General features: G+C 48.4%; 1 protein-coding gene and 1 long non-coding RNA gene across 2 annotated transcripts; both read left to right on the top strand.

Annotated features, from left to right (window-relative positions):
* Positions 1-36,692: 36,692 nt before the first annotated feature.
* Positions 36,693-85,159, top strand: LOC116951157 (protein-arginine deiminase type-2-like). The gene is made up of 17 exons (XM_076073626.1): positions 36,693-36,784; positions 51,564-51,735; positions 52,866-52,938; positions 55,143-55,204; positions 58,572-58,731; positions 60,389-60,772; positions 61,988-62,169; positions 62,618-62,775; positions 63,285-63,387; positions 63,858-63,962; positions 65,652-65,806; positions 67,594-67,741; positions 70,239-70,344; positions 71,217-71,299; positions 76,317-76,442; positions 82,713-82,946; positions 85,103-85,159. The coding sequence occupies exons 1-17, from the start codon at positions 36,693-36,695 to the stop codon at positions 85,157-85,159; spliced, it is 2,400 nt and encodes a 799-aa protein (XP_075929741.1).
* Positions 85,160-90,997: 5,838 nt separating this feature from the next.
* Positions 90,998-97,360, top strand: LOC142930586 (uncharacterized). Its single transcript, XR_012946542.1, has 3 exons — positions 90,998-91,517; positions 94,367-94,825; positions 97,189-97,360. It is a non-coding gene; the product is annotated as an uncharacterized LOC142930586 (long non-coding RNA).
* Positions 97,361-144,179: the final 46,819 nt, after the last annotated feature.

The following is a 144,179-nucleotide window of genomic DNA, read 5'->3' as shown; positions in this document are numbered from 1 at the left end:
AACCCCAGGCCCGTCAACTCCCGAGTCCAGCCGCGCGAACGTCCGTGGGACGTATCGACGCGCCGCGAGGACCAGACGGCAGTGACGACAAACCGTGAGTAAGAGAGAGAGAGAGGGAGTTGGGACTTAGCTTAAGAGCAAAACCGGAGAGGGTAAAGGGGAGAAGGACAGGTAGAGTGTAGTGCCGACTATCGAGAGATAGATTGGTCCTGCCCCGCTGATCCCGACTGACTCGGTTAAATAAGGGCTCGCCGACGCGGTGGAATAAATCGTCGGCGGTTAGATAACGGACTGGTGTGGTTTTTGCGGAAGCGTGGGTGCGCTTGCTGTCGTGGTGGTCGTTACATAACAGACTGGTGTGGTGGTTTTTGCGAGGGTGTGGAAAGAAAGTGGAAGCGTGGGTGCGCTTGCTGTTCTCGGTGGTCGCCGCGTGTGTGGAGCGGCGCCGCGTGGAGTGTGTGCGCTACAAACCGTCGGCTGCGGACTCCCGCGTTGCGAGCGGATACCCGTCTCGCATGCATGCCCATCGCATAGCCCTTTAAACCCGTTTAATCCAATCCCCCCAATCGTCGGAGTGAGCACGAACGACGTCGCTTACCCTCCGACCTTTAACCCCCCGGTTACCCGCGTGTGATTGGGGCGTGGGACTGCGCGGGCGGGGAGCGTCGCGTTTGGGTGCCGGCGAAGCGCTAGCGGGCCCCAGGGCGGTCGAGTGTGATGCCTCACCGGTCGGAAACCCGGACTCGGGGGGGAACAGCACACGGGGGGGAACAGGAGCGCGACGACCTTTCCCCGCCCGGGGAGGAGTGCGGCGGCGGCAGCTCCCACACTAGTGGAGAGTCTGGGAGCGTCGGGACTTCGCGGACAGGGTCGCAGGCAGGGGAGATCCCGGGGGCCGGCGACCCTAACACATTCAATGTAATATTGACTTTTAAGAAACATAAGTGTGCTCTGGCAGCAGGACGCATCATCATTGGCATGGACGATGACCGGCAGTCGAGACGAAAGGAGGAGCGGTTGCCAAAAAGGGAAACGCGGCCAGGAGAGGACATCCACCACGGAGACGGAGCAATGGATTCAGTTTGTGTGCTGGAGCTTGGGGACTTGTTGCATCGTAGGACCTTGAGGGGTGAAAACGGCATGGAGAGATCTTAATACAGCAATGGTTAGATCATGGTCGATGATGATGAGGTGTCAGTCTCTCACCTTGCAAGGCGATGAGGTAATTGATAGCAGTACAGTCTAACAAATTACTACTGCAAATAACGTGTGCTATGTGACTAAATATTGCGTGTGAGTGTATATCATATGCACGTGTATTTATCTCTGTTTGATACTTTTAAGGGTTGTGCATGTGTACAAGTGTTGCTGTGTTTACATGCGTAGTGAGTTCAACTGAGTCGCAGACGTACTCCTTGGAGGCAACACATTAATACCAAAACAAAGGGGTAACTGCCCCTTCACCAGATAACAACCTCCGGTGGTGGACCACCAGGCTAACTACACTAACTACACCGTAACTAGATACATGACCACCAGAATAACTACACTAACTACACCGTAACTAGCTACATGACCACGAGGCTAACTACACTAATTACGATGTAACTAGCTACGTGACCACCAGGCTAACTACACTAATTACACCGTAACTAGCTACATGACCACCATGCTAACTACACTAATTACACCATAACTAGCTACATGACCACCAGGCTACTACACTAATAACACCCTAACTAGCTATGTGACCACGAGGCTAACTACACTAATTACACTGTAACTAGCTACATGACCACCATGCTAACTACACTTATTACACTGGGAGTAGCTACAGTGGACACGACCCCAGCTCGGGTCCAGGTCCATGTGTTGGTGACTTTTCTCAGACGTCGAACGTAGATCTTCAGGATAACAACAGCAACGCCGAATCCCGGTCCCTCTGGGGACCCGGCTTATATCTTCACTGGTCGTGGCTGGTTCTGCCCTTGGCCACGACCACCTTCTCGAATCCTCTCGACACGTGACCACCCCTAGCCCCCACCTGGGCGCCCTGTGTAGTCTTTACCGGCCACGTGTCCTTCGGGGTCAACCAGAGTGCCATGGCCCTTTATAACCCCATTCCCATGACCGGCACTCTCACACCCTACCCTGTAGGGGTCGGCACTGTACGCAGAGCGTGGTGCCATCCAGCACTGCCAGTCAGTGCTCACCGAGCCCCTCTAGGGCCGGTACTGCACCCACATAAACGTGGTGCCCACGATGTCAATACATCGCACGCCGTGCCTCACTAGAGCCGGCATCACACAGTGAAATCCGTGATGTCACTATACATGTACAACCCCGTGACCGACAAGGCATGGAAAGTTTTTTTACAAAAACCCATTGAGAGGAGTCTGCTCTTAGTCAAGAGAGCTTCGTGTGGAGTAGATAGGGAGGTGATCTCTATTTGCAGGTTCATGTCATTTTAATTTCTGTATCGTAAATTTTGTTAAGGTGAAATTAAATTATGATGCGTGGAGTGTATTTTTTCACAGCTTTCCTCATCAAGCTGCGAAAGATACTGCCAGAATAACCACGCGAGGATGCCTTCAACCAGCGGTGGATTAACACAGGGTTGCGAATTATTCTTACCGAATGTATGATGCTAATTTCTTTGCCTGAACGATGTTAATAAATACTTAGTATTATGACGTTTGTAAAATGTGTGGTTTGTGTGTGACGCTCTGAGCTGATTCAGCATTGCCCAAGTATTTTGAGCTTGCAGCACATAGACCTCCATTCAGTCGCACGCACTCATAGGCCTACACTTGGTAGGCAAGGGTTGGTGGGACCTGCAGTTTTAGTTGTTGTTGCAAATCCTAAACTCACTTGCACTTTGTGGTGATCAGGAGATAGTGCGGCAATTGGGATTGTGAACCCATTTGTGTCTCAAACTTTAAGTCTTAACCTTTAAGTTTTAACCTCTCATAGCATGGGTTTTCTCCGAATACACCGATTATTTCCTACATCTCTAAACAAGAAACAGACGTCCAGGCGGGGCGGGTCAGAACGGTGCAACAAACAATACAAACAAATCACCGAAGAAAACAATTATTTTCTATCTTACCAGGTAAAGCCCACTGAGCAATTCGCCTATTTTTCAGAAGCGACCTGGCTACAGATGATCGCTCTACAAAGTGGCTTATCACGTGGATAATTTATCAAAGCAAAATGGTCTTAAATGAATGATCGAAACTAAAAACGAAGGACTTTGGACCAAACGTCATAATTCTGCGAGGGTTTTTGGAGAGCAAGGGGGGGAAGCCTCCCAGCCGAGGCACCACCGAGTCGGGGACCCCGGTAAGAACTTCTCCACAGTCTCAAAAGCTGAGGAGGTTGGGAGGGAAAATGGACAGGCCTGCGAGAAACTAAGGTGTGTGGTGAGGGCGGGGGGCACGAATGACTTCAGTGATTTGCTGAGGCAGGACGGTGGACTGTGCTGTGTGTTCGTTTCGAAACAACAGTTTATTTACCGGGACGAATCGTGTGCACCCCGGTGGTGAGATGTTAACTACCTCGCCTGGTATACAGGAGATCGTGGGTTCGACCCCGACCTTGACGCCTGCTGTGTATTTGAAGTTTGTGGTGTTTCTCTCCCCGTGATTGTGTGGATTTTCCTCCTGATCCTCCGCTCCCCCTCCCCACATTTAGAATCAACGTGCGTTTCGAGTATTTGACTGCTATAAATGTTTACGTGATAAGCCACTTCGTTGAGCTATGATTTGTGATAGCCAGGTCGCTTCTGAAAAAGAGCTACATAGCTCAGTGGGCTTTACCGGGTAAAATAAAATAGTAAAATAGCCATACTCTGGTTCTTTCGGTAAAGTCACGTAGGTAAAGAAAATAAAATAAAAGATAAAAATAAATTTTAGCTGTGATTTTCACACCTGATGATGATGATTGCTTGTGTTGCAATAGTAACGTCGTGATTTAATTTAATTGATTTATTTATATCTTTTATGTTATTTTCTTTACCTACGTGACGTTACCGAAAGATCCAGAGCATGGATCCTTGCAGTCACGAAAACTTCAAATCTAGAATGAGTAAAATAGCCTTCAATAATAGAGTTGTTTTGGGCTTAGATCGCGTAAATATATAAATGTGTCGTTAAACCCCGCCACCAGCCGACACAGCCAACTCTAGTTAGGGTTGTCATGTAATCAAAACGTGCCAATTCGTCACTATTACAGCACACCGGTGTTTTGGAGAGCCAAGCCAAAACATTTACAATCTGAGTACGACGTTTCATCACTAATTACAACTAGCTTAAGTCTAACTTTGTCGTTCCTTACATAGAGGTGTAGATGTGGTAACCACACAACTGTGCTCTTGCGCAAAGTGGGGTGGGGGGGATTACTGAGGCAACATATATTATGCGGGCCCTTTATTTGATCATGTCCTTCTTGTATATTGTGTATTAAAATAGCCGTACCAACTTTCAATAGGGTAATTACCCCCCCTCCGCCCCCCCCCCCACCCCCCCTCCCCCCCCCACTTTACGCAAGAGCGCAGAAGTGCAGTTACCACATCCACGCCTCTATATATTCGTCGCGAAAGCCTACGTGTTAAACTAAAATAGCCTTGTTGGCTGATGGCCCTCATTCTATACACAACTCGGGATAATCCACTCACCGGTAATTTTCTCATCATTAGGTTTCTGGCTTGCGCGTGTCGCTGTGGATGTTGAATTGGACGTTCGAAAATGTGTTGTTTTTGCTATCTTTGCATCTTTTTTACCAATTGAGAGTTTTGGTCGCCACTGTTAACATTCGGCCAAAATAATTGGCAAAGCTCGCGCTCAAAAAATTACCTCCTTCAAAGTCAAGACCATACCTGTTAACTCCATATCAGTGTCCTACCTTATTACAGACCAATTCAGACCTTATTGGTCATCTCCGTGCCCTAGGCGCTCTGCTCCTCCCACCCAGCTTAAAAGACACTGCCAAGCTGGGCAGTGTTCACTGAAGCGCTGTCTTCCCTACAGTTCTGTTTCTTCACCTGAGGAAGGCTACTTGTGTTGTGGCAGAAACGTCTTGAGAATTTCATGTTATTATGTTTTATTTTTATTATTTTATTTCCATTGTACATGACTTTACCGAAAGAAGCAAGAAGATGAATCCCTGCAGTCACGAAAGCTTTAAATCAAAACATTGCCACACCGCTCCGCACACAGCTGACGTGGCATCCTTCAGAGAGGACGCTTTAAAAATCTGCTCCATGTTACATGCTGTCTCGCGTGAATTTGAAGCGTCATTAAAATCGAAGGAAATGTTTCTACATTCGCGTAAAGTGACTTGCGTAATTGTGACTTCAAGAGCATCATCATAGCATTTGACGCCACACTTTGGAACAAATTCCGTGCGCGTTAAGTGCAGCAACCTTACAACATGAACTGGTCCTGGGCATCCCACTCCCTTCGCCAACGCCCGCACTGACCAGCACCATGTATGGTTTACCACCCCCCCTCCGCCACGACTGACATGGTGAGAGAGAGGGGGCCCTCGTTGCAATGTGCTGTGCATTGTGGCAGCTGGCCGTAAACGCAACGGAGGTGGGCGCACATGTCAGCAAGGTTTATAATAAACGGTTGTGCTTATGTAGTGGAGTAGGAAGGTGCGTAGCACAAACAGCGTGATTACCTGATCACACAGACAGTACGGGTTATCTTGGGTCAGCCTGTAGTGAAGGCGAATACAGTGCAGGTTATATTAGGGCAATTAAGCTGGTGTAGCCGTGGACGGCTGTGATTGGTTGGTGCTGTTGCTGGGGCTGGAGAGGCGTCTGGAAGTCTGGCGAGAACCAGGTGCGACGGTCACGCGGAGCGCCGTTGGGATGCGGGTTAATTAATTGGGGGTGTAATGAGAGCGGGTATAAGAGCGGGAGTCGGAGTCAACAGAGGGGAGTTGAGTTGAAGGGAGTTGAGCTTGGAGATGGGTTGAAGTTAGAGAGATTGGGAGAGTTGGAGTGAAGAGTTGAAGGGTGGAGTTGCTTAGTGCAAAGTCGCTGTGTGCGAAGTCGCTGTGTGATAAGACGCTGTGTGTGAAGTCGCTGTGTGTGAAGACGCTGTGTGTGAAGTCGCTGTGTGCGAAGACGCTGTGTCCGAAATCGCTGTGTGCAAAGTCGCTGTGTGCGGAGTCGCTGTGTGCTAAGACGCTGTGCGAAGTCGCTGTGTGCGAAGTCGCTGTGTGCGGAGTTGCTGAGACGGAGTTAGAGACGAAGCAGTTAGCAGTGGAGTGAGCATAGTGACGGTGATAGCGGTGAACAGAGACGAAGCAGTTAGCAGTGGAGAGAGCATAGCGAGGGTGATAGCGGAGAGCGGAGACAAGAAGTTAATAAGGAGAAAGCAAAGTAATCGTGGGGAGTGGAGAGACAAAGGTGGCGAGCGAGTCGAGTGAAGCACGGCGAGCGAGCCGTGGTGACCAGGATACTGTGGAATGTGGAGGACATGCTGAGAGTTGTAAATAAAGCAGTGTTCGAAGAAAGACAGAAGTTGTCTGAGTGAAATCGAACACTACACTTATACCGGGAGTAAATAAGGTGGAGGTTCAATCAGAAATTGTTCTGTCACTGCTAGGGCCTTCAACTGTGACAGAAGTGGACTAAAATTTAAAAGACCATGCTATAGCCAGGTCAAAAATATTTCCCTCTAGTACCTGATTAGTGCGGCTAAGATGCTTACAGTGACAGATATTGCTTGTGGGCCATGTCGAAGTGATGGGTCTCACGTGGTCGCGAGCCGTATCAAGTTGAAACCTAATTTTTTCGATGGAAATGTTAATTTATTAAAGATTGATATCTATTTTCTTTAGAACTGATCTTTCTGCATTTAGTTTCTGGTCCTTTCCCCCACACCTCCGTTTTGCGCGGTTGGCGACGTACAGCGCAAAAGAAGTTCAACATACACACGTACACACACAGAGCCCCATACTCTTCTGCGCTACATTTGCATCGGCCACAACGTGTGCCACTTCCTTTGGCAGACGGATGGCTGCGCAGCGCCAATGCGGGCGCGCTCAGGACCACCTGCTCCACGTGTGCACGTGTACTTGTGCAGCATCACGCAGGCCGTGGATGTGGCGACCACCGTTCGGTCGGAGCAGCTGCCGGTGAGCGTCGAGCTCATGCTGGAGGTGTCCCACCGAAGCTGGGTCATCATTCCCGCGCTGCACAGAGATGGCAGTCCCTACATGAGACCCACGCGGGTCGGCGAGCGGGACAAGGGGGACGGAGGTGAGTGTGGTGTGGCGAGGCCTCAACACCGCCCAGCCCACAGTAGCTGGGTCTGTTCCACAAACTGTGACTGAGCCGTTACCACACTGCTCATGACACCCGGGCTTTGCTAATGACCTCCTCAGCCAGCTTTCACCATGCTACCCACGGAAACTGTCATCCCATGGCTTGTCGGTGAACCTTCACACCACCCACAGTAGCTGGCTCCTTGTCATGATCTGTTACTATGCCTTCACCACACTGCTAACGGTGTGGAGAGATGATGACCAATCGTCTGGATTTAAGAAGAGGAATTGCGAGTGGCTGTGTCCACGTTGGTGGGATGCGAGGGCGTGTGTTGTGCCCAGGAGGTCACGAGGATTTTGGGCGACAGTAACCCTTCTCCCCTCCCCTCCCACGTATTTTTTAAACAGGGTTTGAGAAGCCATCGCTGCAGAAACCCGCGGCCATTCGTCTTTCGGCCAATCTCGGAGCAATATGGGCACACAGGTGGGGGGGGGGGGGAGTCCGTGTACTGTGGTGGCTTTGCACAGCGCTTGTTGGCTCGGAGGTGTTTTCACTGGTGGGTGGTGGACGCCGCCGTGCCGCTTTGGGCAGTGTGTATAAAGGGTAGGCGATCACGTCTGGTGCAGAGGCTTACGTGAGTTGGCATCGGCAAACTTCATTGCACATGAGTTCTTAGCCATTTTAACCATCCCGAGGCGGTCTGCAAGTTGCTGGGTGCGGTATCCCGTTCGCCGCCGAATGTCAGAACGTGCAAGCGGATCGGCGTTACTTTTCAGAGAGGCGTAGCGCCGTTGTTTTTAAAGATTTTGCACTCACCGCAGAGAACCACAGCGACACGACCTAACTTTACGATAGCTCGCGCCAAACTGTGCTACACGCCCTCCCACTTGACCTTGTGGGAGCCTCGGGGACGTCTTCCGGCCTGAAGACATACCTGATAAAATTATTTTCTTTTGATTTTTTCTCCTGATTTCGTTCCGATGACGTACACATACGTCACCGGAATGGGAGAGAGTTAACAGTCAACATAATATTGACTTTTAAGAAATGTAAGTGTGCTCTGGCAGCAGGACGCATCATCATTGGCGTGGACGATGACCGGCAGTCGAGACTAAAGGAGGAGCGGTTGCCAAAAAGGGAAACGCGGCCAGGAGAGGACATCCACCACGGAGACGGAGCAATGGAATCAGTTTGTGTGCTGGAGCTTGGGGAGTTGTTGCATCGTAGGACCTTGAGGGGTGAAAACGGCATGGAGAGATCTTAATACAGCAATGGTTAGATCATGGTCGATGATGATGAGGTGTCAGTCTCCCACCTTGCAAGGCGATGAGGTAATCGATAGCAGTACAGTCTAACGAATTACTACTGCAAATAACGTGTGCTATGTGACTAAATATTGCGTGTGAGTGTATATCATATGCACGTGTATTTATCTCTGTTTGATACTTTTAAGGGTTGTGCATGTGTACAAGTATTGCTGTGTTTACATGCGTAGTGAGTTCAACTGAGTCGCAGACGTACTCTTTGGAGGCAACACATTAATACCAAAACAAAGGAGTAACTGCCCCTTCACCAGATAACAACCTCCGGTGGTGGACCACCAGGCTAACTACACTAACTATACCGTAACTAGATACATGACCACCAGAATAACTACACTAACTACACCGTAACTAGCTACATGACCACCAGGCTAACTACACTAATTACACCATAACTAGCTACATGACCACCAGGCTAGGACACTTATAACACCCTAACTAGCTACGTGACCACCAGGCTAACTACACTAATGACAATGTAACTAGCTACGTGACCATCAGGCTAACTACACTAATTACACCGTAACTCGCTACATGATCACTATGCTAACTACACATTACACTGGGAGTAGCTACAGTGGACACGACCCCAGCTCGGGTCCAGGTCCATGTGTTGGTGACTTTTCTCAGACGTCGAACGTAGATCTTCAGGATAACAACAGCAACGCCGAATCCCGGTCCCTCTGGGGACCCGGATCATATCTTCACTGGTCGTGGCTGGCTCCGCCCTTGGCCACGACCACCTTCTCGAATCCTCTCAACACGTGACCACCCGTAGCACCCACCTGGGCGCCCTGTGTAGACTTTACCGGCCACGTGTCATTCGGGGTCAACCAGAGTGCCATGGCCCTTTATAACCCCATTCCCATGGCCGGCACTCTCACGCCCTACCCTGTAGGGGTCGGCACTGTACGCAGAGCGTGGTGCCATCCAGCACTGCCAGTCAGCGCTCACCGAGCCCCTCTAGGGCCGGTACTGCACCCACATAATCGTGGTGCCCACGATGTCAATACATCGCACGCTGTGCCTCACTAGAGCCGGCATCACACAGTGAAATCCGTGATGTCACTATCCATGTACAACCCCATGACCGACAAGGCATGGAAAGTTTTTTTACAAAAACCCATTGAGAGGAGTCTGATCTTAGTCAAGAGAGCTTCGTGTGGAGTAGATAGGGTGGTGATCTCTATTTGCAGGTTCATGTCATTTTAATTTCTGTATCGTATATTTTGTTAAGGTGAAATTAAATTATAATGCGTGGATTGTATTTTTTCACAGCTATCCTCATCAAGCTGCGAAAGATACTGCCAGAATAACCACGCGAGGATGCCTTCAACCAGCGATGGATTAATACAGGGTTGCGAATTATTCTTACCGAATGTATGATGCTAATTTATTTGCCTGAACGATGTTAATAAATATTTTGTATTATGACGTTTGTAAAATGTGTGGTTTGTGTGTGACGCTCTGAGCTGATTCAGCATTACCCAAGTATTTTGAGCTTGCAACACATAGACCTCCATTCAGTCGCACACACTCATAGGCATACACTTGGGAGGCAAGGGTTGGTGGGGCCTGCAGTTTTAGTTGTTGTTGCAAATCCTAAACTCACTTGCACTTTGTGGTGGTCAGGAAATCACTGAAGAAATTTTTTTTTGTATCTTACCAGGTAAAGCCCACTGAACAATTCGCCTATTTTTCAGAAGCGACCTGGCTACAAATAATCGCTCAATAAAGTGGCTTATCACGTGGATAATTTATCAACGCAAAATGGTCTTAAATGAATGATCGAAACTGAAAACGAAGGACTTTGGACCAAACGTCATAATTCTGCGAGGGTTTTTGGAGAGCAAGGGGGGGAAGCCTCCCAGCCGAGGCACCACCGAGTCGGGGACCCCGGTAAGAACTTCTCGTCAGTCTCAAAAGCTGAGGAGGTTGGGAGGGAAAATGCACAGGCCTGCGAGAAACTAAGGTGTGTGGTGAGGGCGGGGGCACGAATGACTTCAGTGAATTGCTGAGGCAGGACGGTCGACTGTGCTGTGTGTGCGTTTCGGAACAACAGTTTATTTACCTGGACGACTCGTGTGCACCCGGTGGTGAGATGTTAACTACCTCGCCTGGTATACAGGAGATTGTGGGTTCGACCCCGACCTTGACGCCTGCTGTGTATTTGAAGTTTGTGGTGTTTCTCTCCCTGTGATTGTGTGGATTTTCCTCCTGATCCTCCGCTCCCGCTCCCCACATTTAGAATCAACGTTCGTTTCGAGTATTTGGCTGCTATAAATATTTACGTGATAAGCCACTTCGTTGAGCTATGATTTGTGATAGCCAGGTCGCTTGTGAAAAAGAGCTACATAGCTCAGTGGGCTTTACCGGTTAAAATAAAATAGTAAAATAGCCATACTCTGGTTCTTTCGGTAAAGTCACGTAGGTAAAGAAAATAAAATAAAAGATAAAAATAAATTTTAGCTGTGATTTTCACACCTGATGATGATGATTGCTTGTATTGCAATAGTAATGTCGTGATTTAATTTAATTGATTTATTTTTATCTTTTATATTATTTTCTTTACCTACGTGACTTTACCGAAAGATCCAGAGCATGGATCCTTGCAGTCACGAAAACTTCAAATCTAGAATGAGTAAAACAGCCTTCAATAATAGAGTTGTTTTGGGCTTAGATCGCGTAAATATATAAATGTGTCGTTAAACCCCGCCACCAGCCGACACAGCCAACTCTAGTAAGGGTTGTCACGTAATCAAAACGTGCCAATTCGTCACTATTACAGCACACCGGTGTGTTGGAGAGCCAAGCCAAAACATTTACAATCTGAGTACGACGTTTCACCACTAATTAAACTAGCTTAAGTCTAACTTTGTCGTTCCTTACATAGAGGCGTAGATGTGGTAACCACACGTCTGTGCTCTTGCGCAAAGTGGGGTGGGGTGGGATTACTGAGGCAACGTATATTATGCGAGCCCTTTATTTGATCATGTCCTTCCTGTATATTGTGTATTAAAATAGCCGTACCAACTTTCAATAGGGTAATTACCCCACCTCCGCCCCCCCCCCCCCCACTTTGCGCAAGAGCGCAGAAGTGCGTTTACCACATCTACGCCTCTATATATTCGTCGCGAAAGCCTACGTGTTAAATTAAAATAGCCTTGTTGGCTGTTGGCCCTCATTCTATACACAACTCGGGATAATCCACTCAGCGGAATCTGGACTGCGCGTGTCGCTGTGGATGTTGAATTGGACGTTCGTAAATGTGTTATTTTTGCTATCTTTGCATCGTTTTACCAATTGTGAGGTAGGGTCGCCACCGTTAACATTCGACCAAAGTAATTGGCAAAGGTCGCGCTAAAAAAATTACCTTCTTCAAAGTCAAGACCATACCTGTCCACTCCGAATCAGTGTCCTACGTTATTACAGACCAATTCAGTCCTTATTGGTCATCTCCGTGCCCTAGGCGCTCTGCTCCTCCCACCCAGCTTAAAAGACACTGCCAAGCTTGGCAGTATTCACTGAAGCACTGTCTTACTGATAGTTCTGTTTCTTCACCTGAGGAAGGCTACTTGTGTTGTGGCAGAAACGTCTTGAGAATTTCATGTTATTATGTTTTATTTTTATTATTTTATTTCCATTGTACGTGACTTTACCGAAAGAACCAAGAAGATGAATCCCTGCAGTCACGAAAGCTTTAAATTGAAACATTACCACACCGCTCCGCACACAGCTGACGTGGCAATCTTCAGAGAGGACACTTAAAAAATCTGCTCCTTGTTACATGCTGTCTCGCGTGAATTTGAAGCGTCATTAAAATCGAAGGAAATGTTTCTACATTCGCGTAAAGTGACTTGCGTAATTGTGACGTTAAGGAGCATCATCATAGCATTTGACGCCACACTTTGGAACAAATTCCGTGCCCGTTAAATGCAGCTACCTTACAACATGAACTGGTCCTGGGCATCCCACTCCCTTCGCCAACGCCCGCACTGACCAGCACCATGTATGGTTTAACACAACCCCTCCCCCACGACTGAAATGGTGAGAGAGGGGGGGCCCTTGTTACAATGCGCTGTGCACTGTGGCAGCTGGCCGTAAACGCAATGGAGGTGGGCGCACATGTCAACAAGGCTTATAATTAACAGTTGTGCTTATGTAGTGGAGTAGGAAGGTACGTAGCACAAACAGCGTGATTACCTGATCACACAAACAGTACGGGTTATCTTGGGTCAGCCTGTAGTGAAGGCGAATACAGTGCAGGTTATATTAGGGCAATTAAGCCAGGGTAGCCGTGGACGGCTGTGATTGGTTGGTGCTGTTGCTGGGGCTGGAGAGGCGTCTGGAAGTCTGGCGAGAAACAGGTGCGACGGTCACGCGGAGCGCCGTTGGGACGCGGGTTAATTAATTGGGGGTGTAATGAGAGCGGGTATAAGAGCGGGAGTCGGAGTCAACATAGGGGAGTTGAGTTGAAGGGAGTTGAGCTTGGAGATGGGTTGAAGTTAGAGAGCTTGGGAGAGTTGGAGTGAAGAGTTGAAGGGTGGAGTTGCTGAGTGCAAAGTCGCTGTGTGCGAAGTCGCTGTGTGCGAAGTCGCTGTGTGCGAAGACGCTGTGTGCGAAGACGCTGTGTGCAAAGTCGTTGTGTGCGAAGACGCTGTGTGCGAAGTTGCTGTGTGCGAAGACGCTGTGAGCGAAGTCGCTGTGTGCGAAGTCGCTGTGTGCGGAGTTGCTGAGACGGATTGAGAGACGAAGCAGTTAGCAGTGGAGTGAGCATAGCGAGGGTGATAACGGTGAACAGAGACGAAGCAGTTAGCAGTGGAAAGAGCATAGCGAGGGTGATAGCAGAGAGCAAAGACAAGAAGTTAATAAGGAATAAGCGAAGTAATCATGGGGAGTGGAGAGACAAAGGTGGCGAGCGAGTCGAGTGAAGCACGGCGAGCGAGCCGTGGCGACTACGATACTGTGGAATGTGGAGGACATGCTGAGAGTTGTAAATAAAGCAGTGTTCGAAGAAAGACAGAAGTTGTCTGAGTGAAATCGAACACTACACTTATACCGGGAGTAAATTAGGTGGAGTTTCAAATCAGAAATTGTTCTGTCACTGCTAGGGCCTTCAGCTGTGACAGAAGCGGACTAAAATTAGAAATACCATGCTATAGCCAGGTCAATAATATTTCCCTCTAGTACCTGATTAGTGCGGCTAAGATGCTCACAGTGACATATATTGCTTGTGGGCCATGTCGAAGTGATGGGTCTCACGTGGTCGCGAGCCGTATCAAGTTGAAACCTCATTTCTTAGGTTGAAATGTTAATTTATTAAAGATTGAAATAAATTTTCTTTAGAACTGATCTTTGTGCATTTAGTTTCTGGTTCTTTCCCCCGCACCTCCGATTTGCGCGGTTGGCGACATACGGCGCAAAAGAAGTTCAACATACACACGTACACACACAGAGCCCCATACTCTTCTGCGCTACATTTGCATCGGCCACAACGCGCGCCACTTCAGTGGCAGACGGGTGGCTGCGCAGCACCGATGCGGGCGCGCTCAGGACCACCTGCCCCACGTGTGCACGTGCGATTGTGCAGCATCACGCAGGCCGTGGATGTGGCGGCCACCGTTCGGTCAGAGCAGCTGCCGTTGAGCGTCGAGCTCGTGCTGGAGGTGTCCCACCGAAGCTGGGTCATCATTCCCGCGCTGCACAGAGACGGCAGTCCCTACATAAGACCCACGCGGGTCGGCGACCCGGACTAGGGGATGGAGGTGAGTGTGGTGCGGCGAGGCCTCAACACCGCCCAGCCCACAGTAGCTGGGTTTGTGCCACGACCTGTGACTGAGCCGTTACCACACTGCTCATGGCACCCGGGCTTTGCAAATGACCTCCTCAGCTAGCTTTCACCACACTACCCTCGGAAACTGTCATCCCATGGCTTGTCGGTGAACCTTCACAGCACCCATAGTAGCTGGCTCCGTGTCATGATCTCTTATTATGCCTTCACCACACTGCTCACGGTGTGGAGAGATGATGACCAATCGTCTGGATTTAAGAAGAGGAATTGAGAGTGGCTGTGTGCACGTTGGTGGGATGCGAGGGCATGTGTTGTGCCCAGGAGGTCGCGAGAATTTTGGGCGACAGTAACCCTTCTCCCCTCCCCTCCCACGTATTCTTTAAACAGGGATTGAGAAGCCATCGTTGCAGAACCCGCGGCCATTCGTCTGTCGTCCAAACTCGGAGCAATATGGGCACACAGGTGGGGGTGGGGGGGTCCGTGTACTGTGGTGGCTTTGCGCAGCACTTGTTGGCTCGGAGGTGTTTTCACTGGTGGGTGGTGGACGCCGCCGTGCCGCTTTGGGCAGTGTGTATAAAGGGTAGGCGATCACGTCTGGTGCGGAGGCTTACGTGAGTTGGCATCGGCAAACTTCATTGCACATGAGTTCTTAACCATTTTACCCATCCCGAGGCGGTCTGGAAGTTGCTGGGTGCGGTATCCCGTTCGCCGCCGAATGTCAGAACGTGCAAGCGGATCGGCGTTAGTTTTCAGAGAGGCGTAGCGCCGTTGTTTTTAAAGACTTTGCACTCACCGCAGAGAACCACAGCGACACGACCTAACTCTACGATAGCTGGCGCGAAAATGTGCCACAGGCCCTCCCATTTGACCTTGTGGGAGCCTCGGGTACGTCTTCCGACCTGAAGACATACCTAATAAAATTATTTTCTTTTGATTTTTTCTTCTGATTTCGTTCCGATGACGTACACATACGTCACCGGAATGGGAGAGGGTTAACAGTCAACATAATATTGACTTTTAAGAAATGTAAGTGTGCTCTGGCAGCAGGACGCATCATCATTGGCATGGACGATGACCGGCAGTCGAGACTAAAGGAGGAGCGGTTGCCAAAAAGGGAAACGCGGCCAGGAGAGGACATCCACCACGGAGACGGAGCAATGGAATCAGTTTGTGTGCTGGAGCTTGGGGAGTTGTTGCATCGTAGGACCTTGAGGGGTGAAAACGGCATGGAGAGATCTTAATACAGCAATGGTTAGATCATGGTCGATGATGATTAGGTGTCAGTCTCCCACCTTGCAAGGTGATGAGGTAATCGATAGCAGTACAGTCTAACGAATTACTACTGCAAATAACGTGTACTATGTGACTAAATATTGCGTGTGAGTGTATATCATATGCACGTGTATTTATCTCTGTTTGATACTTTTAAGGGTTGTGCATGTGTACAAGTATTGCTGTGTTTACATGCGTAGTGAGTTCAACTGAGTCGCAGACATACTCCTTGGAGGCAACACATTAATACCAAAACAAAGGAGTAACTGCCCCTTCACCAGATAACAACCTCCGGTGGTGGACCACCAGGCTAACTACACTAACTACACCGTAACTAGATATATGACCACCAGAATAACTACACTAATTACACCATAACTAGCTACATGACCACCAGGCTACTACACTAATAACACCCTAACTAGCTACGTGACCACAAGGCTAATTACACTAATGACAATGTAACTAGCTACGTGACCACCAGGCTAACTACACTAATTACACCGTAACTAGCTACATGACCACCATGCTAACTACACTTATTACACTGCGAGTAGCTACAGTGGACACGACCCCAGCTCGGGTCCAGGTCCATGTGTTGGTGACTTTTCTCAGACGTCGAACGTAGATCTTCAGGATAACAACAGCAACGCCGAATCCCGGTCCCTCTGGGGACCCGGCTTATATCTTCACTGGTCGTGGCTGGTTCCGCCCTTGGCCACGACCACCTTCTCGAATCCTCTCGACACGTGACCACCCCTAGCCCCCACTTGGGCGCCCTGTGTAGACTTTACCGGCCACGTGTCCTTCGGGGTCAACCAGAGTGCCATGGCCCTTTATAACCCCATTCCAATGGCCGGCACTCTCACACCCTACCCTGTAGGGGTCAGCACTGCACGCAGAGCGTGGTGCCATCCAGCACTGCCAGTCAGCGCTCACCGAGCACCTCTAGGGCCGGTACTGCACCCACATAATCGTGGTGCCCACGATGTCAATACATCGCACGCCGTGCCTCACTAGAGCCGGCATCACACAGTGAAATCCGTGATGTCACTATACATGTACAACCCCATGACCGACAAGGCATGAAAAGTTTTTTTACAAAAACCCATTGAGAGGAGTCTGCTCTTAGTCAAGAGAGCTTCGTGTGGAGTAGATAGGGTGGTGATCTATATTTGCAGGTTCACGTCATTTTTATTTCTGTATCGTATATTTTGTTAAGGTGACATTAAATTATAATGCGTGGATTGTATTTTTTCACAGCTTTCCTCATCAAGCTGCGAAAGATACTGCCAGAATAACCACGCGAGGATGCCTTCAACCAGCGGTGGATTAACGCAGGGTTGCGAATTATTCTTACCGAATGTATGATGCTAATTCCTTTGCCTGAACGATGTTAATACATATTTTGTATTATGACGTTTGTAAAATGTGTGGTTTGTGTGTGACGCTCTGAGCTGATTCAGCATTACCCAAGTATTTTGAGCTTGCAACACATAGACCTCCATTCAGTCGCACACACTCATAGGCCTACACTTGGGAGGCAAGTGTTGGTGGGGCCTGCAGATTTAGTTGTTGTTGCAAATCCTAAACTCACTTGCACTTTGTGGTGGTCAGGAGATAGTGCGGCAATTGGGATTGTGAACCCATTTGTGTCTCAAACTTTAAGTCTTAACCTTTAAGTTTTAACGTCTCATAGCATGGGTTTTCTCCGAATACACCGATTCTTTCCTACATCTCTAAACAAGAAACAGACGTCCAGAAGGGGCGGGTCAGAACGGTGTAACAAACAATACAAAAAAATCACTGAAGAAATGTTTTTGTATCTTACCAGGTAAAGCCCACTGAACAATTCGCCTATTTTTCTGAAGCGACCTGGCTACAAATAATCGCTCAATAAAGTGCCTTATCACGTGGATAATTTATCAACGCAAAATGGTCTTAAATTAATGATCGAAACTGAAAACGAAGGACTTTGGACCAAACGTCATAATTCTGCGAGGGTTTTTGGAGAGCAAGGGGGGGAAGCCTCCCAGCCGAGGCACCACCGAGTCGGGGACCCCGGTAAGAACTTCTCGTCAGTCTCAAAAGCTGAGGAGGTTGGGAGGGAAAATGCACAGGCCTGCGAGAAACTAAGGTGTGTGGTGAGGGCGGGGGCACGAATGACTTCAGTGAATTGCTGAGGCAGGACGGTGGACTGTGCTGTGTGTGCGTTTCGGAACAACAGTTTATTTACCTGGACGACTCGTGTGCACCCGGGTGGTGAGATGTTAACTCCCTCGCTTGGTATACAGGAGATTGTGGGTTCGACCCCGACCTTGACGCCTGCTGTGTATTTGAAGTTTGTGGTGTTTCTCTCCCTGTGATTGTGTGGATTTTCCTCCTGATCCTCCGCCCCCCCCTCCCCACATTTAGAATCAACGTGCGTTTCGAGTATTTGGCTGCTATAAATATTTACGTGATAAGCCACTTCGTTGAGCTATGATTTGTGATAGCCAGGTCGCTTGTGAAAAAGAGCTACATAGCTCAGTGGGCTTTACCGGTTAAAATAAAATAGTAAAATAGCCATGCTCTGGTTCTTTCGGTAAAGTCACGTAGGTAAAGAAAATAAAATAAAAGATAAAAATAAATTTTAGCTGTGCTTTTCACACCTGATGATGATGATGATTGCTTGTATTGCAATAGTAATGTCATGATTTAATTTAATTGATTTATTTTTATCTTTTATATAATTTTCTTTACCTACGTGACTTTACCGAAAGATCCAGAGCATGGATCCTTGCAGTCACGAAAACTTCAAATCTAGAATGAGTAAAATAGCCTTCAATAATAGAGTTGTTTTGGGCTTAGATTGCGTAAATATATAAATGTGTCGTTAAACCCCGCCACCAGCCGACACAGCCAACTCTAGTAAGGGTTGTCACGTAATCAAAACGTGCCAATTCGTCACTATTACAGCACACCGGTGTGTTGGAGAGCCAAGCCAAAACATTTACAATCTGAGTACGACGTTTCACCACTAATTAAACTAGCTTAAGTCTAACTTTGTCGTTCCTTACATAGAGGCGTAGATGTGGTAACCACACGTCTGTGCTCTGGCGCAAAGTGGGGTGGGGGGGGGATTACTGAGGCAACGTATATTATGCGAGCCCTTTATTTGATCATGTCCTTCCTGTAAATTGTGTATTACAATAGCCGTACCAACTTTCAATAGGGTAATTACCCCCCCTGCGCCCCCCCCCCCCCACTTTGCGCAAGAGCGCAGAAGTGTGGTTACCACATCTACGCCTCTATATATTCGTCGCGAAAGCCTACGTGTTAAATTAAAATAGCCTTGTTGGCTGTTGGCCCTCATTCTATACACAACTCGGGATAATCCACTCACCGGTTTCTGGACTGCGCGTGCCGCTGTGGATGTTGAATTCGACGTTCGTAAATGTGTTGTTTTTGCTATCTTTGCATCGTTTTACCAATTGTGAGTTAGGGTCGCCACCGTTAACATTCGGCCAAAGTAATTGGCAAAGGTCGCGCTAAAAAAATTACCTTCTTCAAAGTCAAGACCATACCTGTCCACTCCGAATCAGTGTCCTACCTTATTACAGACCAATTCAGTCATTATTGGTCATCTCCATGCCCTAGGCGCTCTGCTCCTTCCACCCAGCTTAAAAGACGCTGCCAAGCTTCGCAGTGTTCACTGAAGCGCTGTCTTACTGATAGTTCTGTTTCTTCACCTGAGGAAGGCTACTTGTGTTGTGGCAGAAACGTCTTGAGAATTTCATGTTATTATGTTTTATTTTTATTATTTTATTTCCATTGTACGTGACTTTACCGAAAGAACCAAGAAGATGAATCCCTGCAGTCACGAAAGCTTTAAATTGAAACATTGCCACACCGCTCCGCACACAGCTGACGTGGCATTCTTCAGAGAGGACACTTAAAAAATCTGCTCCTTGTTACATGCTGTCTCGAGTGAATTTGAAGCGTCATTAAAATCGAAGGAAATGTTTCTACATTCGCGTAAAGTGACTTGCGTAATTGTGACGTCAAGGAGCATCATCATAGCATTTGACGCCACACTTTGGAACAAATTCCGTGCCCGTTAAATGCAGCTACCTTACAACATGAACTGGTCCTGGGCATCCCACTCCCTTCGCCAACGCCCGCACTGACCAGCACCATGTATGGTTTAACACACCCCCTCCCCCACGACTGACATGGTGAGAGAGGGGGGGCCCTCGTTACAATGCGCTGTGCACTGTGGCAGCTGGCCGTAAACGCAATGGAGGTGGGCGCACATGTCAGCAAGGTTTATAATAAACGGTTGTGCTTATGTAGTGGAGTAGGAAGGTACGTAGCACAAACAGCGTGATTACCTGATCACACAAACAGTACGGGTTATCTTGGGTCAGCCTGTAGTGAAGGCGAATACAGTGCAGGTTATATTAGGGCAATTAAGAAAGGGTAGCCGTGGACGGCTGTGATTGGTTGGTGCTGTTGCTGGGGCTGGAGCGGCGTCTGGAAGTCTGGCGAGAAACAGGTGCGACGGTCACGCGGAGCGCCGTTGGGACGCGGGTTAATTAATTGGGGGTGTAATGAGAGCGGGTATAAGAGCGGGAGTCGGAGTCAACAGAGGGGAGTTGAGTTGAAGGGAGTTGAGCTTGGAGATGGGTTGAAGTTAGAGAGCTTGGGAGAGTTGGAGTGAAGAGTTGATGGGTGGAGTTGCTGAGTGCAAAGTCGCTGTGTCCGAAGTCGCTGTGTGCGAAGACGCTGTGTGCGAAGACGCTGTGTTCGAAATTGCTGTGTATGAAGACGCTGTGTGCGAAGACGCTGTGTGCGAAGGCACTGTGTGCGAAGTCGCTGTGTGCGAAGACGCTGTGTTCGAAATTGCTGTGTGCGAAGTCGCTGTGTATGAAGACGCTGTGTGCGAAGGCACTGTGTGCGAAGTCGCTGTGTGCGAAGACGCTGTGTTCGAAATTGCTGTGTGTGAAGTCGCTGTGTATGAAGACGCTGTGTGCGAAGGCACTGTGTGCGAAGTCGCTGTGTGCGAAGTCGCTGTGTGCGAAGACGCTGTGTGCGAAGACGCTGTGTGCGGAGTTGCTGAGACGGAGTGAGAGACGAAGCAGTTAGCAGTGGAGTGAGCATAGTGATGGTGATAACGGTGAACAGAGACGAAGCAGTTAGCAGTGGAGAGAGCATAGCGAGGGTGATAGCGGAGAGCAAAGACAAGAAGTTAATAAGGAATAAGCGAAGTAATCATGGGGAGTGGAGAGACAAAGGTGGCGAGCGAGTCGAGTGAAGCACGGCGAGCGAGCCGTGGCGACCAGGATACTGTGGAATGTGGAGGACATGCTGAGAGTTGTAAATAAAGCAGTGTTCGAAGAAAGACAGAAGTTGTCTGAGTGAAATCGAACACTACACTTATACCGGGAGTAAATTAGGTGGAGTTTCAAATCAGAAATTGTTCTGTCACTGCTAGGGCCTTCAGCTGTGACAGAAGCGGACTAAAATTAGAAAGACCATGCTATAGCCAGGTCAAAAATATTTCCCTCTAGTACCTGATTAGTGCGGCTAAGATGCTCACAGTGATAGATATTGCTTGTGGGCCATGTCGAAGTGATGGGTCTCACGTGGTCGCGAGCCGTATCAAGTTGAAACCTAATTTCTTCGATTGAAATGTTAATTTATTAAAGATTGAAATCTATTTTCTTTAGAACTGATCTTTCTGCATTTAGTTTCTGGCCCTTTCCACCGCACCTCCGATTTGCGCGGTTGGCGACGTACAGCGCAAAAGAAGTTCAACATACACACGTACACACACAGAGCTCCATACTCTTCTGCGCTACATTTGCATCGGCCACAACGTGCGCCACTTTCTTTGTCAGACGGGTGGCTGCGCGGCGCCAATGCGGGTGCGCTCAGGACCACCTGCCCCACGTGTGCACGTGCGCTTGTGCAGCATCACGCAGGCCATGGATGTGGCGGCCACCGTTCGGTCGGAGCAGCTGCCGGTGAGCGTCAAGCTCGTGCTGGAGGTGTCCCACCGAAGCTGGGTCATCAATTCCCGCGCTGCACAGAGACGGCAGCCCCTACATGAGACCCATGCAGGTCAGCGAGCCGGACGAGGGGATGGAGGTGAGTGTGGTGCAGCGAGGCCTCAACACCGCCCAGCCCACAGTAGCTGGGTTTGTGCCACGAGCTGTGACTGAGCCGTTACCACACTGCTCCTGGCACCCGGGCTTTGCTAATGACCTCCTCAGCCAGCTTTCACCATGCTACCCACGGAAACTGTCATCCCATGGCTTGTCGGTGAACCTTCACACCACTCACAGTAGCTGGCTCCGTGTCACGATCTGTTACTATGCCTTCACCACACTGCTAACGGTGTGGAGAGATGATGACCAATAGTCTGGATTTAAGAAGAGGAATTGAGAGTGGCTGCGTCCACGTTGGTGGGATGCGAGGGCGTGTGTTGTGCCCAGGAGGTCGCGAGGATTTTGGGCGACTGTAACCCTTCTCCCCTTCCCTCCCAAGTATTTTTTAAACAGGGTTTGAGAAGTCATCGCTGCAGAACCCCCGGCCATTCGTCTGTCGGCCAAACTCGGAGCAGTATCAGCGCACAAGTGGGGGGTGGGGGGGGGGGGTGCGTGTACTGTGGTGGCGTTGAGCGGCGCTTGTTGGCTCGGCGATGTTTTCGCGGGTGGGTGGTGGACGCCGCCGTGCCGCTGTGGGCGGTGTGTATAAAGGGTGGACGATCATGTCTGGTGCGGAGGCTCACGTGAGTTGGCATCGGTAAACTTCATTGCACGTGAGTTCTTAACCATTTTACCCATCCCGAGGCAGTCTGCAAGTTGCTGGGTGCGGTGTCCCGTTCGCCGCCGAATGTCAGAGCATGCAAGCGGTTCGCCGTTAGTTTCATTTAGAGAGGCGTAGCGCCGTTGTTTTTAAAGACATTGCACTCACCGCAGAGAACCGTAGCGACACGACCTAACTCTACGATAGCTGGTACCAAACTGCGCCACACGCCCTTCCACATGATCTTGTGGGAGCCTCGGGTACGTCTTCCGACCTGAAGACGTATCTAATAAACTTATTTTCTTTTGATCTTTTCTTCTGATTTCGTTCCGATGACGTACACATACATCACCGGAATGGGAGAGGGTTAACAGTCAACATAATATTGACTTTTAAGAAACGTAAGTGTGCTCGGGCAGCAGGACGCATCATCATTGGCGTGGACGATGACCGGCGGTCGAGACGAAAGGAGGAGTGGTTGTCAAAAAAAGGGAAACACGGCCAGGAGAGGACATCCACCACGGAAACGGAGCAAAGGAATCAGTTTGTGTGCTGGAGCTTGGGGAGTTATTGCATCGTAGGACCTTGAGGGGTGAAAACGGCATGGAGAGATCTTAATACAGCAATGGTTACATCATGGTCGATGATAATGAGGTGTCAGAATGTTGTATATGGCCCTTTTTCCAAAATTGATATTAATAATATTTGAGGATTTTTTTAAAAATAACGGATAAATAAATAAGTTAACAACCTCAACGATAAGAACCGACACCCAGAATAAGCAGCTGGAGGTCGTAAAAAGCCATTAAATAATAAACGGGGGGATACAGACTCCCCCTCCCCTCACACACCACAGACTCCCCCTCCCCTCACACACCACAGGCCGCCAGGAGATAAACCATAAACTGTAATAAACAAAGAGGGAAAGGGGGAATTACTAATGAAGCCCGAGGGGAAGCTCCAGGCTTCAAAGACTCCATCTTGGAACCCCCAGACAATGAGACGCCACGCACACGCGAGGTTTAAAACTATTTTACCCTTCGTTGCTCTTAATACAACGGTTAAATTTCAGAACTTAGCAACAAATGAGTCGACATCATAACGAATCCACACACTTTACAAAATAAACAACACCAGACTATAATCTCCCTAGTGGGTTATTACTTCACATACATAATATTAACACTAACGTTATTCACCTTAAATTAAATTACATCTTGCCGTTACACGACCTTGCAAAAACCAAGGGATATGAATTCCAACAATCAAGAAACTGACCTCTTAAACTCAGGACATCAAAAATAAAATAAAATAAGTAATAACTCAAGCATAACAGGACGGATCCCTGGATTCAGATGGGGATGAAAATTAATGAAACCTAGGAAGTGCGTCGTGATGACGGTGTTATTTCACAAATCTTGGGAAACGTGAGCCAAGATGATCATTGTGCAGTATTAAACCGAGGGTTATCGAGAAGGGATGAGGCGAAATGGGTCGGGCTTACACAACTAAGATAGACTGTGTCCCATAGGGAAGGAGTCTCCCAACCGTCTTTGTCTTCCCGCAGCACGGATGGCAAGGAATGTAACACCTTGGGGAGGGCGACGGTGATCACAGGAAGGGACACAGATGGCTTGGGAGAACACACACACCGACACGTGCGGCACACCCCCCCCCCACAACGCAGAGCGAGATCAAAGAAAATCCGGTCCGTTGTAAGAAGGCGGAACCAGGGAGGAAAGGGGGGGGGGGAATTTCTCAGGGCCTCGCAGCTTCCAGGGAGCGAAACCGGGCAGACAATCCACATAGTGGGTAACACAATATTAATGCTAACGTTGTTCACCTTAAATTGTATTACATCTTGCCGATACATGACCTTCCAAAAACCAAGGAATACGAATTCCAACTGTCAAGATGCTTACCTCTCAAACTCAAGACATCAACAAAATTAAAGTAAAGAATAATTCAAGCACAAGAGCACGGATCCCTGGATACAGACGGGGGAACGGAAATTTATAAAAACGGGGAAGTGCGTCGTGGTGACGGTGTTAAATCACAAATCTTGGGAAACATAAAACCAAATAACATTTGTGCAGTGTTAAACCAAGTGCCAGCCAGAGAGAAAGAGAAACTCCCGGCCGCCTTTGTCTTCCAGCAGCACGTGATAAGAATTTTCATATGCTCGAGAGAGCATCTCCTCTTGGAAATAAAAATCAAACACCACGATGGAAAACTACTACAACATACCTTGAGTCACATACAGAATCATAACTGCAAGTGGTACGGAACCAAACTATGATAAAATAAATGTTAACTTCAAAAGCCTTAACACACCCTTTGTGCGGCGGAAAATGTCACACCGGGAGGGAAGAGCAGGACAGGAGGCTCGCCCCCTCCTCTCAGATTAATTAATGCAGAGAGTGAGATGGAGGGATGCACTTGGGGCAATCTGAAACATCTGTTTCCTTTTGATGTCTTTTATGGCTTGAGGAAGGCGAGGGGACCATGCCTTGATGAGACTAATATTACCTCAATAAATGACACACACACACGGACACACGACAATCCATACCCCACCACAAAGAGCGAAATCAAAGAGAGATCCGGTCCTTTGTGAAAAGGCAGAACCAGAGAGAGAAATTTTGGCATAAAAAGAGAGACCCGCGAGCATTGAATCAGATCAGCAACCAGCAGCAGAAGCCGGCGACCAACCTGAAGATACCAGCCAACCACCGATGCAGAAGAAGACTCATCAACTCACCCAGAATGGCGAGGCTCGCTGTTTAGCGACATGCTACGTCGTGCGAGTTCAGCACCATCAGAAGAAGTGCCGCAACGAACGAAGCATCGTTCATCGCCAGAGAGCGCGCCACCAAGCGACACCAAGCAAGAGTGTCAACTGCCAGCAGACGAGGCTGTTGTGCCAACTCGGCTCATCCAGCAGGGGAAAGAGCCTGCCCAGCTGCCCGTGAGCAAGGGTGTCAACTGCCATCGGACAAGCTGCGGCCGCCATCTGCCGACGGATCATCGCGCCGACGGCGAGCACCGTGTCAACTCGTCAACCTGCTGTGGGCCGAATTCCGGCCGACCGCGTGAAAGAAGGAAACCCCGCTATTCGTATGATACGGACTCTGCCCCACACTACAACGCATCACATGGCGTCTGCTTGACGCAAATAATTGATCACTTGCCCACTCAACCCAATTCATACCACTCAAAACATACACGAATCACTAATAAGAAGCCTAATTATCAAGTACATGAACCATCAGCTGGCCGTGAAGGCATCGAGTGATGAGAATATGTCGTTTATAAGTACATTAATTGTTTTGTGATTTTTACTTCCAACCGCATAATTACCAATAGATTCATCGATACAAATTAAACCTTTGAAACTTTCGCCACGAAGCTATACGCTCACAGGGAGAATATTGCGTTAAGGCGGTTTCTTTATCATACAATCTTGTCCACGAATTAATGAAAAGCTTAGCCACAGATAAGGATCTCCCATGGGAGAGCACGTACTGCCGCACACCTTATTCCAAGACATCTCGTTAATTATATAATCTTGCCGATGAATCTATTGACGTATATTTGTGCCTTTGGGGTATAATAATTGCTTTGATCGCCTTTCGCATGAATATCGTTGGATGACTTTCTAAGGACTTTTTATTCCTATGTGCCGTGAATGCTCGTGTTACTCTGAAGTAATCAATTGATCTGTTACCCAATTAACAACGTGATTATTGAGGGTTGAATGTATGTTCAATGAGGAGAACATCGCCTGGAGTACTGTGTTGACCATTTCAAGCATAACAATTTCGCATATTAAAATGTCTTTAGGTTTTGTTGGAATATTGTGCATGTCTGTTTTAAAGACTCTCCGTATCACCAACTGAGCTCGCGTTACGCGGTGAATTAATCATAGGTGCTGTTGCCAAAGTGAAACAACGCAATCATTGATGGTTGAATGTCCTACTACCTGAGGGAAAATTCCCCGATGGTACTGTGTTGATAAATCCAAGCATGAGAATTCGCATAGTATAGTGTTAAGGTTTCGTTTAGAATAAAATTGCCTAACACAGAAGTAATTGAGTGTTTCTTTCATGAGTTCATGCAAAATAATCTTAGTTATAAGAACTGTATCCTACGTTGAGATTTGAATTTGGAGACCTGACATAAACACTAATATCTAATCAGTAACTGTTAAAACAAGAATAATTGTATTATACCGATCAATAGTATGAACCTAGACAACGAAGCCGAGTTTAATCTGGCAGACTTACATCAAACCTGCATAACCTCATACGATCAATTGCATTATCCCGATTGATAATACTAACCTCGTCGGCGAGGCGGGGCCTAATTATCATAACGGCTCGTATTAGCATAATCGCACACTCGCATAAATGTATACGATTATCTCTCTAATTAGCGTAATTTATGCGCATAATTACATCAATTAACATAATTTCGGATAATTACGGATACTTCCAAATTTCATTTAACTTTTTATTATTTTCATTCAAATTTTCATACCCGTGATATACAACAAGACTCACACCTTGCAAGGTGATGAGGTAATCGATAGCAGTACAGTCTAGCGAATTACTACAGCAAATAACGTGTGCTATGTGACTATATATTGCGTGTGAGTGTATATCATATGGACATGTATTTATCTCTGATACTTTTAATGGTTGTGAATGTGTAGTATTGCTGTGTTTACATGCGTAGTGAGGTCAACTGAGTCGCAGACGTACTCCTTGGAGGCAACACATTAATACCAAAACAAAGAGGTAACTGCCCCTTCACCAGATAACAACCTCCGGTGGTGGACCACCAGGCAAACTACACTAATTACACCGTAACTAGCTACATGACCACCAGGCTAACCACACTAATTACACCGTTCTAACCTAAATGACCACCAGGCTAACCACACTAACTGCACCGTAACTAGCTACATGATCACCAGGCTGAATACACTAATTACACCGTAACTAGCTACATGACCACCAGGCTAACTACACTAACTACACCGTAACTAGCTACATGACCACCAGGCTAACTACACTAACTACACCGTAGCTAGCTATGTAATCACCAGGCTATCTACACTAAGTACACTGTACCTAGCTACATGACCACCAGGCTAACTACACTAACTACACCATAACTAGCTACGTAACCACCAGGCTAACTACACTAATTACACCGTAACTAGCTACGTGACCACCAGGCTAACTACACCGTAACCAGCTACATGACCACCAGGCTAACTACACTAAATGCACCGTAACTAGCTATGTAACCACCAGGCTAACTACACTAACTACACCATAACCAGCTACATGACCACCAGACTAACTACACCGTAACTTGCTACATGACCACCAGGCTAACCACACTAATTACACCGTACTAAGCTAAATGACCACCAGGCTAACTACACTAACTACACCGTAACTAGCTACATGACCACCAGGCTAAATACACTAATTACACCGTAACTAGCTACGTGACCACCAGGCTAACTACACTAACTACACCGTAACCAGCTACATGACCACCAGGCTAACTACACTAACTACACCATAACTAGCTATGTCACCACCAGGCTAACTACACTAATTACACCGTAACTAGCTACAGGACCATCAGGCTAACCACACTAATTACACCATAACTAGCTCAATGACCACCAGGCTAACGGCACTAACTACACCGTAACTAGCTACATGACCACCAGGCTAACTGCACTAACTACACCGTAACTAGCTACGTAACCACCAGGCTAACTACACTAATTACACTATAACTAGTCGCCCTCGGCTCGGGGAGTCGGGCCGACTCGCCAGGCCAGGTCCTGGTTGTCCTCGGGGCGACCAGGGTCCTCAGCCCAGAGTGCAAACACCGAGTCGTTAGAGTGGCGCGCGTGCAAGGGGTGTATGGTGGCTACCGTGGTGCGTCGTCGTTGCATTTCCGGGGTACTGTGTATGTTAAATACCTGCACAAACAGTCGGCCCCAATCTGCATTGACCAGCGTGGCTGATCCCACAACCCTGTACCGCGTCGCCAACTCCGGGTGAGGAGTTAGCATTACCTCGCCCGATGGTCGGTGTGTGTGGGTCGGTGGAGGGTGTTGCCACTGGCACCAGCATCTCGGCGAGCGGCCCGATGGTGACGGCCGACACCAGGGTAGCGGCCACGGGTGCAAAGCGGGGGCGATTCGGCTCAGGTCCCAGGAAAGGAATCCGCTCCCCGCTGCCTTCCACGGTGGCGCATCGCTGGCGGGGCTGCACGTTGAGCCCCAGCTTTTCCAGGAGGTCTGTACCTGTGATACACTCGTGGCATAACATGCTCGAGACATAGAACTCTTGGTCACACACCTGGCGTCCGAGACGGACTTCCAGGGTGACCCTCCCCAGAAGTCCCATCCCGGCTCCACTCGCCGTGTGCACCGCGCGATCCGGGGCCTGCAGGCGGCCCACGTCAATCCCGAGCACGCTGCATTGTGTGGCGCTCACGAGTGAGGCCACCGCCCCCGTGTCCAGCAAAATCCGGGTGCACCGCCCATTTACCTGCCCTTCTACCAGCGGCGTGGCCCCCGTGATTCCCGCAACCAGTTCCCGCAGCCAGTCGCCCGTCCTCACCGCGTCCTTGGGTGTTGTTGTCGGAATCTGGGTGGAGGTCACTCGCTCACCATTATTATTATCGTCATTTTGTGTTGGGACCGCGTCGATTGTACCCCTAGTTGGTCCACTCTCTAGGGGGCGTTGGCATTTAGCCCTGGTGCGTTTCTAGCGCGGGCGATCTGAGGACAGTCTCTCATGAGATGCCCTCGCCGGTCGCACAGATCACATGCCCGGGGGGCGGCCCCATAGGAGGCCCCTTGCCCGTCCTTTCTCTCCCCGATACGTGTCTGCCCAAGCTCTGCCCCCAATCGGGACACTCGTCCAGTTAGCCTGCCTACTGTGAAGTGCAGCTCTCCCATTTCGGACTGAATGGTCTCAACTGTAGACTGTAGTTTGGTCATGTTCTGGTTCGTTTCCTCGCATACGTGGGCCAGCTGGCCGGCTATATCTCCCATGCGGGTCTGTAGCCCTGCTACCCATCCCGGGGTTGTCTCGCGGGATCCCGGAGGCTCCCTTGCCCGGCCCCTTACCGTACTGGTGAGCCCCTCCTCCTCTTCCTCCTTTGGGAGCAGGCTCGCGATGGCGCATTCTCGTCCCAGCCCCCGGAGCTGCGCGCGTTCACTGGCAAGCTCCTCGCACTCAAGCGCGCGCTTGACAAGGGTATCAAAGGGAAGGCTTGCACTACCCACTTTGGGCTGCCACCACGTGGTGCAGGCTAAATACCCGAGGGTTTTGTCGTCAGCCAGCTCGTCAATTACCTCTGTCGCGAACTCTGGATGGGCGATCCGTGTCAGCGATCGCACGTCTTCGGCATAGTCGCGAAAGTCCTCGCCGGGTTGGCGTCGGCGCGCCTCTAAGGCCGTCTTTGCCTGTCTCACATTACACATGCCGAAGCATAGGTCGAGTTGGCGCATCAACTCTTCTAACTGGTTTGGGCGCTTGCGGGTAGAGCCTCCACAAAGTCAGCTGCCCGCCCATCTAGATTAATAGTAAGTTGCCATAACGACTGCGCGTCCGTCCAGCCATTAAGCTCTTTAGCCCCTATGATGTTGTGGGCAAACGCTTTCCATGAAGGGGTCCCCATGCCGGTAAACCCATACCTTATTTTTACGTGGAGTAACGCGCCTCTCTCCTGTGGGGATATGGGTGTTCGTACCGCTTCTGACGCCATGTTGTCGGGGAGGCTGACCTCCGACTCCTCGCTCCCTGGAGAGCCATTGCTCTCCTCTCGCGTGCTCGGGGGAGGGTTACTGCCCTCCAACCCCCCTCCCCCCCCTCATCACAGTCCTTCTTGGCATAATCCGCTGCTGGGGCATAGCCACCTGGGATCAATTCGCACACACTCCCACTCGCATGATCCTCTAAACGTTATGCACGCCGTACGCAGTCGCGCATACTCATGCACCCGCAGCCACCAAAATTCGATGCGGCTACCTGCCTGGCGCCGTGCACCAATCGCACGCGCGGGACCCGGGGTCAGGGATCAGAGGGCAGGGGCGTCACTCGTACGTGCGCAGCTGATTGGAGGAGGTGCCCCGGAGCTGGTTTAAAGGGCTGTATGAACAACCTCGCGGGTACGCCGCCCGTGCACCTCTCGCACACGCTAACCACGAGCTACACAGCTAATCTCGCATGCACGCCACCCGTCTACCTCACGCACACTTTAAGCAGAGGCGGCACAGGTGATCTCGCGTGCACGATGCCCGTCTACCTCGCGTACATGTTAACTATGAGCTACACGCAGCGGCGAGCGCACACACGGGGGTAAAATACACGCTCGTGCGCAAACACAGGATACCACAACGAGAAGGCTCACAGCACCATGCACTCCTCTCCGCATTCGCAGGGACGACACGACAAGGTTGATTGACTACTGGCGATTTATTCTCCGCGAACAACGAAGCGAAACTACCCGTGTCAGTGTGGGCTAGCAGGGCAGGTCTAACCTATCTCCCAGTGGTCTAGGACTCAATCTGTCCCGTCTCTCCCTAATCACTCTCCCTAAGGATATTCCCCTTAACCTCACCTCTCTCCTGCGTACTCACGGTTCGACTCCGAGGTGTAGGAAGCCGTGGAAAGGCGAGGCTGCACGTAGTCCTCGCTGGGAACGGGGCCTGGCTGCGCTGCGACTCGTCTCACGGACGATCCAGTGGCAGGCACGATGACTCCTCCGATCCTTGACCCCAGAAGAACACGACTGACTGCCCCTACCTTCCCTGCCCTTTTTATTGTCGTTACATCAACGATAACTTGCCGCTAATCCGCTGGCCTTTCGTCCAATCAGAAGCCTCGAATTTCCCGCTGCTCTCTAATCGGATCAGTTCTCTCTCCGACGTCCGCTTTTAACTCTTTATGCAAGCGCATTCGTCCCGCCGTTCGTTACTCCGCCCCACCCCCTACCTGCCTGCTGACCCGTGTCGAGTGTGCCCCTCTATCCGCGGCGGCTGAGCAGCCCCGTTGTGACCATGCAACTACCATCCAGGTCACGGCGCCGCGGTGCGAGCTAGCCTCGGGGGAGGTCGCCCAATTCCCTGGTCGCAGGAAACTGTGAAGATTGGAGGGCTTCCGGGTGAAAGCCTGTCGGACAGGTGACCTCCCCTCGGGGCTCTATGTGTGTGTGTGTGTTCATGTCGGGGGGTGGTGGGGGAAGCGCCGCGACGGAAGCCGGGCGGCTTTGTTGCTGCAGCACCCCCGCCGCAGGCACGGCTCCGACGGAGCGGCTTCGCTGTTGCAGTACCACTGCCGTAGGCACGGCTCCGACGGAGCGGCTTCGTTGCTCTGGCACCTACAAAGTTGCCCAAGACAGATAACGGAACTTTGTGTGCGGAACGCGAGGCGGACTGCTGCATCGCAAAACCGTGAGAGGTTGCAACAGCTTGGGCAGGCCTTGATGCAGCAGTGGATAGATCGTGGCTGATTATGATGTTTTTTGATGTGTGCATGAGTGTGGTTGTGTGTGTGTGTGTGCCGGCAAAACAACCCCCTACCTCCTCGCGGTGCCGGACGGGCAACTCTGTCGTGGACAGTGCTGTGGGGGGAGTTCCAATTTTGATTGGCTCCTCCCCTCATGGCATATGTGTCCACCACAGGGGCTAAACGGGGGCTCTGGACGGGTGCGAGGGGCTGGTAACCCCTCCACCTTCAATTAATTACCACAAAACCACGAATTAAAGTGAAATATGTAACAACTAAGCTTGTGCCGGAGGCCCCGGGGGGCCAGGCGTCTATGACGTCTCCTGGCCAAACCCCAATTGGCGGAGCCAGGAGATTGAATACCTACCCTCGGGGCTACTCCAGAGGAGTAGCCTTCGCTCGGAGGTTCGGAGAGCCGTGAGGCGCTGCAAGGATGGGTGGTGGTCGCGGGTTGCTGAGGAGATGGAGTCTGCCTCAGTGGCCCGTGATCACAAATCGCTATTTAACTCCATCAAAAAAGTAACCTGCAGCGCCACACCTATTACCATCATTAGGGGAAAAAACGGTGATCCAATTTCCGACCCCCAGGAACAGGTTCGCAGATTTGCTGAGCATTTCTGTGAGGTCCTGGGGGAGGGAAAATCCCACAGCCAGGAAAACATCGTGGCACAAAGTGAGGATGACCCTGCTGAGGCTGCGGTGCCCCAAATATTGGATGAAGTCACCCCCTGTGAGTGGCTGGCTGAGGTGCCATCTGCTGAGGAAGTATTGAAGGCGATACGGAGTCTGAGACCAGGAAAGGCAGCGGGCAGAGATGATCTCCCAAGCGAAATGCTGAGGGAGGGTGGCGTTTGTGCACAGACTGCCCTATATGACATCATAACAACAGTCTGGACCACTGGACGGGTTCCGCAGGATTGGAAGGATGCCCTGGTGGTCCCCCTTTTTAAGAAGGGGGACCGCACAGACTGTAACAACTACAGGGGCATCTCACTCCTCAGTGTGCCGGGAAAGGTCCTGGCAAGGATTATTCAGCATCGCCTTGCCAGGCACGCTGAGGAGAGGCTTGCGGAGCCCCAATGCGGTTTCAGGAAAGGGCGGTCCTGCACGGATGCCATATTTTCTGTCCGTCTGCTACAGCAGAGGTGTAGGGAATTCCAACAAGACCTACATCTCTGCTTTATTGACCTGGTCAAGGCCTATGATACCATCAGTAGGCCTGGGCTCTGGGTCGTTCTTCGTGCTTTTGGAGTACCTGACCCTCTGCTCACGATCATTAAGGACCTTCATGATGGTGAGCGGGCCCGGGTAAAACTACGTGGCCGGGAGTCAGAGCCATTCCCTGTACACCTTGGGGTGCGACAGGGATGTCCTCTGGCTCCCACATTATTTAACATCTATTTTGACCACGTAGTTCGTGAAGCCTTCAATAGCTGTACCGGGGGAATCTCCATATGGTACAGATATAATGGGAGGCTAATCGATGCCCGGGTGCGGTCAAGGGATGGCTCCCTATTGCTCAACCACGTTATGTATGCTGATGACTTGGTAATAGCTGCTCAGTCAGAGGAGGAGTTGGAGACGCTGCTGCTGAGACTGGAGCGTGCCACTAAGAGGTGGGGCCTTACCATCAGCCCCACCAAAACTAAGCACCTGCCTGGGTATTTTGTACCATCGGACACTCCACCCCCACAACTCCCAATCGGTGATGGGGCAGTTGTGGAGAGAGTGGAGAGTTTCCCATACCTGGGCAGTGTGCTTATGACTGGCTCCAGTTTAACAGCAGAGGTCTCACTCCGAATCAGTCGAGCGGCAATATCTTTTCATCGGTTGCGTAACGCTGTGTGGAAGGTACCTGGTCTGTCGCTCCGCACTAAGCTTCAGGTCTTCTCGGCCACGGTCATTCCCTCCCTTCTCTACGCTTGCGAAACGTGGACCCCCCTAATGGAACATCTTCGCCGGTTAGAAACATTTAGGCTGACCTGCCTACGATCCATCCTGGGTTTAACCAGACTGGATTGTGTGAGGAGCTCACAAATCCTTGAAAGATCTGGGCAGGGTCCCATCGGTGAGCTCCTCCGGCAGGCAAGGCTGCGATGGCTGGGTCATGTAGCCCGCATGCCCAGCCACCGCATGCCGAAACAGCTTTTGTTTGGCCGGATTGAGGGGGCTAAGCGGGCGCGGCACGGGCTAGAGAAGAGATGGAGTGATGTGGTACAGGAGGACGTGGAGCTGAGTGGACTTGCCGATGACTGGTACCAGCGGTGTCAAGATCGGCCTCTGTGGAGGAGGCTCGTGAAGGATGCTACTGGGCAGTTGGAGGCAGTCGCCCTCCAACAACAACGGAGGGCGGAGGAGCGACGCTCACAACAGCGAGCGGAGCGCCGGGTGGCTAAAGCACAGCAGGTTGGCACAGTAGGGGGCACAGGTGGTGCATCAGCCAGTCATCTCAGTCAGTCGACCCGTGGCACCTGGGTCTGCCCCGTGACCTCCTGCCAGCGGGCGTTCGACACTTCACGTGGCCTCAGGGTGCACATAGCCTGGCACAAGCGTCGTGGTGACGTCACCGCCACTTAGTGGCGAATGGCGGTTGTTGTTGTTGTTGTCGGGGAGCGGTAGTGTAGCCGTTAGTGCGCTACGCTTCGAACCTGGCGACCGGAGTTCGATTCCCGCTCATGGCCAACATCGGTGACGATTATCTGAACCGATCTTGGGCCTCCCCTAGGTCGACTCAGCCTCAAATGAGTACCTGGTGCGGTGTGTAATAAACATCGCCACTGGGGAGACAAAGGCGGCCGTGGGTGGTTCTGGCCACCCACCCCCTCGTGTGCCGTTCTGGCCTTCATAGGTGCTTGCTAACAGCACTTGCTCCAATAGTCTGTTAAGGCTAGACGGGGGATCTTTGTCCTTGTCTTTTTGTGTGTCGGGGAGCGGTAGTGCAGCGGTTAGCACGCTGCGCTACAAACCCGGCGACGCGAGTTCGATTCCCGTTCACGGCCACAGTGACGATTATCTGAACGGGTCCTGGACCTCCCCTAGGTCGACTCAGCCTCAAATTAGCACCCGGTGCCGGGTGTAAAACATCACCACTAGGGAGACAAAGGCGACCGGGTGTGGTGTTGGCCACCCACCCACTCGTGTACCGTACCGGTCTTCAGAGGTGTTCGCTAACAGCACTTGCCCCAACAGTGTTACAGGCTATACGGGGGATATTTGCCTTTGTGTAGGGAGTACCTTTGTGTGGTCGTTTAAGGCTGTGTTTTGTGTATGGTGGCACTTCTGTTGGCTCTGTGGTTACAAGCGGAATGATGGACAAACATCATTCAATGGTCTGGATCGCGCAAAACACAAACTACTCATTAGCACCGTTGTGGAGAATATAAGAGATCAGCAGACAATGTCTCCTCCAGATGTCTGTCTCTCGACATAAAACATATAAAAATATATTTTAAAAAAACAAATGCAACGACCTCACGGTCTTCTGGGGTTGCATAACTTCAGCATCGGCAGTGTCAGACTTGCTAGAATCAATGCTGCTCAATTGCTAGCCAGATCTCTTTTGGATAGTCCACAGGCTGATGGTTACAAAATATTTGTGAAGATTATGCAAACTGATTCACATCAATGCACAAGAGAAGTTTGGTGAATAATAAAATGTATATTTTAATTCAATCACCTTCAGTAGGTGTCTCTGACGAGCAATGATAACAAAAATACATATGTATGTTGAATTTCTATCCCACCGTACGTTGCCAAACGTGCGAATCGGAGGTGCATATACATACATACAGGACATACAAAAACAATGACCCCATGAAACGTTTTTAGAACTGCTCTTCAGATCACGTCATCTAAAAGAAAAAAAACAGTGTTGTGGAAAGCGTGTGTTTTTATACTTTTGGTTTGCTCCTTTGACTATTGGTTCTGGAGATTTAGGCTACAAAGTAACACGCACGGCATCAGTGGCATTAACAGTGCGGTGTGTGTGGCGATAACATTAGGGCTCGGTGTGTTAAGAAAGGCATGAGATCAGTGCCTTGCACTGACGTTTTGGAAAGGCAAATGTTTTTCCATCCAAACAGGTGCAGGGCAGTGGTTTTGCTTAGTCCCCGGGTTCGTTTGGGGTGCCACGGTGGTGAGATGTTATCTCCCTCGCCTGGTATGCAGCAAGTCGTGGGTTCGATCTCGATCCTGACACCTGCTGCTGTATATTTGGAGTGTGCGTGTCTCTCTCTCTCTCTCTGGTCGCGTGGATTTTTCTCCGGGTCCTTCGGGTTTTCCCTCCCCACCATCCCTACCGCCTCCCCTCCATCCTTGCCCCCTCCCCTCCCTACCTACCCCCTCCCCTCCATCTCTAACCCCTCCCATCCATCCCTACCCCCTCCCCTCCATCCCTGCCCATTCCCCTCCATCCCTGCCCCCTCCCCCACTTTCCGCCCACCACTCCTCCCACCCCTCCCAGGTACAATTACATCACCATGAACCAATAAGCACGAGGGAACCCTTCCTTATATTTCGCGCCGACAAAAAGTCGTGACTCACGACCCCCCATATAAGACGCCTGGCTATTTAAAGAGCCTTAACAAGCAGCTGATAACGTGATCCCGAGCGGCTGCTCTTCTTAGCTTGAGTTGCCCCGTCGTGTTTTGCAGGTGCAGTAGGAAGGAAGGCGTGCGGAGGACAACATGGCCAAGACTCGGACAATCTACCTGCAGCTGGACAAGGTCCTGGAGGAGGTCTTCGTCCTGGGCACTGAGCTGGTCATGGACATTTACCAGTGAGTGACGCATGGCGCTGTGTGTGTGTACCAGTGAGTGATACATGATGCTGTGTGTGTGTACCAGTGAGTGATACATGGAGCTGTGTGTGTGTACCAGTGAGTGACGCATGGAGCTGTGTGTCTACCAGTGAGTGACACATGGAGCTGTGTGTGTTACTAGTGAGTGATGCATGGAGCTTTGTGTGTGTACCAGTGAGTGATGTATGGAGCTGTGTGTGTGTACCAGTGAGTGATACATGGAGCTGTGTGTGTCACCAGTGAGTGCCGCATGGAGCTGTGTGTGTAAGTGATATATTTGAGCTGTGTGTTGAGCAGTCGTAAAGTGGTCGAACAGAGCCGGTATACACCTATAACACTGTTTTGTTGTCGTTCCCGCGCACCTCCGATTAGCGCGGTTGGCTACGTACGGTGCGAAAGAAAGTTCAACATACATATAACTGTTCCCACTCCGATGCTACGATGTTTCCGCAGAGGGAAAACTGATAGTTAACGGTGGGAGGGATGTTGTGTGACAAAGTGGTCTCATGCCGGAACTTTTTACATTTAAATTTTGACCTCTGATGTCATAAAGACATGAGTGGGCACGTCACCACACCCGGCCTTCAAGGGGAGTGTAGCTGATCAGGTATTTTCATCATGACTGCCTCCCCTAGTGGCCACCGATCCCGATAATTATGCTGGAGGTCGTGGGTTCAATCACGACTCTGACGCCTGCCGTATATTTGGAGTTCGCGTGCCTCTCTATAGAGATTTTAACTACCTCGCCTGGTATACAGGAGGTCATGGGTTCAATCCCGACTCTGACGCCTGCTGTATATTGCGTGTTTGCGTGTCTTTCTCAATAGAGATGTTAACTTCCTCGCCTGGTATACAGGAGTTCGTGGGTTCAATCCCGACCCTGACGCCTGCTGTAAATTTGGAGTTGGCATGTTCTCTGTTTCCGTGGTCGTGTGGATTTTTCTCCGGGTTCTCCAGTTTTTCCCTCCACATTTAGAAACATGCGTTTTAGAGTATTTGGCTGCTATAAATGTACACGTTGATAAGCCACTTCGTTTAGATATCAATTGTGGCCAGGTCGTTACTGAAAACGAGTTCCATATCTCAGTGGGCCTTACCTGGTTAAATAAATGTAAAAAAACGTGTCATTTTTCTCCATATGTTTACACTACATATACCAACGCCCCACATTGTCTTCATTGTTTGCCCGTCTACAGGGCGAGCAATAATAAGCGTACGCCAAGGACCGTAGTGGGATGGTAGTTGTAACAACGGCGGTGTAGCTATCGAGTGTGCAGGCATTGCCACTGCACCCGGGGGCCCACGGGCCGGAGGCACTCAGGTGCCAGCTATGAAGAGTGGTTTGCAGTTGGACAGCGTCCCCCATCGCAGTAATCTTTATCTCAACCACTATCACCGTATGTACAAATATATAATGTACAACTATATATTATAATAGCTATACGGGCAGTCCTCGGCTTACGAGCCTAATTCGTTCCTAAGACCGGTTCGTAAGTCGAACGGTTCGTAGGTAGGAACACAATAACGGATTATTTAAATGCCCATGCGGTCGGTGTTATGAAGTCTGTTACGGTTTAGCAAAACAGGAAAGCATCGTTAAACTCAATTAAGAAGAAACATTGTACATTTGCACGTAACACTGTAAAATAATACTGTGTAGTAAATCTTCATATATATAAAAGGCACAGTTGTGAATACGTGTGTCTGTTCAAAATGTTTAGCGTACTTCCCGACGTGCAACAAAATGGAAATTTGCCATGTGGGGACTTTCCAGGCTGTACACCATGCAAATATTATACAAAACACAATTTTTTTTGGGGGGGGGGTGCTCAATAATGCATATATGTTTCGCACGGCAAGTGAGCTGTGACGTCAAATCTGTCACGTGATGCGCGCATGTTGAAGCGTAACGCATTGTAGTGTAGTGGTTAGCGCGCCACGCTATGAACCCGGCTACCCGAGTTCGATTCCCGCTCACGGCCACCACCGGTGACGATTATTTTAACCGGTCCTGGGCCTCCCCTAGGTCTACTCAGCCTCAAACGAGTAACTGGTGTGGTGTTTGAACATATCTCACTCTTCTAGTCTCTCCACTGCTAGCCTGCCTGTCACGCTTTGCTCTCTCTGCTGCTGGCCTACCACTACACACTCTGATAGCTTCCCACCATACACTCCGCTAGCCTCTCCACTGCTAGCCATTTACTATACACTCGGATAGCTTCTCCACTGCTAGTATCTCACTATATCTTCTGCTAGCTTCTCTACTGCTAACCTTCCACTATATACTCTGCTAGCTTATCCACCGCTAACTATACGCTCTGCTAGCTTCTCTACTGCTAGCTAGACTCTCTGCTAGCTTCTCTTGTCTTTCCTCTTCTCTTCACTCCGACCAACTCAACTCTTTCTCCCACGCTCCCGTGTATATAAATCCCTCCTCATTAACTCCTCGTGAATTAAGCAGGCGACCTGCAGTCGCCTAACGCCCGTGGCTTTCCTCGTTATCGTCTCAATCTCCCGGTCTGCCCGGCGTCTTTTCCCTGCCTGCATTTGCAGCCGGCCAAATCACTGCCATGCATCTTAAAGAGCCGCCTCCTTTCCGTTGCTCCCTCTCACCACCGCACCTGGCCGCCCCGATGTGACCTCTCAGTGTCTGTAACCCGCACACCGCTTGCAAACCCCACCCCAACCAATACACAAGTGACACCTCTCCCATAGTCCCACTTCTCCCGGTAGTGCTTGTTGTCTGACCGCTGAAGTAACTGAACTGTGGCTCATTTGAAGGCCAATTTCGACAAATTATTATCGAGGTTCCCTAACCCCCATTTCCTATGCGTACGTAACATTGTCAGTAGACCCCCCATACATAAGTGTACGCATTTGGGTTAACCACCCCCTCCCCCCTCCATGCGTACGTACTAAATGGATGGCCCCCAGCGCAGCAGAGCACTAACCGCTACACTACCAGTCCAAACAAACAAAGTTCCCCCGTATAGCCGGTAAGAGACTGTAGGGGCAAGTGCTGTTAGCGAGCACCTATGAAGGCCAGAACGGTACACGAGGGGGTGGGTGGCCAGCACCACGCCCGACTGCCTTTGTCTCCCCAGTGGCGATGTTTACACATCGCACCGGGTACTCATTTGAGGCTGAGTCGACCTAGGGGAGGCCCAGGACCAGTTCAGATCATCGTCACTGGTGTTGGCCGTGAGCGGGAATCAAACTCGGGTCACCGGGTTCGTTGCGCAGCGTAGCGCTAACCACTACACTACCGCTCCACACTCACTTTCACACACACGTCCACACTCACTCACTTTCACACACACACACGCAAACGCTGACTGCCATCGTGGGTCCAACTCATCACCTCGCGGACGATCGCAACTCTGAACAGCATGTTTCCGCGGTTCAGTTTGCAATTGCGAGTTCACGTTTTAAGTCAAAGCTATTTTGAAAATATATTTCATGGAAGCTGGTTTGTAAGGACGCGGTGTTTGTAAGTCGGACCTTCGTAATTAGTCTTCACCAATAGTAGCTAGTTGTAATTACTGGCGAAACGTCGTACTCAGATTGTAAATGTTGTGGCTTGGCTCTCTAAAACGTCGGTGTGCTGTACCAGTGACGAATTGGTGACGTTCTATACTATTTGGTTCTATTCGGTAAAGTCACGTAGGTAAAAAAAAGAAACAACAAAAATCACGACGTTTTGGCCACAACACAAGTGGCCTTCATAAAGTGAAGGGACCGTGCTATCACGAAGACAGCGTTGGAATAAAGAAAGTCAAGCCAGGTTGCGTCCTTTAAGCTGTGTGGGATGAAACCAAACGCTTTGACAAAGGAATTAGCATAAACTGCTGATAGAACACTTAAAGTGCTGGTAGAACACTTAACACGGGGGGGGGGGGGGAGGGGAATTTGACAATGCAAACGTTGTCTTGAAGGGAAATAAGCTGCTGTGAAAGTTTGGTATATCACTACTTGGATAAATATACTATACCATTGAAATTAGTTTAATGTTTGGTATGATTTAGAACATCTTTCCAATGATTGCTTAATTTGAAACCATCTTCTCGGTTGAAATTGTGTCTGTGTTTGTAAATTTGAATTGCCTCGTGTACAAATCTCTGATGATAACCTGTGGGTTTGCAAAGGACCTGGGTATTGGAGAACACCATATCGTGATCACCCACAGCGTTGTAACAGTGGTCAGCCACGGCAGAAGAATTCGTTCTGCCGTGTTTCAAATCTGTTTTGTGCTCGCGAATTCGGTCAGAGACATGTCGCTTTGTCTCCCCGATATAGCAATCACCACAGGTGCAGCTCAATTTGTAAACCCCGGGGTACTGTAAGTCCGGAATGACATCCTTCACGGATGGGATCAGGTCACGGATTTTGTGTACTGTATTGAACCGGACTAGGGTCTTGTGTTTGTTTAGAATTTTGGAGGTCTTTTTAGTAACGCCTGGTATATATGGTAGTGTGATGGTTTTGACCAGAGATAAAGGCAACGCTACTGTTATTATGGATAAAGATTCATACAACAACAAAATCCAGAATCCGCTCAACGATGGAAGTTACTCAAAAATAAAAAATGACCCCACTAATAGCCTAGCGATAAAAACCAACAAGATCATCACAAGTTCGACCTCCCTAATCGACCCAACTAAACGTCCCTCCCTAAAACCTTCTGCTGCAAGACCCCCTAGATTCTATGGTCTTCCCAAGATTCATAAAGAAGGCACCCCACTTCGACCCATCGTATCCACGATCAACTCTCCTACCTATAAACTAGCCCGTTTTCTGTCAGATACCTTGCTGCCTTTCACTGGCAAGACCGCCTCAGCAGTACTTAACTCAGCCCAATTGGTCTCTATGGTCAAAGACGTTGTACTGTCCCCTGACGATATCCTTGTCAGCTTCGATGTGGTCTCTTTGTTCACCAAGGTCCCAGTACCTGATACCATTGAAATAATTGAAAATTTGGTCCAACATGGACTAGACCCCGACACACCTGCACTGGTTAGGCACTGCCTCAACAATACCTACTTTACTTGGAATGGCTCCTTCTACAAACAAAATGAGGGTACCCCCATGGGATCCCCCTTATCACCAGTGATAGCCAATATTTTGATGGAGAAATTTGAATCAGACGCCATCCAGACTTCCACCCTCAGACCTTCCCTGTGGAAGAGATATGTGGATGACACTTTCGTCATTTGGCCACATGGCCTCCCAGCTCTGAACCTTTTCCTACACCACATCAATTCCAGACATCCCGCCATCAAATTCACCATGGAAGTGGAGAAAGATGGCAAGCTACCGTTCTTAGATGTTCTGTTTGAGAGGAGACCTGATGGCTCATTGGGGCATTCTGTCTACAGGAAACCCACCCACACAAATTCCTACTTAAAACCTGATTCCCACCACCACCCAGCCCAAAATAATTCTCTCATCAAAATTTTATACCATAGGGCTCATTGCATTTCGGACCAACACCACCTGACCAGTGAATTAAAACATGTACACCTGGCCCTCAAAAGGAATGGTTACTCTGACCGTACCATCCGCCAAGCTGTCTCTCCCTCCATACAGATACAACCACTTGATACTCCGGTCAAAACCATCACACTTCCATATATATCAGGCGTTACTAAAAAGATTTCCAAAATTCTAAACAAACACAAGATCCAGGTCCAGTTCAATACAGTACACAAAATTCGTGATCTGATCCCATCCGTGAAGGATGTCATTCCTGATTTACAGTACCCCGGGGTTTACAAATTGAGTTGTACCTGCGGTGATTGCTACATCGGTGAGACAAAGCGACATGTCTCTGACCGAATTCGCGAGCACAAATCAGATTTGAAACACGGCAAAACGAATTCTTCTGCCGTGGCTGATCACTGTTACAACGCTGTGGGGGATCACGATATAATTTTCTCCGATACCAAGGTTCCTTGCAAACCCACGGGCTTTTATCAGAGATTTGTTCATGAAGCAATTCAGATCTACAAACACAGACACAATTTCAACCGAGAGGATGGTTTCAAATTAAGCAACCATTGGAAAGATGTTCTAAATCGAACTAAACATTAAACTAATTTCAATGGTACAGTATATTTTTCGAGTAGTGGTACCCCAAACTTTCGCAGCTCTTATAAATTCCCATTTTTACACCATCAATAGGTAAACTCCCCCTCCCCCCTTTCCCCCTCCCCCCCGCGCCAAACTGCAAGTCCACCGGCACTTACACCACCTCTTTCCTAAAATCCGCAAATCAAATGCTATTTTTTATGCTAATTTCTTTGTCAGAACACCTTGTTTGCTCGCACACAGGTCCGATGTCTGAGCGTGGTTGTGTTTCGCTAAATTCTCGTGTTTGATGAGTACTAGGTGCCTCGGTGAATGAATATACTCTAACTTTAACATAGCTATTTCTGTGACCAGTTACAAGCTAATCACTCAGCTATTTCAATGCTAAATTCGATGCTAATTCCTTTGTCAAGGGGTACCTCTGCGGATGTGTATACTTTAACTTAGCTATTTCAATGAGCCATTTCAATGCTAAATATATGCTAATTCCTTTGTCAAGGCGCTTGGTCTTCTTTATCTTCTCACACAGCTTAAAGGTCGTGATCTAAGCGTGGCTTCTTCCACTCCCTTCACCTGATGAAGGCCGCTTGTGTTGTGGCCGAAACGTCGTGATTTTTTTGTTATTTTATTTTCACCTACGTGACTTTACCCAATAGAACCAAAGAGTATGGATCCTAGCAGTCACGAAAGCTTTAAATCTAGAATATCAAATGGTTGTTTATAAACAAACACAAGATCCTGGTCCGGTTCAACACAGTACACGTAATCCGTGACCTGATCCCATCCGTGAAGGATGTCATTCTGGACTTACAGTACCCCGGGCTTTACAAATTTAGCTGCACCTGTGGTGATTGCTATATCAGGGAGACGAAGCGACATGTCTCTGACCGAATTCGCGAGCACAAATCAGATTTGAAACACGGCAGAACGAATTCTTCTGCCGTGGCTGACCACTGTTACAACGCTGTGGGTGATCACGATATAGTGTTCTCCGATACCCAGGTCCTTTACAAACCCACAGGTTATCATCAGAGATTTGTACACGAGGAAATTCAGATTTACAAACACAGACACAATTTCAACCGAGAAGATGGTTTCAAATTAAGCAATCATTGGAAAGATGTTCTAAATCATACCAAACATTAAACTAATTTCAATGGTACAGTATATTTATCCCAGTAGTGATATACCAAACTTTCACAGCAGGTTATTTCCCTTCAAGACAACGTTTGCATTGTGAAATTCCCCTCCCCACCCCCCCCCCCCCCCCCCGTGTTAAGTGTTCTCTCAGCACTTTAAGTGTTCTATCAGCACTTTATGCTAATTCCTTTGTCAAAGCGTTTGGTTTCCTCCCACACAGCTTAAAGGACGCGACCTGGCTTGACTTGCTTTATTCCAACGTTGTCTTCGTGACAGCACGGTTCCTTCACCTGATGAAGGCCACTTGTGTTGTGGCCGAAACGTCGTGATTTTTGTTGTTTTATTTTTTTTACCTACGTGGCTTTACCGAATAAAACCAAAGAGTATGGATCCTTGCAGTCACGAAAGCTTCAAATCTAGAATTGGCCACGTTCTATTTACGTGACAACCCTTACTAGTTGGCTGTGTTGGGTGGTCGCGGGTTTTAATGACACAACATTTATATTTTTACGCGATCTAACCCCAAAAAAACTATTATGGATGATATTGGTCGCAAAAGCCTACTACGTGTTAAATAATTGCTATAATAAGCGGCGCTATATAAATCTAGATACCTTAAGATCAGACATTCCGTTCACCAGCTGCCGTACCAACCACGCTACACCACGAAATAATCACTAAAATAAACACTATTTAAAACGCAGCACATATTTCACAAATCGGACTCAAAGTCCGATCGAGAGCTCAAGAGACGCGAGTCGCGAGTGTGTGGTTATGGGTAGGTGCCCTGGACATACGTGCGATGGACTTCTTTCGCACCGTACGTAGCCAGCCGCGTTAATCGGATGTGCGTTGGATACATCCTTCCTCCTGAGCACTAATCTGGAGATGTGTTGTTGAGAACTATGGCAGTGGAGTTCACCTTCACAGCACTCTTTGCTTGGGCAGGAGCTCATTTTGGGGACTGGTGACGCAGTGGTTTGTTTCACCGCATAAATGAAACCGCTTATCTGAGTTTGATTCCCAGCGACAGCTAACGTCAGTGGTGAGTAATCATAACTCTACCGGTCCTGGTTCCCGCCCTTCTTTTTTAAATTAACCTGCACTCACAAGTGTGGCAAGATGTGGTCAAACAATCACCATGATTGACAGGGCCTGGGGCGGGCCCTTATTTGGTAGTGACTTAATTTAACGAGTTGTAGCAGAAGTCTCTCTCGCGGGAAAGCAGAGGTGATAGATGTGCACAACATAATAGAAAATGTGGGTGGGTGGGGGGGAGTTAGTGGGTGGGAGGGGGGGAGTTATTGGGTGGGTGGGTTTGGATGCATGGATTTTGGTGGGTTTGGGTGAGTGGATGGGTGGGTTTGGGTGGGTGTGGAGTCTTTTGGCGCTTGAACATGTAGAGGTGTGTGAAAGGAATGTTCGGTGACCACCCTGAGGGGGTCTTCCGACGGGGGAGAGTGGGAGAGTGTATATATGGATGGGGGTGGGGGCAAGAGGGGGCAGGGAGGAAGTAATCAGCATTCTCGGGGGGAGATCAGGTGTATCGTGGAAGGTGGGTGAGAAAGGAACGCGCCCTATAAACCATACTAACATCCACGTGGCTTTGCGTTTTGGGATGACAACCTCTCCTCTATTCTGGGACCTTCTTATCTCAACTGGTGGCGGTGGGGGGTTCCCCCTCTCCCTTGGCCGCTCCCCGTCTCCCACCCTCCCAGGGCCTCTCCACCTTTCCTCTCATTTAAAAATGTTTGACGCGATTCTTGCTGTCCCTAAAAAACAAAGGCCCGCCGCAGAACGTTGGGGGCGACAAAAAAAAAACAACCGCTTCGCAAATATTATGCCCACGCGTCCCGGTCAACGAGGGGGGCAGGGGGACACTTTACTCTAATTTTAAACTTCGGCGGTCAGAGGGGGGATACCCTGACCTTATATACCGTTTCATTGCCTTGTAGGACAATGTGTTCATTGCCCGCGTGAGCTAGCAGGGTGTAACGCCTTTGCCCCCATGGGAGATGGTGGCTGGCGGGGGGTCATGGTCTTTCCAGTTTTACAAGGATGGTTTTCCTGGGCAATGATGGTGAACGCTTGGAGTAGGGCGTGCTGGTGTTTTGAAAGGGTTACTCGGTTTCAAGCCCCCCCCCCCCCCACAGGGCAGTTTCAATCGATGGAGAGAGGTTGTTGCCACATTTGTCAAATGTCACCTTCTGGTATAAATTTGGGATGCCCGGGCATGACCAAAACCGCGCGTAAGTGGGTTTGTATTGTGCCTGGGGTACATGCTAGACAGTCAGGAGGGGTTTGCTGTGAATTTTGCCCTTTCTTTTGTCATGTATGTGCCATGCATGAATTTTAACTGTAAGAGTTTTGAGCGGTATTGATCTTGGGCCGGATTCTCGGGGCTTTCCAGATTTAGGACAATTTCAGCAGTGTGATGTCGGGGAATAGAAGGTTTCTTCTGTTCCATAGTTTCAGAATTGCTGATCTGGTCCCAGCACCTTCCTTGCCTAGCAAACGGTAAGCCTCCGATAATCTATATGTGGGCCTTGGCTCTTCCAGACAGTCTATGATAGGGCGGTGGCGGGGGGGGGGGGCGTCTAGGTTTCTGTCAGGGGCTTTGTTTTGGCGTCCCTGATCTAATACAGTAGTCCCTCGGTTAACGGTGACATCGGTTAACGTTTTTTTTTAATCGGTTGACATTTCGTCTCCCATAGGACCCCCGTGGTTTTGACTGATGTTAACATTTTGATTAACGGTAACGTTTACGTTATGCACGCGGGGCGCCAAATTCGGCTAATCCGAGCGCTCGTAAGTGGGCAGAGCTTACCTCAGCCAATCAGCGACGCCCATTTATGAGCTTTTAGACCTCGACTGGCTTTGTTTACATGACGTTTTCTGTTTTGGCGTGGAAACGTCTCTCTTGCAGACTTATTTTTCAACTTATAAGTGAATTAAATGCACAGTTATTTCGATTGCCAGTAATTTTCATGGAACGGATGAAACAGTTAGCCAAGGGAGTACTGTACTATTATCTTAAGATATCTATTGTTTGCTTATGTAGCCAGTAAAGGCTTATACTATGGGATTTGCACATAATTGTGCACTCAGAGGTGTTTTGCAGCTGTTAGGATGTTTACATTCACAGCCAAATCAGTGACTGATAACCAAGGAATGTAAATGTGATCGTAAAAATGATTTATGGAAGATACGGGTAACATTCGGTGAGGTATCGCGTTTAAAGTAGGTCTTACCTTTATACCTCCACTGGCACCTGCCATCTCCTCGCCATAGCTGCTGCTGCTTGAGACCGTCATCACCTCTCAACTTAACTACTGCAACTCTCTTCTCGTTGTACGTACACATGTATGTCGAGCTTCTTTCACACCACATGAAAGCCAAACCGTGCTAATCGGAGGCGTATGACGTCGCTAAATCTACAAACTCCATCAAACTTAATGCACAACACCCTGTAAACAATGCGACATCACCCCCAATTCGGATCGATTCCTGGCATCACACTCGATACCTCTAAGATACTCCGTGGACTTTCCTACCTCGCCCCTCTCTCTTAGCCCACTTTACTCCCCCTCGAGTGCTCTCTGCTCCAGAAACGAGGGCTTTCTGTCCGAACCCCTAAATAAACTTTCATGGAATGGGAGGGCACTCGTTTACTCTGCTGCTGCCCCCCCGCCTCCCCGTGGCAGCCTTCACGTGGTCCACCCTGTTGAGCGAGAAATCACAACGAGTGCCATCAACAAGGCGACCGAATATCGATGATCATCGATCTCCTTGTCTCCAGAGCAACAACACGAGCCTCCATGATTTGGAATTATTTTATTTTTCCCATCCAAACCGCCGTCACCGCTGCCCGGATTTGTCAGGGCTAGAGGCCTTCCTCATTTGCCGAAACGAATATCTCTCTCTCCCAAAAAAGTGTGTTCATTTGACCATCTACCGTAAGATCATTTGTGACCTGAGGAATTTAACCCCTCTGCCTGCCAACATTTTTTTTATCTCCCCCACCCCCCCCCCCCCCAAAAAAAAGCTCTGTACATGTACATGTCGTCCCCATACTTGTACAACACCTTGAGCCATGGTCACATTTATACGCTTTGTTAATCCAAGTAGAATTTTGTTGTACTGTTGAAACAACGCTGCAAGTCGCTTAAATCCCCCCCCACCAACCCCCCCACCTCTGTCCACTCAACAGCATAAATGGGTGCAACACCGTCTGTCAGCAGGTCACGTGTGGTGGGGTAAGGGGCCGTCCATGAATGACGTCACGCACTTGGGGGGGGGGTCAGACATTTGTGACGATGTGTGACGAGGGGGGGGGGGTTGAGAAATGTGACGTTACATCAAAATGCGCAACTTTAAATAAATATAGAATTGTTATAAGAACACTACTTGTTATAACAACACTCCTACAACATCAGAGTGCAGCACAACATTAAATACGCACTACAATGTCAATAGTTTAAAGAGATTTGAAGCATGTTTTATTTTCAAAATGGAAATATGGTTTGGGGGGGGGCAGAGCTTTGTGACGTCATATTTGAGGGAGGGGTCTGACTTTTTGTGACGCCGTGTGATGAGGGGGGGGGGTTAAAAATCATCCAAAATTATGGACGGCCCCTAAAGTGTGGGTACTCCCGTGCTCTTCCAAGATGTCTGCCCATCGTGGAAGAGAAGCCCACGTGCCCTCGAGTGGAGAGGTCCTGTCGTCAGCAGCGGTCAGAATCAGAAACTTTATTATCCTGGAGGAATCCGATGAGCTAAAAACCATTCTTTTTTCACAGATATCCAGGAGAAATCAAATGCAGTGTGAGTAAAGCGAATGCAGGGCAGCATCAACTTTGCACGAACGCAATTCGTATATACCCAGGGCTCGGCAACTTTTCAAAAAAGAAGAGACATTTTTGTTTTGTCTTTGACCAATATAGTTCGAGAGCCGTTCGCACTCTGAGCTCCTTGTTACACACAAACACAGCAGCAGGTATACAGGCAGATGACAACCACATTGTGACTTAACCAAAATAGGTGATGGAATAAACTGCGTCTATTTAGTTTTTGTCCCCCTTAATGATACTTTAACAATACAGTTTGACTTTTGTACATTTCGCCATCGTCTAGATATTCTAAAGTGACCCATTCCCTGCCATACTTAATCAATTATCTTTACGTTCAATTACGTTTGAGGCCTACTGTCTATTTTACGGCCGCCCGCAAGGGGGAAGCCAAAGAGCCACCACATGCGACTCCGGAGCCACAGGTTGCCAACCCCCCCTGGTATAACCCATGGCGCTTGGCCATCTGAAATGATTCCAATCGTCCGCACATCCCCAGTGATTTGTACACACTGTAGATGTAGCAACTCGCAGAGAACATTCTGGTTCAGAAGTGCCCATAAATGGCCGCACCACAGATTTGTTTGGGTTGTCGGTGGGCACTTCTGAACCGGAATTTTCTTTGTCGCCAGCAGCGGTCAGAATTGGAATCTTTATTATGCTGGAGGAATCCGATGAGCTATAAAGCTATTTTTTCACAGATGTTCAGGAGAAAGTACATGGTTATGCGAGGAAATTTAAATGCAGGGCAGCACCAACTTTGCATAAATGCATTTCCTATAACCCATGGCGTTTGGCCATCTGCTCTTATTCCAATCATTCGCATATCCCCAACGAATTGTACATGCTGTAGATGTAGCGACTCACAGAGAACATTCTGGTTCAGAAGTGACCACCAACATCTGGCGCGGTTTACAACCGAACAATTTGTGGCTCGTTTCATCATCTTGTCTCTCTCGTGCGCGTGTGCAACAGTGAGGAAGGGGTCGGCAATGAAGTGCCCTTGGCTAAAGGTTCAGAACCCAGTGGTCACCACATGAGAGACACAACTCAATAACTGTGCAAGTTTACCCGTGCCTATGGTTTGGTGCCCAGGGCTCCTTCTCCAGATGCGATTGCTTTGCCCTACAGCTACGCAGAGTGGTGCTATTTCCCGAGGCCCATTCATTGCTATGTTCTATGTTTATGTACTGTATGTTGAACTTCTTTAGCGGCGTACCTAGCCTACCGTGCTAATCGGAGGTGCGGGGGAAGGACGACCCACTGCACATGCAGCATTGATTAATATGGACTGGGACTTGGGGTGGGGGGGGGGTACTTTGGTGTCTGATTCACGCTGCTGTCACAGAAGCGGTGCCAAAAACAAAAAAAAAGGTCACACGTTGCAATGGGGAGATGGGGGGTAAGCAGTTTGCAAGCATAACAAATTAACCGATCGAATGCGAGCCCGAGCCTTAAACCATAACCAACTAGGCAGTCAACCACAAGTACTAACCTTAGGTGCACACAACCTATGCATACATACACATATATACAAAGACAAATATGCCCTCTGTAGCCTTTACCAGATTGTTGAGGGGAAAGTGCTGTTGGTAACCACCTCACGAAGACCATCATGGCACACTAGAGTTAACTATTAATTTTTATTTTATTTTACCAGATCAGACCCACTGAGCTGCATAGCTCTTTTTCAGAAGCGACCTGACCACAAATAATAGATCAACAAAGTATCAATCACGTGGAAATGTATCATAGTCAAATACTCTAAACGCATGTTTCTAAATGCAGCTCAGAGTTATGTTGACTTAACAATGGTTGGTGGCTGTCACACAAACCTGCTTTGCATGTGTCTGAACTAATAATTATCAATTATAATTGAGATAAAGTGGCCACCCAAACGGCTGCATTAAATGTGCTAAGACATCTTATATAGAGTGTACATACTGCCAAAAATGAGTTTCACAAGTCCCGTGGAGAAGGCAGTGGTGGCAGATCAGCTCACATGCTGGCGCAGGAGGGACTGTGGCAATGCAGTGCCACGATGGGACGATGAGGCCATCATCCAGCAGTGGATAGATAATGTCTGACGATGCAATCCGAGAGATAAATTAAACGCAACTTGCCATGTTGTTGCAACTGATCCAGTACGGGCTATTTTGAGTGTAAACGACAACCCGTGTGTAGGACATTTAATTTCTGAAAATTCTGACAGACTACGTGTATTCAAAACAGTACAGGGGATGTTTTTTTGTGAGAACTCTTGCTTATACGGGCGCCACAGTGGCGAGATGTTAACTTCCTCGCCTAGTATACGGGAGGTCGTGGGTTCAATCCCGACCCTGACGCCTGCTGCATATTTCGAGTTTGTGGTGTCTCTCTCCCCGTGGTCGTGTGGTTTTTTATCAGGGCCCTCCGATATCTGGCTGCTATAAATATCCACGTGACGATAAGCCACTTCATTGAGCTATCATTTCTGACCAGGTCGCTTATAGAAAAGAGCTATATATAGCTCAGTGGGGGGCCTTACTTGGTAAAATAAAACAAGTGTTTAGTTCAGTATCATATTATGGCAATGCAGCAGATTTTGTTTAGGATTTTACCATTCAAACTAATGCCAAGGAGTAACGCGTTTGGGATGCTGTACATTCAAATTGCCCTACCCCCCCCCCCTTGCCCATTCCTAGTGTGGCACCACCGGGGGCAAAGAGCTTCTCTTTGAGTGCCAGCGTGGACGTCACGTGCTGGGTGAGCACGCCGTTCAGGTCGGCGGCCAACGACGCACGCGGCCGCGTGGCCGTGGGGACCCAGGTGCACGCTCAGGTGCTCACGCCCAGCCAGGAGGTTGGTGACAAGAAGGTGAGAACGTTACGCTGCGTGTGCATGCGTGCATGTGCGCGTTTGTGTGCGTGCACATTATGGGGGCACGGCTGGTGCATTTGCCTGTCATCTCAGTCGGTCAACTCATGGCACCTGGGTCTGTCCAGCGACCCTTCGACATTTCACGTGGCCTCAAAGTGCACTTGGCCTGGCACAGGTGCCGTGATGACGTCACCACCACTTAGTGGTGAATGGTGGTTGTTGTGTGTGGGTGTGCATTCTCAATTCGTGGGGGGCAGTGGCGCAGTAGTTAACGCACCACGCTACGAACCCGGCGACCTGAGTTCGATTCTCGCTCACGGCCAACACCAGTGACGATTAATGATCTCAACCGGTCCTGGACCTCCCCGAGGCCGACTCAGCCTCAAATGATTACCTGGTGCAGTGTATAAAAACATTGCCACTGGGGAGACAAAGGCGGCCAAGCGTGGTGTTACCACCTACCCCATCTTTGCCTTGCCGACCTTCATAGGTGCTCGTCAATAGCACTTGCCCCAATAGTCTGTTAAAGGCTATATGGGGAATCTTTGTCTAAATTCGTCCACCACCACCCTTTATAACCATTAATACTGATTCATCTGCCACTACAGTGAGGGCACTTAATCACTACCACGAGCAACAACACCACCACTGTATCTGCCACTGGATCCATTTACTCTCCACCGTGACCGACATTGATATCCCTGCCACACCACTCTCATCCGTCCAAGTGCACAGGACCATTAGCACCAACACTCCTACCACCGGCCACTGCCGCAATCATCACGATTGCATTCACGGGATATGCCCAGGCAAAATGAGTATTCAGAAGAGGGATGGATGCTATTTATTCAACATATCAGAAATATAATGGAATAATTAGATGTGATGGCAATAGAACAGGTGTTAAGATGTTCAAACACCAAATAGATACCTATTTCAAGGAATCAAGTCTGCATTAACCACACATACTTGCAAACAAACATGCTCTGATAATATATACATTGTCTTTGAAACAGAGTGGCCTACACCAGAGATAAGGATTTTGTATCACGTTAATTCAGGTCTCAACTACCCCCCCCCCCCCCACACCGCGCGTGGTACTCATCCTCTTTGGGTTTTGATTGCAGATGTCCGTGACCTTTTACGGAGAAAAGGCTGACGTTGCCCTGGCCAAAGCTCGAGTTTACCTGACGGCCATTGGTGAGATGTGGTCGCTGAGTGTCGTCACTTCTGAGTTGTGTCCTTGTGCGAGTGACAACGAGCGTGATACTTTATCTTAAATCAAAATTCAGGACCTACGGAACGCGAAAATGATTCAATAACAATAACACCCAACACCAACCATGATATGAGCCCCTATCTAATATGTGGAATTCTAAACCCAAAGCCTAAAACATTATTCTTGACATGCAAGCCAACTAACATGAGCTCCTCATCTTAATAACTAATAAAGTAGAGTCATACAGTGGTGTTTCTTTCCATTCAATCCCGGATTCACTCTAATAGTCACCCAGAGCTTTTCGGCGATATCGGGTAATGACAGAACTGTGACGTCACTTCCTGTGATGTCACACCGTGATGAAATGGCGACGGGGGGGGGGGGGGGGGCATTGAGCGTGTAGTATCTAGAGCGGTGTTATCCAATTACCTTAGCAATCGATTATTCTAGCAATTTCTGTGCCATTTGGATAAGACAAAAATAGTTTATGTTAAAATAATCATTCTCACGTCTGTTTTCCACACGTTGATACTGAACAGAAGGTAATGGGTGGGGCGTGGTGACTCAAGCAAAGTCGGCCATGTCACGCTGGCCATGGCTTGTGGGGATGGTTTTCTCCCTTAAGGATGGGGGAACAGTCACCATTTTAAATGGGCCTGAGTAATCAAGTACCAAAAAATAATCGTTGGTTACAATTTTTCGTCAATAAATTGACTTAATCGGCTGCCCGTTCCAGCTCAAACAATAGCATACAATGAACTGCCTCATATACGCTACTTTATTTGCCATTATTCCTGCTATCTCTGCTTTGGAGCCAATTTGCAATTCATCTGGTTGTCCAAAGATCCCTTATTCCTGTATTTTAATTAACTTTTGGTTAAGTGGAAGAATGTGAACAACAGCTGTGTAACTCAAACAGGTGTCTTTCTTTTGAAACATTGGTTTTCTTGATGAGGAGATGCACGCGAAGGTTTTGAAGCATTGAATCTTTTCAAGCTCACCTCTCTTCTGTTACCTGTTCTCTTCTTCATCCCGCCCCTCGCCCCTCCACTTCTTCCCATTCCTACCCCCACACGTCCGTGATACCTACGTTCTCCTCTTTTGTGGTCACTCATTCCTCAACTCTTGCACGCCCCTGCCATCTCAATCATGATATTCTGTCTCTCAGTTGTAAGCTCTGTCAAGCGCCTTGAGTGAAGGTGCTCTCTATAAATGTAAAATTAGATGAGGTGTGATTGACATCATGCAATGTTCACAAAGCACTCATGTGTCTGTCCACAGCAGTTAATTAGGCGTCTGATCATGGTTGAAGGTGGTTTAAACAAATCGTGAACTTCAGAGATTGTACTCAATTTATGAATGCACCTACGTCACTAGTTGTGGAATATAAAGTAAATAAACCATGGTCTGTTTCAACGCGTAAAATACCAACACAATATGCTCTGTCAGTCTGAGAGCTTTTTGTGTTTTAAACTGAAACTAAACTTTTTATGTTATTTTACCAGGAAAGGCCCATTGTGCTATATTGCTTTTTTCAGAAATGACCTGGTCACACATGGTAGCTCAACGAAGTGGCTTACCATCACGTGGAAATGTAAAGCAGCCAAAATACTCTAGACGTGTGACGTTGATTCTAAATGTGGAGGGAAAAACCGGAGGACCCGGAGAAAATTCCATGGAACCACAGGGAGAACACGCACATTCAAAATATATAGCAGGCATCAGGGTCGGGGTCAAACCCACGACCTCCTGTATACCAGGCGAGTTGGTTAAGCCAGTAAGAACTAAAGAGGCTTCAACTTTTAGTGCCACTTAAAGTTAATAATTGTTCCTGCAACGTTGCAGTGCTTAGTAAGTAGTGCTTTTGTAATTCAGATGCACTGTGTGACCGTCATAGTATAATTAGCATAGGAATAATGTAGTTTACAATATTTTTAAAATATCAAATAAAACACATCATTACTTTAAGGACATTTGACTGAAGTTCATTGTTTACATCAAAAAGGTGTGGTCAATGCGTAACAATTCAATATAGTTTGGGACGGACATGGACATAATTATTCCCTTATATTTAATAGAGAGGAAAAGAGGAACAGAGGAAGTTCGTTGACCTGGACTCGAAAGTGAGATATTTAAGCTTTGGCCATGCGATGGTGACGATGCTGTTGTTGTTGTTCGATTACAGGCCTCTCCCTGGATGTGGACTCTGATCGAGATGGCATCGTAGAGCAAAACCACCCTAACAAGGTAAAGCGCCTGGCAAGGAGTGTGTGCGCTTAACCTTCGAGTCATCGTCGTTGATCCTGAGCCCCCTGTATTTTTCTTCTCCCCACGTACCTCCACCCTGTCTCACACCTCCTCCCTCTTGTCTGCGCATCTCCTTCATCGCCGCTCCCTCTGCCTGGCTGCTGCAGAGCACACTCATCCATTGTCCTCTGTAGCCTCCTCAACCACCTTTCGCCTTCCCCAGATGGGGAGAATGACGATGATCCGAAATGCCTCTGCCGCCAGGACTCTGCACACAGAAAGAGACCAACGTTACCCTTCATACTCCGATCCCTTCACTGGCACACCCTCTGTCCTGAATAAACGTAAAGAGATCACCCCCCTCCCCACCCCCCTTCCCCTCCTATCCCCTCCTCGTCCCTATCTTTCCCCTATTACCCTCTTCCCCTCCCCGTATAAAAATTAATGTCCCCCCCCCTCCCCCCGCTGGCGTTCCCCACCTGTGTGGGGTAGTGTGCCCAGTTTTTTCCGCACTTCGCTAGTCCCCTGTCGCGCCGAAAACTCGGGGCTGCTGTTTGCAGAATTTCTGTTCTACCCCCCCCCCCCCCCCCAACTGCATTTTGGTGATCGGCGCTTTGTATGGGGCTCGCGTTAATCTGTTTTTTTGTTGCATTGGGTGCAATTGTGAACGATCGCCATATCAGACATTAGTACATCTATAATGCAGGTTTTTTACAGTTACAATAAAGATATGAATGTCGTTAAAGCCGCCACCACCACGAACCCAAAAAACACCTGTATTATGGATGATGTTGGTCGTGAAAGCCTACATGTTAAACATTAGTACATCTAATCGCCATTATCATTGGTTCACTACAGCTCAAAGATTCAGTCCCTACAAGGCGTGTGGTGACATTAGAAAATTTCCCATGTGTCTGTGCTCGGCATTTGAAGGCCTGAAGACCGGAATTGGTGACTTTGCCGACAATGTGTTAATCAGGGAGGCAGTTCCAGATCCGGACAGCAGAGTGAGGAAGAAGGGAGCTTCTGTCCAGAGAGCATGCTCTGGCAACTCGGGGGGGGGGGGGGGGGCAAGGGCTTGGCAGGGTTGTTAACATTATGAGACCTCCTTTGCCAGAAACGAGATATAGGAATAGGTTTTACCCTTTTAACTGGCACAAAAACTGACACCTTTATTCAAGGCATCATGTTTGCAATGACCACAACACAAGCAGTCAAAATGCAAACAAAAAAGACAACTCTGATAATAATATGCACTGTCCTTGAATTTGATTGGTCCACACCCGAGACAGCTTTTCTTAGAGCCTAGTCTCCATTGGTGTTGGACCAGAAGACGCCAAAAGGCGTACAACTCAAAAACAGCGCCCTACCAGAGTATTGAGGGCTCGGGGTGAGCATTAACATTATGAGACCTCCTTTGCCAGAAACAAGATATAGGAATAGGTTTTACCCTTTTAACTGGCACAAACACTGACACCTTTATTCAAGGCATCATGTTTGCAATGACCACAACACAAGCAGTCAAAATGCAAACAAAAAAGACAACTCTGATAATAATATGCACTGTCCTTGAATTTGATTGGTCCACACCCGAGACAGCTTTTCTTAGAGCCTAGTCTCCATTGATGTTGGACCAGAAGACGCCAAAAGGCGTACAACTCAAAAACAGCGCACTATCAGAGTATTGAGGGCTCGGGGTGAGCATTAACATTATTAGACCTCCTTTGCCAGAAACAAGATATAGGAATAGGTTTTACCCTTTTAACTGGCACAAAAACTGACACCTTTATTCAGTTAAAAGGGTAAAACCTATTCCTATAGGGTTGTTAACAATATAAAAAAATAGAGGTCACCCTCTGTTTCTCTGCAAGGGCTCACTCCTGCCTACTCCCTTCTCGTTTCATCTCACCCTGTCCACTCCCTCTCACATGCTCGTGGTTTTCTGTCAAAGCCCAGCTAGGTGGATGGCCGCACACGATCCTCTGCTGCCTCCGTCATCGGTGGCGAGATGCTAACTCCTTTGCCTGGTATACAGAAGGTCGTGGGTTCGATCCCGACCCTGACGCCTGCTGTATATTTGGAGTTTGCGTCTTTCTCACTCTTCCAGTGGTCGTCTGGATTTTTCTCCGGGTGCTCTGCTTTCTCCCTCCACATTTATAATCGACTTGTGTTTGGAGTATTTCGCTGCTATAAATTTCCACATGATAAGCCACTGCGTTGAGCTACCATTTGTGGCCAGGTTGCATCTGAAAAATAAGTAAATACCTCGGTAAGTTTGACCTGGTAAGATAAAAAAAATTGACTTATTGATATGTTTTTTACTTTACACTCCTATCGTGTTTCCTATTGTTTGTTAGCTCATCGGATTCCTCCAGTATAAATACACCTTATTTGTATAGTTTTATAATTCATAGGTCATTTACGAGTAATTTTAATTGGTAAGTTTGGACCGTGACGCCGGCACACGTGGCCCACTCCTTTTCGAATCACGTCACGGGATCTCGAATGTTCACCACTGTGAAGCAGACGGCCCATTGTGTCTCTGGTTGATACACCCCGCGGCGTCATCCAGGGTGGCCCCTGGGCTCGAACCGTGCGCATCTGCAACAAGCGGCAAACGCGCGAGTGCTCGGCCCGCGTCGTCATCCCCAGAGCGTGGCCGCGGTCTTCGCTCACCGGAGGGTGGCGGTGTCGGGGGGGTGTTGTAGAAGCTTCGACGGTTGTCGCTCTGTGCCCGTGGCGCTGGGCGGTGGTGCAGTAGCGGTTTTGCGCTATGCCTCGCAACGATCCCGGCGACACGGATTTTATTCTTGCTCACGGCCACCAATGCCGGTGACAATTATCTGAACCGATCCTGGGCCTCCCCTAGGTCGACTCAGCCTCAAATGGGTACCTGGTGTGGCGTGTAGTAAACATTGCCACTGGGGGCAACAAAGGCAGCCGGGGTGTGGTGCTGGCCATCCACCCCCTTGTGTGCCGTTACAGTCTTCATAGGTGCTACTCGGGAAAAGTACTTGCCCCAACAATCTGTTTAAGGCTATATGGGGGATCTCTATCTCTGTGGTCCTGAGCGGTAGTGTAATGGTTAGAGCGCTGTTCTTTCAACCCACTGTGACTGCCACCAACACCAGTCTGAACTGGTCCTGGACCTCCCCAAGGTCGACTCGGCTTCAAAAAAGTACCCGGTGCAGCGCGTAAACATCACCACTGGGCAAGACAAATGCGGCTGGAGCATGATGCTGGCCACCCACCTCCTCATGTGTCGTGCCGGCCCTTCACAGGTGCTGTACGCAACAGCACTTGCCTTGACAGTATTGTTAAGGCTACATGGGGGGGATCTTTGTCTTTTTCTCTGTGGCGCGTGAAGGCGACGTGGAAGTGGGGACCCAACGGGCATGGCGCCATTCTTCTGGTGAACTGCGACAAGGAGAGGGACTCCACCCCAAAACCCGACAACGAGGACCGCTACCTACAGGGGGCAGCAGGTGCGCGGTCGCCACTCCATGAACTAAAAATTGATAAACTAAACGAATTTTTATTTTAACAAGCAAGGCCCCACTGAGCTGTATATAGCTTCTTTTTCAGAAGCGACCTGGCATTCACAAATGACGGCTCGACGAAGGTGGCTTGTCATCACGTGGACATTTACAGCAGCCAAATACTCTAAACGCGTGACGTTGATTTGAAATGTTTGAGGGAAAAACCGGAGGATCCGGAAAAAAATCCACAGGCGACCACGGGGAGAGAGAGAGACATGCAAACTCCAATCTCCACCTCACGCCGCTTCGCTTTCTCCGTGCTCCTCATTGACGACCTGCTGAGCGTTTTTATTCTTTAATAATACAAATGCACAAAAAATGTGTGACGTGTGACATGCGTAAACGCCCTCTAGATCAGTGGTTCTCAACCTTCGATTGGCTACTTCTGTGACCCCCTTGTTGAATTTTGTTTCATACGAGCACAAGCTCCTTGCTCGACTAAACATGGTTCTGAGAAATAAATGTATGAATAATGGACATCAATATTTGAACCAGTTGTCCATTTCGTGAGGTATCCTAACTAGGTAGTAACTGCAAGTGCATAAAAGAAAATTAATTGGACGCTGTGCAACGTGCGAGGTAATTTGTTCGCGCTCGCTGGTTATCTTGGAAACCCACATTGTTTACGATCGGTGAGTTTAGAAAGGTTTTTCATAACGTTTTGGGTTACCATATGGATATAAATTTCATCTTGGTTATTTTATATTGGCAGACTCATCTAAGATTATTTACTCAATGACTCTCATTGATAAATCACCTCAGGTACCCCCTGGGACATTGCCACCTGTACCCAGTGCGGGATTATCCGAGGAGCATGTCTAGCTACACATGTAGTAGCTACACATGTAGTAGCTACACATGTAGTAGCTACACATGTAGTATCTGTATCAGTGGCTATTACAGTAGCTACTACACGTGCAGTAGCTACTACACGTGCGGTAGCTACTACACGTGCGGTAGCTACTACACGTGCGGTAGCTACTACACGTGCGGTAGCTACTACACGTGCGGTAGCTACTACACGTGCGGTAGCTACTACACGTGCAGTAGCTACTACAAGTGCAGTAGCTACTACACGTGCAGTAGCTACTACACGTGCAGTAGCTACACGTGCAGTAGCTACACGTGCAGTAGCTACACGTGCAGTAGCTACACGTGCATTAGCTACGGGCCCAGCACTTTCAAGGGCCCCGCGCTAAATGCTTTGAAGCTATCAATTCCGGTTCAGTGATTCTCTATTATTATAGTACTATACCGACTTCAACTTTTATGAATGACTGGGTGTTTAAAGGTTAGCGATTTGTCGTATTATCTGGCTGTAAAAGCAAACTAAAAAATACAATGACGTTACTATGCAAGTAAAAAAATTGTGTTTTCATATTTAGGGCCCCTTTATAACATATGCTACAGGCCCCGCACTAGCTTAATCTGGCACTGCTTGTACCCCCGAGTACCCCCCAGTATGAGAACCACTGCTTTAGAAGGGCTCCCCCTAGAGGGGCGAGAGGCCTTGGGTGTCGACGAAGCGTCGCGGGAGCCATGTTGCGGTGCCCACAAAAGTGGAGGGAAACTGGGAGGAGGGAAGACCAGGAACGAGGTTGGGTAGATGCAGTGGAGAAAGAGAGGAATGAGAAGAGGGAATGAGATCGAGTGAAGCTGCGATGCTGGCTTCAGAAAGAGCTGACGGGTTATGATCACCGTGTTATTAATGAGCTGACGGGTGATGATCGCTGTGTCACTAATGAGTTGACGGGTGATGATCACCGTGTCACTGAGCTGACGGGTGATAATCACTGTGTCACTAATGAGCTGATGGGTGATGATCGCTATGCCGCCGCATGTGACCATCCCCCGACAGACCTGCAGGACATGTCGCCCATGCTGGTTCGTACCCGAGGTCCCGCCAAGCTGCCGCCCGGCTACAGCCTCCAGCTGCACAGCCTCGAGTCGCAGCACGCCGGCGTCTTCTACGTACCTGGTGAGAGGCCCATCGACCCAACGGAGCACTGCGCCACAGTGGCTAAGAGATGTTAACTACTTCATCTGGTATACAGGATACAGGAGGTCGTGGGCTCAAGCCCAACCCTGACGCCTGTCTATAATCACTTTGCACGGTGGCTAGGATATGTTAACAACCTCGCTGGGTATACAGGAGTTCGTGGGTAAGATCCCGACCCTGACTTCTCTATATTTGGAGTTTGCATGTCTCTCTTCCCGTGGCTGCGTCGATTTTTCTCCGGGTCCTCCGGTTTTTTTTCCCTCTGCATTTAGCATCAAGGTGTATTTAAAGAGAGATACGGTCCGCAAGTTCATTCCTTACGACTCACGACTTCACTTCATACATTCTGTAGCTGCGTTGCTATCTCCTGGTTACCTGGCATCTCAAGCCTATGGTAGCTGGTATCCTGAGGCAGTCCTCAATCCAAATACAAGAAATCCTCACTAAGCGCGAGTTCTGGATTTGCAAGTTTCACATATTCGCGAGTTTCTAAATGTATCCATTTTTCCCTCTTCGCGACCCGCCGGACTCCAGTATTCGCGAGTGTGCGTAGTGCCTACAAACCATCGACACTAGGGAGGTGAGCACAGAATGTTACTACATTTGAAACTGTCTGCAAAGATCAGGTATGCCCCCTCGGCTGCCCACATAGTCCTCACGTCTTGCAGTAATCCCGCTCTAAACTCACTCTTGTGGATTTTTTTACTTCATATACGTACTTATACCAAATCTTTAAACGATTCGACTGTCCGGTCCATTAAAAAGAACGCGAATGCAATCAGGGAGAGTGTTGCGGCTTGCGCTCCCCAGTTCTGAACTGATAACAGCTGTGCTGCGTTGTTATCAAACCCCTGCATCTCCCGAGGAGATCACCACCACCACCTCTATCATTGTCAAATCATCATCATTATCAAAGGAAATTTTAAAAAACGTCGTACTTCTGAATGTTATTTATTTATTGTAGTCATAGTTATTAAACACTTACCATTTCCTCCCTATGTTCACTCATTCCAGGAACTTCACCCCGCTTTTCCCCCACTGGAACAAAGGTTTTTCTGCATTTGCGAGCATTTTCAACAACGTAATCCTCGCAGATAGAAAGGGTTTTACTGCACTCTCCAGTCTGAATCCTACTCTTGATTCTGAGATCGGACAACCATCACAAGCTTGTAAACGTGATGGAGGACATGTCAAGTGAAGGACACTCGCTGGTTGACACGTTGTCGTTGCCTCGGTGGTGTTGAGATCTGAGCAAGGTGATAGGCACGGAGAGCCATTCGCTGGGGCCGGGAAAGTCGAGCTACTTGTTCGAGTACCCGGGTCGTGGCGGAGAGGTTAACCTCTTCGTGGAGGGGCTAAGCTTCCCGGACGGCGACTTCAACGGATTCGTTCACTTCCACCTCAGCCTCCTGCAGAGCATCCTGCCGGTGAGTGGGCATCAGAACCAGCAGCAGCAGCAACCGAGCAGCAACTATCCCCGTGCATCCATCTTTCTTGTCGAGGAGCATAAACCATCGCGCAGACTTCGGTCATCCTCGCAGCAGTCGGCTTTTTGGCTGGCCATCGAACGTTGCGATTTATTTTTTATCCAGGTGTCTGGACACATCTTGACATCAGTGATCCATCTATGGGAAGTGAAGTGGGATAGGCTATTCTGGCAAATGGCGCATGATGCTGGATGTAATTACCAGTGAAACATCGTAATCAAATTGTAAATGTTGTGGATTTACTCTCCAACACACCGGTGGGCTGAAGTTGGAACTAATTGGCGTTTGTTTACATGACACATCCCTTACCAATTGGCTGTGTCGGGTGGTGGAGGGTTACAACACATTTATTGTTACGCGATCTAACCCAAAACCATCATTATGAACATTATGGGTTAGGTTGTTTTGTGACGCTATAGTATTATTTTCTCGCTTTTGCCAGGGCAAACAGAGCACGCCGATTTTCACCGACAGCGTGGTTTTTCGTGTGGCTCCGTGGATCATGACTCCAAATACCCAGCCGGCGCTGGAGGTCTTCATGTCAAGGTATCTGGGGAGTAGGGATACGTTCCTGATTTTTATGTTAATCCCAAAAATAAATTAAACCGGGCCTAGATGCGGTGGCGTGTGATGCGTGGTGTATCCTCTCTGCATGGTGAGCGGTTGCATGGTTCTGTGGTTGCGTGGTTGTGTGTTTGCGTGGTTGTGTGCTCACCCCAGGGTTAGTAGGGAGTGGAAGTGTAGCAGTTTAGTGCGCTGTGCTACAAACCCGGCAACCCAGGTTCGATTCCCGTTAACAGCCAACACCAGTGATAGCGAATATTTTTACCGGTCCTGGACCTCCCCTAGGTCGACTTAGCCTCAAAGGAGTAGCTGGTGCAATGTGTAAACGTCACCACTAGGGAGACAAAGGTGTGTGGAAGAGTGTGTGTTGGTGTAGTGCTGGCCACCCACCTCCTCGTGTGCTGTGCCGGCCTTCATCGGTGCTTGCTAACAGCACTTGCCCCTACAGTCTGTTAAGGCTATACGGGGGATCTTTGTCTTTGTCACCCCAGGGTCGACTCGAATGCGGTGTTCATAAAGCAGATGACCACCCTCGCTCACCTGGCCGGGTGCACGCCAATTGAAATACAGGTCAAGATGGACGTGTGGATGCAGGTGAGTGTCAGTGTGTAAGAGAGAGTACTGAGGTGTGTGGGGAGCCGTAGAGTAGCGGTTAGCGTGCTGCACTACTAACCCAGTGACCTGAGTTCAATTCTCATTCATAGTGGTAAGCACACAGGGTGAGCTCATCTGTCGAAGATGATTAGAATCTCATAATGCTGCAGTTCTGATGGAGCAGTGGTGCAGTGGTGAGAGCACTGGGTTATGAACCCGGTGACCCAAGTTCGATTTCCTCATGACAGCTAACATCAGTGGTGAGTGATAACCGAACTGGTCCTAGGGCCCACCCTTCAGCCTGCACTCCACCTGCACGGTGAAGTATGGTCAAACAAACCAAACGTCTTAGTGCGACGTTGGGAGGCCTTAATCCGCCGGTGGATTCACTCGCTACCAACGCTGCTCCATTCACTCAGCGAGGTTTCGTGGGGGTGGGGTAATTGACGTTTCTCTTTGTTCACGTGCAGGACGAGATGGAGTTTGGCTACTGCGAGTGTCCCACCAAGGTCATACCGGTCGTGTTCGACTCCCCGCGGGACCGCGAACTAAAGGCCGTGCCGATCCTTCTAACGGTAACCGCGTCGACCCCACCCAGCCCTTGCTGGCTACGCTTCCATGGCAGAAAGCGATGCACACTGCCTCGCGAATCGCGGATTAAAAAGCATACAGGGTGTCCGAAAAATAATAGACCAAAAATAATGTTGAGTAGTTTTATTGTTATTCGAGGTACTGACATTAATTTAATATGGCTTAGGAGTTTTTAGTTTATTTAAAATGTTATGGTATTGATTAGATATTATCGGATTATTAATAAACTTCCACGTCGTCCATCATTTACTATGATCAATAATTCACTATAATCAAACTAATTCAGTGTTCAAACCCTGAGAAAACATTTTCCAACACAGCTGTAGGGGATGGATGATGACACAGCAACATCAACAACAGTAGCATGTTTAAGCTCTTCAAGGTCCCTTGGTTTGCTAGTTGTAGACTTTATTTAAAAAATCGCAGAGATAAAAAAAAATCGAATGGCGTTAAGTTGGGCGAACGGGTGGACTTATCATGGTATATCAGAAAATTGGGTTTCTCCTGAAACAGGAAGACGGTACCAGTCATGTAATGTTTACGTTCTGCACGCGGGGTGCAGAACGTAAACATTACCATCAATCAACATGTTAACGTCAGTCGGAACCATAGGGGTCCTATAGGAGGTGAAACGTGAACCGATTAAAAAACATTAAACATACCTGTCAACCCATACGGTTTACCCATATTCTTGTACAGGGAAATTAAGTTTTCAGGTCCATACGGCGTACAGCCGTTTCCATGCGGGCAAAATTTTGTTTCTATTTGTTTGTGTTTCGCCCTTTATAAGGGCACGGGGTGACCAATACTGTCTGAATTGGTCTGAAATAAGGTAGGCACTGATAACAGGTTGATAGGTATAATTAATCGATGTCAGTGTTAACGAGGGACTACTGTATACATCATACAGTGACCCATTCACAGGAATTGCTTGTTACCCACGAAATGCATCGTCTCCTCCTATACACAGGGGGGAGTATGGTGAGGACAGAAAGAAAGGGAGCAATGGGAAGGTCGTGCGGAGGAGAGTAGAGTGAGATGAGAGGGGAGCAGCAGGAGGGGGCGTGGAGGGGAACCGAGGGGATGATGAGAGAGGATGGAGTGAGACGGGGCATGCAGGGATGAGTCCGTGGAGGCAATTGGACTGGGGTAAGACTTACTGAGCAATTATAGCTCTTTTTCAAATCGTGAACTTTTCAGAGACTTTACTCAATTTATTATGCACCTATGTCACTAGTTGTGGGTAATAATGTAAATGAACCATGGTCTGTTTCAACGTGTAATATTCCAACAGATTATAGCCCTTCAGTCTGTGAGCCTTTTATGTTTTAAAACTAAAACCAACATTTTTATTTTATTTTACCAGGTAAGGCCCACTGAGCTATATGACTCTTTTTCGGAAGCGACCTGGCCACAAATTATAGCTCAACGAAGTGGCTTATCACGTGGAGATTTGTAGCAGCCAAATACTCTGAACTGCATGTTCCTAATGTGCAGGGGAAAACCGGAGGACCCGGAGAAAAATCCACAAGACCATGGAGACAGAGTAAATGCAAATTCCAAATATACAACAAGCATCAGGATCGGGATCGAAACCACGACCTCCAGCATACCAGGCGAGGTAGTTAATATCTCGCCACCATGGTGTTTCTCTGCCCTGGCCGGCGTCTCAGGGCAAGGACTTTGGCTACGTGACGCGGAAGACACGGAGAGGCGAATGGGTGAACAGCCTGGACTCGTTCGGAAACCTTGAGGTGTCGCCCCCCGTCATCGTGAGGGGCAAGAAATATCCACTCGGGCGCATCATCATCGGCAGCGCCTTCCCCGGGTGAGTCTGCTGGGTGTCTCACTCCCTCTCTCATTCTGGGGGTCGCCGCATGGAATGATTCACCTCCCCCCCTCTCCCCCCGAACCTCTTCAATAACTCGATGAATATTCAGTCGGCGGCCGCGATTTGATTCAAGAGCCGATTCTTCTTCAGTCATTATTTTTCGTCATGTTTTCAGAAAGTAAGGAAGAAATCGACTGCCTTGCTGCATTAAAAAAAAAATCTTCCGCATTAAGGCCACTCCACACCAATGTTAATCACAGGGGGTTGTTTCCACCATCCTTCACGTTTGGTGAGTGGGAATGGGCCAGGCCCGGTTCAGGTTAACGCTCTTTTACCGATGTTGAACATGGCCGGGATTCGAACTCGGGTTGGCTGGTTCATCTCGCAATGCACCTCCTCACCCCAGCTCCACCCCCTCCACTTCATTTGGGCTTAATTTTTTTCACGTTTATTCTATCTCATTTGTACGGTTATCTTCACCCCCCTCCCCCCCCCCCATTAGCCCACTTGTAAAAATAGCTTTCTCCTTTGCACTAGCCTTAATCAGTTCAAGTATATAGTGGACCACTGTAGCCCTCGCCCTCTTCAATGGGAGAAAATGGCAAAGCTGCCTCCTCCCGAAGCACTCTCTTCGTGGCGAGCGGACGTCGAAAATTGCTCTTGCGCAAGACTGGAATTCACATGAAAGCACATTTGGACGTGCGCTCGCCGTTGAATGCAACAATTGTATTGGAATCGGCGATTCCTCAAACACCCATCGTCAAGAAAAAACTGCAACAAATGAGACAGAGAAATAAACGAGAAAATACAAACGGGGTACCATCTACACAAAAAACGGGCGAGTTTGGTCACGATGCTGAATCGTGACAATTTACCAACATCGCTGGACCGACACCTTCTCTGGTGCCGTCACAGGGAAGGCACTGCCGATAAGCCAGAGGAGTCCAGCTGTTGTATATAGGTGTGTATGTTTAATTTCTTTCGCACCGTACGTTAGCCAGCCGTGCTAATCGGAGGTGTGGGGGAAGGACAACAAACTAATCAAAGATTGAAGTTCAGATGCAAACTTTTCAGGTTTATACATCATTTACATTTGAGATTGCAGGATTAACTAAGTACAAAAATCAGTTTTAAAGAATTATTTTTCAATTTCGATTTGAAAGGGCATAGCTCTAGTGGCTTCCTGAGAGCAAAAAAAATATATAGCCATGTGACCACCAGCATACGAATAACTTGTACACACCTAGCAGCATATCGTGCGATATTTTTTTAAATTAACGTGGCATACCGCTCAATACCAAACCTTAACATAACAACACTGTATAGTATGATTCAGAATCATAACCGAACTCGGCAGAAAGCCAGAAAACGTAAAGAATGAGCTCATTAAGCAGCTCGCACACACACACACAGACAAGAGGGGAACGGTCATGAAACAGCTTCATAATTGAGTTGTAACGATTTATGATACAAAGTGGGGGAAAATTGAAGATGGAGGGATGGGGGGGCCCAATTAATTATTTTCACCAGGGCCCAAGCCAACCACGCCGCCGCTGCACCAATCACTCTAAGAGTGGCGGGACTACAGGCACGTGCCACGCACCACCTCGAGCTCAAATGGGTCCCTCGTTCGCAGGATCGTCCCATTCACCGCATTCCCTCTCCACCTCCTGTCCCCTTATCCCCCTGACTCCGTCGCCCGTCGTTGTCGCCCAGGTGTGACATCCCGACCCGCCCTGACCCGCCCCGCCCCGCTTGTCTCGTATGTGGTCCCGTCCCTGCAGAGAGCGCGCGGGGCGCAAAATGGCCCGCGCCGTGCGCGAGTTCCTGTTCGCGCAGCAGGTGCAGGCGCCCGTTGAGCTCTACAGCGACTGGCTCAGCGTGGGCCACGTCGACGAGTTCATGAGCTTCGTGCCGGCGCCCGACCGCAAGGTTTGGCGTGATGGTGAACTGTCCTCCGATTACACGGGAGATGATGGTGGTTGTTGCGATTTAGAAAGTGGTGGTGTAGTTTAGGTGACGGTTAGGAGGACAGGCGGGAGAGGTTAAGGGGGGGGTTGGGGTAGGTCTGGTAGTAGCTGGGGGGTGGGGGACAGGGAGGCGCCACGGTGGCAAGATTTTAACTACCTTACCTGGTGTAGAGGAGGTAGTGGATTTCATACTGACCCTGATGCCTGCTGTATATTTGGAGTTTGCATGTTCTTCCTGTGGTCACGAGGATTTGTCTCCGGGTCCTTCACGTTTAGAATCAATATGCTTTTAAAGCATTTGGCTGCAATAAATGCCAATGTGATTAGCCACTAATGAAAAAGCACTACATAGCTCTGTGGGCCTCACCTGGTAAAATAATGGTTTAATTAAATTTCAGGTTAGTTTAGTAGCAGCAGCAGTAGTAGATTGGACTGGGGAGAAGAGATGGGATTTAAGGGAGGAGCGGCAGCTGGTTGTTCTGGCAACGATTGTTCCGCGTGCAGTGGGAGTTTGTTCCCAGTGAAGGGGAGCCAGAAGGGACAAGGAACGAGAGAGCGAGGCTGGGTGCAGGATGGTGAGGGCGGCACGGAGAGGGACCGCAGAGACTGGGAGCATAGAGGATAGGATGTAACAGAGGAGTAAGAGACGAGAGAAGCAAGACGAGGGTGGGGCAGGACCATGCATGGATTTTTAAACTCGAGCAGTGGTTCCCAACCTGTGGTCCGCGAGGCTACTATGGTGGGGTGGGGGTCCCGTGGAAAAAAAGATAAATAATAACATCCTCACCGAGGAAATGCACAATTTCAAATAACTAGTGGTTGCAGCGTGTGGTGTTCCGCTAAATATTTGGAGGTTGGGAAAGAGGGTTGGGAACCGCTGGCGTGGAGTACCGCTGGCCTCGAGTACGGGGCGCTTCAAAAACACGTTAACACTTACATGGGACCATCGTTTTTAATTAAAAAATAACGGATAAGGTACTGTAACATGATACCAAAATGTAATGTTAATAGCTTAAAAATGTGAAAGAGTCTCCACTTGTTCGCAATCATTGTCAACACATGCCTGGAATCATCTCCAGGTGGTCTCCAGAGCCTGGAGGCACATTTCTTGTGGCATTGTTGCAAATTCTCAGACGTGTTAAACATTTTTTTAAGCACCCTGTATATGCGAGCGCACGTGCATGCACAATGTCTATATACATGCGTTATTTTGTTATTATTGTGGTTGCTAAGCACAGGCCCAAAATGGCAAGGGGTGAGCAAACAAACAGCACTATTGAAGGTATACCATAGTCTCATCATTATAAAAGACTCGCAAGGTCCGATGCACTCTAAACATGTGCCCAGTGTCAATAAAGTTATATTGGTCACACACACGAAAACTGAATAATAAGATGCACCTGGAAATGTTGTTTTAAAGTACGGGGAGAAAAAAACTGTCTCTTATAATTTGGAGAATATGCAAATAGATGACCATTGATCTTTTTTTTACTTGAACAAGATAATAAGATCTTTAAAAAGGAGTTAATAGGAGGGTTTGTGTGAGATTTAGAAAAATCAATTAGAAGACAGATTTTTTTAAAATAATCATTTTAGCGGCATGCATTTTCCAATGGCAGCTGTCAGGCATCCGGCCTTCAAGACGCGCGACCCTCAGAATCAGAATCTGAATTATTTTTATTGGAAGAATCCGATGAGCTACAAAGCTCTTTTTCACAAAGATGTCCAGAGTGACGACCTCGGTGACGACGAGTGACGGCGTCATCAGTGGCACAAGGTGGCCGCAGGGCTTCCAGTGGGGGGCTGATATTGCTCGCACATCGGATGAGAGATGGGGAAACATTACCAAAGGAACTAAGGCTGAAGATTGGAAGGAAAAATAAAGATGGAAAATGAGATTGTGGGATGAGATGCAGTTTGGAGGAATGCCCGAGATGGAGGTGGCAAAGAGATTGTGAAGAGTGGAAGACGCGGGTGGGAGGCCCCTGCCCAACGGCGGGGCTGCTAACGATCTTTGTCTGTTTGTGTTGTTGTGTGTTGTGTTGTTGTTGTCGTTGTTGTACGCGATGTGTTTGTGTTGATGTCGTTGTCATTGTGTGCGATGTTTGTGTTGTTGTACGGTGTTGTGCGCTTTCGGTGTTGTCGTTGTGTGCGATATGTTTGTGTTGCTGTGCATTGTGCGGTGTTGTTATTGTGTGTGATGCGTTTGTGCTGCCGTGCATTGTGTTGTGCTTTGTGTGGTGTTATTATTGCCGTTGTTCATCGTGTTTGTGTTGTTGTTGTCGTTGTGTGCGATGTGTTTGTGTTGCTGTGCATTGTGTTGTGTTGTCATTGTGTGTGACGTGTTTGTGTTACGGTGAATTGTATTGTGCTTTGCGTGGTGTTATTATTGTCGTTGTGTTCTACGTGTTTGTGTTGTTGTTGTGTGCGATTTGCTTGTGGTGCCGTGCGACACACAGGGGTTCCGGCTGCTGCTCGCGAGCCCCAACGCGTGTCTCCGTCTCCTCAAGGAGCTGCACCAGCAGGGCCACGGCCAGAGGCGCCTCTTTGAGAGCTGCCCAGACGGTGAGCTCGTCACTAAATGTGCAGGTTGAAGATTTATAAACATCGACGCTGAAGCTGCAGTTGGCAGCGCAAGATCCTAGGTATTAAATGAAGCGGTGTCCCGCACATTGGACGACTACGTATTTGTGTTTAGCTTTAATGTGCAGGTACATATTCGTCTTCTGCTGGTTGAGGGCATCTGAAAGCAGGCAAAATGGAAACGTGGTGGATTGGGCCTTAGGCCTTTCCTAGACTGTATTCTAATACTGATAAAAGTTCTGGGTCATGATTGACTAGAAGAGAAAAATGAGGCACCGACCCTTTTGTAAAGACTTCCATCTGGTGAGTTGCAAAGAAAGAAAAAATACGTTTTGGGAAAATATCCTTGCCTTTCCAAGAAATATAACTGTAAAGCACCAAACATTGGATGGCATTATAAAGTCAGGGCTGCCACATGTCTTGGGTTTCAGTTGGACAATCAGGAAATTGGCATCTCTCTTTGGGTGGCAGCGATTGATTTGCACCGAGAACTGGTACCGGTTTTGCATTGAACAGAATCCATAATACGGATTTTTTGGGTTCGATCGCGTAAATATAAATGTATCGTTAAAACCGCCACCACCCGACGTAGCCAATTATTGAGGTTTGTCACGTAAACAGAACATGCCAATTTGTTACTAGCACAGCACACCGGTGTGTTGGAGAGCAAATCCACAACATTTACAATCTGAGTATGACGTTTCACCATTGCTAGTTGTAGTTACTGCTAGTTGTAATTACAACAGGCAGTAATGCTAGTTGTAGTCAATGCTGTAAGCAATGAAACCTAACCTCTGACCTCCCACATCTCCTCTATCGCGATCACCCTCTTCCCATCTATGATCCCCCCACAGTTGTCTCATCCTTGGAGCGCAAGATGAAGATTCAGGACATCCTCGATGACATAAACATCACGACTGAAAACAATAATGTGCAGGTACAGTATTCACCCAGAGGTGGACCTGTTCTCACCGATACCCAGAGATAACCACACATTGATACCCAGAGATAACCACACACACACACACACTGATAGCCAGAGATAACCACACACTGATACCCATAAATAACCACATACAGATACTGATACCCAGAGATAACCACACACACACAATGATACCCAGAGATAACCACACACTGATACCCATAAATAACCACACACACATACTGATACCCAGAGATAACCACACACACACACTGGTACCCAGAGATAACCACACACACACACACACTGATACCCAGAGATAACCACACACACACACTTATACCCAGAGATAACCAAACACACACACACTGATACCCAGAGATAACCACACACACACACTTATACCCAGAGATAACCACACACACACACACACTGATACCCAGAGATAACCAGACACACACACACACTGATACCCAGAGATAACCACACACACACACACTGATACCCAGAGATAACCACACACACACACTGATACCCAGAGATAACCACACACACACACTGATACCCAGAGATAACCACACACACACACTGATACCCAGAGATAACCACACACACACTGATACCCAGAGATAACCACACACACACTGATACCCAGAGATAACCACACACACACACTGATACCCAGAGATAACCACACCCACACACACTGATACCCAGAGATAACCACACACTCGCACACTGATACCCAGAGATAACCACAGACACTCACACACTGATATCCAGAGATAACCACACACACACACACTGATACCCAGAGATAACCACACACGCACACACTGATACCCAGAGATAACCACACACACACACACTGATACCCAGAGATAACCACACACACACGATTTTAGGGTGTCCTTCAAACACCTGCCTCGTTAAGGGGGTGGGATTCATTCGTGTTCAGAAATTCCTCGTTTACACGGTAGATGCATTCCTGAAAAGTGCTGCGTTCAGTGTAAATGCATTAAGTGAGGAATTAACCGACTGAATCACGTTTATATAATTAACTCATCCGATGGTAGGACATACAACTGATATGAGGGTACGCCGTCGCGTTACTGTATTGTTCCGCGTTACTGTATCATACCGCTTAGTCGGGCGACTCAAGAAAGTAGTTCGTCGTCGACCGCTCAGGAACCACGTTATAACGGGGCGTGGTCCACGTTATAATGGGGAGCGGTCAACGTTATAACTGAGAGCAGCCAGCGTTGTTGCATGGCGCGTTCCGCTTGTGTGCGAGAGTGCTCCCTCGCAGAACTCTCGTAGCGAGGAACGCGGTGTGTGAACACGCGTTAAGCGAGGACTTCACCGTATATCCGTTTCATGAGCAAAAGCCTATTCTAGATTTTAAGTTTTCGTGACTGCAAGGATCCATATTCTTTGGTTCTTTCGGTAAAGTCACGTAGATAAAAAAATGAAATAAAACAACAATAAAAACAACTAAATTAAATCACGACGTTTCTGGCGCAACACAAGCGCCCGTCATCATGTGGGACACAACAGTTAGAAACAACTGCTGAACTGAGCAAGAAATCTGCAGTGAAACAAGACGCTATATAAATAAGAGAGGGGTGGGAGGAGCCAAGGAGGAGATACAGAGTGGGGGGGTGGGGGGTGCGTGGGGTAGGGCGTAGGAAGATCAAAGAGAGGAAAGGGAAGACACTAACATGCTGAACATGCTGCAATGGACAACATGACACTAAACATGCTGAGCCCTCAAAGGCTTAGGACACATCAAAACAGACGTTGCTGGAGCTGAAATTGCCACTATCCTCAAAAATTCTAAGAAACCCATTAGCAACATTAGCAAAAATGAGCGCTCTGAACTCGCAAATTTGAAAAAGAGGGATGAGATAGTCATCCTCTCGGCCGACAAGGGCAATGCCACTGTCATCATGGATAAAACCACATACAACAACAAAATCCAGGGCCTACTCAATGATGGCAGCTACTCCAAAATCAATAGAGATCTGACTAACAGCCTAACTACTAAAACCAACAAGAAAATTACCAGTTCGACTTCCCTAATCGAACCAGTCAAACGGCTCTCCCTAAAACCCTCGGCTGCTAGACCACCCAGATTCTATGGTTTTCCCAAGATCCATAAAGAAGGTACCCCATTGCAGCCCATCGTGTCCACGATCAACTTACCTACCTACAAACTAGCCCGTTTTCTGCCGGATACTTTACTTCCCTTTACAGGCAAGACCACTTCAGCTGTACTTAATTCAACTCACTTGGTCTCTCTAATCAAGGACATTTCACTGTCCCCTGATGATGTCCTCGTCAGCTTTGATGTGGTCTCTCCATTTACCAAGGTTCCAGTGCCTGACACTTAGGCCTCGGCAAGGTAAGGTAATTTACCCTTTTTACCGGGTAAAAGAGTAAAAGTGTCGACATGCCAAGGGGTAAGGTAAAGGGTAGGGTTAAAGGTAGCTCGGAAGAATTACCCAGTAGGGTAACGGTAGCGCGAAGTATTACCCGGTAAATACGGTGCCTTGTTTACCGCTAAAAGCTCCGTGGCGCAGTCCGTGGCCTCCATTTAATTAGTAATATTTAAAAAAAACTTTCTTAAAAACACGCTTTTATGAAATGTATGAGTAATGGCAGAACTCCACGACTCCAGGAAGTGGCCCCGAAGCTTGCCGTAATGTAAGGGACCGTGGCCAATTACAGCCAACGTCAGTTGACTGTGGACAATTAGACCCAAGCCGAAACATAACATAAAAACTTATATATATTTTTTAATGATAGAATATAGTATCGTCATCAGTATGACATAAGTATATCAAGTTTGCAGTCGATACCACATTGGAAAGTGGGTTAAAATTGAGTTACAAGATTTGAGGACAACAGTGAGTTAAAATAAAGCGTGTAAAATTGTAATCATCGAGAGTATTCTATATGAATAAAGCACTCTACCTAGCATTTACCTGTTATAAACCTTTTTCATGTGCAGTACCCCAGTAATTACCCTGTAATCGGGTAATTTGTATGGGGTAAGGGTAAAAGGTGGGGTAAGGGTAAAAGGTAGGGTAAAGGTAGGCTCGTTGCTTTTAACCTTTTACCTTACCTGCTGAAGGGTAAAAGGTAGGGTAGAGTGATTGTATTGTGGTAAGGTAAAAGGTAGGGTAAAGGTAGGCTCGTTGTTTTAACCTTTTACCTTACCTTGCCGAGGCCTACTGACACCATAGCAATAATTGAAGACTTAGTCCAACATGGACTGAACCCTGATGTCCCTGTGCTGGTTAGGCACTGGCTCATCAACACTTACTTCACCTGGAATGGTACTTTCTACAAACAAAATGAGGATACCCCATGGGTCCCCCCTTGTCACCAGTGATAGCCAATGTTTTCATGGAGAAATTTGAAACAGACGCCATCCAGACATCCACCCTATGTCGTTCCCTGTGGAATAGATATGTGGATGACACTTTCGTCATTTGGCAACATGGCCTACCAGCATTGAACCAATTTCTTGACCACATTAACTCCATACACCCATCAATCAAATTCACCATGGAAATGTAGAAGGATGGCAAGCTACCATTCTTGGATGTTCTGTTTGAGAGGAGGTCCAATGGCTCTTTGGGACATTCTGTCTAAAGGAATGCCACCCACACAGACTCCTATCTGAAGCCTGATTCCCACCACCATCCGGCACAGAAGAATTCCCTCATCAAAACACTGATCCATAGGGCCGACTGCATCTCTGACCAACACCACCTGGTCAATGAATTAGAACATGTACACATGGCCCTTAAGATGAATGGATACTCGGACCGTACTATCCGCAAAGTTGTATCTCCTACCATGGAGAAACAACCCCCTAAGACTCCGATCAAAACCATCACGTTACCATACATAGATGGCGTTACCAAAAAGGTTGCCAAAATCTTAAACAAAACGCAAGATCCAGGTCCAATTTAGTACAGTACACAAAATCCGTGATCTAATCTCATCTGTGAAGGATGTCATTCCTGACTTGCAATACCCTGGAATCTACAAACTAAGTTGCATCTGTGGTGATTGTTACATTGGCGAAACGAAACGTCATGTTTCTGACCGTGTCCGCGAGCACAAGTCAGATCTGAAACACGGAAAAACCAATTCCTCCGCAGTTGCTGATCACTGCTATAATGCTGTGGGCTCTCATGATATTGTTTTTTCCGAGACCAAGGTACTCTGCAAACCATCTGGCTACTATGAAAGGTTTGTTCATGAAGCCATCCAGATACACAAACATAGACATAACTTTAACTGAGATGATGGATACAAATTGAGCAATCATTGGAAAGATGTTATTAATCAGGTAAAATCATAACTACATGATGTTGTTGTCCATTGCGGCATGTTTAGTGTCATGTTGTCCATTGCAGCATGTTTAGTGTCTTCCCTTTTCTCTCTTTGATCTTCCTATGCCCTACCCCCCGCCCCACGCACCCCCCACCCCCCCACCTTGGCTCCTCCCACCCCTCTCTTATTTACATAGCGTCTTGTTTCACTGCAGTTAGATGTGTCTAACTGTTGTGTTCCACCTGATGACGGGCGCTTGTGTTGCGCCCAAAACGTCATGATTTAATTTAGTTTTTATTTTTGTTTTATTTTATTCTATTATTACCTACGTGACTTTACCGAAAGAACCAAAGAATACAAAAGCCTATTGTTTCCATAAGGCCAAAGACAGCCCCAATTGATGGCTTTGAATTCTACTTTTTATCGTTCGTTATTATTAATACTACATGCGTATAAAAAATAATTGACGTCAAAGTTAGTGAGAGAAAAAGAAAATCGCCACTGAAATCGCCAAAAATCACGCGCCAATTTTGTAAGGCACAAAGACAAAGATCCCCCATATAGCCTTAACGGCCTTTTGGGGCAAGTGCTGTTAGCGAGCACCTGTGAAGAAATGCACACACACACGCGCGCACACACACGCACACGTGCGTATTAATGGCAACGACTGTGGTGGCAGCGCTGCATTGACTGGAACCGCGACGTGCTCAAGAGGGAGCTGGGCCTGGAGGAGGCGGACATCATCGACCTCCCCGTGCTCTTCTTCCTCAACGAGAGCAAGGCCGAGGCCTACTTCCCCGACGTGGTGCGTGTGGCTGCTCTGTTACCAAAGCTCCACTCTTTAACTGTTTAACTATTTTTTTTATTTTACCAGGTAAGGCCCACTGATCTATATAGCTCTTTTTTAGAAGTGACCTGTCCATCACAAATAGTTTGAGGACCATTGAGATTAGAAGCTTAATTTTTAAATTATTATTTTTAATAGTATATACAGGAAAAGCTCTGCAATTCGGCACTTTACCATCCGGAATGCTCCATTAAACCGGCATCTGTTAGAAATGGCAATATCCGAATTTTGTTTACTATAGCCATCTGGCATCTTGCCGTGCCCTTCTCTAAGATCTGTTTATTTCACGATGCTGCCAAGTGGTCACACTAGTGGCAGTCTCAGTTGTAAACATTCACCATCCACCACTGCCATCGCGTTGTGCTTGCGCTGATCGTGACTTCAGCCACTGGAAACTCATTTCCTTAGAACTGCTTGTTGTTGTGTTTAGTTTGTTGTCTTTACCCCGCACCTCCCATTAGCACTGTTGGCTACACACGGTGCGAAATAAGTTCACCGTACATACATACTTTGTATACTGTACCCTAAACTACCCCACTCCTCTATGACCAACTTGGAATACTCTACAACTGACTGCTAAGAACCTCTGCAAAATAGTATATTATTCCTTATATCATCGTTAAAATACAGGCTTATTAATTTCTCCCGTGCCATTCCGTGGCCCAGGTGAACATGGTGGTGCTCAACAAGCAACTGGGCATCCCAAAGCCATTCTGGCCGCACGTGGACGGGCAGTGCCCACTGGAGAGACGCGTGCGCTCCCTGCTCGAGCCCCTGGGCCTCGCTTGCCACTTCATCGACGACCTGAAGACCTACCACCTCAATCAGGGCGAGGTGCACTGCGGCTCCAACACTCGCCGCTCACCCTTCGCTGGCGTCCGCTGGTGGGACGTGGACCCCCTGTGAGACCCGTCAAGCCCCTGGGCGTGAAGACGACAGCCCACGTCATGCCGATGGCCCGTCCTCTGCTGGATCGTCCGAGCCAAGCCAGTGCGAGGCCCGCATGTGTTATTGTGCATATAATTACAATAACACACATTACAACTAATTACTAATCTACAACTCATTACTAATCATAACCATTGACTGATTACCAATCGATTATATAATTACAATACCTCCCCCCCCCCCCCCCCGCCTGAAATCACTGCACCTGAATGAGTTAAATGATGATGCCACCCTGCTGCTCTATTTTAGACCGGGAGCAAGTGAGGGCTTTACAATTCTGGCGAATTGCCCGATGAAGCTGGATGTAATGACCAGTGATACGTCGTACTCAAATTTTAAATGATGTTGATTCATTCTTCAACACACCGGTAGGCTAAAGTAGTGAACTATTTGTCCTTTGTAAACGTGACACATTTTTTACAGTTTGGCCATGTCGGGTGGTAGAGGGTTACGACACATTTATAAATAACGCGATCTAACCCAAAAACCTTTATTATGAATAATATTGATCACGAAAGCCTACGTGTTAAACTGATGGTACAGGTGGTTGGTTTTCCCACTGTGCTGAGCCACAACCAAAGCATAATTTCCTGGGCTAACAAAGTATCTGAATCTAGCTCGGGCCCAAACAGGGTCAGGGTCAATGCTTCACAAAGAGTTTTGCTTGGGTTAGGTCGCGTAAATATAAATACGTTGATTAACCCGCCACCATCCGACGCAGCCAATTTGTAAGGATTGTATGTTGAACTTCTTTCGCACCGTACGTAGCCAACCGTGCTTATCGGAGGTGTCGGGGAAGGACAACAAACGAAACACAAAAAGCAGTTCTTAAGAAATGAGTGTTCCATCCAGATTATAACGTAAACAAAACGTGTCAATTTGTTACTACTACAGCACACCGGTTGTGTTGGGAGAGTAAACCCACAATTTACTATTTTTACTCTTCGCCACATCAATGTGCTGAAGCAGCAACTAATTGGCATGTTTTGTTGATGTGACAAACCTCGCCAATTGGCTGTGTCGGGTGGTGGCAGGGTGAATTACACATTTATATCTAACAGGTAGCCTACTACTACGTGTTAAACAGGGCTAATGATTCGTTCATCGCATGCGACGCTAGTCGGCACACTGTGGTGAGGACACGGCGTCACCACATTGTCTACCTGCGTCTCGACTTGCTCGTTGTGTTTGATGCCGGTGGCATGGCTCGGCTGGTTGCAGTGGAAAAGCAACCCAGCAACCTCCCGAGTGCCACCAGGGCTGGCTCGGTACAGCCCTGGCATGTCTTGGCTGGTGCAGTGGAAAAACAACCCAGCACCTCTCGAGTCACACCAGGGTTGGCTCGGCACAGCCCTGGCATAGCTTGCTCAGCTGGTTCAATTCAGGCAACTGCCTTGTGAGTATTAATCCAGGCTGTAATCACATATGGTGATTTGATTATTTCAGGCAGGTAACTCGTGCCAGCTCTTAAGGACTAAAAACAAATAGTAGGCTTATCGAAGGGCGTTATCTAAGCCAAGTAACTCTTGCAGCAGACTTTTGCCTAATCATTGCAAACATTGTGTAGGGAAAGGCATTTAATAAAACTGTGGCTGGTATGATGTTCGTGCCTATTCAGGCCTATTCATCCCCCAATTGACTTGCGAATCCTTTGAGATCGAAGGATAACTAGAGCCCCAAGAATCAACTTAACTCTGACATCCAGTTTTGCATTGGATAAGAAAAGTTTAAATTAGAAAAAAATGTAACGAGTGTGCGTCACTCGAATTGGCCGTGGCAACAATGATTTAGATTAATGTGAAGAATAGTTTTACATGGCTTTTAAACTTTACAAAATGTTATCATAATTTCCCTGTTTGCATCATGTCTGAGACGAAGTATCCATTGGGATGTCTCATTCAGCAGTACAACCAACCCCCCCTTGTGTAATGGTATGGCTCACTGAAGAGGATATAGCAGCGCTACCTCTGAGACAGCTGGAAGTGACCTCTGGCTCCACGTGTCAGAGGGAGGAATTTTCTCACCCGCTCTGCCACGTGAGACTTAATGCTCATTGCATGAGCGTCAAACTTTCAGAGTTGGGAATTTAGCTTAAATTAAAAGCGCAGAATTTCTTGACAATATCCGACTGTGAATGTACTCCGGTTTACAGGAGATATTGATTCAAAATGCTTCTCTTCTACGTGTCTCGGCATCGAAAAGACGTCGGCGCCAGGTTCGACCACAGGCCACCAAGTCATGTGATTCGCTTTGCTTTTTAATGTACCTTCCATGGACCAAAATCAGTAGTACATTTATGAGAAGTGCCTCATTTCCAGGTGCATTTCTCTTTTATATTTTATTAATCGCCACTGCAAATTGATGTGGTTAAAATATTGGTGTTTGATTGATGTTGCACTTCTTTCAATAAATTGTTTAAACGTGTTCTTTGTTCTTGACTTTCTGTGGCCAGGTCGCTTCTGAAAAAGAGCTATTTACCTGGTAAAATATTTTTTTTAGTTTAGAATAGTTCACTAATTTGAAACTGAAATGCGCTGGCAGTGGCTTCGCCATCATCATCATCGCCTCTCCACCAGATGGGCACACACAGCTCATTCGGGTCACCCCTTATGGGGATGCTACGGTATAAAGTACGATGTCATGTCCACGATAATCACACTGTCCGTTTAACAAAAATATAATTTCCGTCGCTCGTGCCGTATACTGGGCTCTTGTTTAATAAAAAATGATAAAATATATTATCACAGTAAGTCCTCGTTTAAGGCGGTAGATGCGTTCCTGATAAGTGCTGCTTCAAACTAAAAACTCGTTTTAAGCGAAAAACTTTCCCCACTAAAAATGTAAACAACATAGTTTGGCGAGATATGATATGCACACGGGGAGTAACGTGGCGGGATAAATGAGGCTACACCACCGTGTTACTGTATCATTCCGCGTACTGTATCACACCATTCAGCCATGCAGCTCAAGAAAGTAGTTCGACGTCGACTGCTCAGAAAACCGCGTTATAACGGCGCTCATTCCATGTTATAACGGCGCTCATGCCGTGTTATAATGGGAGCATTCAGCATTATAACGCCGCTCATTCTGCGTGATAATGGGAGCATTCCGCTTTATAATGGGAGCGTTCCGCGTTATAACGGGAGTGTTCCGCGTTATAACGGTGCACATTCCGCATTTGAGGGTGCAAGAGGGATTTTAGTGTTTTACATTCATTAGACATGTTATCATTAGGTTATTTTTTGTAACACCGATATCTTTAATTACATGTTAAATATAAGTTGATCATTAAATCAATAGCAATATCACTAAAATGTATTTTTTCCTGGCTAAAGCCACAACTATAGAATGTAAGTTTTAGTACTCGAATTATAAATGTGAGTTTACTCTCCAACACATCGGCGTGCTGAACTAGTAACCAATTGGCATATTTTGTTTGCGTGACAAACCTTACTAATTGGCTGTGTCGGGTGGTGGCGGGTTTAACGACATGTATATTTACGCAATCTAACCCAACAAAAAACCTCATGGATATTGGTCGTGGAAGCTCTACTACGTGTTAAACACACTGATACCTGTGGCTACGATCCACTTCACCTCGTCTGACCCCAACCGTTATGTACACAGAGGTAACGCTGCACTGCCCCTTTGATACCTAGTGGCAATGCCGAACAGTGAGTAGTTAACACCTCTACACTATCATCACGAGTGATTGCCCTCCCAGCCGCTGTACAGATATACGATGATCCCTCGATTAACGATGTTAACTGGGTCCACGAAAACCATCGTTACTTGACATCATGAATCGAATATAGGAAATACACGTTGAAGGCTTAATTTGTTAAACGACGACCAGAAGTTGATCTTTTTCACCCTAAAAATATAGGTTATAATATTTAAACACGCAATTTTAATAAATACACGTTATAGGAAGATATTAGAGCATTAATATGAATAGAAAAATGGATAAATAATCAATAGAGCATACAATAAAATGTCATACCTTTGGCTAAGAACATGGATAGCGGCTTAAGGGGTTGATGGAGCTGAGGTTGGCTGAGTCCACTTGGGACCGCTCCGATTGGCCGAAATGGGCGGCCGCGTGATATCGTAAAACCGTATCGTTAATTGAAAATGTATCGTTAATAGAAATGGGACTCTATGGGAGGCGAATTGTTAATCGATGGAATCATAGACCGAGGGACCACTGAACATACGCAGCGGTGGAGACAGCGCCATTAACAGCTTGCTGGGGTTGGGGAGGCACCTGCCACACAGCCTTGAAGCGACGCGATCCCCGGCTCCCCATTTATCTGTCCTGTGTGTGGTGGCAGCGCTGCATCGACTGGAACCATGACGTGCTCAAGAGGGAGCTGGGCCTGGAGGAGGCGGACATTATTGAGCTCCCCGTGTTCTTCCTCAACTAGTGCAAGGCCAAGGCCTACTTCTCCAACATGGTGCGTGTGGCTGCCCTCATTGTCGTTGTTGCTGCTGCAATGTTGCGTGGCAAACCTCGGGTTCACGTCCCCTGCGACCGGTCGAGAATGCAAAACGCGACGGAAGCCGTGCGCTTGGCGAGCAATAACAGCCTCGCCACCACAGGTGCAAGTTAACACGTAGTAGTAGCAGCAGAGCTTTCACGACCAATATTGTCCATAATAAGAGGTTTTTTGGGTTAGATCGCATAAATATAAATGTCAAACCCGCCACCACCCGACACAGCCAATATATCTTATATTTACATAGCGCTGTTATCTACAGCGCTTTACAAGGATTATGAGTGGTACAATTCGGGTAACGAAAAGTGATATGGCGGATAGGGTTTGGGGTATGGGGAGGGCGGTTTGTGAGTACCGGAATTATGGGGGTGCTAAGGGATGGAGGGAAGGATGGGCCTGGGAGAAGAGGTGGGTCTTGAGGGAGGAGTGGAAACTAGAGAGGGTGCTTGCTTAATTAGTAAGGTTCAGTACGTAAACAAAACATGCCAATTCGTTAGGAGTTCAGCACACCGGTGTTTTGGAGAGGTAAACCCACAACATTTACAATGAGTACGATGTTTCACCAATAATTACAATTAGCATCATAAGGGGACGGCCAGAATTGGCGAAACGTCGTATTCTTTATTGTGGAAAGGTGAACACGGCAAAGACGTTTCTAACAAACCGTTATAAACTGCGAGACACTCAGCCGATTAGTGCGGTTGGCGACATACGCTGCTAACAAAGTTAAACATACACACGTGAAAGAAAATTCACCTCTTGCACGTGTCACGACTCGCAGGTGAACATGGTGGTGCTGAACAAGGAGCTGGCCATCCCCAAGCCGTTTGGTCCGATCATCGACGAGCAGTGCGCCCTCGAGACCAGCATGTGCTCGCTGCTCGAGCCCCTTGGCCTGCGCTGCTCCTTCGTGGACGACCTCCTGTCGCACCACGTGAAGAAGGGCGAGGTCCACTGCGGCTCCAACACGCGCCGGGCGCACTTCGCCGCCATGCATTGGTGGGATGTGGGCCCCGTGAGGCCCCGGCCACCACATGCCCACGGGGTAGGGACGGTGCCCGCGAGGGCCCCCGCCGTACTGACGGAGAGTTTTGCTGCGTACGTTTTCGCGTTTTTATTGTGCTTCGTAGCCCTCTCTCGATGTCTGTGTTTTTTTGGTTGCACTGCGCATTGTTGGGCACGATGTCTCCGACGTTTTCTGGGAACTTCTTCAGTTTCACGAGAGCTCCCGAAGAAGCCGAACGTGTACGTGTGTTAGCCGACCGTGCTAATCGGTGGTACAGGGGAAGGACAACAAACATGGTACAAGAACATGGTATGACCCGAAAACACATTGGAAAGAGGGAGATTTGCCAATTTTTGGACAGGTCCAAGCAGTCGCTTAAAAGGTCCCCAGCTACCGTACGTGTACAGTGAAATCCTGATGAACATGCAATTTTAAATCTACAAAATAAACGGACATATGTTTGTTTCACTAATGAGCAGCTTACTGTGCTGTTTGGAACAATATTTGCCAGAAGCACGTGTTTAAGTGGGTGAGCGTCAACATGGTTCCGGGTGAATAAAATGAAGCTCATCTTTCACTTGCCCTCCTGTGCTCCATTTAGCCTGCTCATTACAATGTGTATGGATTGCCTCATATAGGCAAGAGGTCTCCATGAACACTGTGGGGTGGGTCCCTTCACCATAACCCAGCGACATGATGCAAAAGCAATCGCTGTATGTTGCCGTAGTGGATTTTGAGGTAACGAACTCCAGTATTAAACAGCCTATAGGCAGAGCAACCAAGATGTAATTCTAATGTGGTGATGTAGACCTATTATTATTATTTACGTATAATCCACCATGAAAGCATGCGAAAAAATTGTAAATTTTTTAAGTGATACTGTGTTGAGTTGCATTCATCAAAAAGTCACGTGACGTATGGTGAATTGGACCAGACGCATTGAGTGTAGAGTTGGGAGGGTGGTTGGAACGCTTTACACATTTGCTACGGCAAATGATGTCCGTGCAAAAATATATATATTTCCGAACTCAAACTGTCTTTCCTCAGCTGTCCATTAAGTTTCAGTTTATTTTGCATGACCCTGTGAGTCAAGAAGCTCTCGAATCGTGTTTCATCAACAAAAAACAACACCACCACTTCCTCCGACATACGCAACAAGTGACGGTAAAAATAAACCAAATCTTAAACAATAACACATAAGCGAAGTAAAACAATAGATAGCAAATTATAATCGCAATATACAAATTATCTTCATTTTTTTTCAATTATGTATCTCTAAAAACACGATTTTTAATCTGTCATATTAATTGTAATGTAGACTGAGCCTAAAACATGATGGCATTATATGTAATAAAAAACACAGTATCCATAAAAAACGTAGTGTAAACAATGCACAGAAAGTGGTCTCTTAAGGCAAATATTTATGCCTCATCTAACTAAGAAACACTGGCAGTTCCACAGATTAAGCAACCTCAGACAATTCATAAACACCCTAACAATACACAGTGTCAGTTTTAAGTTGATTACAGTGTTATCAAGTTGTACATACCTACGCATGTCTAGTTCAATTGTTTGTCAGATGCAGTCCCAACATAGTTATGCACAGCAAAGAGAAACGCAAAATCCCTCAAACACTTTTATTCAAACCAATATATTTACATAAAGTCACAAAAAGGGAGCTTGTTTACCCTCTGCAATAAAATCACATTTCAATATACCAATTATTGGGCTCTTAATAGCAATGCGTCATAGAAAACCCTGGTGAGGCTTTGTTCGCTTCTATGTCTCTCTCTCCCCGTGGGTACGTGGATTTTTGTCCGGGTCCTAGGGTTTTTCCCTCCACATTTAGAATCAACATGCGCTTAAGGAGTATTTGACTGCTATCAATTCCCACGTGACGATCAGCCACTTCGTTGAGCTATCATTTGTGGCCAGGTCACTTCTTAAAATAGCTACCACAGCTCAGTGGGGCCTTACCTGGTAAAATAAAAAATACATTGGTTTCTTTATCGTTTCCTCGAGTCTCATCAGGAGGTTGTGCCCTGTGTAAAAGAAACTTAGGTCTACAGTACCACCGAAGTCGATTGTCCATCAGTATGTCACTGTGCGTAGTTTATGGTGTCCGTACCGTGTGTGCTAATCCACGCATATGCATGCCCCCTCAGGGCCTGTGGCTTATAAGATTCGGCGAGAATGTCATGCGGCCACATGCGCGGTTATAGCGGAGGCGGTGGCTTTACTGTGCATGCTTCACAATGGTGTCTGTTTCCTAGTTACCTTCCCATGCTTCAGCATCGCTCTTGGCTAAGGGATATCAATGATCTGTAATTCAAGATATTTCAGGTCTTGTGTAAATTGCAAAGTGAATAGTTGATGACATTTTCTTCGCAATAAAGTGTACTTTCTAACAATGCCCAAAACCCATTCAAGTTGATTACTGGTTTGCAACTTTCTGTATGTGCGATGAACTTATTTCGCACCGTATTTAGCCAATGGTGCTAATCGGAGGTGTGATTAGTGCAGAGGAATAATATGCTCTAATTCATGGATATACTGTTTTATTTGTCAGGTACAGCCCACTGAGCTATGATCTGTTCGTCAAAGGTGACCTGGCCGGGCCTGAATTACGTTTGGTAGAAAGGCAGTTGCTCTTGATAACTGAGGGATAATTCGAAATTTTTCGGACCAAATATCACTACAAACTGCCACTATCAACACCAGAATCGGACCCAATGGAGTGCATTGGGAAATCACCTGCTTTTTCACACACACAGGGACGAATGCAATGCTTTTGGCTTTTCTTGAAGCACTCCTGTATCAACTTACTAAAAAAATTTGTTTTACCAGGTAAGGCCCACTGAGCTGTATAGCTCTTTTCAGACGTGACCTGGCTATTACAAATGACAGCTCAACGAAGTGGCTTATCACGTGAAAATTTATAGCAGCCAGAGAACCCAGGGAAAAAATCCATGGGGAGATAGACACGCAAACTCCAAATATACAGCAGGCATCAGGGTCGGGATCGAACCCACGACCCCCTGTACACCAGGCGAGGTAGTTAACATCTCGCCACTGCAATGCCCTTGCTGTCAATTCCATAGCTACACATAAATGTTACTGAGGGGCCTTGCTGTGACTACTGCTGGTGCCCATAAGAATTTAAAGTTACGTGAGTGACTGTGATATCGACTTCCGTGGGCTGATGCCCAGGTCACTCTTGCAAATGAGGCTCTATCCTAGCGTCTTCAATCCTCACATGGTTAAACAAAATAAACTTGAGACTTGCATTCTTAAATACAGGGAGGTTGCGATGCTGTGTCAAAGTACAAAATGGATACTGATGTCTCGTGATGGAACATCAATAGTAGAAGAATCAGGATATCATTTAGGGGAAGAGGCGCAAGAATGTGAATAATATAATTCAAATGTATAATGCGCATTCCATCCTAGGTTCCCAATGCGCAATGCATGAAAAGCAGGAAACAAAAATAAAGACAGGCCAACTGACCAAACTATAGAGGGTAGGCCACTTTAAAAAGAGATGGGTTTTCAAAGCAGACTTAAATGTCTACCGACTGCCTGATTTCAAGTGGCAAGGCGTTCCATAGCTTGGGCGCAAAGCTAACAAAGCCGACTGACCACTAATTCCAACTGCAGCAGAAAATAACTTCAACTCGTAACGCGCCGCACAGTTATTCACTCGCTCTTGCAGCGAGAGAACGTCTCGAGAAGAGCGAGCAGGAACCACAGACAAGTGGGAATGCAGCAGCAGCCAAGTGGTGAGCCGGCACCAGTAAATGCTCAAGCTCTGGGATCCTCTCTATATTGGGGAGTTGTAACTAGATTAGTGTTTATGTAGGAGGAAACGAGCTCCTGGAGAAAACCCATATATGCAAGGGAGCAACACTAAACCAAAAACAAAAGTTTATTTATTTATTTTACCACTTAAGGCCCACTGAGCTGTCAGAAGCGACCTGGCTACCACAAATGATAGCTCAACGAAGTGGTTTTGTCACGTGAAAATGTAAAGCAGATAAATAGTTGATCATCGATTATCCGGCTGCTTCCAACATTATCCGGCCGTCCCGGGCCAATCCGACAAAACCGTTCCAAAGGCTGTGACCCAGTCCAGCTATCGCCACCGTGTGCATGTGTAGAGTAGTGAAATACGCGGTGTGCACAGTTAACCCAGGGCAACTGAGGACAAACAGGTGCGCATGAGGTTTGCACGGGCAAACCGCCAGTTGTTAAGGGGCAACCAGGTGCAAACGGAGTCGACCGGTTGTGCACGCTGAAACCGGAGGTGTTGCCAGGGAGACAATGGTTGATTGATGGGCTGACAGGCGCTAGCCTGGCGACAGCTTAAAGAGACGCACGAGAGGTCTTGGATAATTAGCAGAGGAATTAAAATAAGGGAGTGTGCGTGAGCGGAGCGGGAGAGTTGTTGCCGAGGACCAAGTGTGAAGACATCTCGCCGCAGCCGCTCCAGCCGTCAAAGGAACCTCAACCCCTATGCCGTCGCCAGGCGGGTGATAGTGATTCCCTCACCTGGAACAGACGGGTGAGCGGGTCTGAGGGAGCGTAGGTGAGGGCAGCGGTGGAGGTGTAGAGTTGCTGTGTGTGGAGACGCTGCATGCGGAGATGCTGTGTGCGAAGTTGCTGAGAGCAGAGCTGCTGAGCGCAGGATAAGGGAGGCGAAAGGTAGATAAGAGTGGGGAGAAGTTAACCATAAGTGATCATATAGATTAGTGGTTCATAACCTTATTGGAGGTACTGAACCCTGCAAGCTTCATCAGTGCATTCACCGAAACCTTCATAATTGGAAAAATAAAATATGATTTCTTCAAAACATAGGTATATATTTTATTAGTGCACAAAATTAACCATGCATCAGTTGCACACAAAATCACTGTATTCAAAGAACAAAACCAACAAAACATGAATTTCACACAAAAACATAACTCAATGAATATTTACTGCAAATCAATGTGACTTTTGCTGTTGCCTTTCAGATACAAGTTCAGAAATGCGCGGCTTCACCTTGGCAAGTGCCACTCTCATATAATTTTCACAACAAAGTCTGTTCCTTTTCTTAGTTTTTGTCTACCATCCTCGAAAAAGATTGCTCGCAAAGATACGTTGTAACAGTGTGAGTATCTCAAGGGCTTTCTTAGCAATTAGAGGGTATGGTACGATTTGGTGACACCAAAACGTTGAGAGTGTTGTTGTTCTGAAGAGTTGCTGTTGAAGCTGGCTCTGCTGAAGTTCAATGATTTCCTCGAGGTATTCATCGTTGACATCTGCTGTCGCAACACTAAACGTGAACGGCTGTCTCACCCATGCTGGATATGACTCTCTGGTGGGGAAGTATCCGTCGAGAGACTTTGCGAGCTCATCTAAGTGCATGGCAATTGCTTGCTTCAGCTCCCCAGGTACAGAAATGTCTCCAATTCTTGACACGTCTTCGATCTTACTTACACAGTCGTCCAGCAGGGAGAAGTTTGTGAAGTTATCATTCTCTGTTCGTCGTTTCCATAAAGGGAGCTTTTTTTTAAACGCCTTCAGGTTTTCTTCTGCTTCAATGATGTTGACTCCACCACCCTGCATCTGTCGATTGGGATGATTGAGAGCATCGAAAATATCGGCCATGTACGCCAAAATGAGAACGAACTCAGAATTTTCGAAGCAATCTGCGTGACAATGTTGGTACTCTCGCAAAAACAGGACTAATTCCACACGCATGGCAAAAACACGATTCAGCACCTTTCCCCGGGATAACCACCGAACGTTAGAATGGTACAGAAGTATCTTGAATTCAGAGCCCATTTCCTTACACAGCTCTTTGAAGATGCGGTGCTTCATAGCACTATTTCGCACGTAGTTCACACATTCAACTACAATTTTTAATACTTCTGCCAGTTTTGGAGGCAAGGTTTTTGTTGCCAACGCATGCCTGTGCAGAACACAGTGCGTAACAATGATGTGTGGTGCATCGGATTTCACCAGTGCTCCAAAACCAGTGTCGTCCCAGCATGGCTGGAGCTCCGTCCGAACAAACTGCAGAAACCATATTCCACGAAAGATCGTTACAAAATAAAAAATATATTCCTTCATCACGTCGTCTTTCATATAGCGCACGAATACAACAAGCTGGCTTAGATTGGAAACGTCAGTGGTCTCGTCGAGTTGGAGGCTGAATTTTATTGGGCTTGAAATTAGATCTGCAACTACTTGAGCCAAGATCTCATCGCTCATGTCGTCTATTCTGCTGCTGATAGTGTAATTTGAAAGAGGAATTTGGGATAACTTATCTTCAGCAGCTTTTCCCAGCATGATATTCGCCATCTTCAACGCAGCTGGTTTTACGAGTGTTTCACCAATGGTGTGTGGTTTGCCCTGCTTTGCGATCAGGTACGCAACTTCGTACGATGCTGCGAGGATCGGTTTGTCGATGGGTACAAAGCCGAGAACAGGCAGAGTAGCCTTTTCATCGAATCTGGCTCTCTTCACCTTGAATTCAGCGAGCGTTGTGTTCTTGTATTTCCCATCTCCATGCAGCTTTAGGAAGTGTTCCTTTAGTTTTGCCGGTGCTAGACTAGAAATGCTCAACTTGGCATTGCAAATCATGCATTGAGGACGCTGACTCCCATCACGTTCCTTTATACACGTGATTCCATATTGTACGTATTCGTCCAACCACTTTCTTTTTTTGCTCGACATAGTTAGTATGAAGGGATTGAAAGATTAAAAGAAAATCACAAATTACGTACAATCACAACAGCCACAAGTTGATTACTGAGCGCACCAAGTTCCTGATCACGTAATGTGGCGTGATCAGCTGCAGCCAATGATGGCCAAGCGGAGCGTGACGTCACGACTAATACAAGTGGGCTGAATTTATTTTGTGTAACACTTGTAATCTAACACAGCGAAGAAAAATTGTGTGTTGCAATTTTTTTGACGGCTGACAAAACCGCCCGACATTGCTAGTGCGAACCGGGCTGCTATACTGTGTGTGTCTTGACCCCTGCCGAACCCCGGAGAGTGACTCAACGAACCCCTGGGGTTCGATCGAACCCAGCTTAAGAACCACTGATATAGATAGTTATAGGAGTGCCTACAATTGGTGCAAGAATAGGTGAATAAAGTGTAAGTAGGTGACTTGTTACGTGTCGGCGTGAGTAATTTTTGAAGACACTACACATAGTTCCATTGATAGTTCCATTTATTTGGTATAGCCCTGTGAGTCATTCGGCTCTTGAATCGGGTGCAACCGCAACAAACACAAAAATAAACAATAAAACATCTTAAAGTGACTATGCGACTGTGCAAACAGAAAATCCAGGAAAAAAACATCAAATATTCCTGAAAAAGCACCGTACACCAACACTGTGTGCAAAAATCCCAGTGGGATGCAAGTCAAACAAAAACAACCACAAGACAACTTAGATTAAGGCCATCAGTCTAACTCCGTACTACAATAAACAAAAACATGGCCAAACCAAAAAACGTTTTCGAAATCACCAAAACATGACACACAAAGTAGCTATGCTTGATTTCAGTGTCAAATATATACACTACATTATACACTACATACAATAATACTGCGCTCATATACATAAACCCATGTAGTCTTCGAGATTGGAGTGGTAAATACGATACAGTAAATAGAGTAACTTTTTTAAAGTTGGATGTTCATTTTTGTCCATTGTATGTTAATGTCTGACAATTTCATACAGTAAACAAAAAAAAATAACACCTAAAAACATGTCATACAAGAATGTGCAAAAAACATCTATTTTAAATAATTATTTAGTGATTAATTATCCGGAGTTTTTGAAAATCTGGCGTCCCCTCCCTCGTGGATAATCGATGATCGACTCTAAACGCGTGATGTTGATTTTAAATGTGGAAGGAAAAACCGGAGGGCACGGAGAAAAATACATGCGACCACGGGGAGAGAGACACTGCAAACTCCAAATATACAGCAGGAGTCAGGGTCGGAATTGAACCCACGACCTCCTGCATACAAAGCGAGGTAGTTAACATCTCTACGGGGAGAGACACGCAAACTCCAAATATACAGCAGGGGTCAGGGTCGAACCCACGACCTCCTGTATACCAGGCAAGGTAGTTAACATCTCTTAGCCACCGCGACGCCCTCTATCTCACACAGACGGAGCAGGTGGAGTCCACGTTTGACGGCCTCAAGGTGCACCTAGCCTGGCACAAAAGGGGCCGTGGCCATCACGGCCGCAGGAACAGCCCACGGGAGACGAAACGACATCGATTCAAGAATCGCGATGGCGAATCGCTCACACCGATAGCCTCGGAATCGATAGTCGACGCCGTCGAGTGGTGACGTCACGCAACGTGCGACGGCCACTCGGAACGCCAAATGACATCACCGATGACCTCGTACTTCCGAGACCTGAGGGGAGGACGAGGGTCCGCGTCAAACCGCGCGTCTGGGCACAGGCATCGCCGCGTTTGCGTGCCGTCACGTGAGCTCGCCAGCCGTGCGGGCTCGCACCCTGGCGACATCGAAGGGCACGGGCGAGTGACGTCACAGAGTCACAGGTAAGACGTGACGTCACGTTGTGCCCCCCCCCCCTAACGAACATGCCAGATGGAGAGGTTTTTAACCTCTTAATGCTGTTCGGTCTAAGGGGCCGTCTCACGGTGTCACAAAAAGTCAGACCCCCCCTCAAATATGACGTCACAAAGCTCTGCCCCACCCCCCAAAACCATATTTCCATTTTGAAAGTAAAACATGCTTCAAATCGCTTTAAACTATTGTCATTGTAGTGCGTATTTAATGTGGCGCTGCACTCTGATGTTGTAAGAGAAAAAAGTCTATTTAATTAAGTAGAATGTGTCTATATTTATTTAAGTTGCGCATTTTGATGTGACGTCACATTTCTCAACCCCCCCCCCCCTCGTCACATATCGTCACAAATGTCTGACCCCCCCCCCCAGGTGCGTGACGTCATTTATGGACGGCCCCTAAGGTCACGTTGCGGATGAACATTTACAATTTTCCCGTGACAGTTTTCGAAAAAGTTTTAGGGTCATTTACATATTTGCAGCATTATAATAATTGTGGTAAGGGAGCGATTTTGACAACTTTAGTGACTGCAGGAATTCATATTCTATGGTTCTTTCGTTAAAGTAACTTTTTTCGGTAAATTCACTTTTTAATCGGTAAAATCACTTTTTAATCGGTAAAATCACTTTTTAATCACTTTTAATATTTTTGCTATCTACCTGACTTACCGAAAGAACCATAGAATAATGGAGACGATGTCACGGGCTGTTGGCTGTGAAAATAAACACGATTCGGAATTACGGATAAATCCGAAATTCAGAATTGCATCCTGAGTACAGATCATTGGAGACAGCCCCAACGTTTGATAAGCTTACAATTATACATGCTAATCTACAGCCCTTTGGCGATTCACTCTGTTATGAGGGCCGCTCCCCCCATGCAGTGTCTCTCGCGGGGGTTCTTCACCATATTTCACAACGGCTGCTCTGTTTGGGTCGGTTAAGGCGAGGAGCATAGAAGTGCAGTACAATGATGAATCCTGCTGCACTGTCCTCCTTTTGGCATGGTAGACACAGGGCGGCGAGACGCTGCATGAAGATCGAATAAAAATGTGTCACTAGCGAGTTTAATGCTAGAGATTCATACCTGTCAACCCCTTATCAGTGCCCTACCTTATTACAGACCAATTCAGACATTATTGATTACCCAGTGTCCTTATAAATCTCAACGTTCATCCTACAAAGTCCCATCATAAGGGAGAAACACAAACAAATAGATATTTTGTTGCCCGTATTTAAACGTCTGTATGCCGTACGGACCTGAAAACTCAATTTCCCTGTACAAGAATACGGAGAGAACTGTATGGGTTGACAGGTTTGTAGATTTAGAAGGAAAAAAAAAGCAAATTTAAAGTCACGGTTATTCCGACTAATAACCTAGCCTTGTGTTACAACACGCGGTGCATGACGGGAGCCGACACACGGGGCCACGTCACAGTGCGCGGTGCATGCTGGGGGCTGGCTGTGTGAAGCCGTTGAAGCTATGCACCAAGGCAGGGGGATTTCACACTCCGCTGGTGGTGATGTTTATTTAGTGGGCCTGGCAGTTGGTTAAAAAAAAAACACATTCATTCCAACTGAGGTTGAAAGCGTTAATGCGGTGTCGTTCACCGCAAGGCCACCGCGGGTGCCCTGGTGGGCCCCCGGGGCCTTTAGTCCGGCACCTGACCTGCGGCCCCCACCGACGATACACAAAGAGTGAAAACACCCCCCATTGTCATCATCATCGTGCTGCTGTAAAACCCAACAATGGTTTCAAATGTGTGGTGGCCCTCACCACACTCCCGATGATGTCTTATCGGCGAAAGTGGGCCCCTCCTTCTGAAAATTACTGAAGAACACTGCCATTAATGTATTCCCTCTATTCGTCTATCTCTGTCCGTCTGTAGCGGTAAGTCTCGATAACTCTTTATCGATCCAATACGAAGATATATTGCTGTGATTTGTAGTAACTTTCCCTTCAGGAAACACGGCCAGATTGATCAAATAGTTGCCTAAAACTGCACTAAATATAAAAGCCAGCTTCTCACGCATTAACAATGTTCCATCCTTTGACTGCCACTCCACCAATAAAGTGGGTATCATGAACCCAACAATCTCACCTCCGATTAGCACGGTTGGCTACGTACGGTGCAAAAGAAGTTCAACATACATATAACTAGCAGCAGATCTATTGAGTGGTATGACCAATTTATCCCACAAGCACCACATAAAAATATATAATTTACGACCGAACATCACAATGCAGGACCCTCCTAAATGTGTGTCTTGGTGATTCATTGAGGTGTTGCTGCATAAACTTCGTGCATTTGTTATAGGCCAGGTGTGTCCAAACTTTATTCCATAAGGATTTTCAGAATCACCACCACCTCTGTGCTACAGTCCTCACACCTCAGGCCTGCACCTCCACAACACATTACAACACAGTCGATATGGTGTCCAAGACCATTCACTAAATTATATCACGCACTCGCACAAACGAATTAACTTTAGCACTGTCATTTAATTTCAGAGCCACGGTGGTATTTTTTATATATGTCCTCAGGTTTTTCCCTCCATGTTAAAAAAACATGCGTTTAAGAGTATTGGGCTGCTATAAATGTCCACGTGATAAGCCACTGTATGAGCTCTCATTTGTGATAGCCAGGTTGCTTTTGAAAAAGAGCTTTATAGCTAAGTGGGCCTTACGTGGTAAAATAAAATATAGTTTATAGTTTAATGGTACGATGAAGGAACGCAAGTTCGTGGGCCGGATTTTGCCTCTTAAGAGCCCTGTTGTTGCAGGTGTAGATGATGGCGTTTCCACTGCCCCTTGTTCCCAGGTCGCGGATGCTGCCTCCTCACCCCTTGTCCGGCGCGGCACGTGGCGCCGTTCCCTGTCCCCAGCCGCACGCCTCGCCACCCTCCTGGGTCCCCAGAGCCTCAGCCCCGATGCGGAGTCTGCGGGACAGGCGGCACAGGGCCAAGGCAGCCATCCGTCTAATGAAACGCAACCTGACGCCAGCGTCAAAGGCATGGACGAGGACACGCAACACGGTGCCCGACATGATGATGGTTATGATGATGGTTACGATGGTCATGATGATGGTTATGATGATGGTTATGATGGTCATGATGATGGTTATGATGAAGGTCATGATGATGGTTATGATGGTCATGATGATGGTTATCATGGCAGGATGTGAGTGCCATGCTCATGCACCTTGACCTGAGACCGGGAGACGTGGTGCTAGAGGCCGGGTCGGGGAGTGGAGCCATGATGCTGATGCTGTCCGGTGCAGGTGACCCCTCCCGATGCACCGTTTGATTCACCCACGTTTACCACGCCACATTTCACCATGCCGCGCTCACCGTGGGACACTTCACCGTGCCCCGGGGGTCGGCAACCAGAATAAGAGACTTTTTTCCAATTCGGTAAAATAAAACCTCAATATTTCAAAAGAGCCGCAATGGATGTGAATACGAGACGGTGGTCCTTAATAAATAGCGTCACAAAAACAGTCCTTAATGAGCCACAGGTTGGTGACCCCTGTCCATGGCAAACTGGGCTTCCATGGCAAACTGGACTTCCATGGTAAACTGGGTTTCCATGGCAAACTGGACTTCAATGGTTAACTGGACTTCCACGGACAGGGGCTGGCAAACAAAATAACAAGAATAGCCATTTTTTTGGAATTCAGTAAAAAAACAACTCTATTTCAAGAGCCACAACGCAGTCTCCGGAGCCACAGGTCTTGCCGACCTCTGGCCATGCCACACTTTACAATGCTGCATGAATAAAACGACTTTTTCTCATGTAGCCTTGAACAAACCGTTGGGGTAAGTTCTGTTGGCAAGCACCTATTAATACCTGCACAGCATACAATGTGGTGGTGTGGTTAGCGCCAGGTCTGGTATTGTTGCCCTTCCTCAGTGCCGATTTTTTGTACATTGTATCAGGTACTCGTTTGAGGCCGACTCGCCCTAGAGGAGGCCCATATCACGTTTTGGATAGCCATGGATTGTATGTTGAACTTATTTCGCACCATACTTAGCCAACCGGGATAATCGGAGGTGCAGGGGAAGATACAACAAACTAAACACAAAATTCAGTTCTAAAGAAATGAGTTTTCAATCTAGATTTAAAGTGCAAAGCTGCAGTGGCGGCGTTAGCGATGGTCGGGAATTGATGCCACATCGCTGGCTTTGTAGGGCAGTATATAAACACACTTTTACAACTATTAAAAAATAAGAATAGGTTAAACACTTTCTGGCAATAAAAGAGGTATTAAGATGTTCAAACACCAAATAGAAACCTTTTTCAAGGAATCATGTCTGCATTATTGTGGTGAACATGTAAACAAACATGCTCTGATAATATATGCATTGTCTTTGAAACTGATTGGCCGACACCAGAGACAGCCTTCTTTAGGGCCTAGTCTCAACCAGTGTTAGGCCAGAGCAAAACGCAAAAAGAGGAACAGCACGAAGACAATGCCACTATCGGAGCATTTAAAGCTCGGGGTGAGCATCTACAAAATGGGACCTTTTTTTCCAGTATCAAAATATGAAAAACTACGAAGAGGTTTTACCCTCTCTGACACTTTTACAACTCGTAGTCAAGCCACTGATTGTATATATGAATGTTGAACTTCTTTCGCACCATACGTAATCATCTGTGCTCATCGGAGGTGCAGTGAGGGAGGGACCAGAAACTAAACACAAAAAGCAGTTCTAAAGAAATTAGTTTTCCATCTCTAAGAAATTAGATTTCAATCTAAGAAATTCGTTTTCAATTAGATTCGACTCGCAACCGCATGATGCGCATCACTTCGACATGGCCCACAAACAATATCCGTCACTGTGAGCATCTTAGCCGCACTAATCAGGTACTAGAGGGAAATATTTTTGACCTGGCTATAGCATGGTGTTTCTAATTTTAGTCCGCTTCTGTCACAGCCAAAGGCCCTAGCAGTGACAGAACAATTTCTGATTTGCAACCCCACCTAATTTACTCCTGGTATAAGCACAACCGTTTATTATAAACGCGCTGTGCATTGTGGCAGCTGACCGTAAACGCAACGGAGGTGGGCGCACATGTCAGCAAGGTTTATAATAAACGGTTGTGCTTATACCAGGGGTAAATTATGTGGGGTTTCAAATCAGAAATTGTTCTGTCACTGCTAGGGCCTTCAGCTGTGACAGAAGCGGACTAAAATTAGAAACACCGTGTTATAGCCAGGAAAAAAATATTTCCCTCTAGTACCTGATTAGTGCGGCTAAGATGCTCACAGTGATGGATATTGCTTGTGGGCCATGTCGAAGTGATGGGTTTCACGTGGTCGCGAGCCGTATCAAATTGAAACCTCATTTCTTAGATTGAAATGTTGATTTATTATAGATTGAAATCTAATTTCTTTAGAACTGATCTTTGTGCATTTAGTTTCTGGTCCTTTCCCCCGCACCTCCGATTTGTGCGGTTGGCGACGTATGGCGCAAAAAGAAGTTCAACATACACACGTACACACACAGAGCCCCATACTCTTCTGCGCTACATTTGCATCGGCCACAACACGCCACTTCAGTGGCAGACGGGTGACTGCGCAGCGCCGATGCGGGCGCACTCAGGACCACCTACCCCACGTGTGCACGTGCGCTTGTGCAGCATCACGCAGGCGGTGGATGTGGCGGCCACCGTTCGGTCAGAGCGGCTGCCGGTGAGCGTCGAGCTAATGCTGGAGGTGTCCCACTGAAGCTGGGTCATCAATTCCCGCGCTGCACAGAGACGGCAGTCCCTACATGAGACCCACGCGGGTCGGCGAGCTGGACGAGGGGGACGGAGGTGAGTGTGGTGCAGCGAGGCCTCAACACCGCCCAGCCCACAGTAGCTGGGTCTGTGCCACGACCTGTGACTGAGCCGTTACCACACTGCTCATGGCACCCGGGCTTTGCTAATGATCTCCTCAGCCAACCTTCACCACGCTACCCACGGAAATTGTCATCCCATGGCTTGTCGATGAACCTTCACACCACCCACAGTAGTTGGCTCCGTGTCACGATCTGTTACTATGCCTTCACCACACTGCTCACGGTGTGGAGAGATGATGACCAATCGTCTGGAATTAAGAAGAGGTATTGAGAGTGGCTGTGTCCACGTTGGTGGGATGCGAGGGCGTGTGTTGTGCCCAGGAGGTCGCGAGGGTTTTGGGCGACAGTAACCCTTCTCCCCTCCCACGTATTTTTTAAACAGGGTTAGAGAAGCCATTACTTCACTGGTGGGTGGTGGACGCCGCTGTGCCGCTGTGGGCGGTGTGTATAAAGGGTAGGCGATCACGTCTGGTGCAGAGGCTCAGGTGAGTTGGCATCGGCAAACTTCATTGCACGTGAGTTCTTAACCATTTTACCCATCCCGAGGCGGTCTGCAAGTTGCTGGGTGCGGTGTCCCGTTCGCCGCCGAATGTCAGAACGTGCAAGCGGTTCGCCGTTAGTTTCATTTAGAGAGGCGTAGCGGCGTTGTTTTTAAAGACATTGCACTCACCGCAGAAAACCGTAGCGACACGACCGAACTCTACGATAGCTGGCGCCAAACTGTGCCACATGCCCTCCCACATGACCTTGTGGGAGCCTCGGGTACGTATTCCGACCTGAAAACGTACCTAATAAAATTATTTTCTTTAGATTTTTTCTCATTATTTCGTTCTGATGACGTACACATACGTCACCGTAATGGGAGAGGGTTAACAGTCAACATAATATTGACTGTTAAGAAACGTAAGTGTGCTCGGGCAGCAGGGCGCATCGTCATTGGCGTGGATGATGACCGGCGATCGAGACTAAAGGAGGAGCGGTTGCCAAAAAAATGGAAATGCGGCCAGGAGAGGACATCCACCACGGAGACGGAACAAAGGAATCAGTTTGTGTGCTGGAGTTTGGGGAGTTGTTGCATCGTAGGACCTTGAGGGGTGAAAACGGCATGGAGAGATCTTAATACAGCAATGTTTAGATCATGGTCGATGATGATGTGTCAGACTCCCACCTTGCAAGGTGATGAGGTAATCGATAGCAGTACAGTCTAGAGAATTACTACTGCAAATAACGTGTGCTATGTGACTATATATTGCGTGTGAGTGTATATCATATGCATGTGTATTTATCTCTGTTTGATACTTTTAAGGGTTGTGCATGTGTATTGCTGTGTTTACATGCGTAGTGAGTTCAACTGAGTCACAGAAGTACTCCTTGGAGAAAACACATTAATACCAAAACAAAGGGGTAACTGCCCCTTCACCAGATAACAACCTCCGGTGGTGGACCACCAGGCTAACTACACTAATTACACCGTAACTAGCTACATGACCACCAGGCTAACTACACTAATTACACCATAACTAGCTACATGACCACCAGGCTAACTACACTAATTACATCGTAACTAGGTACATGACCACCAGGCTAACTACACTAATTACACTGTAACTAGTTACATGACCACCAGGCTAACTACACTAATTACACTGTAACTAGCTACATGACCACCAGGCTAAGTACACTAATTACATCGTAACTAGCTACATGACCACCAGGCTAACTACACTAATTACACTGTAACTAGCTATGCGACCACCAGGCTAACTACACTAATTACATCGTAACTAGCTACATGACCACCAGGCTAACTACACTAATTACACTGTAACTAGCTATGTGACCACCAGGCTAACTGCACTTATTACACTGTATCTAGCTATGTGACCACCAGGCTAACTACACTAATTACACCGTAACTAGCTACGTGACCACCAGGCTAACTGCACTAATTACATTGGGAGTAGCTACAGCGGACAGGACTCCAGCTCGCGTCCAGGTCCACGTGTTGGTGACTTTTCTCAGACGTCAAGCGTAGATCTTCAGGATAACAACAGCAACGCCGAATCCCGGTCCCTCTGGGGACCCGGCTTATATCCTCACTGGTCGTGGCTGGCTCCGCCCTTGGCCACGACCACCTCGAATCCTCTCGCCGGTTTTCGACCCGACACGTGACCACCCCTAGCCCCCACCTGGTCGCCCTGTGTAGACTTTACCGGCCACGTGTCCTTCGGGGTCAACCAGAGTGCCATGGCCCTTTGTAATCCCATTCCCATGGCCGGCACTCTCACACCCTACCCTGTAGGGGTCGGCACTGCACGCAGAGCGTGGTGCCATCCATCACTTCCAGTCAGCTCTCACCGAGCCCCTCTAGGGCCGGTACTGCACCCACATAAACGTGGTGCCCACGATATCAATACATCGCACGGCGTGCCTCACTAGAGCCGGCATCACACAGTGACATCCGTGATGTCACTATACATGTACAACCCCATGACCGACAAGGCATGGAAAGTTATTTTTTATAAGAACCCATTGAGAGGAGTCTGCTCTTATTCAAGAGAGCTTCGTGTGGAGTAGATAGGCTGGTGATCTGTATTTGCAGGTTCATGTCATTTGAATTTCTGTATCGTATATTTTGTTAAGGTGAAGTTAAATGATAATGCGTGGATTGTATTTTTTTCACAGCTTTCCTCATCAAGCTGCGAAAGATACTGCCAGAATAACCACGCAAGGATGCCTTCAACCAGCGGTGGATTAACGCAGGGATGCAAATTATTCTTACCGAATGTATGATGCTAATTCCTTTGCCTGAACGATGTTAATAAATATTTTGTATTACAACGTTTGTAATATGTGTGGTTTGTGTGTGACGCCCTGAGCTGATTCAGCATTGCCCAAGTATTTTGAGCTTGCAACACATAGACCTCCATTCAGTCGCACACACTCATAGGCCTACACTTGGGAGGCAAGGGTTGGTGGGGCCTGGAGTTTTAGTTGTTGTTGCAAATCCTAAACTCATTTGCACTTTGTGGTGGTCAGGAGATAGTGCGGCAAGTGGGATTGTGAACCCATTTGTGTCTCAAACTTTAAGTCTTAACCTTTAAGTTTTAACCTCTCATAGCATGGGTTTTCTCCGAATACACCGATTCTTTCCTACATCTCTAAACAAGAAATAGACGTCCAGGAGGGGCGGGTCAGAACGGTGCAACAAACAATACAATCTAATCACTGAAGAAATTTTTTTCTATCTTACCAGGTAAAGCCCACTGAGCAATTCGCCTATTTTTCAGAAACGACCTGGCTACAGATGATCGCTCAACAAAGTGGCTTATCACGTGGATAATTTATCAAAGCAAAATGGTCTTAAATTAATGATCGAAACTAAAAACGAAGGATTTTGGACCAAACGTCATAATTTTGCGAGGGTTTTTGTAGAGCAAGGGGGGGGGGATGCCTCCCAGCCGAGGCACCACCGAGTCGGGGACCCCGGTAATAACTTCTCCACAGTCTCAAAAGCTGAGGAGGTTGGGAGGGAAAATGCACAGGCCTGCGAGAAACTAAGGTGTGTGGTGAGGGCGGGGGGCACGAATGACTTCAGTGAATTGCTGAGGCAGGACGGTGGACTGTGCTGTGTGTGCGATTCGGAACAACAGTTTATTTACCGGGACGACTCGTGTGCACCCCGTTGGTGAGATGTTAACTACCTCGCCTGGTATACAGGAGATCGTGGGTTCGACCCCGACCTTGACGCCTGCTGTGTATTTGAAGTTTGTGGTGTTTCTCTCCCCGTGATTGTGTGGATTTTCCTTTTGATCCTCCGCTTCCCCTCCCCACATTTAGAATCAATGTGCGTTTCGAGTATTTGGCTGCTATGAATGTTTACGTGATATGCCACTTCGTTGAGCTATGATTTGTGATAGCCAGTTCCCTTCTGAAAAAGAGCTACATAGCTCAGTGGGCTTTACCTGGTAAAATAAAATAGTAAAATAGCCATACTCTGGTTCTTTCGGTAAAGTCACGTAGGTAAAGAAAATAAAAAAAGAGATAAAAAATTATTTTAGCTGTGATTTTCACACCTGATGATGATGATTGCTTGTGTTGCAATAGTAACGTCGTGATTTAATTTAGTTGATTTATTTTTATCTTTTATATTATTTTCTTTACCTACGTGACTTTACCGAAAGAACCAGAGTATGGATCCTTGCAGTCACGAAAACTTCAAATCTAGAATGAGTAAAATAGCCTTCAATAATAGAGTTGTTTTGGGGTTAGATCGCGTAAATATATAAATGTGTCGTTAAACCCTGCCACCAGCCGACACAGCCAACTCTAGTAAGGGTTGTCACGTAATCAAAAAGTGCCAATTCGTCACTATTACAGCACACCGGTGTGTTGGAGAGCCAAGCCACAACATTTACAATCTGAGTACGACGTTTCGCAACTAATTACAACTAGCTTAAGTCTAACTTTGTCGTTCCTTACATAGAGGCGTAGATGTGGTAACCACACTTCTACGCTCTTGCGCAAAGTGGGGTGGGGGGGGGATTACTGAGGCAACATATATTATGCGAGCCCTTTATTTGATCATGTCCTTCCTGTCTATTGTGTATTAAAATATCCGTACCAACTTTCAATAGGGTAATTTCTCCCCGTCCGCCCCCCCCCCCCCCCCCCCCCCACTTCTGCTCAAGAGCGCAGATGTGCGGTTACCACATCTACGCCTCTATATATTGGTCGCGAAAGTCTACGTGTTAAACTAAAATAGCCTTGTTGGCTGATGGCCCTCATTCTGTACACATCTCGGGATAATCCACTCACCGGTAATGTTCTCATCATTAGGTTTCTGGCCTGCTCGTGTCGCTGTGGATGTTGAATTGGCCGTTCGTAAATGTGTTGTTTTTGCTATCTTTGTATATTTTTTACCAATTGTGATTTATGGTCGCCACCGTTAGCATTCGGCCAAAGTAATTGGCAAAGGTCGCGCTCAAAAAATTACCTCCTTCAAAGTCGAGACCATACCTGTCAACTCCGTATCAGTGTCCTACCTTATTACAGACCCATTCAGATCTTATTGGTCATCTCCGTGCCCTAGGCGCTCTGCTCCTCCCACTCAGCTTAAAAGACGCTGCAAAGCTTGGCAGTGTTCACTGAAGCATTGTCCTGCTGACAGTTCTGTTTCTTCACCTGAGGAAGGCTACTTGTGTTGTGGCGGAAACGTCTTGAGAATTTCATGTTATTATGTTTTATTTTTGTTATTTTCTTTCCATTCTACGTGACTTTACCGAAAGAACCAAGAAGATGAATCCCTGCAGTCACGAAAGCTTTAAATCGAAACATTGCCACACCGCTCTGCACACAGCTGACGTGGCATTCTTCAGAGAGGACGCTTTAAAAATCTGCTCCTTGTTACATGCTGTCTCGCGTGAATTTGAAGCGCCATTAAAATCGATGGAAATGTTTCTACATTCGCGTAAAGTGACTTGCGTAATTGTGACTTCAAGGAGCATCATCATAGCATTTGACACACACTTTGGAACAAATTCCGTGCCCGTTAAATGCAGCTACCTTACAACATGAACTGGTCCTGGGCATCCCACTCCCTTTGCCAACGCCCGCACTGACCAGCACCATGTATGGTTTAACACCCCCCCCCCTCCCCCACGACTGACATGGTGAGAGAGGGGGGGCCCTCGTTACAATACGCTGTGCATTGTGGCAGCAGGCCGTAAACGCAACGGAGGTGGGCGCACATGTCAGCAAGGTTTATAATAAACGGTTGTGCTTATGTAGTGGAGTAGGAAGGTGCGTAGCACAAACAGCGTGATTACCTGATCACACAGACAGTACGGGTTATCTTGGATCAGCCTGTAGTGAAGGCGAATACAGTGCAGGTTATATTAGGGCAATTAAGCTGGGGTAGCCGTGGACGGCTGTGATTGGTTGGTGCTGTTGCTGGGGCTGGAGAGGCATCTGGAAGTCTGGCGAGAAACAGGTGCGACGGTCACGCGGAAAGCCGTTGGGACGCGGGTAAATTAATTGGGGGCGTAATGAGAGCGGGTATAAGAGCGGGAGTCGGAGTCAACAGAGGGGAGTTGAGTTGAAGGGAGTTGAGCTTGGAGATGGGTTGAAGTTAGAGAGCTTGGGAGAGTTGGAGTGAAGAGTTGAAGGGTGGAGGTGCTGAGTGCAAAGTCGCTGTGTGCGAAGTCGCTGTGTGCGAAGACGCTGTGTTCGAAATCGCTGTGTGCGAAGACGCTGTGTGTGAAGTCGCTGTGTGCGAAGACGCTGTGTGCGAAGACGCTGTGTGTGAAGTCGCTGTGTACGAAGATGCTGTGTGTGAAGTCGCTGTGTGCGAAGGCGCTGTGTGCGAAGTCGCTGTGTGCGAAGACGCTGTGTGCGAAGACGCTGTGTGCGAAGTCGCTGTGTGCGAAGACGCTGTGTGTGAAGTCGCTGTGTGTGAAGTCACTGTGTGCGAAGACGCTGTGTGCGAAGTCGCTGTGTGCGAAGACGCTGTGTGCGAAGACGCTGTGTGCGAAGACGCTGTGTGCGAAGTCGCTGTGTGCGAAGACGCTGTGTGTGAAGACGCTGTGTGCGAAGACGCTGTGTGCGTAGTCGCTGTGTGCGAAGACGCTGTGTGCGAAGACGCTGTGTGCGAAGTCGCTGTGTGCGGAGTTGCTGAGACGGAGTGAGAGACGAAGCAGTTAGCAGTGGAGTGAGCATAGTGACGGTAATAACGGTGAACAGAGACAAAGCAGTTAGCAGTGGAGAGAGTATAGCGAGGGTGATAGCGGAGAGCGGAGACAAGAAGTTAATAAGGAGTAAGCGAAGTAATCGTGGGGAGTGGAGAGACAAAGGTGGCGAGCGAGTCCAGGGAAGCACGGCGAGCGAGCCGTGGCGACCAGGATACTGTGGAATGTGGAGGACATACTGAGAGTTGTAAATAAAGCAGTGTTCGAAGAAAGACAGAAGTTGTCTGAGTGAAATCGAACACTACACTTATACCGGGAGTAAATTAGGTGGAGTTTCAAATCAGAAATTGTTCTGTCACTGCTAGGGCCTTCAGCTGTGACAGAAGCGGACTAAAATTAGAAAGACCATGCTATAGCCAGGTCAAAAATATTTCCCTCTAGTATCTGATTAGTGCGGCTAAGATGCTCACCGTGACAGATATTGCTTGTGGGCCATGTCGAAGTGATGGGTTTCACGTGGTCGCGAGCCGTATCAAGTTGAAACCTAATTTCTTCAATTGAAATGTTAATTTATTAAAGATTGAAATCTATTTTCTTTAGTACAGATCTTTCTGCATTTAGTTTCTGGTCCTTTCCCCCGCACCTCCGATTTGCACGGTTGGCGACGTACAGTGCAAAAGACGTTCAACATCCACACGTACACACACAGAGCCCCATACTCTTCTGCGCTACATTTGCATCGGCCACAACGTGCGCCACTTCCTTTGGCAGACGGGTGGCTGCGCAGCGCCAATGCGGGCGCGCTCAGGACCACCTGCCCCACGTGTGCACGTGCGCTTGTGCAGCATCACGCAGGCCATGGATGTGGCGGCTCCCGTTCGGTCGGAGCACCTGCCGGTGAGCGTCGAGCTCGCGCTGGAGGTGTCCCACCGAAGCTGGGTCATCAATTCCCGCGCTGCACAGAGACGGCAGTCCCTACATGAGACCCACGCGGGTCGGCGAGCCGGACGAGGGGACGGAGGTGAGTGTGGTGCGGCGAGGTCTCAACACCGCCCAGCCCACAGTAGCTGGGTTTGTGCCACGACCTGTGACTGAGCCGTTACCACACTGCTAATGGCACCCGGGCTTTGCTAATGACCTCCTCAGCCAGCTTTCACCATGCTACCCACGGAAACTGTCATCCCATGGCTTGTCGGTGAACCTTCACACCACCCACAGTAGCTGGCTCCGTGTCATGATCTGTTACTATGCCTTCACCACACTGCTAACGGTGTGGAGAGATGATGACCAATCGTCTGGATTTAAGAAGAGGAATTGAGAGTGGCTGTGTCCACGTTGGTGGGATGCGAGGGCGTGTGTTGTGCCCAGGAGGAGGATTTTGGGCGAGAGTAACCCTTCTCCCCTCCACTCCCACGTATTTTTTAAACAGGGTTTGAGAAGTCATCGCTGCAGAACCCGCGGCCATTCGTCTTTCTGCCAAACTCGGAGCAATATGGGCACACAGGTGGGGGAGGCGGGGGGGAGTCCGTCTACTGTGGTGGCTTTGCGCAGCGCTTGTTGGCTCGGAGGTGTTTTCACTGGTGGGTGGTGGACGCCGCCGTGCCGCTTTGGGCAGTGTGTATAAAGGGTAGGCGATCACATCTGGTGCGGAGGCTTACGTGAGTTGGCATCGGCAAACTTCATTGCACATGAGTTCTTAACCATTTTACCCATCCCGAGGCAGTCTGCAAGTTGCTGGGTGCGGTATCCCGTTCGCCGCCGAATGTCAGAACGTGCAAGCGGATCGGCGTTAGTTTTCAGAGAGGCATAGCGCCGTTGTTTTTAAAGACTTTGCACTCACCGCAGAGAACCACAGCGACACGACCTAACTCTACGATAGCTGGCGCCAAACTGTGCCACACGCCCTCCCACTTGACCTTGTGGGAGCCTCGGGTACGTCTTCCGACCTGAAGACATACCTAATAAAATTATTTTCTTTTGATTTTTTATTCTGATTTCCTTCCGATGACGTACACATACGTCACCGGAATGGGAGAGGGTTAACAGTCAACATAATATTGACTTTTAAGAAACGTAAGTGTGCTCTGGCAGCAGGACGCATCATCATTGGCGTGGACGATGACCGGCAGTCGAGACTAAAGGAGGAGCGGTTGTCAAAAAGAGAAACGCGGCCAGGAGAGGACACCAACCACCGAGACGGAGCAATGGAATCAGTTTGTGTGCTGGAGCTTGGAGAGTTGTTGCATCGTAGGACCTTGAGGGGTGAAAACGGCTTGGGGAGATCTTAATACAGCAATGGTTAGATCATGGTCGATGATGATGAGGTGTCAGTCTCCCACCTTACAAGGCGATGAGGTAATCGATAGCAGTACAGTCTAACGAATCACTACTGCAAATAACGTGTGCTATGTGACTAAATATTGCGTGTGAGTGTATATCATATGCACGTGTATTTATCTCTGTTTGATACTTTTAAGGGTTGTGCATGTGTACAAGTATTGCTGTGTTTACATGCGTAGTGAGTTCAACTGAGTCGCAGATGTACTCCTTGGAGGCAACACATTAATACCAAAACAAAGGAGTAACTGCCCTTTCACCAGATAACAACCTCCGGTGGTGGACCACCAGTCTAACTACACTAACTACACCGTAACTAGATGCATGACCACCAGAATAACTACACTAACTACACCGTAACTAGCTACATGACCACCAGGCTAACTACACTAATTACACCATAACTAGCTACATGACCACCAGGCTACTACACTAATAACACCCTAACTAGCTACGTGACCACCAGGCTAACTACACTAATTACACCGTAACTAGCTACATGACCACCATTCTAACTACACTTATTACACTGGGAGTAGCTACAGTGGACACGACCCCAGCTCGGGTCCAGGTCCATGTGTTGGTGACTTTTCTCAGACGTCGAACGTAGATCTTCAGGATAACAACAGCAACGCCGAATCCCGGTCCCTCTGGGGACCCGGCTTATATCTTCACTAGTCGTGGCTGGTTCCGCCCTTGGCCACGACCACCTTTTCGAATCCTCTCGACACGTAACCACCCCTAGCCCCCACCTGGGTGCCCTGTGTAGACTTTACCAGCCACGTGTCCTTCGGGGTCAACCAGAGTGCCTGGCCCTTTATAACCCCATTCCCATGGCCGGCACTCTCACACCCTACCCTGTAGGGGTCGGCACTGTACGCAGAGCGTGGTGCCATCCAGCACTGCCAGTTAGCGCTCACCGAGCCCCTCTAGGGCCGGTACTGCACCCACATAAAAGTGGTGCCCACGATGTCAATACATCGCACGCCGTGCCTCACTAGAGCCGGCATCACACAGTGAAATCCGTTATGTCACTATACATGTACAACCCCATGACCGACAAGGCATGGAAAGTTTTTTTACAAGAACCCATTGAGGAGTCTTCTCTTAGTCAAGAGAGCTTCGTGTGGAGTAGATAGGGTGGTGATCTCTATTTGCAGGTTCATGTCATTTTAATTTCTGTATCGTATATTTTGTTAAGGTGAAATTAAATTCTGATGCGTGGATTGTATTTTTTCACAGCTTTCCTCATCAAGCTGCGAAAGATACTGCCAGAATAACCACGCGAGGATGCCTTCAACCAGCGGTGGATTAACACAGGGTTGCGAATTATTCTTACCGAATGTATGTCGCTAATTCCTTTGCCTGAACGATGTTAATAAATACTTAGTATTATGACATTTGTAAAATGTGTGGTTTGTGTGTGATGCTCAGAGCTGTTTCAGCATTGCCCAAGTATTTTGAGCTTGCAACACATAGACCTCCATTCAGTCGCACACACTCATAGGCCTACACTTGGGAGGCAAGGGTTGGTGGGGCCTGCAGTTTTAGTTGTTGTTGCAAATCCTAAACTCACTTGCACTTTGTGGTGGTCAGGAGATAGTGCGGCAATTGGGATTGTGAACCCATTTGTGTCTCAACTTTAAGTCTTAACCTTAAGTTTTAACCTCTCATAGCATGGGGTTTCTCCGAATACACCGATTCTTTCCTACATCTCTAAACAAGAAACAGACGTCCAGGAGGGGCGGGTCAGAACGGTGCAACAAACAATACAAACAAATTACTGAAGAAAACATTTTTTTCTATCTTACCAGGTAAAGCCCACTGAGCAATTCGCCTATTTTTCAGAAGCGACCTGGCTACAGATGATCGCTCAACAAAGTGGCGTATCACGTGGATAACTTATCAAAGCAAAATGGTCTTAAATGAATGATCGAAACTAAAAACGAAGGACTTTGGACCAAACGTCATAATTCTGCGAGGGTTTTTGGAGAGCAAGGGGGGGAAGCCTCCCAGCCGAGGCACCACCGAGTCGGGGACCCCGGTAAGAACTTCTCGACAGTTTCAAAAGCTGAGGAGGTTGGGAGGGAAAATGCACAGGCCTCCGAGAAACTAAGGTGTGTGGTGAGGGCGGGGGGCACGAATTACTTCAGTGAATTGCTGAGGCAGGACGGTGGACTGTGCTGTGTGTGCGTTTCGGAACAACAGTTTATTCACCAGGACGACTCGTGTGCACCCCGGTGGTGAGATGTTAACTACCTCGCCTGGTATACAGGAGATCGTGGGTTCGACCCCGACCTTGACGCCTGCTGTGTATTTGAAGTTTGTGGTGTTTCTCTCCCCGTGATTGTGTGGATTTTCCTCCTGATCCTCCGCTCCCCCTCCCCACATTTAGAATCAACGTGCGTTTCGAGTATTTGGCTGCTATAAATGTTTACGTGATAAGCCACTTCGTTGAGCTATGATTTGTGATAGCCAGGTTGCTTCTGAAAAAGAGCTACATAGCTCAGTGGGCTTTGCCGGGTAAAACAAAATAGTAAAATAGCCATACGCTGGTTCTTTCGGTAAAGTCACGAAGGTAAAAAAAATAAAATAAAAGATAAAAATAAATTTTAGCTGTGATTTTCACACCTGATGATGATGATTGCTTGTGTTGCAATAGTAACGTCGTGATTTTATTTAATTGATTTTTTTTTATCTTTTATATTATTTTCTTTACCTACGTGACTTTACCGAAAGATCCAGAGCATGGATCCTTGCAGTCACGAAAACTTCAAATCTAGAATGAGTAAAACAGCCTTCAATAATAGAGTTGTTTTGGGATTAGATCGCGTAAATATATAAATGTGTCGTTAAAACCCGCCACCAGCCGACACAGCCAACTCCACTAAGGGTTGTCACGTAATCAAAAAGTGCCAATTCGTCACTATTACAGCACACCGGTGTGTTGGAGAGCCAAGCCAAAACATTTACAATCTGAGTATGACGTTCACCACTAATTACAACTAGCTTAAGTCTAACTTTGGCGTTCCTTACATAGAGGCGTAGATGTGGTAACCACACTTCTGTGCTCTTGCGCAAAGTGGGGTGGGGGGGGATTACTGAGGCAACAAATATTATGCGAGCCCTTTATTTGATCATGTCCTTCCTGTATATTGTGTATTAAAATAGCCGTACCAACTTTCAATAGGGTAATTACCCCCCCTCCGCCCCCCCAACCCCCCCCCCCCCCACTTTGCGCAAGAGCGCAGAAGTGCGGTTACCACATCCACGCCTCTATATATTCGTCGCGAAAGCCTACGTGTTAAACCAAAAGAGCCTTGTTGGCTGATGGCCCTCATTCTATACACAACTCGGGATAATCCACTCACCGGTAATTTTCTCATCATTAGGTTTCTGGCCTGCGCGTGTCACTGTGGATGTTGAATTGGACGTTCGAAAATGTGTTGTTTTTGCTATCTTTGTATCTTTTATACCAATTGTGAGTTACGGTCGCCACCGTTAACATTCGGCCAAAGTAATTGGCAAAGGTCGCTCTCAAAAAATTACCTTGTTCAAAATCAAGACCATACCTGTCAACTCCGTATCAGTGTCCTACCTTATTACAGACCTTATTGGTCATCTCCGTGCCCTAGGCGCTCTGCTCCTCCCACCCAGCTTAAAAGACGCTGCCAAGCTTAGCAGTGTTCACTGAAGCGCTGTCTTCCTGACAGTTCTGTTTCTTTACCTGAGGAAGGCTACTTGTGTTGTGGCAGAAACGTCTGGAGAATTTCATGTTATTATGTTTCATTTTTATTATTTTATTTCCATTGTATGTGACTTTACCGAAAGAACCAAGAAGATGAATCCCTGCAGTCACGAAAGCTTTAAATTGAAACATTGCCACACTGCTCCGCACACAGCTGACGTGGCATTCTTCAGAGAGGACGCTTTAAAAATCTGCTCCTTGTTACATGCTGTCTCGCGTGAATTTGAAGCGTCATTAAAATCGAAGGAAATGTTTCTACATTCGCGTAAAGTGACTTGCGTAATTGTGACTTCAAGGAGCATCATCATAGCATTTGACGCCACACTTTGGAACAAATTCCGTGCCCGTTAAATGCAGCTACCTTACAACATGAACTGGTCCTGGGCATCCCACTCCCTTCGCCAACGCCCGCACTGACCAGCACCATGTATGGTTTAACACCCCCCCTCCCCCACGACTGACATGGTGAGAGAGGGGGGGCCCTCGTTACAATGCGCTGTGCACTGTGGCAGCTGGCCGTAAACGCAATGGAGGTGGGCACACATGTCAGCAAGGTTTATAATAAACGGTTGTGCTTATGTAGTGGAGTAGGAAGGTGCGTAGCACAAACAGCGTGATTACCTGATCACACAGACAGTACGGGTTATCTTGGGTCAGCCTGTAGTGAAGGCGAATACAGTGCAGGTTATATTAGGGCAATTAAGCTGGGGTAGCCGTGGACGGCTGTGATTGGTTGGTGCTGTTGCTGGGGCTGGAGAGGCGTCTGGAAGTCTGGCGAGAAAGAGGTGCGACGGTCACGCGGAGCACCGTTGGGACGCGGGTTAATTAATTGGGGGTGTAATGAGAGCGGGTATAAGAGCGGGAGTCGGAGTCAACAGAGGGGAGTTGAGTTGAAGGGAGTTGAGCTTGGAGATGGGTTGAAGTTAGAGAGCTTGGGAGAGTTGGAGTGAAGAGTTGAAGGGTGGAGTTGCTGAGTGCAAAGTCGCTGTGTGCGACGTCGCTGTGTGCGAAGTCGCTGTGTGCGAAGACGCTGTGTGCGAAGACGCTGTGTGCGAAGTCGTTGTGTGCGAAGACGCTGTGTGTGAAGTCGCTGTGTGCGAAGGCGCTGTGTGCGAAGACGCTGTGTCCGAAATCGCTGTGTGCGAAGTCGCTGTGTGCGAACACGCTGTGTTCGAAATCGCTGTGTGCGAAGTCGCTGTGTGCGAAGGCGCTGTGTGCTAAGACGCTGTGTGCGAAGACGCTGTGTGCGAAGTCGCTGTGTGCGAAGACGCTGTGTTCGAAATCGCTGTGTGCGAAGTCGCTGTGTGCGAAGACGCTGTGTGCGGAGTTGCTGAGACGGAGTGAGAGACGAAGGAGTTAGCAGTGGAGTGAGCATAGTGATGGTGATAACGGTGAACAGATACGAAGCAGTTAGCAGTGGAGAGAGCATAGTGAGGGTGATAGCGGAGAGCGGAGACAAGAAGTTAACAAGGAAAAAGCGAAGTAATCGTGGGGAGTGGAGAGACAAAGGTGGCGAGCGAGTCGAGTGAAGCACGGCGAGCGAGCCGTGGCGACCAGGATACTGTGGAATGTGGAGGACATGCTGAGAGTTGTAAATAAAGCAGTGTTCGAAGAAAGACAGAAGTTGTCTGAGTGAAATCGAACACTACACTTATACCGGGAGTAAATTAGGTGGAGTTTCAAATCAGAAATTGTTCTGTCACTGCTAGGGCCTTCAGCTGTGACAGAAGCGGACTAAAATTAGAAAGACCATGCCACAGCCAGGTCAAAAATATTTCCCTCTTGTATCTGATTAGTGCGGCTAAGATGCTCACAGTGACAGATATTGCTTGTGGGCCATGTCGAAGTGATGGGTCTCACGTGGTCGCGAGCCGTATCAAGTTGAAGCCTAATTTCTTCAATTGAAATGTTAATTTATTAAAGATTGAAATCTATTTTCTTTAGAACTGATCTTTCTGCATTTAGTTTCTGGTCCTTTCCCCCGCACCTCCGATTTGCGCGGTTGGCGACGTACAGCGCAAAAGAAGTTCAACATACACACGTACACACACAGAGCCCCATACTCTTCTGCGCTACATTTGCATCGGCCACAACGTGCGTCACTTCCTTTGGCGGACGGGTGGCTGCGCAGCGCCAATGCGGGCGCGCTCAGGACCACCTGCCCCACGTGTGCACGTGCGCTTGTGCAGCATCACGCAGGCCGTGGATGTGGCGGCCACCGTTCGGTCGGAGCAGCTGCCGGTGAGCGTCGAGCTCGTGCTGGAGTGTCCCACCGAAGCTGGGTCATCAATTCCCGCGCTGCACAGAGACGGCAGTCCCTACATGAGACCCACGCGGGTCGGCGAGCCGGACAAGGGGATGGAGGTGAGTGTGGTGCGGCGAGGCCTCAACACCGCCCAGTCCACAGTAGCTGGGTTTGTGCCACGACCTGTGACTGAGCCGTTACCACACTGCTCATGGCACCCGGGCTTTGCTAATGACCTCCTCAGCCAGCTTTCACCATGCTACCCACAGAAACTGTCATCCCATGGCTTGTTGGTGAACCTTCACACCACCGACAGTAGCTGGCTCCGTGTCATGATCTGTTACTATGCCTTCACCACACTGCTAACGGTGTGGAGAGATGATGACCAATCGTCTGGATTTAAGAAGAGGAATTGAGAGTGGCTGTGTCCACGTTGGTGGGATGTGAGGGCGTGTGTTGTGCCCAGGAGGTCGCGATGATTTTGGGCGACAGTAGCCCTTCTCCCCTCCCCTCCCACGTATTTTTTAAACAGGGTTTGAGAAGCCATCGCTGCAGAACCCGCAGCCATTCGTCTTTCGGCCAAACTCGGTGCAATATGGGCACACAGGTGGTTGGGGGGGGGGGGGAGTCCGTGTACTGTGGTGGCTTTGCGCAGCGCTTGTTGGCTCGGAGGTGTTTTGACTGGTGGGTGGTGGACACCGCCGTGCCGCTTTGGGCAGTGTGTATAAAGGGTTTGCGATCACGTCTGGTGCGGAGGCTTACGTGAGTTGGCATTGGCAAACTTCATTGCATATGAGTTCTTAACCATTTTACCCATCCCGAGGCGGTCTGCAAGTTGCTGGGTGCGGTATCCCGTTCGCCGCCGAATGTCAGAACGTGCGTTAGTTTTCAAAGAGGCGTAGCGCCGTTGTTTTTAAAGACTTTGCACTCACCACAGAGAACCACAGTGACACGACCTAACTCTACGATAGCTGGCGCGAAAATGTGCCACACGCCCTCCCACTTGACCTTGTGGGAGCCTCGGGTACGTCTTCCGACGTGAAGACATACCTAATAAAATTATTTTCTTTTGATTTTTTCTTCTGATTTCGTTCCGATGACGTACACATACGTTACCGGAATGGGAGAGGGTTAACATTTGTGATGCCGCCGCCACGGAGCCGATCGGCGGGTGGCCCACCTGCGATCTCGCCGCCCCGAGCGGCGAGGCCGACATTGCTCCACCCCACCACCTCCCCACCCCCCCCCACCGGAACACACACGCACGCACTCCCCCCACCATTAGAGCGCATGGGGATACACCCTGGCCGACAGGTTTTCACCCAGAAGCCCTCGTAAAGGGATAATCTTCACGGTTTCCTGCAGCCAGGGAATTGGACGGTCTCCCCCGACGCTAACACCCACCGCGGCGCCGTGACTTTGGTTGTAATTACATGGTCACGACGGGGCTGCCGAGCCACCGCGGGTAGACAGCACACACAACACACACGGGTCAGCAGGCAGGTAGGAGGGCAGAGCCACGAGCGGCGGGAAAGCAGGGTCGCCCTCTGGCTGGAGGGCCGCTGAGCAGGTAAATTTAGATGCGGACGTCGCTGAAAGCAACGGCCCGGGGGATGCTGGGATACAGATGGGCCTACCGATTGGCGGGTGATCCCAGCGAGCTGATTGGCCCGCGAGTCGGCACCAGGAAGCCCTTTTGATGTAGAAATAATAAAGCGAGTGAGGGCGAAGGACAAAGGTCTCTGGCTACTCGAGTCAACCCCAGGCCCGTCAACTCCCGAGTCCAGCCGCGCGAACGTCCGTGGGACGTATCGACGCGCCGCGAGGACCAGACGGCAGTGACGACAAACCGTGAGTAAGAGAGAGAGAGAGGGAGTTGGGACTTAGCTTAAGAGCAAAACCGGAGAGGGTAAAGGGGAGAAGGACAGGTAGAGTGTAGTGCCGACTATCGAGAGATAGATTGGTCCTGCCCCGCTGATCCCGACTGACTCGGTTAAATAAGGGCTCGCCGACGCGGTGGAATAAATCGTCGGCGGTTACATAACGGACTGGTGTGGTTTTTGCGGAAGCGTGGGTGCGCTTGCTGTCGCGGTGGTCGTTACATAACAGACTGGTGTGGTGGTTTTTGCGAGGGTGTGGAAAGAAAGTGGAAGCGTGGGTGCGCTTGCTGTTCTCGGTGGTCGCCGCGTGTGTGGAGCGGCGCCGCGTGGAGTGTGTGCGCTACAAACCGTCGGCTGCGGACTCCCGCGTTGCGAGCGGATACCCGTCTCGCATGCATGCCCATCGCATAGCCCTTTAAACCCGTTTAATCCAATCCCCCCAATCGTCGGAGTGAGCACGAACGACGTCGCTTACCCTCCGACCTTTAACCCCCCGGTTACCCGCGTGTGATTGGGGCGTGGGACTGCGCGGGCGGGGAGCGTCGCGTTTGGGTGCCGGCGAAGCGCTAGCGGGCCCCAGGGCGGTCGAGTATGATGCCTCACCGGTCGGAAACCCGGACTCGGGGGGGAACAGCACACGGGGGGGAACAGGAGCACAACGACCTTTCCCCGCCCGGGGAGGAGTGCGGCGGCGGCAGCTCCCACACTAGTGGAGAGTCTGGGAGCGTCGGGACTTCGCGGACAGGGTCGCAGGCAGGGGAGATCCCGGGGGCCGGCGACCCTAACACATTCAATGTAATGTTGACTTTTAAGAAACATAAGTGTGCTCTGGCAGCAGGACGCATCATCATTGGCATGGACGATGACCGGCAGTCGAGACGAAAGGAGGAGCGGTTGCCAAAAAGGGAAACGCGGCCAGGAGAGGACATCCACCACGGAGACGGAGCAATGGAATCAGTTTGTGTGCTGGAGCTTGGGGACTTGTTGCATCGTAGGACCTTGAGGGGTGAAAACGGCATGGAGAGATCTTAATACAGCAATGGTTAGATCATGGTCGATGATGATGAGGTGTCAGTCTCTCACCTTGCAAGGCGATGAGGTAATTGATAGCAGTACAGTCTAACAAATTACTACTGCAAATAACGTGTGCTATGTGACTAAATATTGCGTGTGAGTGTATATCATATGCACGTGTATTTTTCTCTGTTTGATACTTTTAAGGGTTGTGCATGTGTACAAGTGTTGCTGTGTTTACATGCGTAGTGAGTTCAACTGAGTCGCAGACGTACTCCTTGGAGGCAACACATTAATACCAAAACAAAGGGGTAACTGCCCCTTCACCAGATAACAACCTCCGGTGGTGGACCACCAGGCTAACTACACTAACTACACCGTAACTAGATACATGACCACCAGAATAACTACACTAACTACACCGTAACTAGCTACATGACCACGAGGCTAACTACACTAATTACGATGTAACTAGCTACGTGACCACCAGGCTAACTACACTAATTACACCGTAACTAGCTACATGACCACCATGCTAACTACACTTATTACACTGGGAGTAGCTACAGTGGACACGACCCCAGCTCGGGTCCAGGTCCATGTGTTGGTGACTTTTCTCAGACGTCGAACGTAGATCTTCAGGATAACAACAGCAACGCCGAATCCCGGTCCCTCTGGGGACCCGGCTTATATCTTCACTGGTCGTGGCTGGTTCCGCCCTTGGCCACGACCACCTTCTCGAATCCTCTCGACACGTGACCACCCCTAGCCCCCACCTGGGCGCCCTGTGTAGACTTTACCGGCCACGTGTCCTTCGGGGTCAACCAGAGTGCCATGGCCCTTCATAACCCCATTCCCATGACCGGCACTCTCACACCCTACCCTGTAGGGGTCGGCACTGTACGCAGAGCGTGGTGCCATCCAGCACTGCCAGTCAGTGCTCACCGAGCCCATCTAGGGCCGGTACTGCACCCACATAAACGTGGTGCCCACGATGTCAATACATCGCACGCCGTGCCTCACTAGAGCCGGCATCACACAGTGAAATCCGTGATGTCACTATACATGTACAACCCCGTGACCGACAAGGCATGGAAAGTTTTTTTACAAAAACCCATTGAGAGGAGTCTGCTCTTAGTCAAGAGAGCTTCGTGTGGAGTAGATAGGGAGGTGATCTCTATTTGCAGGATCATGTCATTTTAATTTCTGTATCGTAAATTTTGTTAAGGTGAAATTAAATTATGATGCGTGGAGTGTATTTTTTCACAGCTTTCCTCATCAAGCTGCGAAAGATACTGCCAGAATAACCACGCGAGGATGCCTTCAACCAGCGGTGGATTAACACAGGGTTGCGAATTATTCTTACCGAATGTATGATGCTAATTTCTTTGCCTGAACGATGTTAATAAATACTTAGTATTATGACGTTTGTAAAATGTGTGGTTTGTGTGTGACGCTCTGAGCTGATTCAGCATTGCCCAAGTATTTTGAGCTTGCAGCACATAGACCTCCATTCAGTCGCACGCACTCATAGGCCTACACTTGGTAGGCAAGGGTTGGTGGGACCTGCAGTTTTAGTTGTTGTTGCAAATCCTAAACTCACTTGCACTTTGTGGTGATCAGGAGATAGTGCGGCAATTGGGATTGTGAACCCATTTGTGTCTCAAACTTTAAGTCTTAACCTTTAAGTTTTAACCTCTCATAGCATGGGTTTTCTCCGAATACACCGATTCTTTCCTACATCTCTAAACAAGAAACAGACGTCCAGGCGGGGCAGGTCAGAACGGTGCAACAAACAATACAAACAAATCACCGAAGAAAACAATTTTTTTCTATCTTACCAGGTAAAGCCCACTGAGCAAATCGCCTATTTTTCAGAAGCGACCTGGCTACAGATGATCGCTCTACAAAGTGGCTTATCACGTGGATAATTTATCAAAGCAAAATGGTCTTAAATGAATGATCGAAACTAAAAACGAAGGACTTTGGACCAAACGTCATAATTCTGCGAGGGTTTTTGGAGAGCAAGGGGGGGAAGCCTCCCAGCCGAGGCACCACCGAGTCGGGGACCCCGGTAAGAACTTCTCCACAGTCTCAAAAGCTGAGGAGGTTGGGAGGGAAAATGGACAGGCCTGCGAGAAACTAAGGTGTGTGGTGAGGGCGGGGGGCACGAATGACTTCAGTGATTTGCTGAGGCAGGACGGTGGACTGTGCTGTGTGTGCGTTTCGAAACAACAGTTTATTTACCGGGACGAATCGTGTGCACCCCGGTGGTGAGATGTTAACTACCTCGCCTGGTATACAGGAGATCGTGGGTTCGACCCCGACCTTGACGCCTGCTGTGTATTTGAAGTTTGTGGTGTTTCTCTCCCCGTGATTGTGTGGATTTTCCTCCTGATCCTCCGCTCCCCCTCCCCACATTTAGAATCAACGTGCGTTTCGAGTATTTGACTGCTATAAATGTTTACGTGATAAGCCACTTCGTTGAGCTATGATTTGTGATAGCCAGGTCGCTTCTGAAAAAGAGCTACATAGCTCAGTGGGCTTTACCGGGTAAAATAAAATAGTAAAATAGCCATACTCTGGTTCTTTCGGTAAAGTCACGTAGGTAAAGAAAATAAAATAAAAGATAAAAATAAATTTTAGCTGTGATTTTCACACCTGATGATGATGATTTCTTGTGTTGCAATAGTAACGTCGTGATTTAATTTAATTGATTTATTTATATCTTTTATGTTATTTTCTTTACCCACGTGACGTTATCGAAAGATCCAGAGCATGGATCCTTGCAGTCACGAAAACTTCAAATCTAGAATGAGTAAAATAGCCTTCAATAATAGAGTTGTTTTGGGCTTAGATCGCGTAAATATATAAATGTGTCGTTAAACCCCGCCACCAGCCGACACAGCCAACTCTAGTTAGGGTTGTCATGTAATCTAAACGTGCCAATTCGTCACTATTACAGCACACCGGTGTTTTCGAGAGCCAAGCCAAAACATTTACAATCTGAGTACGACGTTTCATCACTAATTACAACTAGCTTAAGTCTAACTTTGTCGTTCCTTACATAGAGGTGTAGATGTGGTAACCACACAACTGTGCTCTTGCGCAAAGTGGGGTGGGGGGGATTACTGAGGCAACATATATTATGCGGGCCCTTTATTTGATCATGTCCTTCTTGTATATTGTGTATTAAAATAGCCGTACCAACTTTCAATAGGGTAATTACCCCCCCTCCGCCCCCCCCCACCCCCCCTCCCCCCCCCCACTTTACGCAAGAGCGCAGAAGTGCAGTTACCACATCCACGCCTCTATATATTCGTCGCGAAAGCCTACGTGTTAAACTAAAATAGCCTTGTTGGCTGATGGCCCTCATTCTATACACAACTCGGGATAATCCACTCACCGGTAATTTTCTCATCATTAGGTTTCTGGCTTGCGCGTGTCGCTGTGGATGTTGAATTGGACGTTCGAAAATGTGTTGTTTTTGCTATCTTTGCATCTTTTTTACCAATTGAGAGTTTTGGTCGCCACTGTTAACATTCGGCCAAAATAATTGGCAAAGGTCGCGCTAAAAAAATTACCTCCTTCAAAGTCAAGACCATACCTGTTAACTCCATATCAGTGTCCTACCTTATTACAGACCAATTCAGACCTTATTGGTCATCTCCGTGCCCTAGGCGCTCTGCTCCTCCCACCCAGCTTAAAAGACACTGCCAAGCTTGGCAGTGTTCACTGAAGCGCTGTCTTCCCTACAGTTCTGTTTCTTCACCTGAGGAAGGCTACTTGTGTTGTGGCAGAAACGTCTTGAGAATTTCATGTTATTATGTTTTATTTTTATTATTTTATTTCCATTGTACGTGACTTTACCGAAAGAAGCAAGAAGATGAATCCCTGCAGTCACGAAAGCTTTAAATCAAAACATTGCCACACTGCTCCGCACACAGCTGACGTGGCATCCTTCAGAGAGGACGCTTTAAAAATCTGCTCCATGTTACATGCTGTCTCGCGTGAATTTGAAGCGTCATTAAAATCGAAGGAAATGTTTCTACATTCGCGTAAAGTGACTTGCGTAATTGTGACTTCAAGAGCATCATCATAGCATTTGACGCCACACTTTGGAACAAATTCCGTGCGCGTTAAATGCAGCAACCTTACAACATGAACTGGTCCTGGGCATCCCACTCCCTTCGCCAACGCCCGCACTGACCAGCACCATGTATGGTTTACCACCCCCCCTCCGCCACGACTGATATGGTGAGAGAGAGGGGGCCCTCGTTGCAATGTGCTGTGCATTGTGGCAGCTGGCCGTAAACGCAACGGAGGTGGGCGCACATGTCAGCAAGGTTTATAATAAACGGTTGTGCTTATGTAGTGGAGTAGGAAGGTGCGTAGCACAAACAGCGTGATTACCTGATCACACAGACAGTACGGGTTATCTTGGGTCAGCCTGTAGTGAAGGCGAATACAGTGCAGGTTATATTAGGGCAATTAAGCTGGTGTAGCCGTGGACGGCTGTGATTGGTTGGTGCTGTTGCTGGGGCTGGAGAGGCGTCTGGAAGTCTGGCGAGAACCAGGTGCGACGGTCACGCGGAGCGCCGTTGGGATGCGGGTTAATTAATTGGGGGTGTAATGAGAGCGGGTATAAGAGCGGGAGTCGGAGTCAAAAGAGGGGAGTTGAGTTGAAGGGAGTTGAGCTTGGAGATGGGTTGAAGTTAGAGAGATTGGGAGAGTTGGAGTGAAGAGTTGAAGGGTGGAGTTGCTTAGTGCAAAGTCGCTGTGTGCGAAGTCGCTGTGTGCTAAGACGCTGTGTGTGAAGTCGCTGTGTGTGAAGACGCTGTGTGTGAAGTCGCTGTGTGCGAAGACACTGTGTCCGAAATCGCTGTGTGCAAAGTCGCTGTGTGCGGAGTCGCTGTGTGCTAAGACGCTGTGCGAAGTCGCTGTGTGCGAAGTCGCTGTGTGCGGAGTTGCTGAGACGGAGTTAGAGACGAAGCAGTTAGCAGTGGAGTGAGCATAGTGACGGTGATAGCGTTGAACAGAGACGAAGCAGTTAGCAGTGGAGAGAGCATAGCGAGGGTGATAGCGGAGAGCGGAGACAAGAAGTTAATAAGGAGAAAGCAAAGTAATCGTGGGGAGTGGAGAGACAAAGGTGGCGAGCGAGTCGAGTGAAGCACGGCGAGCGAGCCGTGGTGACCAGGATACTGTGGAATGTGGAGGACATGCTGAGAGTTGTAAATAAAGCAGTGTTCGAAGAAAGACAGAAGTTGTCTGAGTGAAATCGAACACTACACTTATACCGGGAGTAAATAAGGTGGAGGTTCAATCAGAAATTGTTCTGTCACTGCTAGGGCCTTCAACTGTGACAGAAGCGGACTAAAATTTAAAAGACCATGCTATAGCCAGGTCAAAAATATTTCCCTCTAGTACCTGATTAGTGCGGCTAAGATGCTTACAGTGACAGATATTGCTTGTGGGCCATGTCGAAGTGATGGGTCTCACGTGGTCGCGAGCCGTATCAAGTTGAAACCTAATTTCTTCAATTTAAATGTTAATTTATTAAAGATTGACATCTATTTTCTTTAGAACTGATCTTTCTGCATTTAGTTTCTGGTCCTTTCCCCCACACCTCCGTTTTGCGCGGTTGGCGACGTACAGCGCAAAAGAAGTTCAACATACACACGTACACACACAGAGCCCCATACTCTTCTGCGCTACATTTGCATCGGCCACAACGTGTGCCACTTCCTTTGGCAGACGGATGGCTGCGCAGCGCCAATGCGGGCGCGCTCAGGACCACCTGCTCCACGTGTGCACGTGTACTTGTGCAGCATCACGCAGGCCGTGGATGTGGCGACCACCGTTCGGTCGGAGCAGCTGCCGGTGAGCGTCGAGCTCATGCTGGAGGTGTCCCACCGAAGCTGGGTCATCATTCCCGCGCTGCACAGAGATGGCAGTCCCTACATGAGACCCACGCGGGTCGGCGAGCGGGACGAGGGGGACGGAGGTGAGTGTGGTGTGGCGAGGCCTCAACACCGCCCAGCCCACAGTAGCTGGGTCTGTTCCACAAACTGTGACTGAGCCGTTACCACACTGCTCATGACACCCGGGCTTTGCTAATGACCTCCTCAGCCAGCTTTCACCATGCTACCCACGGAAACTGTCATCCCATGGCTTGTCGGTGAACCTTCACACCACCCACAGTAGCTGGCTCCTTGTCATGATCTGTTACTATGCCTTCACCACACTGCTAACGGTGTGGAGAGATGATGACCAATCGTCTGGATTTAAGAAGAGGAATTGCGAGTGGCTGTGTCCACGTTGGTGGGATGCGAGGGCGTGTGTTGTGCCCAGGAGGTCACGAGGATTTTGGGCGACAGCAACCCTTCTCCCCTCCCCTCCCACGTATTTTTTAAACAGGGTTTGAGAAGCCATCGCTGCAGAAACCCGCGGCCATTCGTCTTTCGGCCAATCTCGGAGCAATATGGGCACACAGGTGGGGGGGGGGGGGAGTCCGTGTACTGTGGTGGCTTTGCACAGCGCTTGTTGGCTCGGAGGTGTTTTCACTGGTGGGTGGTGGACGCCGCCGTGCCGCTTTGGGCAGTGTGTATAAAGGGTAGGCGATCACGTCTGGTGCAGAGGCTTACGTGAGTTGGCATCGGCAAACTTCATTGCACATGAGTTCTTAGCCATTTTAACCATCCCGAGGCGGTCTGCAAGTTGCTGGGTGCGGTATCCCGTTCGACGCCGAATGTCAGAACGTACAAGCGGATCGGCGTTACTTTTCAGAGAGGCGTAGCGCCGTTGTTTTTAAAGATTTTGCACTCACCGCAGAGAACCACAGCGACACGACCTAACTCTACGATAGCTCACGCCAAACTGTGCCACACGCCCTCCCACTTGACCTTGTGGGAGCCTCGGGGACGTCTTCCGGCCTGAAGACATACCTGATAAAATTATTTTCTTTTGATTTTTTCTCCTGATTTCGTTCCGATGACGTACACATACGTCACCGGAATGGGAGAGAGTTAACAGTCAACATAATATTGACTTTTAAGAAATGTAAGTGTGCTCTGGCAGCAGGACGCATCATCATTGGCGTGGACGATGACCGGCAGTCGAGACTAAAGGAGGAGCGGTTGCCAAAAAGGGAAACGCGGCCAGGAGAGGACATCCACCACGGAGACGGAGCAATGGAATCAGTTTGTGTGCTGGAGCTTGGGGAGTTGTTGCATCGTAGGACCTTGAGGGGTGAAAACGGCATGGAGAGATCTTAATACAGCAATGATTAGATCATGGTCGATGATGATGAGGTGTCAGTCTCCCACCTTGCAAGGCGATGAGGTAATCGATAGCAGTACAGTCTAACGAATTACTACTGCAAATAACGTGTGCTATGTGACTAAATATTGCGTGTGAGTGTATATCATATGCACGTGTATTTATCTCTGTTTGATACTTTTAAGGGTTGTGCATGTGTACAAGTATTGCTGTGTTTACATGCGTAGTGAGTTCAACTGAGTCGCAGACGTACTCTTTGGAGGCAACACATTAATACCAAAACAAAGGAGTAACTGCCCCTTCACCAGATAACAACCTCCGGTGGTGGACCACCAGGCTAACTACACTAACTATACCGTAACTAGATACATGACCACCAGAATAACTACACTAACTACACCGTAACTAGCTACATGACCACCAGGCTAACTACACTAATTACACCATAACTAGCTACATGACCACCAGGCTAGGACACTTATAACACCCTAACTAGCTACGTGACCACCAGGCTAACTACACTAATGACAATGTAACTAGCTACGTGACCACCAGGCTAACTACACTAATTACACCGTAACTCGCTACATGATCACTATGCTAACTACACATTACACTGGGAGTAGCTACAGTGGACACGACCCCAGCTCGGGTCCAGGTCCATGTGTTGGTGACTTTTCTCAGACGTCGAACGTAGATCTTCAGGATAACAACAGCAACGCCGAATCCCGGTCCCTCTGGGGACCCGGATTATATCTTCACTGGTCGTGGCTGGCTCCGCCCTTGGCCACGACCACCTTCTCGAATCCTCTCAACACGTGACCACCCGTAGCCCCCACCTGGGCGCCCTGTGTAGACTTTACCGGCCACGTGTCATTCGGGGTCAACCAGAGTGCCATGGCCCTTTATAACCCCATTCCCATGGCCGGCACTCTCACACCCTACCCTGTAGGGGTCGGCACTGTACGCAGAGCGTGGTGCCATCCAGCACTGCCAGTCAGCGCTCACCGAGCCCCTCTAGGGCCGGTACTGCACCCACATAATCGTGGTGCCCACGATGTCAATACATCGCACGCTGTGCCTCACTAGAGCCGGCATCACACAGTGAAATCCGTGATGTCACTATCCATGTACAACCCCATGACCGACAAGGCATGGAAAGTTTTTTTACAAAAACCCATTGAGAGGAGTCTGCTCTTAGTCAAGAGAGCTTCGTGTGGAGTAGATAGGGTGGTGATCTCTATTTGCAGGTTCATGTCATTTTAATTTCTGTATCGTATATTTTGTTAAGGTGAAATTAAATTATAATGCGTGGATTGTATTTTTTCACAGCTATCCTCATCAAGCTGCGAAAGATACTGCCAGAATAACCACGCGAGGATGCCTTCAACCAGCGATGGATTAATACAGGGTTGCGAATTATTCTTACCGAATGTATGATGCTAATTTATTTGCCTGAACGATGTTAATAAATATTTTGTATTATGACGTTTGTAAAATGTGTGGTTTGTGTGTGACGCTCTGAGCTGATTCAGCATTACCCAAGTATTTTGAGCTTGCAACACATAGACCTCCATTCAGTCGCACACACTCATAGGCATACACTTGGGAGGCAAGGGTTGGTGGGGCCTGCAGTTTTAGTTGTTGTTGCAAATCCTAAACTCACTTGCACTTTGTGGTGGTCAGGAAATCACTGAAGAAATTGTTTTTTGTATCTTACCAGGTAAAGCCCACTGAACAATTCGCCTATTTTTCAGAAGCGACCTGGCTACAAATAATCGCTCAATAAAGTGGCTTATCACGTGGATAATTTATCAACGCAAAATGGTCTTAAATGAATGATCGAAACTGAAAACGAAGGACTTTGGACCAAACGTCATAATTCTGCGAGGGTTTTTGGAGAGCAAGGGGGGGAAGCCTCCCAGCCGAGGCACCACCGAGTCGGGGACCCCGGTAAGAACTTCTCGTCAGTCTCAAAAGCTGAGGAGGTTGGGAGGGAAAATGCACAGGCCTGCGAGAAACTAAGGTGTGTGGTGAGGGCGGGGGCACGAATGACTTCAGTGAATTGCTGAGGCAGGACGGTCGACTGTGCTGTGTGTGCGTTTCGGAACAACAGTTTATTTACCTGGACGACTCGTGTGCACCCGGTGGTGAGATGTTAACTACCTCGCCTGGTATACAGGAGATTGTGGGTTCGACCCCGACCTTGACGCCTGCTGTGTATTTGAAGTTTGTGGTGTTTCTCTCCCTGTGATTGTGTGGATTTTCCTCCTGATCCTCCGCTCCCGCTCCCCACATTTAGAATCAACGTTCGTTTCGAGTATTTGGCTGCTATAAATATTTACGTGATAAGCCACTTCGTTGAGCTATGATTTGTGATAGCCAGGTCGCTTGTGAAAAAGAGCTACATAGCTCAGTGGGCTTTACCGGTTAAAATAAAATAGTAAAATAGCCATACTCTGGTTCTTTCGGTAAAGTCACGTAGGTAAAGAAAATAAAATAAAAGATAAAAATAAATTTTAGCTGTGATTTTCACACCTGATGATGATGATTGCTTGTATTGCAATAGTAATGTCGTGATTTAATTTAATTGATTTATTTTTATCTTTTATATTATTTTCTTTACCTACGTGACTTTACCGAAAGATCCAGAGCATGGATCCTTGCAGTCACGAAAACTCAAATCTAGAATGAGTAAAATAGCCTTCAATAATAGAGTTGTTTTGGGCTTAGATCGCGTAAATATATAAATGTGTCGTTAAACCCCGCCACCAGCCGACACAGCCAACTCTAGTAAGGGTTGTCACGTAATCAAAACGTGCCAATTCGTCACTATTACAGCACACCGGTGTGTTGGAGAGCCAAGCCAAAACATTTACAATCTGAGTACGACGTTTCACCACTAATTAAACTAGCTTAAGTCTAACTTTGTCGTTCCTTACATAGAGGCGTAGATGTGGTAACCACACGTCTGTGCTCTTGCGCAAAGTGGGGTGGGGTGGGATTACTGAGGCAACGTATATTATGCGAGCCCTTTATTTGATCATGTCCTTCCTGTATATTGTGTATTAAAATAGCCGTACCAACTTTCAATAGGGTAATTACCCCACCTCCGCCCCACCCCCCCACTTTGCACAAGAGCGCAGAAGTGCGTTTACCACATCTACGCCTCTATATATTCGTCGCGAAAGCCTACGTGTTAAATTAAAATAGCCTTGTTGGCTGTTGGCCCTCATTCTATACACAACTCGGGATAATCCACTCAGCGGAATCTGGACTGCGCGTGTCGCTGTGGATGTTGAATTGGACGTTCGTAAATGTGTTATTTTTGCTATCTTTGCATCGTTTTACCAATTGTGAGGTAGGGTCGCCACCGTTAACATTCGGCCAAAGTAATTGGCAAAGGTCGCGCTAAAAAAATTACCTTCTTCAAAGTCAAGACCATACCTGTCCACTCCGAATCAGTGTCCTACCTTATTACAGACCAATTCAGTCCTTATTGGTCATCTCCGTGCCCTAGGCGCTCTGCTCCTCCCACCCAGCTTAAAAGACACTGCCAAGCTTGGCAGTATTCACTGAAGCGCTGTCTTACTGATAGTTCTGTTTCTTCACCTGAGGAAGGCTACTTGTGTTGTGGCAGAAACGTCTTGAGAATTTCATGTTATTATGTTTTATTTTTATTATTTTATTTCCATTGTACGTGACTTTACCGAAAGAACCAAGAAGATGAATCCCTGCAGTCACGAAAGCTTTAAATTGAAACATTACCACACCGCTCCGCACACAGCTGACGTGGCAATCTTCAGAGAGGACACTTAAAAAATCTGCTCCTTGTTACATGCTGTCTCGCGTGAATTTGAAGCGTCATTAAAATCGAAGGAAATGTTTCTACATTCGCGTAAAGTGACTTGCGTAATTGTGACGTTAAGGAGCATCATCATAGCATTTGACGCCACACTTTGGAACAAATTCCGTGCCCGTTAAATGCAGCTACCTTACAACATGAACTGGTCCTGGGCATCCCACTCCCTTCGCCAACGCCCGCACTGACCAGCACCATGTATGGTTTAACACACCCCCTCCCCCACGACTGAAATGGTGAGAGAGGGGGGGCCCTTGTTACAATGCGCTGTGCACTGTGGCAGCTGGCCGTAAACGCAATGGAGGTGGGCGCACATGTCAGCAAGGCTTATAATTAACGGTTGTGCTTATGTAGTGGAGTAGGAAGGTACGTAGCACAAACAGCGTGATTACCTGATCACACAAACAGTACGGGTTATCTTGGGTCAGCCTGTAGTGAAGGCGAATACAGTGCAGGTTATATTAGGGCAATTAAGCCAGGGTAGCCGTGGACGGCTGTGATTGGTTGGTGCTGTTGCTGGGGCTGGAGAGGCGTCTGGAAGTCTGGCGAGAAACAGGTGCGACGGTCACGCGGAGCGCCGTTGGGACGCGGGTTAATTAATTGGGGGTGTAATGAGAGCGGGTATAAGAGCGGGAGTCGGAGTCAACATAGGGGAGTTGAGTTGAAGGGAGTTGAGCTTGGAGATGGGTTGAAGTTAGAGAGCTTGGGAGAGTTGGAGTGAAGAGTTGAAGGGTGGAGTTGCTGAGTGCAAAGTCGCTGTGTGCGAAGTCGCTGTGTGCGAAGTCGCTGTGTGCGAAGACGCTGTGTGCGAAGACGCTGTGTGTGAAGTCGCTGTGTGCGAAGACGCTGTGTGCGAAGTTGCTGTCTGCGAAGACGCTGTGAGCGAAGACGCTGTGTGCGAAGTCGCTGTGTGCGAAGACGCTGTGTGCGAAGACGCTGTGTGCGTAGTCGCTGTGTGCGAAGACGCTGTGTGCGAAGACGCTGTGTGCGAAGTCGCTGTGTGCGGAGTTGCTGAGACGGATTGAGAGACGAAGCAGTTAGCAGTGGAGTGAGCATAGTGATGGTGATAACGGTGAACAGAGATGAAGCAGTTAGCAGTGGAAAGAGCATAGCGAGGGTGATAGCAGAGAGCAAAGACAATAAGTTAATAAGGAATAAGCGAAGTAATCATGGGGAGTGGAGAGACAAAGGTGGCGAGCGAGTCGAGTGAAGCACGGCGAGCGAGCCGTGGCGACTACGATACTGTGGAATGTGGAGGACATGCTGAGAGTTGTAAATAAAGCAGTGTTCGAAGAAAGACAGAAGTTGTCTGAGTGAAATCGAACACTACACTTATACCGGGAGTAAATTAGGTGGAGTTTCAAATCAGAAATTGTTCTGTCACTGCTAGGGCCTTCAGCTGTGACAGAAGCGGACTAAAATTAGAAAGACCATGCTATAGCCAGGTCAATAATATTTCCCTCTAGTACCTGATTAGTGCGGCTAAGATGCTCACAGTGACATATATTGCTTGTGGGCCATGTCGAAGTGATGGGTCTCACGTGGTCGCGAGCCGTATCAAGTTGAAACCTCATTTCTTAGGTTGAAATGTTAATTTATTAAAGATTGAAATAAATTTTCTTTAGAACTGATCTTTGTGCATTTAGTTTCTGGTCCTTTCCCCCGCACCTCCGATTTGCGCGGTTGGCGACATACGGCGCAAAAGAAGTTCAACATACACACGTACACACACAGAGCCCCATACTCTTCTGCGCTACATTTGCATCGGCCACAACGCGCGCCACTTCAGTGGCAGACGGGTGGCTGCGCAGCACCGATGCGGGCGCGCTCAGGACCACCTGCCCCACGTGTGCACGTGCGATTGTGCAGCATCACGCAGGCCGTGGATGTGGCGGCCACCGTTCGGTCAGAGCAGCTGCCGTTGAGCGTCGAGCTCGTGCTGGAGGTGTCCCACCGAAGCTGGGTCATCATTCCCGCGCTGCACAGAGACGGCAGTCCCTACATAAGACCCACGCGGGTCGGCGACCCGGACTAGGGGATGGAGGTGAGTGTGGTGCGGCGAGGCCTCAACACCGCCCAGCCCACAGTAGCTGGGTTTGTGCCACGACCTGTGACTGAGCCGTTACCACACTGCTCATGGCACCCGGGCTTTGCAAATGACCTCCTCAGCTAGCTTTCACCACACTACCCTCGGAAACTGTCATCCCATGGCTTGTCGGTGAACCTTCACAGCACCCATAGTAGCTGGCTCCGTGTCATGATCTCTTATTATGCCTTCACCACACTGCTCACGGTGTGGAGAGATGATGACCAATCGTCTGGATTTAAGAAGAGGAATTGAGAGTGGCTGTGTGCACGTTGGTGGGATGCGAGGGCATGTGTTGTGCCCAGGAGGTCGCGAGAATTTTGGGCGACAGTAACCCTTCTCCCCTCCCCTCCCACGTATTCTTTAAACAGGGATTGAGAAGCCATCGTTGCAGAACCCGCGGCCATTCGTCTGTCGGCCAAACTCGGAGCAATATGGGCACACAGGTGGGGGTGGGGGGGTCCGTGTACTGTGGTGGCTTTGCACAGCGCTTGTTGGCTCGGAGGTGTTTTCACTGGTGGGTGGTGGACGCCGCCGTGCCGCTTTGGGCAGTGTGTATAAAGGGTAGGCGATCACGTCTGGTGCGGAGGCTTACGTGAGTTGGCATCGGCAAACTTCATTGCACATGAGTTCTTAACCATTTTACCCATCCCGAGGCGGTCTGGAAGTTGCTGGGTGCGGTATCCCGTTCGCCGCCGAATGTCAGAACGTGCAAGCGGATCGGCGTTAGTTTTCAGAGAGGCGTAGCGCCGTTGTTTTTAAAGACTTTGCACTCACTGCAGAGAACCACAGCGACACGACCTAACTCTACGATAGCTGGCGCGAAAATGTGCCACAGGCCCTCCCATTTGACCTTGTGGGAGCCTCGGGTACGTCTTCCGACCTGAAGACATACCTAATAAAATTATTTTCTTTTGATTTTTTCTTCTGATTTCGTTCCGATGACGTACACATACGTCACCGGAATGGGAGAGGGTTAACAGTCAACGTAATATTGACTTTTAAGAAATGTAAGTGTGCTCTGGCAGCAGGACGCATCATCATTGGTATGGACGATGACCGGCAGTCGAGACTAAAGGAGGAGCGGTTGCCAAAAAGGGAAACGCGGCCAGGAGAGGACATCCACCACGGAGACGGAGCAATGGAATCAGTTTGTGTGCTGGAGCTTGGGGAGTTGTTGCATCGTAGGACCTTGAGGGGTGAAAACGGCATGGAGAGATCTTAATACAGCAATGGTTAGATCATGGTCAATGATGATTAGGTGTCAGTCTCCCACCTTGCAAGGTGATGAGGTAATCGATAGCAGTACAGTCTAACGAATTACTACTGCAAATAACGTGTACTATGTGACTAAATATTGCGTGTGAGTGTATATCATATGCACGTGTATTTATCTCTGTTTGATACTTTTAAAGGTTGTGCATGTGTACAAGTATTGCTGTGTTTACATGCGTAGTGAGTTCAACTGAGTCGCAGACATACTCCTTGGAGGCAACACATTAATACCAAAACAAAGGAGTAACTGCCCCTTCACCAGATAACAACCTCCGGTGGTGGACCACCAGGCTAACTACACTAACTACACCGTAACTAGATATATGACCACCAGAATAACTACACTAATTACACCATAACTAGCTACATGACCACCAGGCTACTACACTAATAACACCCTAACTAGCTACGTGACCACAAGGCTAATTACACTAATGACAATGTAACTAGCTACGTGACCACCAGGCTAACTACACTAATTACACCGTAACTAGCTACATGACCACCATGCTAACTACACTTATTACACTGCGAGTAGCTACAGTGGACACGACCCCAGCTCGGGTCCAGGTCCATGTGTTGGTGACTTTTCTCAGACGTCGAACGTAGATCTTCAGGATAACAACAGCAACGCCGAATCCCGGTCCCTCTGGGGACCCGGCTTATATCTTCACTGGTCGTGGCTGGTTCCGCCCTTGGCCACGACCACCTTCTCGAATCCTCTCGACACGTGACCACCCCTAGCCCCCACTTGGGCGCCCTGTGTAGACTTTACCGGCCACGTGTCCTTCGGGGTCAACCAGAGTGCCATGGCCCTTTATAACCCCATTCCAATGGCCGGCACTCTCACACCCTACCCTGTAGGGGTCAGCACTGCACGCAGAGCGTGGTGCCATCCAGCACTGCCAGTCAGCGCTCACCGAGCACCTCTAGGGCCGGTACTGCACCCACATAATCTTGGTGCCCACGATGTCAATACATCGCACGCCGTGCCTCACTAGAGCCGGCATCACACAGTGAAATCCGTGATGTCACTATACATGTACAACCCCATGACCGACAAGGCATGAAAAGTTTTTTTACAAAAACCCATTGAGAGGAGTCTGCTCTTAGTCAAGAGAGCTTCGTGTGGAGTAGATAGGGTGGTGATCTATATTTGCAGGTTCACGTCATTTTTATTTCTGTATCGTATATTTTGTTAAGGTGACATTAAATTATAATGCGTGGATTGTATTTTTTCACAGCTTTCCTCATCAAGCTGCGAAAGATACTGCCAGAATAACCACGCGAGGATGCCTTCAACCAGCGGTGGATTAACGCAGGGTTGCGAATTATTCTTACCGAATGTATGATGCTAATTCCTTTGCCTGAACGATGTTAATACATATTTTGTATTATGACGTTTGTAAAATGTGTGGTTTGTGTGTGACGCTCTGAGCTGATTCAGCATTACCCAAGTATTTTGAGCTTGCAACACATAGACCTCCATTCAGTCGCACACACTCATAGGCCTACACTTGGGAGGCAAGTGTTGGTGGGGCCTGCAGATTTAGTTGTTGTTGCAAATCCTAAACTCACTTGCACTTTGTGGTGGTCAGGAGATAGTGCTGCAATTGGGATTGTGAACCCATTTGTGTCTCAAACTTTAAGTCTTAACCTTTAAGTTTTAACGTCTCATAGCATGGGTTTTCTCCGAATACACCGATTCTTTCCTACATCTCTAAACAAGAAACAGACGTCCAGAAGGGGCGGGTCAGAACGGTGCAACAAACAATACAAAAAAATCACTGAAGAAATGTTTTTGTATCTTACCAGGTAAAGCCCACTGAACAATTCGCCTATTTTTCTGAAGCGACCTGGCTACAAATAATCGCTCAATAAAGTGCCTTATCACGTGGATAATTTATCAACGCAAAATGGTCTTAAATTAATGATCGAAACTGAAAACGAAGGACTTTGGACCAAACGTCATAATTCTGCGAGGGTTTTTGGAGAGCAAGGGGGGGAAGCCTCCCAGCCGAGGCACCACCGAGTCGGGGACCCCGGTAAGAACTTCTTGTCAGTCTCAAAAGCTGAGGAGGTTGGGAGGGAAAATGCACAGGCCTGCGAGAAACTAAGGTGTGTGGTGAGGGCGGGGGCACGAATGACTTCAGTGAATTGCTGAGGCAGGACGGTGGACTGTGCTGTGTGTGCGTTTCGGAACAACAGTTTATTTACCTGGACGACTCGTGTGCACCCGGGTGGTGAGATGTTAACTCCCTCGCTTGGTATACAGGAGATTGTGGGTTCGACCCCGACCTTGACGCCTGCTGTGTATTTGAAGTTTGTGGTGTTTCTCTCCCTGTGATTGTGTGGATTTTCCTCCTGATCCTCCGCCCCCCCCTCCCCACATTTAGAATCAACGTGCGTTTCGAGTATTTGGCTGCTATAAATATTTACGTGATAAGCCACTTCGTTGAGCTATGATTTGTGATAGCCAGGTCGCTTCTGAAAAAGAGCTACATAGCTCAGTGGGCTTTACCGGTTAAAATAAAATAGTAAAATAGCCATACTCTGGTTCTTTCGGTAAAGTCACGTAGGTAAAGAAAATAAAATAAAAGATAAAAATAAATTTTAGCTGTGCTTTTCACACCTGATGATGATGATGATTGCTTGTATTGCAATAGTAATGTCATGATTTAATTTAATTGATTTATTTTTATCTTTTATATAATTTTCTTTACCTACGTGACTTTACCGAAAGATCCAGAGCATGGATCCTTGCAGTCACGAAAACTTCAAATCTAGAATGAGTAAAATAGCCTTCAATAATAGAGTTGTTTTGGGCTTAAATCGCGTAAATATATAAATGTGTCGTTAAACCCCGCCACCAGCCGACACAGCCAACTCTAGTAAGGGTTGTCACGTAATCAAAACGTGCCAATTCGTCACTATTACAGCACACCGGTGTGTTGGAGAGCCAAGCCAAAACATTTACAATCTGAGTACGACGTTTCACCACTAATTAAACTAGCTTAAGTCTAACTTTGTCGTTCCTTACATAGAGGCGTAGATGTGGTAACCACACGTCTGTGCTCTGGCGCAAAGTGGGGTGGGGGGGGGATTACTGAGGCAACGTATATTATGCGAGCCCTTTATTTGATCATGTCCTTCCTGTAAATTGTGTATTACAATAGCCGTACCAACTTTCAATAGGGTAATTACCCCCCCTGCGCCCCCCCACCCCCCCCCCCCCCACTTTGCGCAAGAGCGCAGAAGTGCGGTTACCACATCTACGCCTCTATATATTCGTCGCGAAAGCCTACGTGTTAAATTAAAATAGCCTTGTTGGCTGTTGGCCCTCATTCTATACACAACTCGGGATAATCCACTCACCGGTTTCTGGACTGCGCGTGTCGCTGTGGATGTTGAATTCGACGTTCGTAAATGTGTTGTTTTTGCTATCTTTGCATCGTTTTACCAATTGTGAGTTAGGGTCGCCACCGTTAACATTCGGCCAAAGTAATTGGCAAAGGTCGCGCTAAAAAAATTACCTTCTTCAAAGTCAAGACCATACCTGTCCACTCCGAATCAGTGTCCTACCTTATTACAGACCAATTCAGTCCTTATTGGTCATCTCCATGCCCTAGGCGCTCTGCTCCTCCCACCCAGCTTAAAAGACGCTGCCAAGCTTGGCAGTAGTCACTGAAGCGCTGTCTTACTGATAGTTCTGTTTCTTCACCTGAGGAAGGCTACTTGTGTTGTGGCAGAAACGTCTTGAGAATTTCATGTTATTATGTTTTATTTTTATTATTTTATTTCCATTGTACGTGACTTTACCGAAAGAACCAAGAAGATGAATCCCTGCAGTCACGAAAGCTTTAAATTGAAACATTGCCACACCGCTCCACACACAGCTGACGTGGCATTCTTCAGAGAGGACACTTAAAAAATCTGCTCCTTGTTACATGCTGTCTCGCGTGAATTTGAAGCGTCATTAAAATCGAAGGAAATGTTTCTACATTCGCGTAAAGTGACTTGCGTAATTGTGACGTCAAGGAGCATCATCATAGCATTTGACGCCACACTTTGGAACAAATTCCGTGCCCGTTAAATGCAGCTACCTTACAACATGAACTGGTCCTGGGCATCCCACTCCCTTCGCCAACGCCCGCACTGACCAGCACCATGTATGGTTTAACACACCCCCTCCCCCACGACTGACATGGTGAGAGAGGGGGGGCCCTCGTTACAATGCGCTGTGCACTGTGGCAGCTGGCCGTAAACGCAATGGAGGTGGGCGCACATGTCAGCAAGGTTTATAATAAACGGTTGTGCTTATGTAGTGGAGTAGGAAGGTACGTAGCACAAACAGCGTGATTACCTGATCACACAAACAGTACGGGTTATCTTGGGTCAGCCTGTAGTGAAGGCGAATACAGTGCAGGTTATATTAGGGCAATTAAGAAAGGATAGCCGTGGACGGCTGTGATTGGTTGGTGCTGTTGCTGGGGCTGGAGCGGCGTCTGGAAGTCTGGCGAGAAACAGGTGCGACGGTCACGCGGAGCGCCGTTGGGACGCGGGTTAATTAATTGGGGGTGTAATGAGAGCGGGTATAAGAGCGGGAGTCGGAGTCAACAGAGGGGAGTTGAGTTGAAGGGAGTTGAGCTTTGAGATGGGTTGAAGTTAGAGAGCTTGGGAGAGTTGGAGTGAAGAGTTGATGGGTGGAGTTGCTGAGTGCAAAGTCGCTGTGTCCGAAGTCGCTGTGTGCGAAGACGCTGTGTTCGAAATCGCTGTGTGCGAAGACGCTGTGTGCGAAGACGCTGTGTGCGAAGTCGCTGTGTGTGAAGTCGCTGTGTACGAAGACGCTATGTGTGAAGTCGCTGTGTGCGAAGGCGCTGTGTGTGAAGTCGCTGTGTGCGAAGACGCTGTGTGCGAAGTCGCTGTGTGTGAAGACGCTGTGTGCGAAGTCGCTGTGTGCGAAGACGCTGTGTGTGAAGTCGCTGTGTGCGAAGACGCTGTGTGCGAAGACGCTGTGTGCGAAGTCGCTGTGTTCGGAGTTGCTGAGACGGAGTGAGAGACGAAGCAGTTAGCAGTGGAGTGAGCATAGTGATGGTGATAACGGTGAACAGAGACGAAGCAGTTAGCAGTGGAGAGATCATAGCGAGGGTGATAGCGGAGAGCGGAGACAAGAAGTTAATAAGGAATAAGCGAAGTAATCATGGGGAGTGGAGAGACAAAGGTGGCGAGCGAGTCGAGTGAAGTACGGCGAGCGAGCCGTGGCGACAAGGATACTGTGGAATGTGGAGGATATGCTGAGAGTTGTAAATAAAGCAGTGTTTGAAGAAAGACAGAAGTTGTCTGAGTGAAATCGAAGACTACACTTATACCGGGAGTAAATTAGGTGGAGTTTCAAATCAGAAATTGTTCTGTCACTGCTAGGGCCTTCAGCTGTGACAAAAGCGGACTAACATTAGAAAGACCATGCTATAGCCAGGTCAAAAATATTTCCCTCTAGTACCTGATTAGTGCGGCTAAGATGCTCACAGTGACATATATTGCTTGTGGGCCATGTCGAAGTGATGGGTCTCACGTGGTCGCGAGCCATATCAAGTTGAAACCTCATTTCTTAGGTTGAAATGTTAATTTATTAAAGATTGAAATAAATTTTCTTTAGAACTGATCTTTGTGCATTTAGTTTCTGGTCCTTTCCCCCGCACCTCCGATTTGCGCGGTTGGCGACGTACGGCGCAAAAGAAGTTCAACATACACACGTACACACACAGAGCCCCATACTCTTCTGCGCTACATTTGCATCGGCCACAACGCGCGCCACTTCAGTGGCAGACGGGTGGCTGCGCAGCACCGATGCGGGCGTGCTTAGGACCACCTGCCCCACGTGTGCACGTGCGATTGTGCAGCATCACGCAGGCCGTGGATGTGGCGGCCACCGTTCGGTCGGAGCAGCTGCCGTTGAGCGTTGAGCTCGTGCTGGAGGTGTCCCACCGAAGCTGGGTCATCATTCCCGCGCTGCACAGAGACGGCAGTCCCTACATTAGACCCACGCGAGTCGGCGACCCGGACTAGGGGATGGAGGTGAGTGTGGTGCGGCGAGGCCTCAACACCGCCCAGCCCACAGTAGCTGGGTTTGTGCCACGACCTGTGACTGAGCCGTTACCACACTGCTCATGGCACCCGGGCTTTGCTAATGACCTCCTCAGCTAGCTTTCACCATGCTACCCTCGGAAACTGTCATCCCATGGCTTGTCGGTGAACCTTCACAGCAACCATAGTAGCTGGCTCCGTGTCATGATCTCTTATTATGCCTTCACCACACTGCTCACGGTGTGGAGAGATGATGACCAATCGTCTGGATTTAAGAAGAGGAATTGAGAGTGGCTGTGTGCACGTTGGTGGGATGCGAGGGCGTGTGTTGTGCCCAGGAGGTCGTGAGAATTTTGGGCGACAGTAACCCTTCTCCCCTCCCCTCCCACGTATTCTTTAAACAGGGATTGAGAAGCCATCGTTGCAGAACCCGCGGCGATTCGTCTGTCGGCCAAACTCGGAGCAATATGGGCACACAGGTGGGGGTGGGGGTCCGTGTACTGTGGTGGCTTTGCGCAGCGCTTGTTGGCTCGGAGGTGTTTTCACTGGTGGGTGATGGACGCCGCCGTGCCGCTTTGGGCAGTGTGTATAAAGGGTAGGCGATCACGTCTGGTGCGGAGGCTTACGTGAGTTGGCATCGGCAAACTTCATTGCACATGAGTTCTTAACCATTTTACCCATGCTGAGGCGGTCTGCAAGTTGCTGGGTGCGGTATCCCGTTCGCCGCCGAATGTCAGAACATGCAAGCGGATCGGGGTTAGTTTTCAGAGAGGCGTAGCGCCGTTGTTTTTAAAGACTTTGCACTCACCGCAGAGAACCACAGCGACACGACCTAACTCTACGATAGCTGGCACGAAAATGTGCCACACGCCCTCCCATTTGACCTTGTGGGAGCCTCGGGTACGTCTTCCGACCTGAAGACATACCTAATAAAATTATTTTCTTTTGATTTTTTCTTTTGATTTCGTTCCGATGACGTACACATACGTCACCGGAATGGGAGAGGGTTAACATTCAACGTAATATTGACTTTTAAGAAACATAAGTGTGCTCTGGCAGCAGGACGCATCATCATTGGCGTGAACGATGACCGGCGGTCGAGAATAAAGGAGGAGCGGTTGCCAAAAACGGAAACGCGGCCAGGAGAGGACATCCACCACGGAGACGGAGCAATGGAATCAGTTTGTGTGTTGGAGCTTGGGGAGTTGTTGCATCGTAGGACCTTGAGGGGTGAAAACGGCATGGAGAGATCTTAATACAGCAATGGTTAGATCATGGTCGATGATGATGAGGTGTCAGTCTCTCACCTTGCAAGGCGATGAGGTAATCGATAGCAGTACAGTCAAACGAATTACTACTGCAAATAACGTGTGCTATGTAACTAAATATTGCGTGTGAGTGTATATCATATGCACGTGTATTTATCTCTGTTTGATACTTTTAAGGGTTGTGCATGTGTACAAGTGTTGCTGTGTTTACATGCGTAGTGAGTTCAACTGAGTCGCAGACGTACTCCTTGGAGGCAACACATTAATACCAAAACAAAGGGGTAACTGCCCCTTCACCAGATAACAACCTCCGGTGGTGGACCACCAGGCTAACTACACTAACTACACCATAACCAGCTACATGACCACCAGGCTAACTACACTAACTACACCGTAACTAGCTACATGACCACCAGGCTAAATACACTAATTACACCGTAACTAGCTACGTGACCACCAGGCTAACTACACCGTAACCAGCTACATGACCACCAGGCTAACTACACTAACTACACCATAACTAGCTATGTCACCACCAGGCTAACTACACTAATTACACCGTTACTAGCTACATGACCATGAGGCTAACTACACTAATTACACCGTAACTAGCTCAATGACCACCAGTCTAACTACACTAACTACACCGTAACTAGCTACATGATCACCAGGCTAAATACACTAATTACACCGTAACTAGCTACATGACCACCAGGCTAACTACACTAACTACACCATAACTAGCTACGTAACCACCCGGCTAACTACACTAATTACACCGTAACTAGCTACGTGACCACCAGGCTAACTACACTAACTACACCGTAACCAGCTACATCACCACCAGGCTAACTACACTAACTACACCGTAACTAGCTACATGACCACCAGGCTAACTACACTAACTACACCGTAACTAGCTACATGACCACCAGGCTAACTACACTAATTACACCGTAACAAGCTACATGACCACCAGGCTAACCACACTAATTACACCGTAACTAGCTACATGACCACCAGAGTAACTACACTAACTACACTGTAACTAGCTACATGACCACCTGTCTAACTACACTAATTACACTGTAACTAGCTACATGACCACCAGGCTAACTACACTAATTACACCGTAACTAGCTACATGACCACCAGGCTAACTACACTAACTACACTGTAACTAGCTACGTGACCACCAGGCTAACTACACTAATTACACCGTATCAAGCTACATGACCACCAGGCTAACTACACTAACTACACCGTAACTAGCTACGTGACCACCAGGCAAACTACACTAATTACACCGTAACAAGCTACATGACCACCAGGCTAACTACACTAATTACACCGTAACTAGCTACGTCACAACCAGGCTAACCACACTAATTACACCGTAACTAGCTACATGACCATCAGGCTAACTACAATAACTACACCATAACTAGCTACATGACCACCAGGCTAACTACACTAATTACACCGTAACTATCTACGTCACAACCAGGCTAACCACACTAATTATACCATAACTAGCTACATGACCACCAGGCTAACTACACTAACTACACCGTAACTAGCTACATGACCACCTGGCTAACTACACTAATTACACTGTAACTAGCTACATGACCACCAGGCTAACTACACTAATTACACCGTAACTAGCTACATGACCACCAGGATAACTACACTAATTACACTGTGACTAGCTACTTGACCACCAGGCTAACTACACTAACTACACCGTAACAAGCTACATTACCACCGGCTAACTTCACTAACTACACCGTAACTAGCTATGTGACCACCAGGCTAACTACACTAATTACACCGTAACAAGCTACATGACCACCAGGCTAACTACACTAACTACACCGTAACTAGCTATATGACCACCAGGCAAACTACACTAATTACACCGTAACAAGCTACATGACCACTAGGCTAACTACACTAACTACACCGTAACTAGCTACGTGACCACCAGGCTAACTACACTAATTACACCGTAATTAGCTACATGACCACCAGGCTAACGGCACTAACTACACCGTAACTAGCTACATTACCACCAGGCTAACTGCACTAACTACACCGTAACTAGCTACGTAACCACCAGGCTAACTACACTAATTACACTATAACTAGTCGCCCTCGGCTCGGGGAGTCGGGCCGACTCGCCAGGCCAGGTCCTGGTTGTCCTCGGGGCGACCAGGGTCCTCAGCCCAGAGTGCAAACACCGAGTCGTTAGAGTGGCGTGCGTGGAAGGGGTGTATGGTGGCTACCGTGGTGCGTCGTCGTAGCATTTCCGGGGAACTGTGTCGGTTAAATACCCGCACAAACAGTCGGCCCCAATCTGCATTGACCAGCGTGGCTGATCCCACAACCCCGTACCGCGTCGCCAACTCCGGGTGAGGAGTTAGCATTACCTCGCCCGATGGTCGGTGTGTGGGGTCGGTGGAGGGTGTTGACACTGGCACCAGCATCTCGGCGAGCGGCCCGATGGTGACGGCCGACACCAGGGTAGCGGCCACGGGTGCAAAGCGGGGGCGATTCGGCTCAGGTCCCAGGAAAGGAATCCGCTCCCCGCTGCCTTCCACGGTGGCGCATCACTGGCGGGGCTGCATGTTGAGCCCCAGCTTTTCCAGGAGGTCTGTACCTGTGATACACTCGTGGCATAACACGCTCGAGACATAGAACTCTTGGTCACACACCTGGCGTCCGAGACGGACTTCCAGGGTGACCCTCCCCAGAAGTCCCATCCCGGCTCCACTCGCCGTGTGCACCGCGCGATCCGGGGCCTGCAGGCGGCCCACGTCAATCCCGAGCACGCTGCATTGTGTGGCGCTCACGAGTGAGGCCACCGCCCCCGTGTCCAGCAAAATCCGGGTGCACCGCCCGTTTACCTGCCCTTCTACCAGCGGCGTGGCCCCCGTGATTCCCGCAACCAGTTTCCGCAGCCAGTCGCCCGTCCTCACCACGTCCTTGGGTGTTGTTGTCGGAATCTGGGTGGAGGTCACTCGCTCACCATTATTATTATTATCGTCATTTTGTGTTGGGACTGCGTCGATTGTACCCCTAGTTGGTCCACTCTCTAGGGGGCGTTGGCATTTAACCCTGGTGCGTTTCTAGCGCGGGCGATCTGAGGACAGTCTCTCATGAGATGCCCTTGCCGGTCGCACAGATCACATGCCCGGGGGGCGGCCCCATAGGAGGCCCCTTGCCCGTCCCTTCTCTCCCCGATACGTGTCTGCCCAAGCTCTGCCCCCAATCGGGACACTCGTCCAATTAGCCCGCCTACTGTGGAGTGCAGCTCTCCCATTTCGGACTGAATGGTCTCAACTGTAGACTGTAGTTTGGTCATGTTGTGGTTCGTTTCCTCGCATACGTGGGCCAGCTGGCCGGCTATATCTCCCATGCCGGTCTGTAGCCCTGCTACCCATCCCAGGGTTGTCTCGCGGGATCCCGGAGGCTCCCTTGCCCGGCCCCTTACCGTACTGGTGAGCCCCTCCTCCTCCTCTTCCTCCTTTGGGAGCAGGCTCGCGATGGCGCATTCTCGTCCCAGCCCCCAGAGCTGCGCGCGTTCACTGGCAAGCTCCTCGCACTCAAGCGCGCGCTCGACAAGGGTATCAAAGGGAAGGCTTGCACTACCCACTTTGGGCTGCCACCACGTGGTGCAGGCTAAATACCAGAGGGTTTTGTCGGCAGCCAGCTCGTCAATTACCTCTGTCGCGAACTCTGGATGGGCGATCCGTGTCAGCGATCGCACGTCTTCAGCATAGTCGCGAAAGTCCTCGCCGGGTTGGCGTCGGCGCACCTCTAAGGCCGTCTTTGCCTGTCTCACATTACACATGCCAAAGCGTAGGTCGAGTTGGCGCATCAACTCTTCTAACTGGTTTGGGTGCTTGCGGGTAGAGCCTCCACAAAGTCAGCTGCCCACCCATCTAGATTAATAGTAAGTTGCCATAATGACTGCGTGTCCGTCCAGCCATTAAGCTCTTTAGCCCCTATGATGTTGTGGGCAAACGCTTTCCATGAAGGGGTCCCCATGCCGGTAAACCCATACCTTATTTTCACGTGCAGTAACGCACCTCTCTCCTGTGGGGATATGGGTGTTCGTACCGCTTCTGACGCCATGTTGTCGGGGAGGCTGACCTCCGACTCCTCGCTCCCTGGAGAGCCATTGCTCTCCTCTCGCGTGCTCGGGGGAGGGTTACTGCCCTCCAACCCCCCTCCCCCCCCTCATCGCAGTCCCTCTTGGCATAATCCGCGGCTGGGGCGTAGTTACCTGGGATCAATTCGCACACACTCCCACTCGCGTGATCCTCTAAACGTTATGCACGCCGTACGCAGTCGCGCACACTCATGCACCCGCAGCCACCAAAATTCGATGCGGCTACCTGCCTGGCGCCGTGCACCAATCGCACGCGCGGGACCCGGGGTCGGGGATCAGAGGGCAGGGGCGTCACTCGTACGTGCGCAGCCGATTGGAGGAGGTGCCCCGGAGCTGGTTTAAAGGGCTGTATGAACAACCTCGCGGGTACGCCGTTCGTGCACCTCTCGCACACGCTAACCACGAGCTACACATCTAATCTCGCATGCACGCCGCCCGTCTACCTCACGCACACTTTAAGCAGAGGCGGCACAGGTGATCTCGCGTGCACGATGCCCGTCTACCTCGCGTACATGTTAACTATGAGCTACACGCAGCGGCGAGCGCACAAACGCGGGTAAAATACACGCTCGTGCACAAACACAGGATACCACAACGAGAAGGCTCACAGCACCATGCACTCCTCTCCCCATTCGCAGGGACGACACGACAAGGTTTATTGACTACTTGCGATTTATTCTCCGCGAATAACGAAGCGAAACTACCCGTGTCAGTGTGGGCCAGCAGGGCAGGTCTAACCTATCTCCCGGTGGTCTAGGACTCAATCTGTCCCGTCTCTCCCTAATCACTCTCCCTAAGGATATTCCCCTTAATTTCACCTCTCTCCTGCGTACTCACGGTTCGACTCCGAGGTGTAGGAAGCTGTGGAAAGGCGAGGCTGCACGTAGTCCTCGCTGGGAACGGGGCCTGGCTGCGCTGCGACTCGTCTCACGGACAATCTAGTGGCAGGCACGATGACTCCTCCGATCCTTGACCCAGAAGAACACGACTGACTGCCCCTACCTTCCCTGCCCTTTTTATTGTCCTTACATCAACGATAACTTGCCGCTAATCCGCTGGCCTTTCGTCCAATCAGAAACCTCGAATTTCCCGCTGCTCTCTAATCGGATCAGTTCTCTCTCCGACGTCCGCTTTTAACTCTTTATGCAAGCGCATTCGTCCCGCCGCTCGTTACTCCGCCCCACCCCCTACCTGCCTGCTGACCCGTGTCGAGTGTGCCCCTCTATCCGCGGCGGCTGAGCAGCCCCGTTGTGACCATGCAACTACCATCCAGGTCACGGCGCCGCGGTGCGAGCTAGCCTCGGGGGAGGTCGCCCAATTCCCTGGTCGCAGGAAACTGTGAAGATTGGAGGGCTTCCGGGTGAAAGCCTGTCGGCCAGGTGACCTCCCCTCGGGGCTCTATGTGTGTGTGTGTGTGTTCATGTCGGGGGGTGGTGGGGGAAGCGCCGCGACGGAAGCCGGGCGGCTTTGTTGCTGCAACACCCCCGCCGCAGGCACGGCTCCGACGGAGCGGCTTCGCTGTTGCAGTACCACTGCCGTAGGCATGGCTCCGATGGAGCGGCCTCGCTGCCGTGGCACCACAGGGGGTGGCGCTGCTACCACGGCGCCGGCCGGGCGGCCCCGCTGCTGCAGCACCACTGCCGCAGGGGCGGCTCCGACGGAGCGGCTTCGTTGCTCTGGCACCTACAAAGTTGCCCAAGACAGATAACGGAACTTTGTGTGCGGCACGTGAGGCGGACTGCTGCATCGCAAGACCGTGAGAGGTTGCAACAGCTTGGGCAGGCCTTGATGCAGCAGTGGATAGATCGTGGCTGATTATGATGTTTTTTGATGTGTGCATGAGTGTGGTTGTGTGTGTGTGTGTCGGGGAGCGGTAGTGTAGCCGTTAGTGCGCTACGCTTCGAACCTGGCGACCAGAGTTCGATTCCCGCTCATGGCCAACATCGGTGATGATTATCTGAACCGATCCTGGGCCTCCCCTAGGTCGACTCAGCCTCAAATGAGTACCTGGTGCGGTGTGTAATAAACATCGCCACTGGGGAGACAAAGGCGGCCGTGGGTGGTTCTGGCCACCCACTCCCTCGTGTGCCGTTCTGGCCTTCATAGGTGCTTGCTAACAGCACTTGCTCCAATAGTCTGTTAAGGCTAGACGGGGGATCTTTGTCCTTGTCTTTTTGTGTGTCGGGGAGTGGTAGTGTAGCGGTTAGCACGTTGCGCTACAAACCCGGCGACGCGAGTTCGATTCCCGTTCACGGCCACAGTGACAATTATCTGAACGGGTCCTGGACCTCCCCTAGGTCGACTCAGCCTCAAATTAGCACCCGGTGCCGGGTGTAAAACATCACCACTAGGGAGACAAAGGCGACCGGGTGTGGTGTTGGCCACCCACCCACTCGTGTGCCGTACCGGTCTTCAGAGGTGTTCGCTAACAGCACTTGCCCCAACAGTGTTACAGGCTATACGGGGGATATTTGCCTTTGTGTAGGGAGTACCTTTGTGTTGTCGTTTAAGGCTGTGTTTTGTGTATGGTGGCACTTCTGTTGGCTCTGTGGTTACAAGCGGAATGATGGACAAACATCATTCAATGGTCTGGATGGCGCAAAACACAAACTACTCATTAGCACCGTTGTGGAGAATATAAGAGATCAGCAGACAATGTCTCCTCCAGATGTCTGTCTCTCGACATAAAACATATAAAAGTATATTAAAAAAAACAAATGCAACTACCTCACGGTCTTCTGGGGTTGCATAACTTCAGCAAGCATTGACCCAAAATACAGTAAAGCAAACTCTGGACCGGCTTCGACATAGTGTGTCTCATCGGCAGTGTCAGACTTGCTAGAATCAA

This window comes from Petromyzon marinus, chromosome 42 (genome assembly GCF_048934315.1).
Source record: "Petromyzon marinus isolate PM22_M1 ecotype Great Lakes invasive population chromosome 42, UKy_Petmar_22M1.pri1.0, whole genome shotgun sequence".
NCBI classification, from domain to species: Eukaryota; Metazoa; Chordata; class Hyperoartia; order Petromyzontiformes; family Petromyzontidae; genus Petromyzon; species Petromyzon marinus.
The sequence above is the reverse complement of the archived record's forward strand: the minus strand, read 5'-3'. Positions and strand labels throughout refer to the sequence as shown.

Coding starts and splice junctions, on each gene's coding strand:
- LOC116951157 (XM_076073626.1), top strand. CDS start 36,693: ATGGCCAAGACTCGGACAATCTACCTGCAGCTGGACAAGGTCCTGGAG. Junction 60,773..61,987: donor CGCCACAGTGGCTAAGAGAT/GTTAACTACTTC, acceptor GGTGGTGTTGAG/ATCTGAGCAAGGTGATAGGC. Junction 63,388..63,857: donor AGATGGACGTGTGGATGCAG/GTGAGTGTCAGT, acceptor GTTCACGTGCAG/GACGAGATGGAGTTTGGCTA.